Source organism: Eulemur rufifrons, chromosome 17, assembly GCF_041146395.1.
Source record: "Eulemur rufifrons isolate Redbay chromosome 17, OSU_ERuf_1, whole genome shotgun sequence".
NCBI lineage: Eukaryota > Metazoa > Chordata > Mammalia > Primates > Lemuridae > Eulemur > Eulemur rufifrons.
Window position 1 is genome coordinate 16,443,950 of NC_090999.1, and position 144,179 is coordinate 16,588,128.

General features: G+C 33.1%; 1 protein-coding gene across 2 annotated transcripts; it reads right to left on the reverse strand.

Annotated features, from left to right (window-relative positions):
* Nucleotides 1-11,095: 11,095 nt before the first annotated feature.
* Nucleotides 11,096-104,765, reverse strand: LOC138398222 (cadherin-10). Of its 2 annotated transcripts, none has more exons than XM_069492509.1 (11): nucleotides 104,535-104,765; nucleotides 54,412-54,706; nucleotides 52,707-52,826; nucleotides 52,103-52,270; nucleotides 32,804-32,991; nucleotides 31,055-31,308; nucleotides 27,554-27,690; nucleotides 21,922-22,043; nucleotides 16,095-16,203; nucleotides 14,912-15,163; nucleotides 11,096-11,580 (listed from the first exon to the last, which is right to left on the reverse strand). In XM_069492509.1, the coding sequence occupies exons 1-11, from the start codon at nucleotides 104,763-104,765 to the stop codon at nucleotides 11,096-11,098; spliced, it is 2,361 nt and encodes a 786-aa protein (XP_069348610.1). The 2 variants fall into 2 exon arrangements, with proteins under 2 accessions (XP_069348610.1, XP_069348609.1); XM_069492508.1 differs by having other exon boundaries at nucleotides 11,096-11,586.
* Between the last annotated feature and the right edge of the window lie 39,414 nt (nucleotides 104,766-144,179).

The window sequence follows — 144,179 nt, forward strand, 5'->3', positions numbered from 1 at the left end:
GAAGAATGTTGCTCTATAATTAAGAATACAGGGAATCACAAACTAAGTATTAGTATAGAAATAAATAATTTCAAATCCATAAAGCTGAGAAGTGTTTGAGTTATGGTAGAAATGAGGATAAGAAGAAACTATATCTGCATCTTTTTTCAGATATTTGATGCTGCCGCCTCAAATTTATACATATCTGCTGAAGAAATATTTGTTTTATTTCCTTATCCACTCTTCAATTTGATTTTCCCAAGTTCAGAGAGCTACCAAGCCACATTCTCCTCTTACAGAAGAAAGCTTCCTTGCCTCATGTTTTCTCTTTCCCATCTCTAATATTGTCAGTGTATAAAACCCAGATTAGAGGTAAGTATAAATGTGTGGTCAGCATTCTTGAATAAAATTATTCTATTCCCTGTCTGCAACTAAATTCTCAAACAGACAAGTAAAATTGAATTTTCAAAGTTTCATATTGGAGTAGTAAGTCTAAGTTAGAGGGAAAAATAAAGTCTAAATTTCTCCCAATCCATCCATAAATTCTGAGGAATTGAGCAATTCATAACAAGTAAAAGGAAAAACAGTACTATATATTGGTCCAATGGACACAAAGTATATTTTTAAAATGGCAAAAATTGACCATACTCCCTGCCCAGAATCCAAGCCGGGCTGCTCCCATGTTCCCTTTATTTTGCTTCTGCATTTATATGATTCTAACCATCCCTGAAAAACCATAATCTGACTACTAAATTACCCTCTAATTTTTTTTTTTATCTTAAATGGAATAAGGCTAAGATTGTGTCAGTTCCCATAGTGTCACTCTGAACAAAACAATAGTATCCCAAGTAGGTCTTGGCAGTTTTTAGTGACCTCTTTACCCTCCTTCCACCATTGCCATTTCAGCTAACTGCCATTGAAACAGGGTTTGCTCAACAATGACCATCTTTCTAAGCCTCTTACATTAGGTAAGGGATTTAATTTTCATGAACAATACAGTGTTGATTAAAAGCCCTACTCTAGAGACAGATGACTTGTGTTCAAATTGAGCTACAATTTTTATGAAGGTTGTAATCTTGGGAAAGTTACTTAAACTCTTTACATTTCAGCTTCTTCATATGTAAATTAAACGTTAATAGTATTGTCTTTTTTCTCTTGTTTCTCATATCTGGTGCTGGGAAGCTATTTTTATATATTTTCTACTGAAAATTAAATGTATACTTTTTTTTAAAACAAAAAGAACTTTGAAAATCTCACAAGACAGCAAAGAGAAGTATGTTTAGCAAGAAAAGCTGAGATCTTACTGCTACGGTTCAAGGATATTTGCAAATTTTAATGAAGTCAACTTTTATTTTGATGACCTCAGCTGGCAATAGAGACAGATCAAAATCTAGGACGTACATAATATTTGCAGACAAAACTGGAAAACCAAAGGATTTTACTACCAGGATAAAAGTCAACTTAAATTAAGCTTGCTCCTCTCTACCTACAAAAATGCTACAAGAAGGATTTCCTAGACCCGGCAAGGGGCAAACAACAGGGGAATAAACAACTGTGTTTGAGAAGCAATAGCATGAGCCCACACTCTCATGAATTTACACCTGAGTCACATCACCTGGGCAGTTCAAAGTCTTGAGTCCTGAATTAAGTTCAGAGGTCTTGGCTTTTGGGGTTTTGTTTTGTTTTGTTTTGTTTTACAAAGCTAAGCCATGGAAGAAATGAATTGAGAAAATGCATCTTTATTGTAAACCTCAAATTATTCATATAAATATTATTTTCAAAGAAAATAACGACTCTACCATCTAAGATAACCCTCAAAAAATGGTATTTTGACCAAGAACCGGTAGAAACTACAAAAATAGATTCTCAAAGGCTTTAGATATTGATATTATTTGTGGATGTCATGTGCATACTCCTGTCTGCCATGAGAAGAACATCCAATAGCTGGGGTGTTGGGTCGCTGTTGATATCAGAATGAGGAGAAGTAAAATCAAACTTCATTTGAAACAGACCTACAGATTCAAAAGAGAGAGTAACTATTGGATTTATTATAAGGCACTGAGATTTGGGGGCTGTTTATAGTGCAGTATTATAGGCAAAAGATGACTAGCAAGCAACACTAGTTAGGTATGGAGGTAAAATCCATTGCCATCTTGACAAAATATGATCCTGGAGCAGTTCAAATATTACTTAAATAAATAAAATAAATGAGAAGTTGCCTCACTGTATTGTCTGGCCTAAGAATCAAATTCACTACCTTGGCACTATTATGACTATTCAAGTTCTGAGGTGCATTCTGGTAAGTGGGTGCTTTATTTGGAAGGGAGGAGCAAACTGCTTAATTGAAATACAGGAAATAAAATCATTTTTTTATTGTCAGTATTTTTTTCTTACCAGTACATAATTATCTCTACTTCATCAATCAATAAAAAATTATAAATATATCTTCATTTATTATGTTTTTCACTTTCTCCAATGTAAGGCAATCTAAAAAATACTAGAAAATTCCCATTTATTTGAATTATATTTATTAATGTATGTTTATTGATATTCATTCTGAGTGAAAATATAATAGGTATCTGTTAGGATTCTTGGAAAGTCAGCTGCAATTTCCATATTATAAGAACATTGGATGTATGTGTGGTTCAAATGCCACTTTTTTTTTTTAATTAAAAAGCTCATTCTCCACAACAACACTTTTGACAGAAATCTTGTCACTATCATTACTATCCTGAAATATTAATTATTTTATTCCTACCAATAGCAGAGGTGATTCTAAGAGCGTTAGCCTTAGAACTGAGAGAGTTTTGTTGCCAACCTCCACTGCAAATAGGAGTAGAAATTTAGGAAACTGTATTTAACATCATTGTTCCTGGATTTTCCTCATATGTAAAATAGAGATACTAATAGTACTTACCTAAGAGAGTCATTGTGACAATGAAATGTATTAGTATATGTAAGACACTGAATCATTCATTAGTCAAATAAATTTTAGTTACTATCATCATCATCATCACCATCTCTATCTTCTTATTTACTGCTATTAATTGCTATTATCATAGATTAGACACAGCCTATGATTCTATGCAGAAGTTTTCCAAGTTCACAAATTAATGATATTTATTAACATTTTATGTACTTATGTGCACCGCTGAAAAGATGCATCATTATATTTTAAGTGATTTGGAGAAGAACCTTTGTGTTTGCCTTTATTTTTCTTGCTTTTACAACAAAATTAAAAAATGTATGCTAATGAATATATCAAGGTAAATAATTGTGTTTAATATTCTATATTAGTAGTAATAATTATTATTATTTATAATTATCATTCAGGGATTTGAATTTTATAGATATGAGAGTTAAGGCATAATAAGATTATCTTTATATAATTTAACTCATTCACATTGTCGATAAAAAAATTAGATTTCTCTTTTTTTATTCCTGTTTCAAAAATAAAGTTTATAAAAAAGTGCATCTAGTTTGTGATTTCCTCCATCCAGTCTTCTATAGGCTGTCTGCTAAGGCTATCACTTTTGGGAAGATGATGAAGGAAAGTTTTAATATATAGCTGGCATAATTGTGCATAGCTGCTGTCAAGAATTCCTAGGCAGAGACTGTCATCTTAAAAGGTTACTGTGACATTTCTAGAATATGTTTTTTCAAATATGAATGAAACATGTTGCCATTTTGGTTGAGGGTGGAAAAGGCATGGAATCTGACATTTTCCACACTACCAAAATTAGAAAACAAAGTATTGGAATGCCAAGATTAATCAATCACCCAACAAGTATTTATGTGATACCAACTGAGATGGCCAATGCACTGCTGAAACTAGCATTTTATCAGGCTTAAGTGTTTAACCACATGTAACCTAAAAATCAAGGAGTTGCTTTAATCTAAATTATATAGACCTGCCAAGAGAATGTAACATTCATACATTGAAACTACTAAAGTACCTATATCCTTGCGGATGAATATTTTCCATTTTCACAGTTATTATTATAAATGCATTCAAATTCTGATTGTAATGGAATTTAACTTTTTGAATAAACAGAAATATGAAAATTATGTAGTTAAGATGTTAAATAATAACTACAAGCAAGTAACTTTGCAAAGCTAAAATCCTACTCTTCTGAAAGAGGAATAAAAGAACATGCCAGGAGTACAATCAATGACTGGATTTGACTGTTTTATACAAAAATGCATTGATGTTAACAAAATCACTTAAGAAAGATTTATTTAATCTAGATTAGTAGTGAGAATAATGGAAATTAAGGTAAACTGCAACACAGTGGCATGAAGTTTACAAATTGGGATAAAACAAAATATAAAAATAATTTTGATTATAAAAGGAGAGAGGCAAAGATCATGGCAAGAGTCTTAGGCATGATTTAAAATATTTCACGTTGTGTAGGAGGTTCTTCAGATAAATTTGGGAATGAAGTTGCTGTGCTATCCTTCCTGTGGAGTTGTAAATGTCATGTTCCAAATTCAGGATAATTCCACAGCTGGAAAAAAAATTATAAACTGGTCTACCGGTTTTCTATTATATTATGCTCTTGTTAATCTTTAATCCTTTCCTAATATAAGTTCTTTAATTTAATAAAGAATATTCATTGTGATACTTTATGAATAAACTAAAATAGCCCATTTATAATAAGAATAGAAAATTCTAAGGTTGAGCAAATTATCTTTACTTTTTTTTGTTTGCTTGTTTGCTCTAATTAGATTTGTGAAAAGTGTCTTTTTTTCCTTCTTCTTTTGCTTAATTATTTGCCAAATCTGAAAATGAAGTACTGCAGGTAGTTTCACATAAAGGTAAATATTAATACTATATTTGTAGCCTTAAAGAATTAATGAGATTATTAAAAAAAAACAAATACAAATTGTAAAATGTATCATAAATGTTTGAATGGATTGAAATAATATACACATACAGTTTTGTTGGGGGTGTGTGTGTGTATGTGTGTGTATAGTTTATATATATATGTATATATAGTTTATATACAGTTTTGTTGATTTAAAAGGAGCTGATATTTAAAATATATTCTTTTAAATTCTTTTTTTAAAATCAACAAGGTACCTTTGTCTCCAATCATCTTTGCTCAAAAAGGTTGTCAATTCTCTAGGCTCATTTCCTAGTAATTATAGCCTGAAAAATAAGAAAAAAACCCAAAAATATAGAAAATAAATAAACTCAAAGATTGAACCTATTGGCCAGCCAACAGGAGTTCTTAGGACTCTGGTTGTCTGTTTCACTTCAACATTCCTTTTCATCATGATCTATCTCAAAAGTTTCCTGAGCTACAGTCCCTTTATTCAACTTTTTTTCAGTTTTGGACTATTAAGTTCCTAAAAATTGTGACCCAGACTACAATTACATCAGAACAGAACCTGAAAAGATCACCATTCTCTGTTGCTAGCATTTATTTTATGCTAATTCCCATTGTCAGAATCATTGGCACTTCACAAATGTCCCAAACACGTTTGCAATATAATTTCATTTAAAGCAATGTTTTGCCTTTCTCAGATTGGTGTGCTATTTATATTTATTTCTAATTTCCTAAAGCAATTAACCAAAATAATTATTGACTATCATTTATTCTTAAAATGATGGCCCAGCACTGTGACAGTTTCTGGAAGAAAAAGGGTTGTCAGAAAACAAACAAAGAAATCACTAAGGCACCTCTTATAACTTTGAGTAGTTCACTATCTAAAGGAGAAGGCAGAAATATTACATGATTATAATATGTATATGCACAAACTTAAAAATCGATATAATATGTTATAAATCTGATAGTAAAAGATTTGTTAATTCTTCCAATAAATGTTTATTGAGCACCTTGACAGATAGACATAATTCTAAGTTTGGGGTCATCATAATGAACAAAACTGACAAAATCTATACTCTCGTGAAATTTACATTTTGTTTGAGGGAGACAGAATATAATCAGAGTAAACAAGAGTTTATATAATATGTTCAAAAAGTGGTAGTGTTAGGGAGAAAACAAAGGCAGTATAAAAGAGAATCTGGGGAAATACTATAATTGTTAAGTAGAGTGGGCAGGGTAGACCTCACTTGAAAAATAGCTATTGATCAAGATCTTGAACAAGGTGAAGAGACAGCTGGAGGAAGAGGAAATGACTAATGTAAACACCTGAAGTCAAAAACACTAAAGGAGATGCTGGAGTAACATAAACAGACATGAGAAGAATAGAAAAAAATGTCAAACAGGTATGGAGAGGCTTTTCGGACATTATAAGGAGTTTGTCTTTTACTCTGAGTAACATGAGGAATGATTAAAGAGTCTGGAAGAAGAGAATGACCACATAGGAAATTCATTTTGAAAAGATTCTTCTGACCCTAATTATACACTGTCAATACTGACAGTGTATAATTAGGGCAAGATGGAAGTAGATGAATTAGGAAGTTAATCACTCCTAATAATTGAGGAAAGAGGTGTGTTGGTGGCTTGGGTCAGGGAATAGAAATGGTGAGAAGTAGGATTCTGTGTATTTTAAAAATGAAACAAATGGAACTGTCTCGAGGAGGGATTTGCAAGAAAAAGTAGTATGTAGGGTAAATTCAAGGTCATGGGGTTTGAGCATTTCATTAGGGAAAGCATTGCCAATCAGAGATGAAGCGGAAGCAAGTGAAGCTGGTTTGGCATGTGTTTGGTGGGAAAATCTGTGGCACTCTTCTGAATATGTCATGTATAAGATATTCCTATTAAGTAGTAACCTTTGGAATTTCAAGAGAAAGTAAGACTTAAATAATAAATTAGCTGGTCACAAGCTTTAAAAGCATTATTAAAACCCAAATAACAATGAGAAAAATAAAACAAGTAACCATGAGCTGAGGTTTAAGGTACTGGGATTGGGGGAAGCCATCATTCCTTAATTTAATAGGAATTTGGAAATGAACGTCTAGGAAAGTGGACTTCAGAGAACTCTTTGACAATTAGAGCAATATGACAATTGTTCTTTGCTTTGGAAAGGTTACTAATCTATTTTGTTTGTTTGTTTGTTTGTTTTTGAGACTAGATAGGTTGGTAGACAAATGTGTATTGAGGGAGGGAGAGAAGTTTGGAAACTGTTACATTTATATTGACAGTTGTCCAAGTGAAAAATATAAGGGGCTCAACTGCAATGACAGCATCTCCACATACTGCAGTACTTAGCAGCTTTATTAGTTTATTTATTAATCATGTATACAATGGAGATAGAAGTTATTATAATGATTAAAGATAATCTATTTAAAGTGCATGGCAAAAAAAACCAAACTAACAGAATGGTGCTTAATGATGGGAACTTGGAAAATTGAAAAAAAAAAGAATCTACAGTAAAATAAAATTTATATGATAGACACAGATACGGAGGATGACTAAGCTAAATAAGCAACGCCTCAATTCTAGCTTGAACAACTATAATTGATGATGAGGCAATTGGGGAATGACTAGAGGTAATAGTTGGGAATTATGTTGGAAAAATCTAATGAAATTATTTTTAGTACTATGATTAATTACCATATGTCAAGTATTGTGCATTGAGGGGAATACTGGGAGGAAAGAAAGACTCCATCCTTGAATTAAAGGAACGCACAAATCTTTATTAGTTTCATTTCTTGCCATCTTGTATGCCATTTTGTTATTTTTGAGCATATATGTAACATTTATTATACAATAATTGCCTAGGGACAGGGTCCATAATTCAGTTATCTCTTTGTACCCTTAGTTCTATCAAAGAGGCTTGCAAATTTATGAACTTGATCTCATTTTATCCTTCAAAAAAACCTCTGAGGTAAATATTGATCATGATTAATAAATAAGTTGTAAATGAACGTAGGGATCACTCTATCCTTTCATTCCTTTTTCCCTTCTATTTGAACACAAGCACCTGTAATGAGTAAGGGATTTTTGAAAACTGGCTCTGTTTTCTTGTTAAATAAGTGTGTTTGGATGAAATTATTTAATGAAGATATGTGAGTATAAGTGTGTTTATGTGTATTTGTAAATCAGAAAACACGTGAATGATTTCTTTGAATGTTTTATGGAATCAGTCTATTATAATCATAGCTTATATGTACATATATGTGTATATAATGTAGATATATATATAGGCATTTAGGTAGACATATTGATAAACTCAGATATGTAGTATTCTTAATCATGAATCTTAGGGTTTTTTTTTTCTATTTTAGAAGATCCTAGACATCTAACTATTCACAGCTTACATGTATAAGTCTACCAAAAAATGTCTGCAATTCTTGCAGTTGTGTAACAGTATCTACTTGATATATAAAGAGAAACCTCAGCCTAAGAGCATACATTTATCATTGCACACAATTTCTTTGATATTTTGTTGAAAGTAGAACTAGAATTGATCATCTTAATTATATTTCTAATGAGCAAAAAGACTTATAAATCATTTTATTACTTATCTGAATGTTTAAATCATGAAAACAGAGGACAGAATTTCTTTATTTTGTGTTTAGAAAAATTTATAAAGTAAAAGTTAGATATTTTGTTATAAATTCAAAGCTTTTTGATAACTGTTTTGTCTTTTTTATTTTCATTAATAGAAGACTTATACACTAATATAAAAGAAGTATGTATGATTTATTATATCTCTAGGGTTTAGAACATCCCTTGATCTTATAATAGATGCTCAATAAATATTTGATGAATGAAGGTATAAGTGGATGAATAAATGAAAGACCCACATTTGTTCAATAAAATTAATGATATGATACTGAGACAAGGTTGCCATACTCCCCGTGTAAAAGAAATTTTGGACATAGAATAATCTATGTATTAGGCATTTCTTTGGGAGAGCACAATACCAGGGAGATGACTGAGTGAGTCATTATAGGTATACATTTTAAGTTTCAAATTAATTTGAAAAAATTAATTCTTTAGCATGCCACCTTCATTATCAACAAATACGGTTTTTGTTATTTAATAATATCTGTAAAATATAGGCCTTATATTGACAAAGAAGCCTGCTAATCAATTTCCTTAAAGAGAATTTTTGGAGACCCGGTGGAGATAATGTTAGAGATCAATCCTTTAATTAAAAAAAAAAAATGGATGACAAAATAAAAGACAGAGAAAGTTAATGTCACTTTGAAATTATCTGAAGGAGGGAAATTTAAAAGTCTTCAAACAAGAATTTCAATTATTGACATTTAATGTTAATTAAAATAACTAATGCTGGAAATTTTAAAGCTAATTATAAACTAAATGTATATTTTGAATTATAACTAATGTGAAATGTTCAAAAGATATACCTTCTTTTATTTTTCTGTTGTATACTCATTTTATGTTGAATGAATAGCCCTTCTAGGATATTGTGGATTTTCCTTCCTTTCATTTCAACATATATGGTCAAATTTTTTGTTCCTTAAACTTTGTCCTTCTGACAGCTAGGTGGATGAGTTCTTAGAATAGAAGACGACTGCCAGATTAGGTCTTTACTATAATCCGATGTGTCACATAGCCTCGTAATGTGACTATATTTTTAAGTAGACCACACGAGTTGTTTTTCTTTTATAATTAGACTACTGTGCCAACTAAAATATCTGTTATCAGAGTGATGTGGGCCCTTTCAACCTCAAAGTTGGGGAAAAATTACCATTTAAGAAGATTGAAGTAATTAATTCTGCATTAAGGATATGTCAGTATTGCATGCTGGATCACTCCAAAAGCATAGCATTTTCACTAATTAGCACACAAATCTTTGGTATTATTTACAATATACTCAGCAGGGAATGTGACTTCTTAGTCTAGGCCCAACAAAGTGCTCCATTTATAAATAAAATATGTTGTAGAGCCTGAGAAATAAGGAATCAGTTAGTGCCAACTAACCTCCATGACTTTAGCAACTCTGGATAATTAACTGCCAGTATTTTATTTATTTATTTTTTGCTTTCTATGGAATCATTCATTGACAGAAAAGCAGACTTTGTTACAAATAAATGTATAGTGCATTTTCGAAAACTTGACATAATTGCAATGTTGTGTCTTAATGGAATATTCAGTGTTATTACTGTCATTATTAGGCATTTTCAGAGTCACGATGGGAGGTAAGGTATTTTTCATTAAAGGGTTATTTCAGTCTGAAATCTGTCTGCACTATTATTGCCTGTAATCCTCAATAGCATGGATGCCATACAAAAATGAGAAAATGTTTTATTCTTTCATACTCGCTATTATTTTAGCAAGAATGAACAAAAGGAAATTACTGCATTGCTAATGTCTTGAGATATTGAGCATAAGGATGGCCATGTTTTAAATGTGTTTAAATGACAAATTTTTATGTGTTCTATAAATGACTATCACTTTTAATATGAAAGGTTTGTTACATATCACAGCGTAAAAAGACTCACTGAAAAAAATAATTCTTACTTAAATCATATTAATTTGGCTAGAACTTTCAATACTAATTATAATGGCACTGTATGTTCTTACCTCCATGTAATATAATTCTGTATCAAGATATTTAGTTCATGGAGAAAGCTGTTCATCCTAAGGAAAAAACAAACTGGAGACAAGGTAGTTGTAAAAACTGGTTTATTTTTTTAAAAATAAATACAAAAATATAAATATAAAACATTAGCAGATAGAATTTGATGAAATGAAATTGCACAAACGTTTGTATACCAGGTTGCATATCACACCTACTAACACCACATGTATATTTTCTTTTTTAATTTAATGTACAGAACAGGATATACCTTAAAATTTTTCTTCACCTTTTTAAAAGCTTCATTTGCAAGGGCAGGACATGTACCTAAGAGAAGCGGTTTGTTGGTGAGGTTGCTTAAGGGAGAACTATCCTGTTCAGGTTTCTGAAATTATCTTTTTTATTTACTAAGATGGACAACACTGAATTTCCATAGCTTTGGCTCTTGGAAGTGATTAAATAAAATGTCATATATATTCCATGAGACATCCTACAGGAAAGAATTAATGTAATTAATGAACAAATTAAGAAGTAAATGGGAAAAAATTGTGCTGAGTGGCAGGAAAATTCTCCTGAATATCAAATATTGTGAAGTGGAGACAGCGTCGATAAAGTTACTTTCCTCTTGTTTGAACAGAACATATAGCCTAGGTTAAGAGTCTTTGTCACTTTCCCCGCCACCATACATTTCTGCTAGCTTATTAAACCGAGGGCCCCACTCTCGGAGGTAATCATAGTTTTGGTCTCCTTCGGTAGTACCTGATTCCAGGGAACTCAGGGATTCAGCGATGGAATCGTTCCCCTCGTAGGCATAGGTTGCCAGTGAGTCGTATGGAGGCGCGGTGGGGTCCAGGTCGTGCTCCTTAAGCCTTTCGTTAATGAAATCCCGGACGTCCGTGTTGTCCGGCGCTGTGGGAGTCCTTCGCGGGATAAATAGCGTTTCTGGAATAATATCTCGCCGGAGCTTTTTTTCCTCGATAGCTGCAGGATTCCTCAGGGTGCCGATATCAAAGGCCTGTGTGTCCTCCTCGCCACCACCTTCGTCGTTGTAGCTCACAATGTTGTCTCTGATATCTTCTTTAGACAAGATCAGAGGCTCTTTTTTCCGCTGTCTTTTCAGAGCAGCAAACAGTACTACTATCACTTGAAAAAAGATAAGAAGACACATTAGAGATTCATTCAAAACACTCTTAAGTAATGAGTGGAAGTACATAAAGGAGTTTAAGTGACTCAGGCTTTTTATAATCGGTGAGAATTTAAGATTAATTTTGGACTTCCGACAATTTTTTGTAGGGGGTTAGAGGAATAGATGTTGAAGGGTTTAGCCCCGGTACTTGGTGCTTAAGATCAGTGTTTCTAATTTATTTTTAAAGCAATATGGAATAATCCTCAAACGCAGTGACTTATACTTTATTTATCGAAGAACTGTTTAAAGGTGATTCCCGATTATACAGACAAAATTTATCTTTTGCATTAAATAGGACCATAAGATGTGATATAAAAAATACACAAATTGAATTTGAAAGCAAATAAGACAATTAAAAAGAACAAAAATATGCTTTTTTTCACATCCTGTACCATATTAAAAAGCAATGTCCTTCAGAAGATATTGACTATTACTTATGTTAAATAGCTTCGGTGATGGTTTTGCATAGATTTTTTTTTCTTGCTTTATTAAAAGAAGGCTTTAATTACTGGAAAAAAGACCAGTTATCTAGACCTTAGATGGGTTTAGAAATTTATGAGATTTTCCATGGAAATATCTATCTTGCACGAACCCTTCTCACCCCAAAATTGTCAGAGCAGGTGATGGCTAAGAGTAAATTCAAATTACTACATTGAATTAACTCCAAAAAATATGTATGAATCTTGGCTAGATGCACCTTAAACAAGTAGAGACCCACAAATAGAAATGTGTGTTGCTCAGAAAGTACATTTCCCCATTTCCATGAAAAAATAACAACAGTAATAATATAATTATAATAATGATGTTAATAATCATAATAATGATAGAATAAATGATAGGAAAAAGTTAATATCAAATTCTTCTAATTGCATTAGAGTTTCTCACCTTTATTCATTATCCCCAAATATTTTTTCCTCATCCTTTAAAATGATTTTTAAGAAACAGATGTGAATTCAATTAGATGGGAAAAAGAAGGGAAAAATCTTATGTGATATATACACATCAAAAGCTTAGACTAGTTTGGCTTCAACTTTATGTGAAAGAGAAAACAAAGAACTATTTTAATGCTACAAAAAAGAAAGGTCTAATCCATTGATAAAGTGTTCTTGGTCTTAAAGTGATTAAAAACTAAATAGGCAGAGTTTAAAAAAAATGTTTATACTTCAGTTTTTTAAGAAAATATGATATTTTATTTTGCATAAATTCATGTATTTATGCACACACAAAAATTTATGATGTAAAGATTTTAAACTTCAGATTGTTTATTATCAACCACAAAATCTTACCTAGTACAAATCTTCTAATAGTGAGGATTATGAAAATTTACTAAGACTGGCTCCAAGCCCAAGTTCATTTCCCTGCTTCTTCAAAAGTCAGATAAAATATTTTTTGATTAGGGTCACAGGAGTACTCACAAAAATGATTTTAAACTAATGCAACTACAGAGTAAATTTAATCTGATTTTTTAATGCAAAGGCAGTTAAAAGCAATTTGTTCTAGGTTATAAAATCAAGTATCATCATTCAGGGAAAACATAAACCAAGTAAAAGGCTTTTTAAATATTATTTCAGTGAAGATGTAAGATAGTGAGCCCTTCATCCAGCCGTAATAAGAAAAAAAAAGTGGAAATAAGCTTTAGAATCCACTGGAAATCTGTATGTACGGTGACTAACAGCAAGATAACTTGGCTCAGCCATTCAGAAATTGTGTGACCTTGGATAATGTTTTGAATAGTTTTAACTTTCAGTTTCATTATGTGTAAAATGAAGATAATAACCTTAAATATTCTATATTTTTTGTAAAATTAAAAAATGTTTTTGTAGTAACCTGCCAGTTAGAGTCTGACACACAGTGAACACAATAAAAGCTTGCTACTACTAATATTATTCTTACCGGAGACTTCCATTTCTAATAAGTATTGTAACAGAATGAATTTGCCTACATAATTTAAGACATTAACCCCCAAAATAAATATTTATATTGTTCACATTTGCAATTATGGATTCAATTGCTAGAATGCATATTTATTAGCTTTCCTTAATATGTTTACTGTATTAATGGCAAATCAAATTATAAAAATAAAATTTTACCAATTCTTACATATTCTAGTAAATAAAATCAAGTTTATTTCTCTTTGTGGTACTTGGAAAAGTCTTGTTCTGTTTCACATTCCATAGTAACAGGTGATATAACATATATTTTTAATGTGCATGTTCTTATTTCCTGTACTACATAAATATCTAATCTAGAATTGTTCATGTCATCCATTTAATGATTTATCTGTTATGACTAATTTACCTTTCATTTATTTAAACACAGGCTAAAGTGTTTATATGCTGTGACAAAAGTAGGAAAATGGAATCTTCTATAGAATGAAGTAGAAATAACTAAATTATATATAGAATGATTAAGTATTTCACTACATTTAGTTGCATGTCCTAACATCATATAAAAACTTGCTTATTGTCAGCATTATTTAAAAATTTGAAGTGAAGGCCAAACGATTTTATTTAACTTCGTAAGTATGAAACATTAGCAATAATTGAGTACAGGTATGCTTGTAGGAAGTGATTCTCTACAAATCAAGTCTTTAATTTCCATTTTGACAAAAGTTATCAACTTGTCTTTGTTTGTTTAGTCTTATTGAGATTTGCTAATTTCCAACTTCCAGAGTTGAGATTTGAGACCCCACTACTCTCCTCCAACTCCTCCAGCTCCTGCTCTACTCCCATATAGGAGTTTGGCAGATGATCCAGAAAGAAACAATGCCACGAAATCTGTTACTGCAGCACCCAGGAGAGCAATAATGGGCAGCAATAAAATAATTGGGGTATTGGAATTGATGACTCTTCCTTCATTTGTTCACTGGATTTAAGCTTCTGAGAACACATAAGTCCAGTAGAACATTCAGCCCGTCTAGCAAGAATTGCTACTGCCCATCTCAACTTTCCAAGTTCCTACAGAATCCATTCTACTTTCATTTTTCTTGCCTTTCCCTTTGTTTAATATATTACAGTGAAAGATAGATAGTTGTTTTTGTATATTTGAATTCACATCTGAATGACTTCTAGGCCCCACATGATAAAGTCCCATTACTATAAAAAATTCTTCATATATTCTTCCATTTTCTGGAGCAAATAAAATATTCCATAATTTATGTCTATCTTCAAACTTGGGGTTAGTTTGGAGGAAGTATTTTAATAGCAACCTTTCTTATTTAAAAACATAATATAGCAGGAAATCTAGACAATGCTCCCATTTTCTTTCAAGTTTCTTTCTTACCCAGCAGAATGATGATGCAGAGAAGGATGGCGATCAAGGCCCCGGTGCTGAGGCCAGCAGGGAGGAGCAGGGCTTCGGCGCTGCAGGACTGCATGTTGCCTTGGCTGTCGCAAGCGCACACCCGGATGGTCAGCGTGCCGGTGCTGCTCTGAATCGGGTAATCGTTGTCTGATATCACCACAGGCAGGAGATAAGTACTGATTTCATGTCTATTGAATCCATTTTTTCTGGTTAAAATTCTGGCAGTATTATCTGAAATAAATTTTAAAATATTAAAAATGGTTTGGGATAGTAAATTTGTCTCAACCTGATAGCCACAGTTGACATATAAATAAAAATGTTTTTGTGAAATATAAAATTGAGCATTTTTAATAAAATACGTACAATGCAATTACTATGTAGATAAGATAAATTAATTTGAGAAATCTAATACTATGGATTGTTTATTTATTAAGTTTTCACATAATTCTTCAATAACGTTTTGAAAATAGTGAATTTTTATAGTGAATCATTTACTAAGACTCCATGGATGATAACGTGCTGTTTTTCAGTTTTCAGAAAACCTATTTTCATACCAAAAAAAATCATAAATGATTTTCCATTTACACATGTCTATGTGTGCACTCACACACCCACAGAACATTAATCCAATATTCATGAAGAAAAATAAATTTTAAGGGTTGTTGTATTTGTTTAAATCAATAATGAAGTAAAAACCTTCAAGAGTCATAAATCTTGCCATTGCAACAATGTCTTTGTATTGATTCCTCTAAAAGGTTACTTCTCATTCTTTTTAGGCTCTATGCCTATGTGGCTTTGGTGAATCTACTGCTGCTAAATCTCATCAAAGTTTACATGAGAGTCTCACTGAGTCCTTCATTCTAATGCCATAGGGCCTATCCTTTTTGTTGTAGGAACTATTTCCAGCCTTTTTAATCTTTTCAAGACTCAATCTTTTTGTAGCATCCATAAAGAGATTTCTTTTACATGTTCATTTTAAAATAGAAGAGAGTAAACATTATCAAAGAAGACCTTACTGTAATATCATTATATATCTGATTAACATAAAATTTTATAACTCTGCTCAATAAATTGATACAGAATGTATATTGTAATAGTTATTTTAGAGGGCATTTCCTGTTAATGTCATCTTAAATCATAATGAACAAGTTTTAAAATTTACCTTCATTATCTTGCACTGTGAAGTTTGGATTAACAGCAGCTAAACTGAAGAAAAATTTTTGCCCACCTAAAGGGTCATCTTTGTCAACTGCACTTATAGTCTGTATTAGCTGTAGAAAAGAGAAAAAGTATGTATCATCAAACATCCATCTGTATAATCTGCATTATAGTATGTAATTTTTTAACATCCTAATTTTGTCTAAGTTTTTTTTTAGATAATTGATTTTGTTCCTTGTGCGCGTATCTTTGAGTTAATTCATTTTTTATTATTACTTTGATTTTAATGATCTCTCTCTCTTTCTAACTCTCTAATCTCTATTTCTGTTGAATATTACCCGTTCCTTAAAAATGGTAATGACAATATTATATTATTTGAGATTTTCATTGATTTAGATGTAGCATTTGAAATGAGTGGGTTATTTCATATGCATTTTAACAGTGATCTGGTAGAGTTTGTCTAATGTCAGAAAACTTTAGGACATTATTGTGACTAGGGCTTTGCTCTTCCCCAGAATTAAAGTGAAAAATATTCAAGGAATGTAGAGATTTTATAGGTTATATTATGTTACTATTTAAAAGAAAGTCTTACATTATTATCTGCTTTAGCAGTAACCATTCAATTCATTTGAACTTTGATCACAATTATATTTTTAGAATTTAATGTCTGCAAACTATGTTGAAGTGGTTATTTTATAAGGGTCAACTCTGATTGATTTTAAGATAAGAGGTAATATAAGATGCTATCTGGTAACAAAGTAGACACTTTAACAGCTTATATATACTCAGGTCATATACTATGCTTTGGGCATATTATATGATTAATTAATATTAAATTAATATTAAAATATATTATAAAAATATATATATAATGCTATATATATAACAAATATATACCTTTTGCATATATATTTCTTTTATTCTTTAATGCATATGTATAATAAATTTTTTATGTTTTTTAATATTTTAACTTTTAAGAGAGCTTCAGTAGTTGTTAAATATGTATATTGATACCTATTATGCTTAACTAAAAGGAATATATTTTTGACTGCATTAACTCACTTTAATATTTTGTGGATATTGGTTGAGAATATTTGTTGATGCTGTTTTATTGGTTTAACAAGAGATTTCAAGTTCAAAGCATTATGCAAAATAATTAGAAAAAGTGAAGAAATTATTGTAACTAATCTATATTAGATTTCTTTTAAAGCAATGCTTCCCCAAACTTTTTGGCACCAGGGACCAGTTTGATGGAAGACAATTTTTCCACAGATGGGGGGTGGGGAGAGGCAGAGCTCAGGCAGTGATGTGAGCGACTGGGTATGGCTGTGCATACAGGTGAAGCCTCTCTCACTCACCTGCTGCTCACCTCCTGCTGTGCGGCCTGGATCCTAACAGGCCACAGACCAGTACTGGTACCAGCCCATGGCCCAGGGTTGCGGACTATAGTTTTTTTAAATATCTCATAGCAATAAAAATGTGATAAATTTGAGGCACTAGCCTATTTAATTACAAAGCTAACCATTTATTTCAAAATGATACAAGAATATAATTGAACCAGACAAAGATGGATATTTATTGTCTAGAAACAAGCAGCAAAAACAAATGATTTAAAACTATGAATCATTTTAAAGTATTTGTTTAAAATATAGCCACATAACTACTTGAATTTTAACTGTAATTTAAGATTAGATACAAGCAAGAATTATAAATATCCATAAGAGAATATAAATATATGAATGAATTAAACAAAAAAAAAGTCAATGTTAGCTAATACCATTTAAGAGGTTTCACTTCAGTGATAAAAACATTTCTTGGCTGATTTCTTTTCTGTCAAGTACACTCTAAAGGATTTCATTTTTAAATAATGATTTATTAAAAATATATTGAAGGGGTTAAATGGCATGAATGGGATAACATATCAAAAAAGATAGTATACTAATGGAAAGTCTTAGTCATTAAGATAAATATGTTAATATTCACACATAGACACAAAAAGGGAATGAAATGTAGAAATAGAGCTAAGAGTCTTTTAAATTAAAAAACTACAATATCGTAAAATATACATTTGCACCTGTATATTTTGTCTCAAAATTAATTCACAAACTATAATTTCGATTCATTTTTATGAACTCAAATTATACATTTCTGAAAACAAATGACCACATCTTTACATGTGTCTATAAGAAATTACAAAGATTTACATAAATATCAACAATCAAAATGTATTATTTTAATCAAAGATTGTAGCACTGTTCATTTAAAGATCAGTGATCAATTAATGTACTTTCATTAAATGTTGTAAAAGGAGTAAGTCAAACTCATATTGATGATACAAACAAAGAGGAATCACATGTTGCAGAATCTAGATCATATTATGTTTTTATCACCTAAGACTTCTCTATTGCAGATAGAGGCACTTACTCCCTTTACAAAATAGTTTTTTTTTTTCCTCTAAGACATAACTTGACTTCAAGTGGTCCAACTTCTTCATATCAGAACTTATCTATCAATTTAATCTTCCCTACCATTTTCAACCATGCATTCAAAAATCACAGTGCTCTTATTCTGGTAAATGTATCATAAAGAGTTATAATAGAAATCAGAAGTTGGCAAAAAGAAGATAAAACTATTTTTTCCTGGCCCTCTGTAAGCATTCACTATTTTGTTTCTTTTAGAGACAAACTAATTTTGATCCAATTCCAAAAAAAGGTTTGCCACAATTAGGAAAACAAACAAACAAACAAACAAAAACTAGTGATACCCAGTATTCATTTTGAACGTATGAAGACGAGACACAGATAAATCATTTATATTTTACCTCCTAAGCAATAATTTAATTGATTTTTATTTCCACTTAGATATTCTAAAATCTTAAATGAACTTGAAGGATGTTTCAGTAATTGTACTATAATAGAGTGTAGAATAATCAATAAATTTTAAGATATTTAAAGTTAGAATATCTTTAGTAGACGTTAGATATAATATAGAATATCTGGTTATTAAGTTTTATTTTTTTATTTTTATTTATTTATTTATTTATTTATTTTTTTGAGACAGAGTCTCACTCTGTTGCCCAGGCTAGAGTGCCATGGCATCAGCCTAGCTCACAGCAACCTCAAACTCCTGGGCTCAAGCGATCCTGCTGCCTCAGCCTCCCGAGTAGCTGGGACTACAGGCATGCGCCACCATGCCCGGCTAATTTTTTTTTTCTATATATATATTTTAGTTGGCCAGATAATTTCTTTCTATTTTTAGTAGAGATGGGGTCTCGCTCATTGCTCAGGCTGGTCTCGAACTCCTGACCTTGAGCAATCCACCCGCCTCGGCCTCCCAGAGTGCTAGGATTACAGGCATGAGCGACCGCGCCCGGCCCTGGTTATTAAGTTTTAATATGTTTTAGTTTTTGCTGTAGGAAGCCTAGGAGTTTTCTTGATGAAAATATTGCCTTTGTCCTAATAAAATGCACCCTTTTCCATTAGGGAACTAATAAACATTGTTCTATGGAAAATATGTAACAGGATATTTTTGATTTGATAAAGGCCTAGTTATTTGGTTTGATGTTGCTATTAGTCGATATTTGGTTTGACAAGTTGCTTAGATAGATACTGTTGATGAGTAAATACAAACAGCATCCTTCCTTGGGGAGTCTTCTTGGGAAATCTTTGAAATGAAAATGTTACCTTCCTCCCATAGATATTAAAAACTATTAAAATATGTTTTATTGACTGACGGAGTAGGCATGAATGAGGGAAAGTGGAAGAAAAAAAAACTAAATGTGAGGAGTCAAGTAGCCTAGTTTAGGCACAAGAAAGGACTATTAATGTTTCATCAGCTGCAGTTACATTCTTTCCAACAAGGCAAATCTTCTACCTTGGATCAGGGAATAGGCAAGAGCAGGGAACAGAAAGGAGAAGAGATAGCAATTAGTTTTATTTCTCTCTTCTCATTTTGTCCACACACCAAATGAATGGAATCATCTCCCATGTCGTTCTAAGTGCGACTCTTAAAGAGCACTTAGTTCTGAAGAGTATTGGGTGGATTAAAATACTCTATAAATAACTAAAGCACACCCAGGCATCCGAACATGCTCCTACCTTCCTAGAAGGAAAGACCAAGCTAACAAATGAATTTCAAGACAGGCTTATCGAAGAACAACTTTATCAAATAACCACTTTGAGTTTGACTGCTAGGATGTCATAACCTAGAATTCCATCAGTTAATTTATAACAGTTTCATTTCAACAAGGCATTTTTTTCAGCCTCTGTGACCAAAGTGAGATCTAACAGACTGGTCTCATTAAAAATAACTAGTATGAGAGGCTACTGCACATGCAGCCAATTCAACAAAAAATTGTTTATCATATTCTTCCTATCAAATTGATCAAGAAAGGCTAACCCATTTTTTATTAAAATCATCTTTTATTTGATTATTTTTCTTCAGTGTGCCAAGTATTTTTTAAATGTCTAAAAAGTGTGGAGAAGTTACTGAGCAGCTACAGTTAAAAAGAAAATAAGCAAAAGGAAAATAAACAAGCACAATCCCTTATTTTGTATATTTTGAATACATTTGTAAATCAGTATTTATAATGACTCAAATGCTCTGAAAAGATATCTTTTGAAAATCAAATAGAATAACCACCATAGAGGAAGCAGTGTATGCAGCAGTAGCAAAGTGGGTAATTTATCTCTTAGAGAAAGACTTCAGCTTATATCATGCTGAGCCTGCCAAGCAGAGGACTATTTGGAATGGTATTTTTTGGATATGCACTGTTTCATTAAGAAGTAAACGGGAAGAAGCTAAGTCATTTAAATATTCCAAAGTAAACATTTCCATAACATTTTTAAGTAAAAAAAAAAAAAAATGAATCCAATTGCAACAATTTTACCATTTTCAAACAATAGAGAGGCTATTGAATTCCTGTTAGAATCTTCAAAAGGACAAATTTGAGTTATTCCACAATATAATTTGCATAAAAATATAACAATGACATTGATGTCTATAAAGAGCATCAAAGTATGTCAAAACACAATACAACTTTCTGATGGCTCCTCTTTCTTTAATAAAACACATTTGATTCCCAATTATTATTTATAACATGCAGCTTCTTTCTGTGAAGATAGCACTCAAACCAATTATGAGCATTTCTTTCAGCCATATACACTGGAGCTTTTCAATCAACAAAATGAGTCCACTGAGGAAAAGACTTAAAGAATTAGAAACAAAGCTGATGAAGGAAAAATGTTTTAAAGGACTAAAACCAAGTCATTAAGCACTTTATGTATTGCTGTAATGATGAAATGCAATGTGTAAGGCTAAGAAGCGAATTCTGCTGCCTTACTTCAAAATCGTATTTGTATACATCAGAATATTGATTAAATGTTCTGCTGCTTCTGTATATTTGTCTCTGAGTTTTCTCCAAATTTCATTTCCCATCTCTCTAGCAGTTATCAATCTTTATTTAATGGCACAGTAGTGGTTTTAGGAGTTTGTTTATATTTTTGAAAGTTTTAAAATTTATTTCTTATTGTACCTCAATTTTGTGGCAATGATAAAATCTCTTCACATTAGAACCTTACAAAGGAGATATGAAACCTGGCATACTGCCATTTAAAATATTTTCACCTTTAAAAACATCAGTTACAGGTTCTTATTTATTTTATTTTTTAACTCCTCTGGCTATAATTCCCATTATAGGTTTTTAAAATTACATTAGTGAGACAATATATGAGTGATTCTATCTGTTTAGTCATTCCTCTCAAGATTACAAAAAGAAAATACTTAACGTGCAGTTAAAATCTTTCCATAGTTTCAATTCTATAGGTGCTCACCTGTCCTGGTCTGGCATTTTCACAAACAAAAGTGTCATAGAACACGGCAAATTGTGGGGCATTGTCATTAACATCCAAAATTCTCACAAAAACAGCCACTCGGGTAGTCTCTTTGGGATTATCTAGAAAAGGGGAAGGAAAATTTTGTTTAGGAAGACACATTTGTGCATCAGATTTAATTTATATAGGCATCTTGTGAATATTAAGTGCTCACATACAAATAAACATTGCAGTCATTCTACTAACATAATGAGCAAATGCAATAAAGAAAATTACTGCAGAGCCTAATTAAGTAGTCATGAATTCAGTTATTACTGGACGCAAGGGTATTATTATTATTTTGGAGAATCATGTTAAAAGCACAAGCCAATATAATTGAGTTCATATTATATTTGTGTCCTTACCGTTCGTATATATAAGAACAAATATTTATTAAATTCTTATTATGCTTCATTATAGCACTTAATCTTTACCTACTTTTTACATGAAGAAGTACTTTTAAATAAATTAGTAACTTTCCCAACGTCACTAGGTCCTAAGTGGTAATTGTTATAATAAAAACTACTCCCCAAGTACTTTTATCACTAAAATATTCCAATAGCTACTTTCAAGTCTCCTTTTAAAAATTTAAAAATATGGCTACTTATTTTGTAATTGGGTGGAAAATTTACAATAAAATGTAAAATTGTTTATTTCATATATTGTTTATTTCATATATTCATTACTGGTACCATTTCAATAATCCAGCCTGATTTTGCATAACAATTTATTGTTCCCAAATTAGCTCAATAATAACAAAGAACACATTAATCATATTTTTGGCTACAAATGCTAAAATTAGAGCATCAAAATTTTCACATAAAAAGATGCCTTTTCGAATTGTTTTGATTTGTAAATAGCATTTAAAAACATAAATGTCTCTTTATTTAGCTTAGCTTTGAGTAACAACCTTGTATTAGTTATAATTCCACTATCTCCATTACAGATTTTTCTAGGCACTTCTACTGATATCTGACAGTATGTTTACATCTTAAATTCAGGTTATATTCATCACCCTTTGTGACATCAATATCTTAGTCTTTGGACAAAGCTAAAGCTGCATGAACTTTGACAAAGTGTAGCTGAAGAGCAATAGAAAAAGAACAGGAGATAATTAGCTGAAAACAAAACAATAGCAGAAGAGCTGAGGGACAGTAACAAGTTTATTAAATAGTCTCTATGAATATGAGTTATGGGTAATATCATTTAACCTTGTAAACTTTATCTGGGCTTTTAAATTTTACCTAAATAATTTTCAGACACAAAGATAAAATACATTATCACATACAAATAAGGAGTATATCACTGCGCAAAAGAATTAATCCCCCTCTAGTTCTCTCTACCTAATTGCACTGTTACTAAATTAATGAAATCAGTATTTTTAAAGATAATATGTAAGAACTGATTACTCAGCAGGGATATATTTACAAGGCTGAAGTAGATTAAAGGAAGGGAGAATTCTAAAACGATCTGAAGTGTTTACCTTTCCTTCCTTTTTCTAAGAGGAAATTTAAAATGCCTCCCCTTCTTTAACACTCCCTTTAAATCTTACTGCAGTCTTCTTAACCCACATATATTTTTTCAGTTGTCAGGTTCTAATGTCACATTGGCTCATATATTGTTGCACAATGTTCACATGGTTAAGAGTTCAGCCCCTGGAGTCAAACTGAACAGCCTCCGTTCCCAAGTTCACCACTCTCTCATTGTGTTACTTTAGCCAATTCACTCCACCTCTCCAATGCCTTAGTTTACTCAATATAAATAAAAGTAGGTCCTCCAATGTCACAGAGTTATTTGGAAAATTAGGAGTTAATGCATGAAAGTTCTTATCAGAATTTCAGTTTGGTGATCAGCAGAAATTGTGAACTACTATCATTACAATCATCTTTCTTATCACTAGCGTATCTTCTTCACTTCCTTATGTTACTCAAGAGCTTATGCTATCTTTCTCCACACAAAGCATCCACAAAATAAAAATGTGTTAACTAGCTTTCTTATAGTTCATATGAGTCTGAAGAGGGGTGAAGTGAATAGAGCAGAAAAAAAGGAGAAAAATGCTATCCCATTATTTTTCTACCTGCTTTATTCATGGACCATTTGCTAATACCTAGAGGCATGATGCTCACCTACAAATGGACCCTCTAGTCCCTAGTTACTTGTTGCTATGGAGAAGAAAGGGAAGCTATGCTTCCTCCATATATTTTGGAATGTGCTCTTTAACCTACTTATATAGTATGTGGACATTAACAAAATATTTTCTTTCAATGTAAAGTCTTGACATAAAAATAACTCTTTTTGGTAGCAATTCACTTTCTAACTATGCCACAGAAGCCAAGAGAGAGAAGTTTCATATGTGAAAATTGCATTGTCAGCCCCTTTCATAACACAGCATGGAGATTCTCCAGCCCCTTTACAAATAACTCAAGGCTCTTCAAATCAAAAGTTAAATCCACAGGGATGAATGTGCTTTGTAAAGCATCTGGCCTGGAGTCACCTATTCAAAAAAAAAAAAAAAGTGGTGCTTACACTAATCTTTTTGCTGGCAGATGCTGCAGCTTATGTATGTATAAATAAAAGTATTAATATAAAGCATCCCAAGGAAGAATCATACTGAATAGCAGCTAGCATATATTTACCACCTGAGTCTCCATCAAAGTCCTTCAGGGAAACTACTGTAGCAAGAATGTATCAGTAATAAAGGATCTTAAAATGTATGTCCTAAGGTGAAGCCATGTATTTGCATCCACAGGCTTTTTCATATCACCAAGTAGAGATAATTTAAATCATTATCTAGAAAAACTAGGCTCTAGAAGGATGTGACTTTTTTATCTGCTTAGGGCAAGAATTTCCACTAATAAGGGATAAGGTATAGATAATGGAGTCCTTTAGTTATAACTTTGCTCTATGGTCCTCAGAATGTATTGCAATGGTTACAGTTAAACTTTCAGATGCGGTTAGAGGAACTCTTTGGTTCCTATTACAAATGTGTTCTAAAATCCCAAGTTTGTTATTAAGTCATTGATTGTGACCTTAATTTTAGGTGTTTCTATTCATCACATAGTACTGGAAAATATTTTTTAAAGAAGAAAAAGAGAAGTTATTCTATAGTATAATGCACTAAATAATTCCCTGCAGTAGTACTTGCTATATGGTATGATATATGCCTGTGGAATGTATAATTAAATGGTCAGAGGCAGGGCCTGGACACATATTGGTAAGAACTACATTTATACATGATTTTGCTGCGCTCAGGGCTTGGTGCATGATACACCATAAGGCCAGTGTTTCAAGTCTAGTAGAAACAGTTTCCTCTATGCTGCTTCCCTCTCATCTTCATTGCATTTAATACCCAGAACAGCATAATGAGACCCTGACGGCTTGTAGTTTGGCAGGTAGGCATTTTCAGTAGTTGCTCCATGGACTGATTTCATTTACGGGCCAAAAATAGGTTTAGTTCTTAAAAAGAAGTAATTGGCTTAGCTTTTTACAGAATCATAATTACTTCAACTAGCTTTAGAAGTTAAATTTCTCAAAGCATTTGAAATGGAAAATGCAATTCCTAGCTCACTGGGCTTGAATAAGGATCTTGAATCAAGCAGAGAGCACAAACAATCATGATTCTGAAATGACCAGATTGGATCCTGTTGGGTGCATCTAACTATGGGGATATGGATACAGATATAGATATAAAAGCTTTCCTTAAAAGAAAAACTCAAAAATCTTTAGTTAGCCTTAAAAGGCATAGCCATTTATATCTCCTTATGGATAAAAATGGATTATTTGGGGTTAATCTGTATTTCAGAGGCAGATTTCAGGAAAAAAACCAAATCTATTATTTGATCTCGAGGCTTTTAATTTATTGTTGATGATCTACCTAGCTTAGTTCCATCATTCTGAGACAACTTGGTGATTCAGCCTCAATGTTTTGCCTTCCAAAACTTGTAATGATTACTTCAAATAACTTGACCTTGGTAAGTGTGGATTCAGCTTAGTATTTCAGATATGGAATTTATGGGCTTAATCTTTCACCATGATTCAGTCCCACATTAATGCCACTTTTTAAAACAGTTCAAGAATTGCTCTATTCCATATACATCACAATATGGAAATCAAAACGTGAACAGGTTTGCAGGTGCATGTGCGCGCCTGGCTGATGCCATGGGCATGTGAACTGCGCAGTCGCACAGAGCGTCGCTCTTAGCAGGGCCCCACACTTGTTTTAGTGCTCTGCTATTGCCATCTTAAATTTCTTCTTCTTTTTCTTCTTTTTTTTTTTTTAACAAGCAGCCTGATATTTTCATTTTACAATGAGTTCCATAACTTATGCAGCTAGTCCTATGTATGGGCAAGAACTTTCACAATTAGAGACAGATATCATTTGGAATCCTGGTTCTGCCAATTTCTAGTTGGATGACATTTTATAAATTTAGTATGGAATCAAGTATTGGATCTGGAACTGGAATGGTTTCAAATCTCAGATTTGGGAGAATTATAATATCCTCAGACCCTTAGTACCTTCTCTGTTAAAGGAGATTAATAATAATATTAGAAAGAGAAAAATAAATTTAATATTTTAAAAATGATACTTGGCACATATGATCAATGTTAACTATGATTACTAATATATACTTTGGCTTCCACATAAAGAGAAGTAATAATATCTACCTATATGTTTGTTGTTAAGATGAAATGATATAATATATACCCAGCATTTAGCATAGACCCTAATTCATAGTGTCCATGCAACAAATTTAATACTTTTCATTTTCCCCAAATGATAATACATTTAGTTCATAATTCTAGCTCATTTTTATTAGTTAATATTAAATGTAGATTTATAGATACTGAAAGGTAGCAAAATATGTCACCTCAAAATATGTCACATTGGCATAAGGATTATTTTGAGCAAATGGTAATTTTTTTTAAAAAAAGCAACAGGTGCATGAAGGGTGCTCTGATTCTTTTTTTTACTGAAAGCAAGAGATAAAATCTTCTTATGGAAGATGTCCTTCCTATACCAAGGAAAAATAACAGAGAGGAGGAAATATTTTTATCAAGGATGGGAAGTTGAAGCCAAGAAAATTCTATACAAACAGATCTTGTTAAAAAAATTCTTCATTTAACCTCCCCATATACATTGAATTACTTGTCTACAATTGCTTCTCTTTATTCATCCAGTATAAAAACATTTCAGTTTTGCCATTTATTTGGGGTCTTCATTTCCTCATTTGGGCTCCTGTGTCATGTAAAATTTATATTAAATAAATAGGTATGTTTTTCTCCTTTTAATCTGTTTTCTGCCAATTTAATTATTAGGCAAAGCCAAAAACTTTAAGAAAAAACAGGTCAAACTTTGCTTCTTCTACAATACCTGTAGACATCCCTCTGTGTATAAACACAGGAAATATTGAAAAAAATTATAGGTGTTGAGAAGTCTTTTAAAAACTTAGATTAAAAGTAACATTTGTGGGTGCAATGAGAATAAATTATTTTAACATAAATTAAGGCCTATAAATATATGCTGAAATGCATAAAATATATAATATAAATATATATACATAAATATACGCTATATACATAAAATTCATCTTACTGATTTCAGCAGCTATAACAGTAAGATTGTGCCATTGAGATAGTTCACGGTCAAGAGGTTTTGATGTATAAAGGGATCCATTTCCAGAATGTATGTTAAAGATCCTATCAAGGTCAGTATGGCGATCCAAGGAAAATCTGAATGTAGAAGGCAGAGAAAAATAATGGAAGCATTATTAATGGTTTGCAGGAGAAAATGGCGAAATGCACAAACACACATATCACTGAAAGAACACAGTAGTGATCTAGCATGTAGACTATTTCATTGATTTATCAGCATCACACATATTCTCTCCCCAAGGCATACATTGGCACTTTGTTGCACATTCAAATGCTAGTCTTCAGAATGTTTTGTGTTATTGAAATAATTATCTAATGGCATATACATTCAACTCATTTTAATGCATTTGGCAACAATAGTTGGGATTACATGTGTTTACATTACCAACTGACTTTATTTGGTTATTAAGGAGTCTATTGAAAAATAACTACAAGGATCTATTGTAAAAGATCATTCCCAGAAGCTGAGCTTTTTTTGTTAGTGAGAAAATTGGAGATAACGTTAGTTTCATCAAAGTCATATGTCATCAAATTATTATGGTGTTTAGTGGCTTCATGGTATGATGTCCATGTAGCATTGGTTTCTTAATCACATGTATCATTATAAAATGTATGACTTTTAATTCATGATCTTTAAAAAATAAAAAAGCTTGGGATATGAGGTTCATCTATCTATGTCAAATAAAGTCTAAATGTATTTTTTCAAAACAACTATTATGCTGCAAACTGATTACATGAATGGTGTTGGATGTCATCTAAAGTTAGCACTAGGTTTATCAGTCTTGTTGATGTAGTTAGAATAAATTCCATTATCTTTATCAAACTACATGTTTTACCATTCACAATAAAGCAAATAATTGTACCCTTACATGTAGAATGATTTTCAAATTTCATCCGAAGTTGACAAAATTATTTTACTATTGAAAAATCCAACATAAATTTCACCTCCTCCTTGCACTCCTTCATGATTATCTAAAGTAGAAGCTATTTGTTCCCTTCCATCATAAAGCATGTTGTACCACTCATCTTCTACATTTACCACATTGTATTAGGAATTTATTTTATCTAACATTTCAAACAGAGAATAAAACATGAAAATACCAAGCATTATACTATCAGGCACTCAATGAATATTATTTGATTCTCATACTGAATCTTCTTCCCTAATACACTGAGAACTCCTTGAGAAGCAAGTTAATAATCGATATGGTGATCCACAAATATTTGTTAAATGAAAGAAAGAATGACTGAATTCTTTGGCATTTAGCAAATAGTAAGGTTCCTTATTTCTCTGGAACTATGACATAAAGTTACAAAATACAAATCAATCATGCATCACTGACATTGCCAAATTCATTTCATGTGTGTTCTTTCCTAATTCTTTCTTGTAGTTCAAAGAAATAATGACAGAATTTAAAATATTATGTGACATTACCTTGAAGATACAGAGAGATCACAGCTCTTCTTTTTCAAATACAATTGAAAGTATAATTATATTTTGCAATTCTCTATTGTCAAATTATGTGTGTTAACTCATTTTCCCTTTTAAAATAATTTCCAGAACACACATTTTAAGTAAATCCCTTTGATTATTGCATTAATATTCTTCACAACATATGACATAATTTATAACATGTCCAGTATGATCCATCCCATAAATACATTGCACTAGGAAAGCCATTTTATTTCTTTGAATATATATATGTGCATATATACGTATATGTATACACATGTACTAACAAAAGAATAACATCCAAGAATATTCATTTGCATTTTCTACAAGTTAATATAAAGTTAGCGTATATAACAAGCTTCATGGTGTATGTTCTGCCCTTGATAAGCAATGCAGTCATTAATTCTGTTGCATATCATATATATAAATTCATTCTTTCTTCCTGGTCCTTAGGCCTGAATCCTCATTAAACATTTTATTTTATTCTATTTTAGATATTCACAGATACATTTTGACATATAATAACCATCAGTCTATAGGCAGAAGCAAAATATAAATCATTGTATGGAGAAATATCTTGATACTTCAATTTAATAATGCCAGTTGACATTAATTTAACTCATTAAAAATATCCTATTTTATTTTTTAAAAAGTTCATTTTAAAATCAAGAACACAGATCATAGCCTGCTAAAGTCAGTTAGGATCTCTTCCAAGGAAAAGCTTGATGATTATTTAATGGGGAAAATTGATTGCATATATTGGTTCTATGAAAGCATCTAAGGGAAAAAATCCAAGGAATGCAGCAATTTAGATAAAGATAAATGAATTAAGGAAGAGGCATTTATGGGAAAGTCATTCTGGCAGATGGAAACTCTACATGATTACCATGTTCAGGTTTCTTCTGCCAGTATGTAGCCTGTAATGCTGGGTGTGAATATAAGAAAACATATTATTGTAAAATTACATAAGTAAAAGAGCAACATATATACATATATATAATATATGACTTCACTGAAGAAACGGCAAACTCTGTAGAATTTTTAACTTAAGTCTAGAGGGAGTCCCATAGCACATGAAATTAGAGGTTCCCTACTTTATGTAGCCACATAAGTAAGAGTCAGAGGAGAGTGTGCTCAGAGATTGCACAATAATCATCAGAACTCATACTTGACTGGCTCATGTGGAACAATGGGCAAATAAAATCAAGGAAACAGAAGAAATCTGAAACACATGATGCACTAACAGATTAAAGCAAGCATTCATTTTGATGTTGAAGATTGTATGTAGATAACTGCATTTCTTTAAAGTGATAGAACAAATGCAATGAAAACTTTGAGTCTTTCACGTTTTTATGGGTTTATCACATCTCATATGTTTTTAGGCTGCTGTAAAAAAGAAAAGCAAAAAAATATTGAAATGACTCCAATATTTCTGGGATATTATAATATTTTTGAAATAGGCAAAAAAATATGAAAATAAAAACAAAACAAAACAGAAAAACTTCCCACTTTGATGGCTAGAGTATAAGGGCAGTGTCTAAAATAATAATATAACCACAGTGCGGCATTGTAATTACCATCTTTTTAACTGTTAAAATTTCTCTCAATCAACCTCACATGTTATTTAATAACTTGGAAGTACAAATTTAGTAATTTGGCTGCACTGTGAACATACAGCTGACATAGTGCCCTCGATCTTTACCAGGGGTCAGAACAACAAACAGCTTAAGAAGACAATCAGATGATGATACCAGCCAGGTTTCAACCTAATGGGCATGATAAGAATAACCAAACTATGAGGCTTATGCAAGCCATCCCCAAAAACATTTAGAAATAATTCACTTGAAGCACTGTGCTCACCAAATGTATGTGCAACTTATGGAGAGACTCTGGTATCTTTAATTGCATTAAATGCTTTAAATATAATTTCATGATCTCTATATGTATTTTAATTCCTTTCCTTTTCATTTTCAACTCAGGCATAATTACCTAATGGGGCTGGAAATAGAATCTGGATCCCTTGCCATTACAGTACCAATAATTGTGCCCACTTCAATATCTTCATGAACCTCAAACAGATAGGAGGATCTGCTAAAAACAGGAGGTTCATCCACATCTTCTATAGAGATTTTCACTATTGTAGTATCTTTAAATGGTCCCAAGTAATAAAAACGTGGATCCACATGGGTATTTTCTGCTTCAACCTTCAGAGTGTAAAGTCTTCGGCTCTCATAGTCAAGTGGCTGCAGAAAGAGATGATAAGTCATCAAGTTAGAGTGAAGGAAGTTAGGGGATATGCTTCCCCAAAGTTACAGTATGATTTTTAAGTCCTAGTTGAGTTCTGGCAAGTTGTTTATTAGTTATAAATAAAAAAGAGTAATGCAAATAATAGTATAATCTTTACGTATCATTTTGGATTCAACTTTTACTTTTTATGTATTCAATAGTGAATACCCTGGAACACAGGAAAATGATATTTTAAACCTTGGAAAAATTAGGATGGATATTCATAGGTTAGTGACTCCTTATAAAAAATAGGCTGGTGGTTTGTGTGTGTTTGTGAATGTGCATGTACTGAAGTGTTGGCTACTGCTAAATTTGTCTATGCAAAAAAATTCAGTTATCTTCTTAAATTTATGTTGTGATATTTCCAATATAATGGAATTGTAGTATTATATAAACTATGAAATTTTGAAGACTAATATAAAACTTTCAACAGTTATATAAAACATTCAAAATAAGGAAAATCTTCTGTAATTACAAAAGAGAAAATTTTGATAGTAGTGTGGTAATTAGGTTACATTATGAAACAAAAACAGGACCTTAAATATTGATATAATTTAACTTTCACAAGTATAAAATCAAGTACCTCACTTCTCAGCCACTTTAAAAACTATGTTTTGTTAACAGTTAAAAGACATTGTTGGCTCAAATTCCCTCAATCTTCTTTTTTATTCTGAGAAGCACCAGATTCTATTTGCATTACTGCTGCTACCTGGTCATGAAAAACAAGACAGCTGTTTGCCATTTGCTGGTCACTGTCCATTTAATAGCCGTTGGTTGTGTCCCTATGCCTTGCACGAGAATCTCAGGATAATTTTATTATTGACCAGTGGCTCAGTGATTACTTTGTGTGTGACATTTCACTGGAACCTAAATTTTACTGTGCCTTATTTTTATCTCATAATGATGCTACTGAACTGACTCTACAGTAAAAAATAGTTACCTTTAAATTGTATCACTGAGCATATGCTAGCAGAAAATTTTAATTTATATAGCAGAAGGGAAAATGTGAACAGTTAAATTATGTTCCAATCTGTGCCATCTCTTTAATTAGTAACTCTAATTATTGATTCACACATCTGGATAGATGGTTTGGTATTTTCTATGTACTGTGATGATATATCGCCATTATTAGCTATTAAGTATAATTTTTAACTAAACAATGTTATTATGGTCACCTTTTATTATCATAACTCTGCAATATAATCATACATATATTAACTTGCCGTTTAAATTTTGTGAAATCTCAGATTTCATGTTTCAACCAACAAAAACAGTGGTCAAAATGTTTAAGGAGCTTTTTGGCTTTTTTTCCCTCATATTTATACACAATACAAATTATATTTTTGAACATAACAGTGAAATTTCTTAATGGATAATGCATGAGTGAATAGTACATAATGCCATCTCTACTCTTAAAACACACAGATGCTAATCTGTACTGACGCTGTGCACCTTTTTCACAGTTATGATGCCTTCCTGTGTGTCCGTCTCAGTTACGATGTCAAACATATCAGTTCCATCACCGTCAATAATTCGGTATTCTACTTCAGCATTTTTCCCAGTGTCAGCATCAGTTGCTTTTACACTGCCAATGGCTGTGCCAACTGGGGAAGATTCGAGAACCCGAAGATGGATAGTATCTGTAAAGTATAAAGAAAAGAATAGAGACAGAGATATGTATAGACAGATTTCTCAATAGAAATTCAGAAGTAAAAATGTATATGAGAGAATATTAAAAATCTTAAACTCTACATTAAATGTTGACTAGTTCAAGTGTTGAATACACATAATATGATAACATTAAAGTAAGGTCTAGGAACAGGAAAACTGTAACTTTGGGAGCTTTCGTTCATTATTATGCATAATGAGACCCAACCCCTAATAGTATCATGTGACCTATGAGTGCTTACACGATCACAACAAACCACAGTATATATGGTGAATGTTTGTATTTAATTGTTTTTACTATGCTACATTTAGTTATTTATTTCAGCTGTAGAGCAGAACATTACAAAATCCCACGAAATCAGCCATAATGGGTAGGAATCCCATTTCTATTTGTGACAGCAGGAACAAAGGATAGTCTGTGGGAGAAATATAAAGATGCCCTTCACAGTGTCAGAGCAAAAACACTAAATTCTGACAAATCCCCCTTCATTACAGAACAAAACAAGAATTTATCTAAGCCCTTGGTGTACCTAGAAGTGCTAATGAGATTTATGTTTTAGCACCTGATCATAAACTACATATTTCTGATGGATTAATCGACCTGAAGCACACTTCTGATTATAGCACCTTCTTGCTCATAAACCTTAAGTAATTCTCCTTAGTATACACAATAAAGTCTAAACCTCTCAGCTAGTCATGATCTTGCCTGAGTATATTTTCCTACTGTATTTTGCTTTTGGTCACTTCCATGAAAGATTTGCACCAAACTGGACCTTTCAGAGTTTTCTGGTCAAAACTTAATTTCTTATATCACTTTACATATTTTCTCATGTCATTTCTCTCCCATAAAATTCCTTCCTCATTACCCTCATATAATTATAATTCAGTTTACCAAATCTGAGAAAATGGCATTGTTTTCTAAAGGGCTGAGTGTTTTAGGGGCCAAGGAGAGAGGCTTCAGAAGAAATAAGCCTCTTGATACCTTGTTCTCAGAAGTTTAGGCCCTAGACCTGTGAGAAAATAAATTTCTGTTGTTTAAGCCACCAGGTCTGTGGGACTCTGTTGTGGCAGCCCTAACAAACAAATGCAGGTAGGCATGTGCATCCACTCTGTTTTGGAAGTCATTTCCTAAGAAACATCATTGGAACTCAATTTCCATCATACTATATTTGGTCTCTTAGCCTATATTTGTCTACGTCTTTTGCTCCGTCTGTCTCCAGTAATACACTATGAAAGCAACTTTCAACTCATTCCTTTGCTACTAATTGGCTCTCTTTGCCTTTGCTGATTTTTCTTGGAGCACCTGTGACCTGGATATTCCGATGGTTCCCTTTCTTGCTACCTGCAAGTGTCTGCTCAACTGGAACCTCCTCAGAAGCTTTCACTAATAACCTAACTGAAAATGGCATTAATGAGAAAAGTGCTCCCAGTCATTCTTCCTGTCACTTGCTATTGCTAGGCATTATATTACCTATTTATTTATTTGTATGTACCATAAGAGTGTAATAGAAGATAGGCAATAGAAAAAAAAAAATGTGCTTTTTTACCACTATGTTCTCATCGGCTTCCTTTGAGTGTGGTACCCACTATGTAAGTATTTGTATATTGGATGAATTGTTTGTATATTGGATAGAAGCTTCCTAAGTCATGTACTGGCTCCTATGCTTGGCCAAATCCAATCAATTCTTAGATACTCTAAGTCCACATTGTAAGTATATTACCCTGTTGAAAGCATTAATTTTATCAATCATTACTCAGTGCTTCAAAAGTCTTTGATTGGTTCCATTGCACACGAGATAAAATAAAACATTCATAGGCTGGTCCTTCATAATTTAGCCCCTCCATCCTGTCAGACTTTCTGCTAGCGTTGGTCTCTTTTGGATTTTTCCAACATGCTTTTCTTACCTCAGATACATTTTCTCTCCTTATGAAAGAATTTTCACACAAGTCTGCCTGGCAACCGCATACTCTTCTTTTTGATATAGTCTTGTTTCCCTTTGATTCTACCACAGAACAGCATAAACTCTAGCCTGCTTACCGCAAGAACTTTCTTCAAAAAATTAAATTTTAGGTCAGGCGCAGTGGCTCATGCCTGCAATGCCAGCACTTTGGTAGGCCAAAGTGAGAGGATGCCTTGAGCCCAAGGGTTCAAAACCAGCCTGAACAACATAGTGAGGCCCTACTTTTCCAAAAAAAACCCAAACAGGAAAAAAAAAAAAAAAAGAAAAAAAAAAAAAACAAACAAAAACAAAAAGAAAAAACAAGCAACAAAAAAAACGGGCAGAGTGGCAAGCTCCCGTAGTCTCAGCTACTCAGCAGGCTGAGGCAGGAGGATCGCTTGAGCCCAGGAGTATTGAGGCTGCTGTGAGCTATGATTATGCCACTGCACTCCAGCCCGGGCAATAGAGCAAGACCCTGTCTCTAAAAGACAAGTTAAATTTTATATAAACAGCACCTCAATAAGTTGATTTCTTACTCCTTAATGAAAAATGATATCATTGCTGCATTGAAAGCGCTTTTAGTTAATGTGCTTAATTTCATTTTGTTTATAAAGTCATATAAAATCTGGTTTCTGATAAAATCTTCAGTACCATTAATATCTATTCTCAAATCTAGAGCATATATGAAAAGCAGCCATACTGATGCTTTTTCAATTAATGATCAGTTAACCAGACAAAAAATTATAAATGTATAGAATATGTAACAAAACAAAGAATGTGAATGACTTGATTAATATGTATATGATATACATATATGGATATATCTAATATGATAATATGTATATAAAACTTGAATGAACCATCTAGAGAATATAAATTCTCTTAAAGCACACGTAAAGCATTTAACTCAACTTGATCAAGTACTGAGTTGTTAGGCAAGATTGAATTAATTTTAATAAAACACTATCTACTAAATCTTCTGACCATGCTAAAATTAAGTTAGAGTTTAATACACAAAAGAAAGACTCAATCCTTATAGTTTTGGAAATTTAAAAAGAAGAAAATTAAAAATAACTCTACATGGTTATTAAAAGGTAACAAACTTGACAATAAAAGCCACAAAACAACTACAACTGAAAAAGTAATGAAAAGAAATTAAAACATGGTGCAGAGAAAATGATACAAGTCAAGAAGATAGTTTATAATCTGATGTGCTTATATATAAAGAAAGAGATGCTAAAATCAATGAGCTAAGCATTAAACATAGGAAACTAGAAAAGAAAGACATTATAATGCCACAGCCAAAGAATAAAAGCAGACAATAAAAATGACAGAAATTAATGAAGTTGAAAACAAATACACCAAAAAGACAATAAAAATGCCAAAAGGTTTTCTTTTTTTTTCTAAGAGCTCACAATAGGAGCATATATCTGGCAAGATTGTTTATGGAAAGTAGTTTTAACAAAAAAAGACTGTAACTGCAGAAAATATCAAGATTGCGAAGGTTAGAGAATATTATGAACACATATACCAATAAAAGCGAATATTTAGATGTAGTGACAAATTCTTAAAAATATACCAAAACCTACTAAAGAGGAAATAAAGCATGATTTAAAATGTTCTACCCTCCCCTCCCAAATACAAACAGTTTGCTGGAATAGTTTTCAGGGAACAGTCATGGAGGAGAAAATTCTAATTTTCTGCAAAGTCTTCTTGAAAAAACAAAAGGTGGGACTCTCTCCTAACTCATTATATGAGATCAGTATGACCCAGATACAAAAAGCAGACAAGAGTCCAGTGATCATGTAGTGTTGGTCAAAATTCAGGATCCACCAGATGTAAACGTGTCACATTCCGTAAATTCGTGTTGTATTTTTAATTCACAATCACATTTATAAAGTTGAGTGCATGACAAACACCATTATAATCACTTTACTATTAACTAAATTCTTGATGTTCACATTTCACCAGTTTTTCCATTAAAGTCATTCTTTTCCAGAGATGTCACTTTGCATTTGATCGTCATGTCTCTTTACTCTCCAATCTGTGAGAGCTCTTCATCTTTTTCTTTTTTTTTTTCTAACTAAAGTCCATAATTTATTTTATTTCTTTAATTTTTTTTTTATTTCATCTTATTGTTATGGGGGATACAGAATTGCAGGTTACATACGTTGCCCATGTACCGCCTTTCCCCCCAAGTCAGAGCTCCAGGCGTGTCTGATACCCAGATAGTGCGTGTTGCACCATCATGTAGGTATATATCCCTCCCTTCCCCACCCCCCCTTCCCAAGTCAGCACCTTCAAGCGTTGTCCATGACCTTGACCCTTTTGAAGAATTCTGGTCAAGTTATTTTGTAGAATGCCTTTCAACTGGAGTCTGTCTGATGCTTTCTCATGATTACTTAAGGTTACACATTTTTGTCAAGGATATCCCAGAAGTGGTCTCTTCTCTGTGTATCATATCATATCAGGGAGTATGTGATACTGATATGTCTTGTGACTAATGATATTAACCTTGCTCACATGGTTAAAGTGTTTCTGCCAGTTTTCTCCATTGTTGTTACTAATTTTTTCTTCACAATTAATACATATCTTGAGGGAAATACTTGGAGTTTATGCAAATATCCTACCTCTGTTCAAAAATTTGCCCACTAGGCTGGGTGCGGTGGCTCACTTTGGGTGGCTGAGGCAAGAGGATCGCTTGAGCCCAGGAGCTCCACACCAGCCTGAGCAACATAGCAAGACCCCGTCTTTACAAAAAAATTAAAAATTAGATGGGTATTGTGGTGCACATCTTTAGTCCCAGCTACTTGTGAGGCTGAGGCAGAAGGATCACATGAGCACAGGAGTTTGAGGCTGCAATGACCTATGATCTCACCACTGCACCCCAGCCCGAGGGACAGAGTAAAAATCTGCCCCCCCAAAAGAAAAAAATCTGCCCACTAATTTTAGCATCAATTGGTGATCTTACCTATAATAATTAATACTGTGGTTTACTAATTGTGATTTTCAATTTTCTTCATTCCGTTCCACATTTATTATTTGGAATTCTTCTGTAAGAAAAAACTGCCCCTTATCTCTCATTTATTTTTATTTATTATTTATTTAGTATAGACTCAAGGACATTTATTTTATTCTATGTATTAGAATTCATTACTATGGTTATTTATCGTTTTCTATAACTTCTTCCAGATTCAGTCATGGGATGATTTTTTCAGGGTGGCTTTGGTGCCTTTTCAACATACTTCCATCATTTTTTTAAGCTTACTTCCTTAATTTCTCACATCACAAAATGTTTCACCTTCATCTTCTATTTTTCTTCTCAAGCCCTAAAATCAACTATGTTCCCAAGCAGTCCTAGTTTCTTTTACTGGAGAAAGAACCATAATTTTTTAATATAGTACAATATACAAAAATCAAAGAAAATATAACTCTTGCTTTACAATGTATAAGTATGTCAAAAATCCAAAAGGACGATAACTATTTGTATTTTTTTAAATCTAATTATGTCTTTAGCATAAAAATTTAAATAACAGTAAGTTATTGTCTTTTAACATGTTAATTGATCTTTGTTTAGAAATCAAATATCTGTATCCTGCAAAAGGAATTTTGAGTTGTATGATTTATAATATTAGCATTTAGGACTTTTCAGCATAAGAGAAAATTCTCTACAGGAATAGAATAAAAGTATTTAAATAGGAACATTATACTATTAGAACTGATTACACATATCTTGATTTATAAATTCATATTTGTAAAGTAGTTGTACATTTTTATTTTTATCATTGTTGCTGAAAAAGGCCTAGAGTTCCATTACGTTGGCAGGAAAGAAAACCCTAGTACCCAAACACTGGTCACCAGCACCGGTGTTTTTACTCTGATATAAACTATATTGTCTTGGAGATGTGCTGTTTCTAAGTCTGAGAAATTGAAGGAAATGTGAGATTAGGATTTCTTTTTGAGACAAAAATTAAGTGAGATATCATAGATTAATGGGATCATAGAAAAGTACAAAGAAACCAATCAACTTGCTTCCACTGGCCAACATTTAGAAAATTTGTTCATCAATAAGAGAATAATAATTTAGTTAATTAAAAAACATAAAAATAGGTTTGGTTTCTGGAAATGCAAGCCAGATAATTTAGTTCAACATTTTATCTGGAAAACGATTAATATTTATGGATCATAGGTCGAGACAGACATAGACCTATGAAGGTAGAAACACAAACCCCAAATTGAAGGGAAGGAAATAAGACCCTAAAGAAGTAAATGGAAAACTGAAGTCCCCTTTGGCCTGATATTTGCCATTTTTACAAAAGTGATCTTTATTTTCACGGTCTCTTGAGGCAAAGAGGACAGAGACCAAAGTTCAGGTTATCCACAAAGTGGGTACTCAAGCAGCAAATAGACTCCACAGTTAACTGAAACTAAAGAGCTTTGCTCTAGGTGTAAGGGGGATCTGGATGAAAGCCACCCCAGACAGTATTTTAGATTCACAGACTGGGCTCAGATCATCTATATTTTTGCAGACATAGGCAACTTTCACTGCTAGGAGAGAGGGACGACACTGTAGCATCCACAACAGGTGGAGTGATGGATCAAAATGACTTGAGGGAGAATCTACATACCAACAAGAAAATCACTGAGTTCATCCTACCTGGGAGGGTTCTTGGCTGCCTCTCCTCATTCCTTTCTCCCTCGCTTGTGCCTTTTACAAAAGTGAGGAATATTAAAAGCTCTGGAAAAGTATATCATAGTCCAATGAAAATATATTTGTAAATACTTAGCTCCTAAAGCTACAGAATAAGGGAAATGATGGAGCCAGCTACCTTAGGATATAGAACAATATTCCAAATGCTTGTTGGAAAGAGAGACATATACATACACACACATACACACACATATATACATATGTATATCTATTACATATATACATATCATATATACATATTTACATATGCATATATAAATATATATGTGGATATGTACATATGTGGATAGATGATAGTTTTAGAAAACCAATAGATCTGTAATATTTTAATGCAATATTTTATCCATGCTCTTTATAAATAAGCTTTTGAAATTTCCCAAGGATGACAAATTCAGCTCTGCCAGAGTGTTGCAGTTTTCTCTGCCTCGAAGATCACAAGTTCTTCCCTTCCAATGAATATTATAAGTTTTTTCCCTTTTCTTGGCATGTCTTAAAATAATACATTAACTACAAAATACTGAGTCATATAATAAAATTATTTTACTGCCAATGGCAGCTTTAACCTACATGAGAGAAGATTACACTGAGATGTGGAAATTTCCAGCTTTATCCTACAAGGGACTCCTTTTATTTTTTCTCACACATACAAAATTTTAGCTAAAAATTCTCAGTATCTTACTGATTTTGTATCTTACTGATTTCCCACAGCAATCCTGAACTCAAAAAGAATTGTTTCCAAACGTTTAAATTGATTTATAAGAAAATTTAAGTCAATATTTTACTTATCTTTACTTAGAAAAGGATTTCTTAAACAAGATAATGAACAAAAAAAAAGTTTGATAAATCAATCTATACTCACAACCTTCTATAAATAAAAGACAATGTAGAAAAAGTGAAATGATACAGATAGAGAGAAGGTACTTTCAGGACACATATTAACAAATGTAGAAGTCTCAAGATCCACATGAAAAGACAGATAACCTAGTAGAAAAATTAGTCAAGGATGTGAGTAGGAAAGAAGGAAAGAATTTACAGTGGAGGAAACGAGGAAGATAAATAAACAGAAACAAACTTACTGGATCTTAACCAGACAAATGAAAATTAATGCCATTGTGTGATAACACTTTATGCCTACTACATTAACAAAAATTAAGTCTGACAAAACCGAGTGGTAAAAGTAAGTGGTATAAGAGAAACTACTATGCAGAGCTGACAGCTGTTGAATTTGGCCCAATGACTGTTAGAAATGTATTAGTTTTCTAGGGCTGCTGTAACTAAGTACTAAAAACAACGTGGCCTATAACAACAGAAACGTATTGTCTTACAGTTTTACACGTTAGAAGTCTGAAGAGGCAATGCTCTCCTTGATTAGCCTAGGAAACCTTCCTTCCTTGCCTCTTCCAGCTTCTGGAGTTTGCTGGCACTCCTTGGCGTTCCTTGGGTTATAGATTCAACACTTCAGTTAATAGCCATCTTCTCCCTGTGTGTTCACATCACCTTCCCTCTCAGCATGTCGGTCTCTGTGTCTTAATTGATCCTTTTTATAAGGACATCATTCATATTGTATTAAGACTTTGACTCTAATACACTCCTTTTAACTTGATTTTCTCTGTAAAGACCCTATTTCCAAATAAGGTCACATTCTGAGGTACTGGGCATTATTGAGCAATGTCATCAAACTTTGATGACAAAATTATTTTCAATTTTGACTGCTCACTCCAGCCACCATAATAATCAAGTATGATAACTCAATGAACATAGTTTTAGATTCAGCAAAGTGCCTTTGGACCTTTTTAAGGAGGCTAGTGAATAATATATGCCAGGAAAATAAAAGGCTAAATTAAGATGTAGGGATACATGAGATCCAGAAAGCAAGGTATCCAAAATGTGGGAAAAAAAGAAAAGAAAAGTCTGGGATGGCAGGTTTTCTCGACACTAGACATTAGCAAGCCCATGTTGGAACAAGGATACTCAGGGCTCTAGGATTGCAACTTTGGGTCTGTCAAGTTGAAGCTGAAAGCGACAAAACTGCCTAGTAATAAATTTTGAGCAGCTGTACATACAGCACAGGAAAAGCACAAGCCTATAATACTGTGAAAATGTAATTACTAAAGAAGATCTATAATATTCAACAGTTTAAAATAATTACATGGGAAATAAAACGTCTGCCTTTTTCTCTTTGAGCTTTGCAAGCTGGGGTAGGTAAGCTTTATTATAAATTTTGGTACATAGGACCTAATTTTTACACAATTAAGGGCTAAGCATTTTGAAAATCATACTTTAAAAAATCAGTTTATGTTTTAGACAATAAAAATATCTTAGACACATTTGGTGCTGCAGTGAGAGCGCTCTTGAGGCAGAAAGCCAGAGGGGGACACTGACAATGTTGAATATTTAAAAAAAACACACAAAACAAAACAAAACAAAACCTTTCATAGCATAGTATTTAAATTTGCAAGGATAACCAATAGAGAAAACTAGAAAAAGATAACATAATTATATTTGGGGAGAATAGAATGAGGTGTAACTGAGCTCCATTTTCATTGATCATGAAAGGAAGTCAGTAGGCAATGCATAAAATATCTCAATAAAGAACAAGGAGGTATTACTGAGAGTTGTAGCGTAACCCTAGATGAATTAAAAAGAGTAACTGTTTAAAGTTATTTTCTGTGATCATTAGAATGAGAAGGGTAGCTTATTTTTACAACACACACACATTTAATACTTTAGTAAAAATTATTTCTAAAAATATTAAATTATTAATAATTTTCCTGATGATATTAGAAATGATCAGGTTTTAATAAAAAGTTTCCATGATCTTCTCTTAACAGAGAGAGGTAAAGAGAGAGACAGAAAGAAAAAGAGATAGAGAGAGAGGAGTGAGAGAAAGAAAGAGAACAAAAAAAAAATGTTTCTTTGTTCCATTAATTTTACTGTCACAGGGATTTCACTGTGAGTATTCTCGTATTGTCTCTGGGAATTTTTTCTCCCTATTTTTATTTTTAGCTTGGACTTTGAGATAGCTTGATTTGTATTCTTAGGCACATACTTAGATTCTGAAAATCTGTCTGCTTTGAACTTGCCATTGTAGTTCTGGTAAAGTATTCCAAGTTATTCATGATTTCATTTCATTTTATGGTTGGTACAGAGACAATGTTCATTACAAGGTATACTTCATTTTGATTAGGATTATTGTTATTCATGTTAATTTTTAATACCTTCAAAGCTTAAACAGGAAAGCAATCATGCTCCATTGGTTGACAATATAATGAGACTAAATTTTGTAATTTTATTGATGATACAATATAATCATATTGATTATCTATCAGTTCTCTTCCACAGTAATTGTCAGAAAGAATATAGGTGAGTGGTGTGTGTTTGTGCATGCATATATTTCTTTTTCCTAAAGCATACATGCACATGCATATGTTTATTTTCCCTAAAACAAAAATTGATTACATGGCAACTTAAGTAATTAATTTATTCAACAAATTTCTTTTTTTCCCAACAAATTTCTATTCAGTACCCTACCTACATAATTTGATAATGCTTTCTCCAGAATTATGTTTGTGGTCAGAAATCATTTCAGGACAAGATCTATTGGGTCTATTTCAAAATTGAAAAGTACAGTTCTATATTTTAAATGTATGAAAGAGTGATTCATTCACACTTTTTAATTTATTTCCAAGACTACTCTGTTGAATACAAGTATCCTAGTTTGTTAAGCAAACTGAAATTACTTTAGTTGAGAGCCAGCAAGTTTTCCTTCCAAGGGTGTTTGCCATGGGGACTCCAAAGAGCCATAGATTGCTATGCATACAGTGACAAAAGCAAAGGAGTGCCTGTCACTCAGCTTAAGTTTCATTTGTCCTTAAAGGCACTTATTTGCATGCTCCTTATTTTTTATCTTACAGTTGATGGAGCTTTAATTATGCGACATGCTTTCCTATCAATTCCAATTTATAGTTGCTTTAAATTAATTCCCAGGTGTCAGATTGAATCATCTGCTTCTCCTTCAATGTTTAGGGCAGATAAATATTTCTTCCTGTTGAGTATGTACTTAGATTGGTTATCCACTTAAACAGAAAGGGGTAAATGTGAGGAGGAGAGAGGTAACTACCATTTCTTATCACTTACAGAAAGTTATATTGAGCAGGTACAAATCTAGAAGGTAATATTGCAAAGACTTCCTAAGGACTGAGCAAAATACATATGGCTACTGAAATAAGTGCACGTTCAAACTGCTATTAACAACCTCACACGATACCTGTGTTGTCATTATTAAAGATTTCAATCCATTTTTTGATGTATTTCCGGTTTTTCAGTATTCAAGACTGATATTCCTGGTCACATATTCTATCAAAAATTTGATCAATAGGACCATGCACTTAAATATTAAGAACACTGCCGATTTATGTACTAGAATTAGGAATAATTGATGGCTCAGTGTGAGGAATAGACTTTGGAAGAAAGATTTAAGATAGATAACATAACATGTGACAAAGTGACTTTCTTAATTAGAACAAAAGAGATCCCAAAAATCAACTGGGAGGGTGACAAAGGCAAACTACTTACTTCCAGGTTTTAAGCTTAGCAAGGAATAGCTGCTGTTTTGTTTTGTTGGGAAAAGACAATAAGGTTCAAAGAGATATAATTTGTTTTTATCCTTTGTTCTCTGCCCTTGTTGCCATTCACATTTACATAAGAACTCTCCACTTTTTCAGAGTTGAGATAAAAAAGGCACCCACATATATGAATCAATGAAATAATTTAACATTAGCTTAATTTTTTGTTTGCTTTGTATATAATCATATTGTAACATCTCTATGCTGCATAATAATCTTGAACAATACTTGCTTTAAGAAAAAAACGACACAATTATGCACGTTTATAAACCATTCCATTGTATAATGTTTAAAAGATGTTTTTTAATGAGCTTAACAGGAAGAAATTAAAAACAAGATAAAGCTCCTTGGAGGGAATGGCAGAGTAGTTAAGGAAATTATGCAATGCTAAATGGGCATTTAGGAGAAAGCAGAGGAGAGTTGAAAGTCACACCAGAGACTGAACAACTACTGAGGCTTTGGAATTGAAGACTCTTACCAGAGGAAAGACAGCAACCCAAATTTGTGAGCACTGGAGACATGATCACCAACTTAGCTTTGGGCATTTAAGTTAAATTAGAGCAAAACGAGATGCTGTGTGCTATCTTGGTTTCCTGTTCGTGCTACTGAAGAAAGCAACATGACAGAGCTGTAAGGGAAGCTGCCATTGATCCCCAGAGTCCAGGGAATCCATCTTGATACATTTCTTTGAAACTGTCTCCACGTTAATTGGCACCACTAGATACACACGATTGCAATGTGTATAAACATAAAAAAAAGCATATAGGATTGAGGGGGTTTAAAATAAATCTTCAATTAGTCACTTAAAAATGCATTACTTTGTACCAAGTACTCAATTTCTTTACAATGTGTCTAGCCTGAAACTGTAGATGCACTAAAATTCTATAACAACAGCCTAATTTGTTAGCATAGGTAGTTTTAAATCTGTATTTCTATCTCTATATCTACTCAGGAGTATTGTCCAAGTTGTTCTAGAGAAGTGGTCCCCAATCTTTTAGGCACCAGGGACCCGTTTCACGGAAGACAATTTTTCCACGGATTGGGGGGGCAGGAGGGGATGGTTTTGGGATGAGTCAAGCTCATTGCATTTATTGTGCATTCAAACATCTCTGCTAATGATAATTTGTATTTGCAGCCTCTTCCCATCACCGCCTCAGCTCCACCTCTGATCATCAGGCATTAGATTCTCATAGCAGCACCCAACCTAGATCCCTCACATGCACAGTTTGTAGTAGGGTTCGCACTCCTAAGAGAATCTAATGCTGCCCCTGATTTGACAGGAGGTAGAGCTTATGCCCTGGTGCAAGAGATGGGGAGCAGCTACAGATGAAGCTTCACTTGCTCACCCATCACTTACCTGCTTCCTAACAGGCCACAGACAGGTACTGGTCCACGGCCCAGGGGTTGGGAACCACAGTTCTAGAGGATACTATAATACAGAGGGACTTTATGCAAAATGCCTAACAGTTTAGTCCAAGGCAACTTTCCACTGGAACACCTGGAACATTTCAAGTGGGTTTTTGTATAATTTCCATGTACACGATTTCTCTTAGAGAATTATATATTTCATCACACATGGAAATTACTTATTTTCTCAGGTTTTTTCACTAAACATTCAGTCTCACTGACATCTTACATGTCTATTTTCACTAATATGTCATGTATGCACCTCAGATTGACACAGTGCATTTCACCAGCTGCTGGATAGTTACACCATTTTTCTGCAGGCATCTCAACTCAAGATGTTCAATTCGAATTGAAATACCTGTCTCTCTCTTCAAACAAATGCTTCTGGTAGAAAGCTGGAAGTATCTTTTTATTGATACTCTTACCATTTATCCCTCAAACCTTTTATCGACCTAGTTACTCAGTCCTGTCTGAAATATATTTCAAATCCCTCCTTTACTCAACACTAGTTCAGACTCTTATCAACACTTGGTCTTCCTGTACAAGTGGTATGCTTGGTATTGCTACCAAAATAATTAGTCAAAATGAGGAACTGTGCCTGATGCTCTACAAAACAATGATTTCTTAGATAATATATGTAGCATTTTATCTTTGTAGACAACCCTCTTCATGATGCTAACAATGCCTTATCTCTCAAGATCTTATCTCTCATAATCCCTGCTTTGAAACAAATTACACACATTCCACTGTAGGCCGCCTTTATTCATTCTGTTCTCCCTAAAAAAAATCACTCTTCCTCTCAATTCCTCCTTGTTTTTTTCTACCTGGAAAACTCTATTTATTTAAGAAATAGTTTTAAATAATTTTATGTTTCTTGATCCCCTTATACCTAAGAGTTTATTGTTTTATGATTTAGATAATTGTAGCACTAATAGTATTGCATTATTCTCCAATTATATGTGTGCACATGTTTATGTATATATATGTACATATGTGTTTATGTTTATATTTAGACACATATTTATATGAAACCTATATATGTACTGTTATGTGTCACTTAATAACAGGGATATGTTCTGAAAAAATGTATCCTTTGGTGATTTCATTGTTATGCAAACATCACAGGGTGTACTTACCCAAAACCAGATGATATAGCCTACTACATACCTAGGCTATATTGTATAGCCTATTGCTCCGAGACTACAAACCTACATAGCATGTTACTGTACTGAATATTGTAGGCAACTGTAACACAATGGTAAGTATTTTTGTATCAAAACAGAAAAGCTACAGTAAAAGTATGGTATTTTAACCCACAGGACCACTGTCATATATGTGATCTGTCATTGACTGAAACATTGTTATGGGGTACGTGACTGTCTCTATACAAAAGCCAGCAAGAAAAGGAATGAGACAACGAGTATAATGAAAACTACATTGTATGAAAGTGTGTGTGTGTGTGTGTGTGTGTGTGTGAGACAGACACAGAGAGAGATTGTGTTTATATACCCTATCAAAATTCAAATTATTTGTGGATGTATCCTGTATCTTATTTTTTACTTTAACAATATTACAGTTTATTACAATTTATGATTATTTCCTAGCATAGTTCTTAGCATATAGAAGGATTTCAGTCAATGGTTAATAAATCAATGAATGCTTTAATAACATCGTTTCTTTGTAATTCTTTCAAACTATAGGCATTGAGACCATGAAAAAAAAATCCTACAAGTATTTGAGGGTATTTTGGTGGTCACAGTAGAAATCACTATGTCTAGCCAATATAAATATTAGAATAGACCTTTTGAATGTAAGTACGTTCATTTTTTCCAGATAATAAAAAAGGCAAAAAGAGACATTTTTAATTTTATTCCCTTCTTTCTTCACGCTGAGGCATCTTCCTTGGGGGTATACCTGGCAGTTGCTCTAGTTGAAAAGTGCTTGATAATTTTAAAATATGCAAATCAGCCTGGGGCCTACATTACCTTGGGATCCTCAGTAGAGGAGAGGTTGACTCTATTTACAAAGCGAAAATCAGCACTTATTAAATCAAATCTCTCTTGTACCAGGCAGGGATTACGGTAGTCTCACAGCTCACTGAGCGTACGTGTCTTAAATCCCTATGTATATCATATTGACATTTCCTTGAAAGACCTTGTCTCATGCAAGCTTGTTTATCTGCCCAAGCAGTATAAGGATCCCAGAAAAGGGGTCAGTGGTGTTTGGTCCACAGGCATCACAAAAGCAAAATGTAATTTCCTTATCTTTATATCAAAAGGCACACACAAGAATTCATCCTGAATTTGGTCCTGTAATCTATATACAAGTAGTGAATCACAGAATTAACTAAAAGAGGGATACACCAAGTAAGATAAAGAGAATTTTTGATGTACTAATTTCTTTTTTGATGTAGTTCTTAGAAGCACAGATTCTTTAGTGCCAAAACCCTGGATCCCCAACCTCCCTCTTATTTATTTCCTAGCTATAGAATCATGAACAAGTGACTTAAGTTTATATGATTCAGTTTTTTTTAACTAATAAAAAGGGCTAGATAATTATATTATCTACCGCATGCAGATACTGTGAAGATTAAATGAGTTAATATTTGTGTTATATTTTATAGTATTTAGTACTTGCTATTCCAATGCCTAATAGTATTATTTTTATATTGCTGCTCTGGTTTATTTATTTTGGACAAACCAGATAATCCATATTTAAGTAATATAATGGGCTAAAGTCAGTAGTCAAACAAGCATGCATAGACATGAAATCTATTTCAGGCTCCAAGTGATTCTGGAATTGTCTACTATTGCTTCTGAATTGCCTTAGCTATAGTTATGTATGATTTTTAGAGATAATTTGGTGGGAAATATAAAGAGTTGATATTCAAACACTAAAGAAATAAAAACCCCCGTAAGTTTGTTTGTATACTAAAAGGTCGTCTATCACCTATAATTTATCATAATAAATACTTTCCTGTAAATGAGGAATTTTATATTAATTTTCAGAGCTAACATTAACCAAATGGTAAAGGACAACTGATTTTTGTTATTATTCTCAATAATCCATGGGGAAAATACAGCAGACAGCAATAAATTCACTCTTTTGAGTGCACTTACGATAGATCTGGATGCTTATATAATAAATACCATATCAAATTCTCATTAATTTGATATTGATTATCTATATACATAATATCCTGCATACAAATAAGAGAGTTGCTCAATCACAGAATGACCTTTTGCTTGCAGTTTATGAGATTTTTTTCCCCTCATAAAGGTTCAGCTAAACTGACATTATACAATTTATATGTTATTCATTTCTGACTTCCGCTTGTCACCCTAAGCTGTGTGCAAAAATGTCTGTGAGTCAATGAGTGTACAGAAGCACGGTTCTATAAGACATGGGTTTCTTGGGAGCCCATTTCCATTGTTATGCAGAATGTAAAAACAATCTACTCTCTCTACCCTTTGTCTCTGTAATAGGATGTATGGGAAAGCACCTCCATGTGAATAAAGAGCTGTTGTCTTTTTGAACTATGTTGCTAGGGTTTTGCAGCTCATTTGTGGGTTGGACTTTTGGGCTGAGACTCATTTGATTAGCTCCCTGCCTTCTTGAGTCCTACTTCTATATTGCCCCTCTATTTCCTTCAAGAACTTGAGCCAAGTCCTAGGCACCAGCCAATTGGTTGGGAACCTGACTGACTGCCTGCTAATTGCTTTTGCAAATTCTTTTTCTGTAGGCCTGAATCTTCCTTTCTGGTGCCTGAACAGATTTGAGAGTCTTATCATACAGACATTCTCTGTAGCATTAAGGCAAAGATGCTTGACTAGACTGGTCTCAGTAGATTAAATATCCCTTAATCATTGACTCTGGACTGAATAAAAACCAATATTATAACATTTCCCCACGGATGTTTTTCAAAGGCTATTTTGAAACAAATCTCGTTGTCCCAGTTGGTTTTGCCGAGCCCAGCAATGATCATATTCCAGTAATTTAGGCTTTTCAGACCTTTTTCATGTTCTATATTTTTATGATTTCACATGATTTCATAATTTTCCATGTTTGGTGATTTTAGGGAAAGAAGGGAAGAAATGGGGTAAATAGGGCTAAAATATTCAAGTGGGAATACCAGGCCAATAGGTTTAAGGTGAGGAAATGTGTTTTCTCAACATTAGCTCAATGAAACATAGCAAAATTTAAGGTTTATTGAATCTTTGGCTGGAGAGCAGGGAAATTTGCTCTGGAGTCCTTATGAATAGAAGTGTTAATTGGTACATAGGCGGTAAATGCATTCATTTTGTTGTGGCCCTCATGGTCAGAGCTCTCCAGGTTTAATGTGCTTTCATTTCATCTTTGGTTGGCCATAAAAAAATGGTAACATGGCATCAGAGTAAGGAAAACACTAAGATTAGAAACATGAGACACAACCTTTGAGAAGGAGGGGAAGAAATCTGTCTATTGAGAACCTATTTTATGTGCAGTTACTACTCAAGACATTTTATTTATGTGACCTATTTCTTAATTGTAACACAATGAGAGATAAGTATTATACATGCAGGAACCAAGGTTCAGAGAAGCTAAATTGCCTGATTGTATGCATTTTCAGTTTCTTAAATTGTTAATGTCTCCTCAGAAAAGCCTTCCCTATTCATGCTTCTTAAAATAGCATTCCTGTCCCCCTCCAGCCCCTTACCCTCCTTTATGTTTCTTCACAGCATGTACCACACATGCATTCATTTCTTTATCACATTATTGTCCACATCTTCAAACAGAGGCTCAGATCCCTTGGTGGTCACCGAGCCCTAAATCCTGGTTAAAGCCTGGCAGATAGTAAGATCTCAAAACTTATCCACTGACCCATCCTTAAACCAGGACTTTTCTTTAACTGCTATAAAAGATTTCTTTTCTACTTTATGTTCTTGTTCATCCCAGATTTTTAAAATGCAGGCATTACTTCTTGGATGTGCTTCCTGTTTTGAATTCTTTAATGTATTACTCGCCAGTTTCTCTTGTAGTTTCTACTAAAACCAACTGGGAAAGAGGATCCACAATAATCCTCATTATGCAAATTCCAATAACTGCTGTCCAGGGTTCATCTTATTAGGCTTTTTAGAAACTATTGTCACTTTTCATCCTTTTCATCCCTTGTTACTCTGTTTTCCTTAGTACTTTCAAATTGCAAAAATATATAAAAAATACCAATATAAACAAATATTAAAAGCAACTAGTATTTCAATCAACATTTAGAATAATCCTCACCATCACTTTGAAATATGTCCTTTTCCATTTTTCCTGCACAGAGTGTGCTCTTTCATAAATTGGTAACGCTGCTAATGTCCAACTTCATGAATTGTCCTTCTGATTCTGTGCTTACGGCTTACAGTTGTTTTGAAAAAGGAATTAGTTACAGAGATGAATTCTCTAAAAAAGCTTCCACTGTAAGGACTACATTCATTTTGCCAATTACCCTATATATAGATGAGTGCTGTTCCTCTGTACGCCCATTGCAATGTGTGCGTAGTTCCTTCCTGGCACTTATTATTTTATACTGAAATATTCTTTCTCCTGACAGATGATAAGCCACTTGTAGTAAGTAATCAAGGCATATTAATTTTCATGCTCTTAATTGCAAACACAGTGCCTGTCACTAGAAGGTAAACTATAGATTTTTTCTTCAATTATTGTTTTAAAAATTAAATTAAATCACTTAAGATAACACAGATTTAGACATGTAGTCTACTGAATTGGTACTAAGGAGAGTAAATGCATGCATTGTATGGTTAGAAGCTAATGGTTCTTAACCTACTCATAACCTATTTTAAGAATTTGACAGGTAAATTCAAAATAGGCCTATACATAGATTAGGAATACAAAGTGTTCCGAGTATGGTTGCCATTCCTCATACGGTGAAATTAAATGCAAGTCTGATTAGTTTCTAAGGTTCTTCACATACTTCCCTCTCTAGAAGATTCCTTGTAGTGTGTCAAATTAGGTTTTTATTGAAAAATTTTATCCTCAAGTTAGGGTTATCTTTATTAAATTCTAAGTAGAAACAAACATATTTATTGTAAAACTATGACTTAGTTTGTTTTCCCATAAAACACTATTTCTTTTTGTTAACTGAGAAATAGGTCTTAAATTACAGATAGAGATGCAAAATTCTCATCTGGAGAGGTTTTGGGATCATAGGTCTTCATGTCTCTGAATGAAATATGCCTGAAATATTTAATTTTATCTTTTAATAACAGTGATTCCGTCAGCAAATACACCCTTTGTTCATTTTGTGGCACATTTTCAATGTGTTTTAAATCAAATGCTTGACAACTACTTTTTTCCCCCTTTTCTATTTTTTCTCTAAATTTTTTGCCCGGCAGAATGACAATTAAAGGGCACTTACTTTGGGGGAAGCGAGGTGGATTGTCATTGACATCTGTCAGCGTGATGTTCACTGTGGTGGTCCCCGATAGGCCTCCCATCTGGCCACCCATGTCTTTCGCTTGGATGACCACTTGATACTGTTCTCTGTTTTCTCTGTTCATGTTTGGTAAAGCGGTTCTGATGATACCTTGAGAAAAGACAAAAGCTTTTATTATCTTCATTGAGTTTTCAATTATTATTTGATTAAGCCCACCAATGGTATTCATAAACTAAGTGACTTTTTGAAAGACAAAATATGTTTTTGTTAATTTTTATTGTCTAGAAATTGTAAAAATAATTATGTGTAAATCTTTTATAATCTGTGTTGTTTTTCTAATTCCTAGCAATACCTACCACATGTGCTGTAGAGTGATGTAAACCCATCTGTAAAAATACCAAAACAGTTATGTTTCCATTAGCTCACTCAATCATTTAACTTTGAGTTTTTAAATCTTTAAGTGTTGCATTATCACTCATCTGTGAGTATTCATGTTAAGGTTTTGTTCTTGTTCTCCCATCCTCTTTCTACTGATAAAGGTCATAGAGATGATTAAATTAACAAACACCAATTCATTATTCCTGACCTGTTTCAGGCTCCACAGAGAAATAGGGTTGCCCTTGAAGTATGCTGTAAATGACTCTGGCGCTGTTCCCATATGAAGGGTCATCGGCATCTGTAGCTGTGACTTGCACCACAGAAGTACCTGAAGTATCCAAATTCAGCTTAGTTCTGCACAGTACCAGAAGGAGGAGCAAAAGCACTGGTTTTCATTGAAGACTTAAATGATTTTTGGCTGTAATAATGACCTCTTAAAGAAACTTTGATATATAATTTGGATGAAAATAAACACATACACACACACACACATATAGTGTCAATACAGGTAAAATCCGAGTTCAACCACCTGATATGTATTTAGTTAACTGGTGTAATTTATATATGCAATAAATAATGTTACATTCTATCAGCATATAATAAATGCAGTCACGTTGCAAATTCTCAGGTTTGATATTTAAACTCATTTTCACATGATAGATTTGTTTCGTGTAAAGGACGTATCTAATCACAAAGGAGTAAGTATATTCTTCTTTCCCCCTCTCCACTAATTAACTCTAAAAATAATTAACATCTGCTCTAGAATACAATTTTATGAATAGATTAAATTTTAATTTTAGAAACAATCCAAGATGTTCCCAAGTTCCATGAACTACTAAAATCTATTTAATAAAGTTCAAGATGTTTAAAAGGGTTTTATATTATAGTAAGATGACTGCCAAAAGTCCTTGGGATTTAGCAATGTAAATATTAAATAACAATCCCAGAACAATGCATTTGAGAAATGGAGAGTTTAAAAATTTGTTATTATAACTGTTACATGTTTAAAAAGTTTCCAAATTATTTAATCAGTTTAAACAACTTCACACACATTTGAGAAGTGTCCATTATTCTACTAAATTCAAAAATATGTCTCTACAAATGCTGTCAGTGTTTCCTGATGCTTTTTATTGCCTGTCGTTCTATATTTGACAAAAAAAAAAATTAAAGCAGCCTTAACTTTCTTTGTCTACGAATACATCTTCCATTTATTTACACTGAAAATGGGAGTTATATTTTCTTGAATGTTATAGTTCTACTTTTTTCATGTCTTCTGTCTTATAGGTTCCACAATTTAACTTTGTAATTCTGTATCAGTATGTTATTGAATGTGGGTATTCAACTGGTTTTTCTGAATATGAGATTTCTGTCAGCTGAGTTTTATATACAATATTTATAATAAAAGGATGTCTATTGATCATTAATAAGAAAGAATTATATAATCTATTCAATTCCATAATTTGAAATATGTAGATAATCCAGATAAAGACCTTAGGTAAGTTATGATTAGAGTATGGATATAAAGACTATATTAGACTATATTATATCTATGGCATTCTAAACCTACTTACAATATGTTTGTGGTAAAGATTTTACACAATGTTTATCCTGATATATGCAACAAAAAATTACATTTTTATAGTTTTCTACTGAAGTTCAATGATATTTTCTTGATTTTTGAGGAAAGTATCTACCTATGTGTATTGTAAAGATGTGTAAATCCATAGAGTAAAATGCATTAATCTTTTTTTTCCCTGACTCATTGTGTCCTAAAAGAAAACATTAACTATGTACTTTTGGTAAGGAGTCAAAGAGGATTTCAATTAATTGATCATATTATTATAAGGATTTCTTGATTTTTTAAAAAGACTTTTTTAGTAGACTACCATCATAAATGTTATAAATGAACTTACCTACAACGGACATTTCAGGAACACTAGCTGTATAAATTTCTTCTGGGAACGTTGGCTCATTGTCATTGATATCATGGATTTTGATCACAAACTCAGACTCTGGTTCCACTGGCCTCAGAGTTCTTCTGTTAATAGCTTGTGCACGTAGAGTATAAAAGGCCTTTTCTTCTCTATCAATTCTTCTTGTGGCATGAATATCACCTGTTTTTTCATCAATAATAAAAAGAGTACCAGCTCCATCTCCAGATAAAATATATTTGAGTGATCCATCTCCTTTATCTTGGTCTGAATGAAGCTAAGGGAAATAAAAGAGAGTATATTCACGATAACGTCTAAAGGTACATACTGCTGAAACAATCCAAACGACGTCCTTCAAATCCCATCACTGAACAATTGGGTCAGTTATCTTAGTTCTTGAAATGAGAGTTGAATAAGTTTGATCACACTCATTTATATACTTTAAACAATAGGAATAGCCTTTTATATGTCAGTATGATTTTATTCTAAATGGAAAAAAGTCACAAAAATAAACCAAGCTCTTCTCTTTGCTTTGCTTGGTAAATAACCATTTTTTATGGGTAAGTAAATCCTGATGAAGATATAAGACATCAGTCTTGATAGATTGGTGTAAACACTGCTCTTTCATATCTTTTTGTGAATAAAAAATTATTTTACTCTCATTCTGTACAGGAAATTCATCTCCTATAAACTTATTAGTTATTGTATTTCTGTTGAAGAATTAGTGATATCTTGAGAACTGTAGGACAGGCAAAGCTGTATGAGACATAGCTCCTACTTTAGGAACCATACCTCATTTTTTGGTTCATACAATAGACAGTAACTATCCCACAAATACTTGTGAGACTCAGAACAAGGGTACAGATAGATGTCCACGCAATACATGTCTATATATTTTAAAGTTATAAATCAAATTAATAAGCTCTAAAATAAAATACGTTCCAGCCTCCTACCTTGTCAAATCTATCTTCTTAAAAACCTCAGAGGACAAGTTCTGTACAGGAACAAGGCAATGCGATGCCTGTTTCTTGCCCTCTTGCCCTCTTGCCCTCTTACCTGTGCCTATGACACAACCACACTGAATCTTTTAGAATCAATTCATGACATCAAAGAGCTTTGCATGCTGTCGTGTGGACATCTCAGTCCAATACACATACTTTTCCAGTGCAAATGTTAGCCCAAGAGCCCATGTGTCATGGGCAAATTTCATATATATTGTTCTTCAACATATGTCTATAAAGCTAGCCCTCAGGCTTACGGGTGCATGTACCACTGAGTTTGTCCTCCCTTTGGGTGAATAACCTGGGAAGAGACTCTCCTAGGATCTACAAGCAAGCTCAGGGATGTTTGGGAAGGGAATAACTGGTCTCGAGTACCCTGAGGATGTTCTGGAATGGACATGGAGATTCCAGATGAATATTTCCCATGGCCTGTATGAAATTCTTACTCTGAAGGAAAAACCTTGGCCACAGGAAGAACAAAGTGTGCCTTTGAAAAACACAAGAATTATAAGTTGTACCACCAACCACTAACATATTTTTATATGTTAGGAACACGGTTTTAACATTTGCAGTAAGAGATTATACTTCTAAATTTTTAAATTTTGTTATTTATAAGCAATATAAAAAACTGTAGATTTTCTTAATCTTTAAAAGCATTTGTTATAATAGACATCATAATTGACATGTTTTATCTTTTACTATTCACATAAAATGTAGAAATTTTATGTTAGACATTAATCTAAATAGATATGATTCTTGGTCTTTAGACTACTTACATCAACATACACTTTCATGTAATTAAGTGTAGGAATATTAACTGATTACTTTCTATTTTAAAGTAAAATTTGGATTATTTTTCTTTGTGAGAACTTAAGTCAATGAAATTCACTGTGAACATATTTTCATATGAACATCTAAAATATTTAAAATAAATACATACTTTGCATATATATCTAATATTTTGTATTACTAGTTATTGTTGGGTCTACAAAAGCAGTCTATTTTTTGATTAATGTTTTGTAGTAATTAGTATTTAGCCATCAACTCTGGATGAAACTCCATTTTTCTGATTTCTGGATAAACCACTCATTTTTATAGATATAATGGATAAAGAAAACTCCAACTAGATATGTACTTTGGTGAAAAAGATAAAGAAGTCATGAAACAAATACTTTTTACTACATTTTTAGCTATGCATAAACAATAAAGTTGAGAAACTTAGGAAATATCTCCTTTTAACTAAAAAAGTTCTAAGAAGTAACGTGACTGTGTTGTATAGGGAACTACTCTCAAAAAGCCATAAGATGTATGCTTTTTAGTGACTGAAAAATGCATATATTTGCTGGGAAACTTTTCAATTATATACATGTGCAACACAGTGGCAATTTTCCAAATGACAGATCTGAGCAGTGCCTATTTCTTGTTCTGTCTGAGAATCAAAATAATGGAAGAAAAATTTACTGATATTATCAATCATTTGATCAGATAATGTTGAGGTTTGTAGTACATAGTTATGATGTTTATTGTCTATGCATTCAATAATTTTAATTGAGAAATATTTGTTTATTCTTATAAGAGCCAGGTACACATCTAAAAGCAAATCAACAACTCCATTCTAATTTTATGGAAGAGTCAAATATTGTGTGTAATGAAAATTCACAGGACAGCCCATACACTAGCCATCAGGAATGAGTGAGGATTTCTTAAGCAAATGACACTTAAACTACCAAAGAATGAGTAGGGATTTGAACCTAGGAAATTTTTACATTTTATAAATTTTACATCTTAGAAAGAACACTGGATGAATATATTAATAGAACACAGATTTGGGGTTAGGAAGGATATAAGTCAAGATGGAGATCATTAAAATCCATTCTCCTATTCTAATCAGTTAGACACGCAAAAAGATTCTGCTCAGATGGTGAGATTTTAATTTTTATAAAGCTCAGTTTTAGAATATAAATCACAGCAGGAATTTTACATTCACTTATACTACAGAGAGTGAAAATTAAATCTTATAATTGGACCACATACTGTGGGAGTTGCTGTTGGATTAGAAAATTGTGAACATGGTAGTGGGGAATCAAAGAAATGAGGATTGCAAGTAGACTGTGGTTTTGAGAATCAGAAAATGAAAGGATTTCTACCTTTCCAATGGGAATATAATTAAGAGAAGCAAATTACACCTACGAATTTATAGGATTTGATCCTAAGAAGCCAGACTTATAATAAATTTTTCTTGAACCACTAGAGCTTGTGTTAACGATAATTTACATTTTAAAAAGTCCTTTCTTTTCTTACAGAGGAAAATAACTGAACAGGAACACTAGAATAAAGGACTAAAAGGACCATATTTGGGCATAGGACATTAGCCTAAATCTAATGAAAGATTTTCTTTAAAAACATATTTGATTAATGGACAATTAGAGTCACTGCAGCAGCTATTTACTATAACAAGAGGGGTAGAGAGATGACTTTCCAGAGCTCCTGAGACTCGGGGAATTGCTGCCTCCTGTAGATTATACTGATGGATTACATAAGAGCTAAGTATCAACAGGTGTGTTGATGCTAATGCTTTCCTAACAGTTACAGAAACAGACCAAAGGACAAAGTTCTTAAATTTTACCCTCCTGCCTAGGCTTCCTGTCTTCTTTTTTAGTGTCTCCTTAATATTTTAATTATCTCTTACTTTGTATACTTTTCCACAGTTGCCTTGGTGTTATCTCCTTCCCCCATTGCTCGTGTGTGTGAGATACAATTTAATTTCGCTTTTCCACTCATTTACTAAGTAATAACCAGACAAGGGTTAAGTCTTATAACTGTAGCTTTCTCATTACTCTTCCCTTTTTTATTTGGATATTAGGTATCAATACGTAAATTTCATAAACATTTAATTGAACAAAATCATTGTTTCTGTCATGGAGAAGTTAGCATAAACGGGTCATGTGCCAAAAAACTTACAGCAACTACTTTGAAAGAAATAACTTTTATATTGATTTGTCTTGTGTTATTTTGTGAGACGTTAAGTTTTCTTTAAACATAGACAAAAATATTAGATTATTGTGGCTTTAGTTTCCTCAGTAACACCTGTTCTCCGGTGTGAAACATTTGTGTCACAAATTTTTAAGAAGAATTTTATGTTAATACTGACCTTTTCTTTCCTTGAGAAAAGCCTATTAAAAATTCACAGCCTGCTGTGTTCCTTGTAAATTCACAAGCAGATAAAGGACATGGCAAGATACATGACAACTAATGAAAATAGAACAACTGGTACTGCACTGCACATTTAAAAGTCATTTTCCTATTATTTATCTTTTTTCTGCAGATATGCTTACTTATAATTCATCATTGTATTTGCTTATATTGAGTAATTTTAATATCTTAAACTAAACAATCCATCGAATTTAAAGAAATATTTTAAACACAAACTAAGTAATGCTTTGTAATTTGAAATGTAGTAGGTTTCTGATAATTTTATAACATTTCTTGTAAAAACACTCATCTTATGATATTTATATAAAATGAAGTTTATAAGTTAAAAGGGGTCTTGTGGCCTGTCTAGTTTAAGAAATTTTTTAAGAGGAGGAAAAGGAGATACAACCAATGGTTTATCACTGAGAAATTAAATAAAGATTATACTTCAGGAAAGGGACTATGTTTGTAGAACCTTGTTGTAGTCTGCTCAGGCTGCAATAACAAACTTCAGGCACACACTGCATAACGACGTTGCACTCAATGACAGACCACATATACCAACAAGGGTCCCATAAAGATTATAATACTATATTTTTGCTGTACCTTTTCTATATTTAGATATGTTTAGATATATAGATACTTACCATTGTGTTACAGTTACCTACAGTATTAAGCGCGGTAGCATGCAGTACAGGTTTATAACCCAGGAGCATTATAGTTACACACATAGAGCCTGTGTGTGTAATAGGCTATACTATCTAGGATTGTGTGAGTATCCTCTGTGATGTTTGCACAATTGCAAAATTGCCTACAACACATTTCTCATGATGTATCCCTGTTGTTAAGTGATACATGACTGTACCATAGACCAAGTGGCTTATAAACAGCAGAAATATTTTTCTGGGGCTGGGAAATATTAATACAAGATCAAGGTGCCAGCAGATTCAGTGTCTAGTGAGGGCTCCTTTCTGGTTCATAGATGGAACCTTCTAGCTGTGTCTTCACATGGAGAAAGGGACAAGGGGTCTTTCAGACATCTTTTGTAAAATCACTAATCCCATTCATGGGGGCTGCACCCTCATACCTAAGCACCTTTTAAAGGCCCCCCCCCCTTCCAACACATTGAGTGTTAAGATTTCAACATTTGACTTTGGAGAGGGAGGCACAAACATTCAGACCACAGCAATATTAATTCATGTTGGAGTAAATATTATAAAAGACAATCAAATTACCTATTTACAAAGTACAGGGAGTTTAAGTAATTTATTACCAAAAGGATAGCAGATGAAAGGTTTTACCTTATATTTTCACCCTTGGCTAGAAAAAAAATTAAAAACCGATTTTAAAAAGTGAAAAACCATATCTATCAATAGGAACTTATATTGCTTATATTGGCAGATTATTTCTCTTTCAGAATATTGATAACCATTTTAGACACTGACAATTGGTATTTAGTTCCCTTCCAAAAACTAGGAAAAGCAGAGAAAATCAGAATTATATTTGTAGAATTATATTAGAATTACATTTGCAATGGTTAGACTAGTTTCTTGAAAAATAAATTTTGATGAATAAATCACAAGGACTATAACATTCACCACCTGGGTTTAACAATTTCTACTATTTAATACATTAACCTAAATTGTCAAAAAATGTTGAATCAATTTTTCCAATGTACATTGATAATTTTATGTCTAATTTTCTTTCAAATGGAGAAAATATTTTTTTTATTTGTTGATAAAAAATCCAGAATATGGCAAATACACTATGCTATTCTGGTGGCATCAACATTAGCATTCTGCTCTATTTGCTCCCGTGAGAAACATAATATCAAACGGAAACTAAAGCATTGAATCAAATAACTTTAAATTTGCATTCAATAAAAAATACCAGATAAGATGGCCCAGCATCAAAAAGCAGCTGAAAATATGTTGAATCCAGCAAACACCATCTGGTCAGAAATAAATAAGTAGTTACTCATTTTGTTGGGTATGGGGAAAAAAGGGAGAAAGATGGTAAACCTTGACTTGGAGCATGGGAGGTTTACAGAGTAAGATTAGCAAAATATTCCTCCAAGTGTAGTTTGAGTATAGTTTGCTCCCTGCAGCGCACTGTTTTAATATTAATGATATAAAAATATACACAATTTTATGAATCCCAAATAATTCTTTCTTCAATAAAAGAAATGGGGAGGAAAAATAAAGCTTATTAATGGAATGGATTGTAAAAACAACTACAATAATTTAAAAATACCCCATATATATGATTTAGATTCATAAGTACTTTTCTTAACAATTTATTTCTGGGACCAGAGGCAAGTATAAAGGATTTAAATGATGGATGGACACTCATGTCTGCATAGGTTAGTGCCTGGCAAAAAATTAAGTGGCTAAGTGGTTTGTTTTTCACATTTGACGGAATTCTTCAGCGATCTCCTCCCACAGGAAAAACTCCAGTGGGGTCTGTATTAAATATAATAGCTAAGAATTCCTCTTCCCATTTGGTCTTCCAAGAGTGCATCCTATTCAAAGTTGGCCTTGTGCTCAGGGCCACCCTCACTGGAGAGTTCAATCTTGGATGATCCTAGAACTGTAGGGTCTTTTTGTGAAGTTATTATAAATTACTTGAAATAATACTACTAGTTAGAACTCTTAGCAGAGAGTGTCATAAAATTCTATTAATAGAAGACATACTCTGTTAGAAATGCTGCTGATTCAAATCCTGAAATTTCTCAACTAGGGTATAATTATTTGCCAGTACTAGAAAACTACCAAAAGTACATTGAAGGCATTGACTTAATTTTTTTTTGTAGACATACTTTCACAGGCATTATGTGCTTCCAAAGCCAGCAATTTAAAAATATATATATATATATATTTTATCAGCATTTACTGCTTCAAAGTCCAACGATTTAAGTACATGACTTAAGGAACCTTACAAAACCTTGAATGTTTTGTAAAACATACAAAAAACATATTTTCTCTAATGTACCTTATCCTTTGTAAAGACAGTTATTGGAAAAAATGTTTCAAAATATTCTTTTAAAAGCCTGGCATCTTATATTTTTGAAAATCACTGAATTATGAAAAACATCATCTTGTTGCCTGAAAATGACATTTTATATTTTTATAGCCTTACTCTTCCCCACCTACTTGAAGAAGTCTTCTTAAGCATCTTGGATTTACAATACAGGGACATATGTATATAGATGTCTAAAAAGTTTTTACATGAAAAATATTTAAAACGAAGAGATTCATTTTTATTAATAAGGTGAAAAGAGGTCACAGAAGAATTAGTGAAGAAAGATCACTTCTTTTCTATGGGGTACACAAACAGCTGAGAATCTTTCTTTCTTCCTTTTCACCAAGAAAGTCATCGTGACAGGAGGTTTTAAAAGAAGGTGAAGGCTAGGGATAAGTATTCACTAACAGAGTTTATTTAAGTAAATATTTCTTGAATTGGATTTAGCAAAACTAAATCCTCCTGATTTATGTCTTTCTACCTCCCAATCTGACCCCACCACCTTCATCCACCATCAACTCCAGGCTTGTAAGTCTAGCTATAATCCTTCAAGAAAATTGATGCCAGCATAATGGAATATGAAGAAAACACATAGAGTAATAAAATAGAGAACAAGTGCCAGGATTCCATAAGTGTCAATACTTTGCCAAATTTCTATCAGATCTTTTTACTTTAAGAAATAAAATTAAAATGAACTCTAATTCATATGGTTAAAGCCTTCTCTGTCCTTTCATTCCTTTCCTTACATCCTTACACATACCACCATCCTGAAGTCAATGTGCATCTTTTTCTTTCATATATCATATTTTTACAATTTGAGTAATAGTATTTATCCTAAACAGAATTTATCACTTCTACCCTTCCCACAAATCAGCTCTTCCCATTTTATTAAACGGCACGATTATCAAACCAATTGCTCAAAATAAAAAACCTAGGAGTCATTGATTTTCCCTCCAACTCTACACATTTAGTCAGTAAGCAAATCTTTTCTGACTTCGAGATATACCTCCAATTGCTTCTCACAGCCTTGTCTATTGTCATTCCAACACGGATCTCACAAATCTTCCTAGTCCATTACCTCCACTCCCATCTAGTCACTCTGCTTCTATTTCCATCCTTCTATGGCACTTTCTACCCATCAGCCAGAGGAATCATGTTGAAATATTTAATACAAAACGCTGCATGTCACTACTCTGCTCAAAACCCCCCTTGGCTCCTATCACATTTAGAACAAAATTCTAAACCCCTTAGGCTAATTTACTACTCCTGTCATGATGTAGCCCCTGCCTGTCACTTCGACCTCATCTCTTCCCACTCTCCTTTAACCATTTCCCACACTGACATAACGCTAAGTTTATTTCTACTTTTGCATTTGCTATTCCTTCAAGTGAGACTTCCTCCTTCACTTAATTTGTATAGGCTATTCAGTATTCTTCTTTATATCTTATTTTTCCCTCTGTTCCTCTTGCTCTGTCATAGTCTTCTTAATTTGTAAGAAATTCTTATATATTCGGATTTAACATTTGGTGATTATATTTTTACAAATGTCTTATTCAAGTCTTGGATTTAAAAATAATTATAGTTAACGTTTGTAAAAGAGAAATGTTTAATTTTAATATGGTCAGATTTATCAATCATTGCTTTTATTGTTACCCTTCTTTGTATCTTATTCAAGAAATATTTTCCTAAGCCAATGTGACATATGTGGTCTCATATAGTGTCTTCACTTTTAATATTTTTAAGGCTTTCCTTTTGACATTTAGCTCACTTTCACCATCTGAATGTGTGGCTGCATGTGCACATGTGTGGTGTGAGCAACAATCTATTTTTTTCTAATGAGATTTTATAACATATTAGGTCATTGATTTTTAATTCCAATTCTGCCATTGGAAACAGGTCTGTTTTAGAGACTTCTATCTTGTTCCATTTGTCCACACATCATTGAGCTAATAACACTATTACTTTCTGAAGCTTTACAACAATTATTATCTGTTCAAATAAACACCATTTCTTTTCCAACTTTTAGAAAAATTGTCTTGGGGTTCCCAGTATTTACTACCTGGATTTTTAGATCAGTGTGTTATCTTCTATTAAAAAAACAAAACAAGACAATAAACAAAAACGAAATTCTTGCAAAAATTTGATCGGATTACAATGAATTTACAGATTCAGTTGAGGAGAATATCATCTTAAACATAGGAGCACTTTCTATTCTCAAATACTATATATTTCTCCATTTATTCAGGACATCCAAATGCCCTTCACTATAATTTAACTTTTTTGTATATGTAACTGACTTTTATCATATGAATTTGTAAGACTCTTTGTTAACTCTCTAGAGACTTTATGCTATTGTGAGTGGAATCTTTTATGTACTTTTTATTAGCATAGTCACTTCTTGTATACAAAACATGAATTCTAATAATTGGAAGAAAATTCATTACTTATGCTTATCAACATCAATAGAATTAATTATAATCAATATAACGTTTTTCATTAAACATTTTTTGCAATTTTCTTGTTTATACAACAATCTGATAGAAATACCTCACTACAATGTATCTAGTTTTTTTGTCTGTTATCATATGATATTGTCAAATCATTCTTTTTTTGTTAGTGTTTGATTGATATATTATTTTCCATTCATTGATTTCAAACTTTATTTGTGTATACAGATTTCTTTGCAAATATAAATAATAATACAGCGACTCTTACATGCAGAGTTGATTTTAGTTTTATTGCTCCATCCCCACAATGGTTAATTTTCAATTTCAACTCAATATCTTTGTTACTGCTATATTTCCTTCTATCCTTACAGCTACTAATTGTCTAAATTCTTATTTTTCTCTACTCCTTTTTATTTATTTTTTTAAAAATTCAGTCATAAATTCTTCCATGACTGCCTAAATTTCCTCTCAAGCTGCTGATGATAAATGGGTTTCATCTTTCTGAAGACAAATCTCCCAGAGCCTTCTGACATGTTCAAAAAAAGACAATTTATGATTCAAATTTTGTTTACAGTTGTCATCCTGTAATAGTTCTTCACCAGCATTACCTTTCCAATTTCCATATGTTTTTCTTTTTTTTTAATTTTTTATTTTTAATCTTTGATTTTTATGTGACATCAAAATACTGGATGTACATGTACTATCTTGTTGGGCAAAGGAGTCAAAGTTGGATAGTACTTGTCTTGAGAATATGGAACCCACTACTTAATTAACTTCATTTTAGTATTGTTAAGAAATATGTAGGCATTCTGATCTCTGATCTTTGGATAAGATCCATGAATTCCTTTCTTTCTGGAAGCTTGTAGAATTTTTTGTTTGTTCAGATTTCTGAAAATGGATGGCATTGTTACTTGGTGTGTGTACATTTCTATCAAAATTACAGGATGCTGTCCAGGCCCTTTCACTCTGAAATTCATACCATTCTGTTCTGTGACATTCTATAAATTTTTCATTGATGCCCTCTCTCCTTCATTTTTCTTGTTCAGTCTTTTTAGAACTACTATTTATTCAAATATTGGTCCTCATGGCTTTTCCCTTTAAGTTCATTGTCCCTTAGCTCTAATTTTGCCATCTCTCTGTCTTCTTGCTTCACTTCCTAGGTCATGTGTTCCTAATGTTACCAAGCCATCTATTGAGATTTTTATTGTTGATATCATATCATTAATTTCCAAAGACTTTTTTTCTTTTATGTGAATACATTTTTTATTATATATGTAGTAGATAATATTTTCCACAGGTGGCCACAACAACGTCTCCTACTCCATATCCTTTCAATAACTTGCCATTCCCTAATCAAGATGAATAATCCAATATATCTGCCATTGATTCCCCATCAGGAGATGGAATCTGATTCCTCTCCCCTTAAATCTCTTGTAATAGACAGATTGTAGGTAACTAAGGTGATGCTACATTATTTGGGGGGCTGGGTGAGACACTTGCACTTGCACTACTGCCCTGAGTTGCCATGTAAGCAATGCAATTGTTCTGCTGCTCCCAAGGCTCTGACAAACACCCAGGAGGCCACACAAAGACCACATGGTAAAACCAAGGTACCACATAAAGACAGAGAGAGTGAAAATAAAAGCAAGAGGCAGAGAACAAGAGAGATGGTGATCCAGCCACTCCTCAGGTACTCCAGTTCCTCATGCACCATTTGACTGCAACTTCATGAGTAACTCTAAGCAAGAAACACCCAGTCAAGTCCTTTCCACTATCCTGAACCACAAGAATTATGACAGGTAAAATTATCGTTGTGCTAAATCATTAAATTTTCTGATGTTAAGAAGCAAGAGCTAAACAGAGGTGTCATTTATTCTTACTTTATGACTATAATATATATTAACTAATATTGTAAGATATCTTACATACTTGGGAAAATTGGTGCTTTCTTTGACTTTATCTTTTCTCTGCATATTCTCCCACTCCTTCAAATTGCTTTTCTTCCCTTTTGTTTTGTTTTCTGTGCTTTTCAGTAATGGCTTTCCTCAAATGTCTTGGCTGATAATTTAACTAGATACATAACATTATTTTCTAATTTTTTTCAGAAGATTTTAGAAATTGTATCATTTTCATCTAGTGCCCAATATTGCTGTTGAGCAGTCTAGTCAAAATTTGATTTCCATTTAATTATGGTAAAAAAAAGAGATTATTTTGACAATGCTTAAGAGTGAAGATCTTATCCTTGTGGTTTTAAAATCTCATGATAATAATTCTAGAAATTAAGCTCTTTCTTTTATATGGTAATGTATCATCAAGTGCTTTAAGTCTGACCATTACTCTTTTTCCTCAGCCCTGAAAAAAATAATATGTAAATTAATATTTGATTATCTCTGTATTTTCTGATCTTTAAGCTCTTCTCTTTCTCTTTCTCTCTCTTTAAATTTTCTGTTAAAGATTTACTAGACCTCAATTTATCCCTGTTGGTTCCAGAACTCCCTTTAAATTTTTCTTTAATTATTTATTATTTGAAATAGATTTTTTCTGTGCTTCAAATGATTCTTTTTATAAGAATGTCTTACACTTTTTCAACTCTCTTGGAAGATATGATTTTTTTTTTTTTTTTTTTTGAATTGTTTTTTTTTTTTTTTTTTTTGAGACAGAGTCTCACTCTGTTGCCCAGGCTAGAGTGAGTGCCGTGGCGTCAGCCTAGCTCACAGCAACCTCAAACTCCTGAGCTCAAGTGATTCTCCTGTCTCAGCCTCCCGAGTAGCTGGGACTACAGGCATGCGCCACCATGCCCGGCTAATTTTTTCTATATATATTTTTAGCTGTCCATATAATTTCTTTCTATTTTTAGTAGAGATGGGGTCTCGCTCTTGCTCAGGCTGGTCTCGAACTCCTGAGCTCAAACGATCCGCCCACCTCGGCCTCCCAGAGTGCTAGGATTACAGGCGTGAGCCACCACGCCCGGCCAAGATATGATTTAATTATTCGGAAGTTCTTTACTCTTTTCTGACTTATTTCTTGGTCCTCTAGAGAGCAAGATTCTTAAATGAGGTTCTTTTGTGTGTGTGCGCTGCTGGATTTCCTAAAGTATAAGTGACATTATATTATTCTTTTGCAATTTTATAAAAGGTTCATTAGAAGCTTATATGACTTTTCCCTTTCATTACAAGCCTGACCACTAAAGGAACACAAGGACTACAAGCTATCCAAATTATCAAGAAGTCAAGCAGTCAAGCAGTTCCCAAGCAGTAGCATGGTAGCAGCTGTTAGATTGGTTTGCCACACTTCCATTAGGTTGGTTTGTCACATTCCTTAGATTTGGCCACTAAAGACACAATGAGCCCAAATAGTTTTAGATAGTCAATTACTCTGTCAGTAGAGTAGGCAGCGTAAGTTTTATATTTGCATCATTTCCTATTTCCCGCAAGTCCCATTGGGATGATGCAGCATCACAGACCCACATATCATATAGTGGTTCTCTGTCACAGCTGGGAGACTCTGAGCCTGGGAAACCTCCAAGGGAGCTTGTAGCAATAGCATTACCTATATTTATTTGGAATGTGAGCCAATCTTCATGGGGAATGGGAAGGAGAAGTTTATCTTCTATACTCAAATATCACTTGGGAGTGAGCTATTTTATATTTGTATTATTGTGGAATGTGAATTAACCTAAGTGAATTGGTTGTCAGTACCTAGAAATGAAGAAATATGAGAAATTTATAAAAAAATTGTCTTCCAGCAAGCTTAGCATATGTCTGTTGGTTTTTGAAGAACTGAAACATGAGGACGACGAGCTGCCACTCCGCTATCCTACACAGATATTATGCTTGAAACTAGGTAGTGACACCCAAATTGGGAGTCATAATTACCTCTGGGGAGATATCTTATTGGATGTTTCACTTATACAATTAGCAGAGGTGGGAGTTCGGGAGATAGGAATGGGAAGCCAATCAATACAACAGATTGTTGAACAGGAAGGAAACAATAAATAAAAAATGAGTTCAAATTAAAGGTGAAAATAATACCCACTTCCATCTCAGCTTTCTTCTACACTACACTCATCAGTGTATACTTCTGCTCTGGTAATTGGTGTAGCTATCATGGAGATCTAATTCGCTTTTAGTTTCCAATAAATTCTTCATAATATTTGTTCATTTGATGTATCATCAGATTGTTTCTTGTGCATCTAATCTACACTTATCATTTCATTTTTTTTCATTAGGTGAGAAAGGATATAATTAAGAGTGAATAGTTTATACCATGTAGAAGGAAACCGGCATGTTAAAAATGTAGTGCAATTGTGCTGAGTCAGATTGAATTATAGCCTCTAATTGCTTTAAGAATAATTATGGTTTGATTTATATTATTAAATGAAATGTAACTGTGAAAGTTGTGTCAATTTTTATATTTTGCTGAAGAACCTCCAAATTTTGAGGATATTTAAAATTTATAAAATGCAATTATTTTATATAATTAGCTCACCATGCCTTCTTTGTAACATTTAATTAAAATCAAAGTTATAGTCTAAGCTCCATCTTTACTAAAAAAAATCTTAAAGTTCTGTCCACTACTGATAAATTATAAATATTTTTATTAAATTAACCATTAAATGCTAATTGAATAATTTTTAAAAATTTAACTACAAAATTTTAAGTAATAAAGTTAAAATATTAATTCAATAAAATACTTAATGTAACTTTATTAAAATTCAGCCCATCTGTTTCTTATGCCTGTCATTTGGTAATAGAGGAAATTAATTGAATATAATTTATTCTTTGTATTGCTGTGATAATTATTACATATAATTTAAATTTATTTTAATTAATCTTAAAATTAATTTTAACCTTCAGATTAAAATTTATCCATTTAGCTTAAAATCATTTCAAATAAGTGGGAGTGTATATAAAAATACATTTTTGTGAACAACTCTAGAAAACAAGGGCAGTGGGGGATGGCTTTTGTTATTAGTATTATATTCTGCAAATGTAAACAAAGATAAATGTAGGATTATTAAAATCCATTCCTTTTTAATTTGCATTTGCTTACTATGCATTAGATGATTTCTATCTAGCATTGATACCTTCTAGACAATTTTTAAGCTGAAATTATCTGGTTTGTTTGCATTAGTTATAATTGACTTATTGCCAATTAAGAAAGGTGTGATTTTTTCCCCCCATTTTAATACCCTTAATTTAAAGAATCATTGTTATTTCCCATTATGTCATTTTCAATTTATAACCATTTTGTTTTTAGTAAAACAGAACCAATTGCGGGCTAAAAAAAGGACTCAATATATTTCCATATAATTTCATGCTTAATTTCATTTGTGATTCCCAGCCCCCTTCATTTAAAAATAAAGATAACACCATTAAAATTCTATAGCTTACTTTCATTTTTCAGCTAAGTTGTTTGCTTGCATCCTTTAGTCATTAGTCAAGGGGAAAGAAAATGAGATGAATTCACAGCACTTATTTCCAGTTAGTTAAAAAAAAAGCCTGAGGTTACCAATAAGTATCTCTGTCTCATATGAGAACAAATAACTACTTCAGCTTCTGCAGCAACTAATGATGTTCCAATACCCGCCACCACCCCTCCCCCGCTGAATCTAACAATTACTTAAAAATTAGTATAGTCACTAAACAAAATAACATGAATGGAATGGATTGAAGATGCAACTAATGATGCATACCAGTTTTCTCAAGCAGGAACTAAATTTAATTGTTTTTAAACCCTTTGAGAAATCATGATAATAATTTTATATTTTGCCTAAAACTTTTAACCACCTCCAGAATTCAATTTTTTGAAACAAGAGGCAAAATATAAAAATAAAATGCTTTGTGTCTATTATAATTTTATGTGATATTAAGCAAAATAATCATAGGAAAAATAAAAACAAGACCAATTACATTTTTTAAAACTTAGAATAATAAGTACAATGTAAACCAAAGATCATTTAAGTGTTGAAAACCTGTAGGATCTTCATCTTATTCCTTAAAAGCAAACATTTTGCTTGGGGTGATGTAATAGAGAAACCTGCCTAGTTTGAATTATTTGTTTTAACTAGTCTCTTTAGTAGTATAATTCTTCCCATAAAAACACAGATTTGATCCTGTATTTTGTTTTATTAATGTACACAAATAAATATGCTATTGGAAAGAGGTATTAGAGGAATTTTGTTATTGTTTTTTTAGTAGAAATAAACAGGTAAAGAAAGTAGGCTGTTAACATTTTACTCTTTGGACAAATCATTCCATTACCTGTTTTAGCCAACTTGTATCACACAATTTTAGCAATGAATAGGCATCAGTTGAAATTTATTACTTGGTTCTAATATGACTCAGCTATAAATCTGTGTAAACAAATGTATGTCTGGGCATATAAGAGGAACATTCCCAATAAATTATTTTTTTTTACCAGGTGAATGCATACCTGCAATATGCATACATTGACCTTAGATCAATACCCAATCAACAACACTTCCTTTAGACATTTTACTATTGGACTGATTCATACTGCAGTACTTTCTTTATCTTGGGAAATGTATTTATTGGAAGAGAAAATTCAAAAGGTTTCTGGTCAGCTGAAAACATATCATGGGTAAAAAAAAAACAAAAACAGTCTCTTCTGATATAGTAATATTGTGTTAAATATTACCAATAATGGATGCATCTTTGCATGACAATAAAACAGGTGACAACAATAATTCATGGGTTTTAAAGAAAAAGACTGGTTGCAAAATGATGCTTTGAAAGCAAAGTACAAATTTCATAAGAAACAAATGTTACAGTCTAGTTTAAAATTACTGTCCCCAAAATGAGAAATAAACATTTTCATTTGGAATCATTGAGCTGATAAAAATGGAAAAAAATCAGTTTCTTTATTTGATAGGCCAGATTTCAGTCATTATATGGCTTTTGTCCAGAGAACAAAGTAAATACGTGGTCATACTTTCTGTGTTTAAAGTGTGACTTTATATTATTTTGCCACTTTCGTATCACATCTCTTAAATGACTTACCAGTTTTCATTATTTTATCTCCAAATTTGTGAACATATGACTATTTGCAACTTCTCTTTAACTTTTTAATTTAACATTTTGGATGATTTTACTTTATTAATCCATGATCCCAGCTGCTCAACTCAAAGCAAGATTATTATTATTATTATTATTTGTTTTTTACTTTCTGGATCAAATTAAAAATAAGATAATGATGTTTCTTTTGGAAATATTTCCAACCCTGTGCATGTGTGTGTATGTTTCAATATTTTACACGTTTTCTTTGGCTTTCACATTTCCTGCATATTAAATAGACTGGTAGGAAAGTATCTTGGGAAAGAAGCCCAATCATTAAGATAGCACACTGCCAAAATATAATTATTACTTATGCTGCTACTTCCACTTCTATTTATTTTAGATTCCTCTTTTCATTTAAATAATTAAAATGCATTTACTTAAATATGCTTTTTTTCATTGACGTGTGCCCTAAGTTTTAATAATGATAGGCATTTGGATGGGGCTTGATAGATTTTAAAGAGTTTGCATATTTATCACCTAATTTTGATTTCTAAAATTACAACTTGCATGAATAGATACTGTTATTTCTTTTAAATATATGGAAACTGAGACTGGAAGATTAGGTCATGTTTTCAAGGAATCTTGGCTGCTAATTGATGCTGGAATGGAAATTGCAGGGTTCTTTTCTCTATAAATGTTTGCCTGTATAAATGTTTTTAGGGTAAAGCAATTTCAGTCTTAAAATGTATTGCTGATAGATTGATGTATTTAATCAGAACCCTGTCCACAAAAATAAAATAAAGTTGTAGTGACTCCTGATGTTTTACATAAATTTATTTAAATGCTACTACACTATAGTGAAATTCAGTTTCTTGGCTATATAGCACTAGATTTGAAGCCTAGCTGTGTAATTTATTAGCTAAATAGCTAGATATTATAGCCAACCTCTCTAAGCTTCAGTTTCCTCTTTGTTAACTAGGAACGACAATTCTTGCCTTGCATTTGTGCTGAGTAGATTAGAAATACAGCACATAAAGTGCCCAGCAATACTGGCACACACTTGCCCTCAAGAGAGGTAACTAGTATTCTTTTAATAATTTTGTATTCAAAAGTATCACATATATTTCATTTTTTAAAACATAATGCTAATATTATGTCAATAATATTTTTATGGATATTAAAAATGAATAGAACAAAATATACATGTTTTTTAAAAGCAGAAATCTCTGAAGGATTAACATAAATTTCATATTCTATATTAGCCACTTCATAAATAGGTATTTAGTATAAATTTGAATTTATTTCATAATCAAGAAAAATGGAATTTTAAAAACAATTTATGAGAGAATTGTGCGGATAACCTTCAGTGGGAAGAAGCAAAAGACAATGCTATACACATTTTTAGCAGAGTCACAGTTAATTTACTCTGAACCTAATTTAAGGGTAATTTGCTGGTGATTAGCTCGAAATGACCCATCATTCGTGACCCTATTGCATTCTCCTGTTCTCTTATACCTCCCTGTAGTAATTCTAGGAGACATATTCTAATTTGTAGTCATCCCCTCTCTCCCACAATTAGATGAAAATGAAAGAATGTACCTCTGTTTTTGAAGAACAAAGCCACTCAGTGTATTAGAACAGAAGCTATAAAGTGTCTGAAAAGTATTCACATATTAAAATTAAATGCAGATTGTTTGAAATGATGGGAAATTAAAGCAAAGTAAAACCACAGCATAAAACAGTCAACAATAAGATCAGTTCTTCCCTGGGACATCCTAAAGAAGCTCAAGCTTGGAGTAACACATCATAATTTTATAAAGAAGTCACAGGACACTATTATAGTAATTAATTAAAGACAAAGATTCAGACCATTAGGGGAGGTCAGTCTCATGTTTCTCTTCCCAAGAGACTTGCACAAGAAACTTAAAAAACAAAAACAAAAGCAAAAAAAAAAAAAGTATATACATATATATATATCTCTGAGCATGACTCTGGTCCAATTCAATCAGAAATTTTCTAGGTAGGGCTGATAAATGGTTTATTATTATTTTTTTTAATTTGGTAGGTGTATATAATGAAATGGTGTGTCATAGTTAGATCAACAATAAAGATGTCAGAATTATAGAGCTTTAAAATATATATACTTTCAAAAATGAGAAAAATGAGAAAAATGAGGAAAAAATAGAATAAGAAAGAGAAAACAAAGTCTCATTCATGTAAATTTACAAATTATACTTATAAAAATATATTCACAATATTTATGTGGCCATGCTAATATGTAAATTATATTCCAAAAATTTAAAAAGACTTCTTTTAAAGAGATTTATACAGAAAATTTAAGTTAAGAAATGTTATCTCTTCTTTATATACTTATGAGATTATTTTTCCTTCTTTTATTTTTATTTTATGAGAAGTGCTGATATAGAATTAAAGAATGTAATGGTTTCTTAGATTTAATCTCTTTTAAGTACTCCATTTTTAGTCATGATCAAACCAGAAATACAAAGAATTAAATTATTTGCTCTAATCATACTGACAATTAGTGGGAGAATATGGAATTCAACATGTTCCATGATATACCTACAGAAAAAAATAATCTACAAGATTATCTGCCTTGGGAGGCCGAGACAGGAGGATTGGTTGAGGTCAGGAGTTTGAAACCAGCTCTGAGCAAAAGCGAGACCCCGTCTCTACTAAAAATAGAAAGAAATTAGCCAGACAACTAAAAATATATAGAAAAAATTAGCTGAGCATGATGGCACATGCCTGTGGTCCCAGCTACTCGGGAGGCTGAGGCAGAAACATTTATTGAGCCCAGGAGTCTGAGGTTGCTGTGAGCTAGGCTGATATCATGGCACTCTAGCCTAAGCAACAGAGTGAGATTCTGTCTCAAAAAAAAAAAAAAAAAAGATTATCTGCCTTAACTATGTATTTTTATTTATTGTTTCACTATAAGCCAATTGAAAACTTGATTTTCTCTTTATTCTACAAAAATTCCTGTAGTTAACATATTGATGATGTAGAAAGACAAAATGATTTTCCTTTAAGGTCAAATGGCAAGATTGTCCATTCTCCTTATTCCCATTTAACATAATAATGAAAATCCTAACCATTGCAATTAGTAGACAGAAATATAATCCTAGGTGTACTAATTGGAAAGGGAAAAAGAAAAGACTTTAAAAAAATGTTTGCATCACTTACAAACTTATAAAAATGTGGGACCAACTATAAATAACTTCCTTTTTTCCCCTTTATCATTTGACAGCAAGTTATCAACTTGATCCATCATCATTCCTGAGTTCTTTAGTTGGCATTTCCTACAAACAAATGGATTCTATTTTACACAATCTCAAATCCTCTTATCAAAATTACTAATGTGACTTGATATATTATTGTAATCTAGTTATTAGACTCTACTTAAATTTCACCAGCTTTTCAAATAATATCCTCTGTAGTAAAAGTGACTACCCCAAATTATGTGCTGCATTTCGTTGTTTTGTCTTTTGACATCTTTGAGGCTGGGATAGTTTTTCCTCAACTTGAAGATTTAGTCAACTGCAATAATCACAGATGAGTTGTATTGTAATTATGTACCTCAATTTAGGTCTGAGGTTTCATGTTCAGACTTATGTTATGTTAGGCATTTGGGGTGGGATTATCATAAAAGTGGTACTATATTCTTTTTGCATCCTGTCAAAAAGTGCAAAGTTTCAATTTATCCCTTTACTGATGATATTAATTTTGATCAACTGATTAAGTCTTCTCCACTTGAAAGTTTTATATTTTCTCTTTGTAATTAATACATGCTTTATGGGAAGCTTTAAAAAAAATTATGTAGGCCAGGCACAATGGCTCATGCCTGTAATCCCAGCAGTTCAGGAGTCTGAGGCAGGATTACCACTTGAGGCCAGGAGTTCAAGACCAGACCCCAATCTCTACAAAAAATAGAAAAATTAGCCAGGTGTGGTGGTGCACACCTATAGTCTCAGCTACTTCAGAGGCTGAGGGAGGAAGATCACTTGAGCCTGGGAGTTTGAGGTTGCAGTGAGCTATGACAATGCTACTGCATTATAGCCCAAGAAATAGAGTGAGACCTTGTCTAAAACAAAACAAAACAAAACTATGTAAATATCCCATTCCTCATAAAATTTTATAATCAACCAATAAATTATATCTTTGTGGACAAATGGTTTTCCATCTTCTTCAATGGCTTATGATCCATCTCTGGTATTATTTATTTTGATGTTCAAATACTATCAAGGTGCTTCTCAGTATTTTACACAAGTTCCTTTTATTCTTGTAGCCCTACTTATTTTCTGGCACAAGACAGGTCAGATTTGTCTTGTGCACACCCTCATCCAGCTGTGGAATCATCCATCTTTCAAAGTCTCTCAGTCAAAATGGTTCCTCTTAGTCAAAAATGATATTGAGAAGCAAGTACTGGGTACTAAGTATCCTAACTGCTACCTGGATATTGCTTTCCCCATACATCTCATTTGACACAAGTAAGGAATAGTAGTATACACACATTCTATACATACACATAGATATATTTCTATTTCAACCTGTATAAATGTATTAAACACATGAGTTCAACCCAATATCCCTAATTGCCATTCAATAGCATGGAAGTGATTCCAGTTTTTTTTTTTTTTTTCCCTTTCCTTATTTGTAACTTCCTTCTATGAGAGAAAGAATATTTGCTACAGTGATCCTAAAAAATTTTTATTTGATCAGTCCTCTGTCCTCCTGTATGTAACAAATCTCTCATATCCACCACCTCTCTCTCAGGAGACTTCATCTACCTGCCCAGGATCTGATAGCTCATACTAGATTACCTTTACATAGAAACCCTCTCATTCTGCTCTCATCTGACCCTCACACTGGGCCACTCCATTACAGCTACGCCCACTGTATGCTTTTCTGACTGACTTCCCATGCAAGTCCAAATCCCTGTACATTAACTCTCCTTATCTCAATCAGTTTCTGACAGTGTACATCAGGCTGCCATCTCTAAGGATGCCTACTTATTCTGGTTTAGTTCTGCAACCTCGTTCTGTGCAACGGAGACTCTTTCAACCCTGAAAGTGGATGTATGGCTTAATCTCCCCCAATAGGTTTAAAACTGAATTGTTCAGTAAAGAAGGAAGAGAAAAGACAAGAGGAATGAAAGGGGTGTGAAATTATATTTATTTGGACAACATGATTATGTATATAGAAAATCCTAAGCAATCTATTAAAAAAAAAAAAAAACTTCTGGAGATGCTAATTAATCAAGGTCACAGTACGCAGCGTCAGAATACAAAATAATTTGTATTTTTATATACCAGCAGCACATACTTGGAAAATGGACTCTAAAATGCCATGCCTTTTACAATAGCATTAAAACATAAAACATTTAGGAAAACTGCTATATGATATATGTAAAATCTCTATACTAAACTGTAAAAAAAATGAGAGAAATTAAAGAAGTTCTAAATAGATGTAAAAATATAACATGTTCATTAGATTAGAAGACTCGATGCTAAGCTGTGTTATGGACTGGATGTTTGTGTCTCCTGCCAAATGCATATGTTGAATCCCCAACTCCCAACATGACTATATTTGTAGATGGGGCCTCTAAGGAAGTACTTAAGGTTAAATGAGGTCATAAGAGTGAAGCCCTGATGCTACAGAATTAGTATCCTTACAAGAAGAAACCTAATCTCTCTCTCTCTCTGTCTCTCTGTCTCTTTCTCTATCTCTCCCACACACACAGGGAGGAAAGGACATGTGAGGACATAGCAAGATGGCTGCCATTTGGAAGTCGGGAAGAAAGTACTCACCAGAAACAACCCTGGTGCATCTTGACTGGAACTACTGGTCAGTCTCCAAAACAATGAGAAAATAAATTTCTATTGTTTAAGTGACCCAGTCTATGGTATTTTCTTATGGCAGCCCGAGTAGTCTAATATAAGATGTTAGTTTTCTCCAGCTTGATTTATAGATCCAATAAAATTCAAATAATATGCCATTATGTTTTAAATATATTTTTGGTAAAGGTAAATTTATATGGAAATTAAAAGGACAAAGAATTATTAAAAGATATTTGGAAAAAAACACAATTTGTATAATGACTTGGTTTTAAAACTTACTTTGAAGCTACAGTAATCAATATAATGTGATATTGCATAACAATATGTAAATAGATCAAAGGAATAGAATAGATCATTAATAGATCATCAATAATAATAGACTCCACTATATATGATTAATCAACATTTGATCAAGGAATGACAGCATTTCAGTGAAGACAGGTAAAGGTTTTTTTCAAAAATTTTACTAGAACAACTGTTTCCCTATACGGAAAAAAACAAGCAAAAAAAAACCACAACACATTTATATTCATACATCATTACACTATATACAAGAATGTATCCAAAGTCTAGATGAAAAATCTAAAACTATATATTTTCTAGACATAAATACATAAGAAGAATAACTTCATGATCTTAAGGTAATCAAAGATTTGTTGTACAGGACCCAAAAAGCACTAACCATAAAAGAAAAAATTATAAAATAGGCCTCATCAAAATTAAAACATTCTCCTCAACATAAGGAAAATGTATGGGCCAGCCAGAGAGTAGGGGTAAAATCATTTATAAGAACAATATCTTATGTCCAGAATATATAAAGTTCTATCACTCAATTATAAAAACCTAACAACCCAGCAAAATATTTGGGCAAACCTCAAAAACACAATGCATAAAGGAATATATACAAATATCCATTAAGCCATTTTATTAAGCCATATTAAGGATGCTCAAAATCCTTAGTCATTAGGGAAATGCAAAAAAAATGTACATTACAATACCATTATGTGCCTTTTTTAATTACTCAATTTAAAGACACTAACAGCACTAATGTTATCCAGGACATTGAGCAATAGGAACTCTCCTACATTAACAATGATAGTGTGAAATTTTACATACATCCACTTCAGAAAATTACAATTTTCTCATTGAGTTAACCGTATACTTAGCTCATGACCCAGACACATTTGGGGGGAAAAGTAAAAATACAGCTACACAAAAGGACTCAAAATGTCCACCAACAGGAAATGGGATAAATAAATTGTGGTATACTCATATTGTGGAACAGCACTCAAGAATGAACCACTGATTAATGCAACAGTGTACAAAGTCCTCGAAAAATGTACTGAGAACAAGAAGCCACATACAAAAGAGAACATGCTCTCTAAGCCCATTTATATAAAATCCTGAATAAAAGAATGCTAATTTCATTTGAAAGAAATTAGAAAATTGGTGGCCTGTTGGATTAGGGGATCAACTGGGAAGAGGCACAGAGAAATTTCAGGGTAATGGAAATTATAACTTTATGTGATTGCAAAGGTATATGCATTTGTCAAAACTCATCAAACTATATTTAAAAACAATGTATTTTGCTCTATGTAAATTATGATTCAAAAATTTGAAGTACTTTTCATAGGGAGACTTATAGAAAAAATTTAAATAAGCCAACAAGTCACCTTTCTATAACTATATATTTTTTTCTTTTGTTTTCATTTTCATTAACAGCAGTGTTAATATAGAATTATAGACTGTAAAGACGTCTCAAATTCAACCTCACCCAGACATTCCATTTTTAATCCTGATCAAATCAGGAATTCAGGAAATCAAATGATTTCCCTAAAACTGCATACATAGTTAGTAGCAGAACATGGAATTCAACAGAATTCTCGTGATCTACTCTCCAGAAAAATATCTACAAGATTTTGCTTTGTTTATTTTTAAGTTTTTAGTATAAGCAACTTTAAAACTTTTTTAAGGTCTGTGATAAAATAAGCCAAGAAATATAGAATAGAAACCAAATAGGAAATATTAATATACTGAATATACTACCTCCATAAAGAAATATTGGCCTTGAAGAATGTATTCTTAATTCACATAAAAAAATAATATCATTCAAAATAACAGAATTTTAAACAAGCAGCCCACTTGAAAATAAGCAAAAGACTTGAATACATAGTTGTCCAAAGAAGATATACAAATGGCCAGTGAGCACATGAAATGATACTCAGCATTACTAGTCATTAGGGAAATGCAAATCAAACCGCAATGAGGCATCACTTCATAGCCACTAGGGTGGTTATTACCAGCCACAACACAATCAAAAAACAAATATTGGCAACGATGTGAAGAAAGTGGAATACTTGTGAATGCACATGTAGCAATGTAGAATATAGAATGGTGCAACCACTGTGGAAACTAATATGATGCTTCCACAAAAATGAAATATAGAATTATCATATGATCCAGCAATTCCACTTCTGGGTATATACAGAAGATAAATGAAAGCAGGAACATGAACAGCTTTTTGTATACCAATATTTTTGTAGCATTATTCACAATAGCTTAAATGTGGAAATATTGTGGACAGATGAATAAACAAAATATGTATATACATATAATGGAATATTATTTAGTCTTAAAAAGGAATAAACTATCGATACATATTACAACATGGATGAACCTTGCAAATATTGTCCTAAGTGAAATAAGCTAGACACAAAAGGGCAAAAATATTGTATATTCCACTTATGTGAGGTACCTAGAATAAACGAATTTATAGAGAGAGAAAATGGAACAGAGGGTACTAGGGGTGATGGGGGGGAAATGAAGGGGAGTTGTTGTTTAATGGATACAGAGTTTCCATTTGAGATGATGAAAATGCCCCAGAGATGGATAGTGGTGATGTTTGTATGGTGCTGCAAATTTAATTAATACCATTGAATTGTACATTTAAAAATGGTTAAAATAGTAAATGTTAAGTTATATATATTTAAGACAATGCTAAAAGAAAGAATTTAAGGAATTTTATTAGCACACTAAACTTGATGGATAATGTACTTTATATATATGCTAAAAGAAATGCTATATGTACATACCTGTAAAGATTCATTTAGATATTTTCAAAATAATTTTTGTCAAAAATAATGGGTTTTCCCCAGAACCATTAATGCAATTACTAACACAATCTGTGCAAATGTATATTGTTTAAAACTATTTTCTTTATTCAAATAATTTACATTTTAAATAAAATTTTAGTAAACATTCCAAATATATGTATTTTTTTCAAATCTTTATCCTTTATTGGAGAGATTCACTGCCATTGGTGTGATGTTTGTGAGCAAGTGTGTGTTTTCTGTGAGATTTTTGTTTGAAATTGTCCTAATTTTTTGTTGCATTGGGAATTTATTATCCTCTTAGAGATATTAATGTGTAGAAACTTTTGCATATGATTTTAATACCGATAAAGTATATTCATTCAACTTTGTTTTAACTGAAACAAAAAATAAATTTAAGATAATAATAAGTTAAGAAGTAATAAGTCAAAACACTAAGACTAAGGTATTCATCTGTGGTTTGTGCATAGAATTACCAGCCCCAGTTCCACCTTCAAGGACAGAATGTTACTCCAGTTGTATGAAGTCTCTTTCAGGGATTGCCTCAGCTTCAGAGAGCTGCCTACCGCCAGGTCTTCTAAAAGGCTGCATTGTGCAACAACCAAAATATACGCTATTAATATTTGCTTGTTACCTGACTACTGTAAAGAATTTATATTAGTAAAGTAGTCTCTGCATTAAAAACTGTCTCTATAGAATATATAGAAAAGGTCAGCTTTTCATAGTTTTGTGCTTTACATTTTTCATCTAATTTCCTTTGGCACTATTAACATTTTACCACTTAGAAATAAGTATTTTTGTGAATGATTTGAAATCGTTTTTGTTTTTTCCAAAGGAATTTATGACTGGGCTAGAATCACTGTAGTGTGTAGTGTGAATGTGTTATAGCCTTTGGTTTTGAAGTTCTGCTGGCTTATTACCTGTTTTAATAAAGATTTGTTCCTGATGGACTGTTTTAAAATTTGATATGGATAAAGAAGAGGAACAGTGTCCATTAACTCATTCCTTCATTTAGAGGTTTCATATTATTCAAAATGGAATTTTGTACCAGTGAAAACCCAATTTAAGTGTTTTAGGGAGAACCAATCCTCTCTCACTTTATTACGGAATCCATCACAATCACCTCTCAGCTGTCAGTTGCAGACTGTAAATATATTAATAGGGTAAATATATTAATAATTGATATGCTTCAGTGCATTTTAATAGTTAGATTCATGACGAGTTCTGAAGATTGTAGAGATAAAGGGAAAGATTTTTTGAGAAGTTAGAAAAAAAATTTTTAAAAACCCAGGATGTTAGAAATAATAGGAACAACTTCAATTAAGCTAAGGAGGGATTGATTAATGCTAAAAACCACAGGGGTCAGCAACAAGAAAATGCCTCAGAGAAAGAAATAACTGAGGAGTTATGTGACAGGAAAATAAATTAATTTAAGTCAGAAGCCAAGAAAGCATTATTATCCAGTTTTGAGTCAAGGTCAGTATAAGAATAATGAAACAATTCAGAAGAAATTTTATATTGGCTGTGAGAGCTGAAGTTAAGACACTGACTAGAACAGAACAGCAGGAAAGCAAGAAGGGAAGGAGATTTATTGAGCATTTATAGTATGCCAGAAATATACTTAAAATAGTCCATAAATGATTACATCCAATTCTAGCAATAGTTCTATGAAAAAAAAAATGATGTTATACAGAGGTAAGATGTCAAATCTTTTAACACTTGACTCTCTGGGGTAGGAGGCTTGATCTGTAGTTTTTGCCAATTTTTGTGGTATTAATACTGCACCGTACCCAATTTAAAACTATCCTCATGGCTTTAACTAGCATGTGAAAATTCTGAAAAATTAACATTGTGCTTTTGCAAGTAGGCTTCAGCACACCACACCATTGCTATGTATATTTTTCAAAGAAAGACACTATCACAAGTCAGAAATTCACAGAAGGGTAGACTCCAGTTTATGTAAAATTTTTCTCATTCAAACATCTTCAAGAAACAAACAAATAACAACAGCAACAAGAAAATGGTTGTCTGAATGTCTTTGGTGAAGTCAATATTGTCCTGGAGCCCTAGCTGGAAAAGATATCAAAATTAACTTGGAGCTTACAAGGACCATGGAAATCCAAAGAGTAGAGTTAGAGGAATGAAGTCAACCATTTTCTGGGCATCCAGAATGGCATCTTTGAACATGCCTTACAACTTCTGGTTTCAAAATAATAATCTACAGAGAGAGTTTCCCATTTTCTCCTCTTTAAAACACCTAAAGGAATTTGGGAGATTGGGAAGGAAAAATACCAGCCCCTGCTTTGAAGAAACCAAGTGATACACTTGGTAAGACCATATGTGTCAACGGATAAAAAGCCAAACTCTGTAAAATAATTTTAAAGAGATTTATTCTGAGCCAAATTTGAGGATCATGACCTGGAGCTACGCCCAAAAGGCCTTGAGCAAGTGGACTCGCTGTGACTGGGTTACAGTTTGGTTTTATACATTTCAGGGAGACAGGGGTTACAGGTAGTCATAAATCAGTATGTGGGACTCATACATTGATTTGGCCTGAAAAGGTGGGCCATCTCCAAGCTGGGGGGCTTGCAGGTTATAGGTGGGTTTAAAGATTCTTTGGCTTGTAATTGGTTAAAGACATGAAGGTTTGTCTAAGGGCTTGGAATGTTTTAACATAGTTACTGTTTATCAGAGATAAGCCACCAGACATAGATTTGTTGTGTAAAATGAGGGCCTGTAGGTTTGTCTTGCATATCCTTAGGCTTGTTAATGGGTTATAAAGAATGTACCCAACAAGAGAGGGGGGCATGATGAGGCATGTCTGACCTCCCTCCTCCTGGCAGGCAATTTAGTTTTAGGATATTCCTTTGGCCACGAGGGGGTCCATTTAGTCAGCCGGTGGGGGGGGGAGTGAGCCTTAAAATTTTATTTTAGTTCACGTATGCACACTATGAATTTCAAACTATCAAGAGGAAAAGACAACAGGAGAGGGCATTTGGAGCTGAGGATCTAAGAAACAGCTGGCAGGGTTCAATTTGACAGAATAATTGATATTATATGACCAAAAAGAGTTAACACCAGCTTGTTCAGAATAAAGGGAATGGTTATACAGGCTGATGGTAGCAGCATAATGGATCAGTTTGGGCACAAAAGTAGCAAGGTAGAGAGATGAGATGGCTGACCAAAGACAACAGCTGCCAGATCATTTTATAAAGAAGGAAAAGTTTTAGATGAAAAAGGAAAAAAAACAATCAATCATAGATCAAGTATAATTCTGAGGGAAAAATGCCAGAACCTACAAGAGATTCCGTGGGAAGAAGTTGCAGAGCAAAAAAAGAGGAGCAAGGTATTGGCAGAGATCAACTCCTGAGAGGTTTGGAGTCCAGTGAAAAGGGTGGGAGAAGCAGTTTTATTCTCCCTCCCTCACATCTCTGGCAGTCAGCAGGCTCCAGAGCTGCGGGAGAACCTTCCCATGCTCACAAGCTCTGAAAGCTGCTGCTGCCAGTGAACTGGAAGCTTCTTAAGGACAAAGCTCCAGCCTGCCAGCCCCCCTGGGGTGCTCCCTGTGACCACAGACCCTAGCTGAGATCGCAGGCACCATATTGCTTATCCACCCACGGTGCACCTTTGTCCTCCCCAGGGACCTTTAGCCCCTCAGTTTTCATCTTGCTTATTCCCACACAAACATTTCCCAACTCTGGCTCAGACTGTCCGTGGGAGCCACAGGGGACCAGTGGGTCCCGAGATCTGTTTGACTTCAGAGCCTGGACATTCTGGGTGGGCTGCCTTCTGGAGAGAGCGACAGAGATGACCAGAATGCTAGCTTTCCTACATCCAGACTCTTTTCCTCCCTTTCGCCTGCCCCACCCGGGGCTGCCGAGAGAGAAGATTGAGCTGGGGCTCCTCAGGAGCTGCTAATTCCCCGCTGTTGGTGCACACACCACACCAGGGCTTCCATAGACACCCTACTGTTTTATCAAATGTTAGAACTTATTTCTTCTATCTATCTGTATTTTTTAATTTACATTTTGATAGATTTAAATGTGCAAGTGGTTTTTGGTTATATGGCTAAATTGTAGAGTGACAGGTACAATCATCCACAAATCTCGAGATTTTCCTGTCTGGCTGAAGAGAATGAGCACTATTCCCAGTACTTTATGAGCATGAGGCACTGTTCCCTCTAATCCCTTTAGGTAGTTCTTTCTCCGCCTCAGGTAATTTTCATACATGCTGACTAATTGAGGTGAACACTGTAAAAATCTGTGGAGTTCTCTCTTGTGTAGCGTTCCTCATGTCTGATATCCTGTCCTGTGGACACCAGCCACCTGAGTCTTCCACACTCTCAACAAGCTTGCCATCAGCATCCGCCCCACCTGGGTTCTTCCATGCACTTGTGTCTCAAAGGAGTATGCTGAGGAAAACATTGTTTTTAATCTCCTTTAGTTTCCTGTGTCTTAGAGACCACTACCTATATTGCCCAAAAGGGAGAAATGGAAATATTTTCAGATTTTGACATGATGCATGAAGTGATAAAATATAACAAAAATTGTGATAAGTTAAAGGTGTGTATATGGAGCCCAGTTCTTTTATGAATGGATTTGTTATCATAGTTTAGTTCAATAACACCATTCACTCAACAATGCAGTTCAATTTTCAATTGCCATAGTATATTAATTTCATGCTAGCTCTGCAGTTCGCAAACCACTACATAAATGACAGTGATTATGATTAGTGACCAATTATGTCAAGTTTTTCAAACTCCATTGGTGATTAATCCCCATGTATCTGTTATTCAGTTTACGCACAGTCACCCAAATGCAAGGTTGTGCTGCCTTGTTGGCTCTCATGACATTTTACAAAAATGGATAATTGAAAGAGGATATTGGTCAACAAAAATGAAAGTGTAGCAAACAAATAAAACATGACATTGTTGAAAGTGAAATTTACATGAAACAAAAGTACAGCTGTAGAAGAAGTCATGACCATAGGAATATTGACACTTACTGCACCATTTGAGAGGCTCCAGATATGGAGCCAATGGAGCGGTGAACAGAATATTGATATATTGGGGAAAGTGGATGTGAAGAAAAGGATAAAATGTCACAGAGGAAGTGACACTAGTACAAAATATCCTATTGAAGGAATACTCACAGATATTTTACAACAAACTTAGTAAGGAGCATGACAATTTGCCAAGGCATAAAATAGATGCTCACTCTGTATCATGTTCTATGATGAGAAGAAAGCAAGTGATATTTAAACTATGCTTACGTTTTTATTATAAATAAATGAAAAACTTTAATTCTCAATGCTTCTCATGTTTTAAATTGTGGCATACACAATAATATTGGTTTCCTTTTTTTTTACTTGTAATGGGGCAGATAGGATAGTAAATAGTTTAGATTCTGAGGGGCACATAAATCACAACATCATGTTCTTTTTTTTTTTTTACATGGCCTTACAAAATGCAACAATGATTCTTTTTTTTTTTTTTTTTTTTGAGACAGAGTCTCGCTTTGTTGCCCAGGCTAGAGTGAGTGCCGTGGCGTCAGCCTACCTCACAGCAACCTCAAACTCCCGGGCTTAAACGATCCTACTGCCTCAGCCTCCCGAGTAGCTGGGACTACAGGCATGCACCATCATGCCCGGCTAATTTTTTCTATATATATTTTTAGCTGTCCATATAATTCTTTCTATCTTTAGTAGAGATGGGGTCTCGCTCTTGCTCAGGCTGGTCTCGAACTCCTGAGCTCAAACGATCCGCCCACCTCGGCCTCCCAGAGAGCTAGGATTACAGGCGTGAGCCACCGCGCGGGGCCGAACAATGATTCTTAGATCAAAGGCATAGACACTGCATTCCAGACTTAGCACATTAGCCGTAGTTTACTAATTCCTGCACTAAGATAATAAAATGAAGAGTTAGAAATAAGCAGAAACTAAAAGTAATAATATAGGATTATTTTTAAAAATTCAATTAGTTCAAAAGATTGTTAAAAAGAAAAAAACAAAAGCACATGTTACAAATATAAAACAAATAGTATGATAGATTAAAACTAAATATATTAAAGATATATTAAATGTAAATAGTCCAAATAACTATACCTCAATATATTATTTAGAAATTAAGTTAACCATTACTATAAAAAAGAGATTCAGGTAGACTTTTCATCATCACTTGAACTGATCTAAAACAAAGAGGTTAACTTCATCTTCAAAATGTCTTCTACATCCTCAGTCTGAAATTTTATAGAAGTCAATTGCTTCTATCCTTTCATGAATTAAGGTATTTTTACCTAAAAATGAGCTTCATGACCATTTTTCTCTATTTATATTGCTTTAAAATGTTTTGGAATTTTGTCAAAGTATAAGTTTTTTGAAGGAAACAGCTACATATGAGTGATCATACTATTTTCACAGTGTCTAGCATATTGTAGGTGTTCAAACAAACAAATATTTATTGGATGACTGAATAAATGAATGTGAATGAGCAAACACATATGTTCACTTAAATGTAAAGAGTGCATGCTTTCTATTTTATAACATTCTTTCCAGTAATAAAACTATTCCTTTCCAATAATATTTCCTTGTGGTCTTGTAATCTGTATATTTATTTTTAAGACCTGGGCAAATTTCATATTGTGTTTAGGTGTCTTAATTGTTTAGCATTTTCCTGTTGGGAGTTTGGATAGATTTCCACTTTGTTATTTTATAAATAATATTTCTATAAACATTATTTTTATTCTCTTTGGGGTTAACAACTTCTAAATTGTTCAAAATGTAATTATTGGATCAAAGATATAAAAATTTACTGTTCTTCACCTATTGTTTGAACTATTGACTTCTGATAATTTGAATCCAATCACAGAGCTATCATTCATGAGTATGTTTCTTGCAGACCTGCCAACACCATTTTTATTTATTTTTGCAACTTTAATTATTTTAGGATATTTATTTTTCTTATGTTGAGAGACAATTTGATTTTCTTATGTGATGATCTATCCCCTGCATCTCCTCAATTATATCAGCTATAAACTGAAATAAAATTTTCTAGATTGCTAACTAGCAGTTACACTAGTAATTAAAGTTAGGATAATTTTTCCATCACTGAGTTGTTCCTGATGCCTATTGAATTGAACTACCCAACATTTTACATACTCTTTTAGAATTTCTTTTGTTATATTGGATTTTTTTCTTTTTGTTTCAACTCAGAGCCATGTGCTTTTCAGGATTATGACATAATTTAACTTAAATTCTGGAAAGTTTTTCCATACCACATGAACTCACCATTAAATTGGCACTAACTGATCAACACTTATGTGCACGTATGGAAGTAACATTCATCAGGTATCCGGCAGGTGGGAGGGAGGAGGGGATAAGTAAATTCACACCTGACTGATGCATTGCACACTTTCAGGGGGATGGGCACACTTGCAGCTCTGACTCTGGTGGTGCAAAGGCAATATGCAACAAGAGTGTTTGTACCCCCGTAATATTCTAAAATGAAATTAAAAAAATTCTGGAAGGTTAAGCCTCCTCACTATCCCTTCTCTTTGAAAAATGTATTATTTGTGAAATATCTGCTTCCAGCTGGGCCAGGAAATATACAAGACGAGACTGGAACATCTTGTTGTGTAAGAAGGTAAAGGAGTGCTCAAAAATAAATAAATAAATAACTAAAAGGATGAGCACAGCTCCTAATGGCCAAAGCTGTATCAATTTGAGCAAGAAAGTCAGTCAAGTATTATTAGATTATAGCCCAAAGTAAAAAATAAATATCCATGTGTCCATATGAATTATAAATAAAATGACTAAATCAATGAATATGGGAGAAGAGACAAATCTCCCATACAAAAGAATTTTAAATAATTTTTTAGATGTTATCTCTCCAGGAGTTAGAGAATAACTATTAGTTTCTTAAATGTGGGGTATGTTTAGTGACTGGTTGCCAAAGAGTACAGTACAGAAAGTAGCATTACAGTGAAGACTTAGCCAATGTTTCAAGGTTAACACGATCAGTAATAAAGAATGCTGAAAACACGTGGGCATACACTTCACCTCTGTGTTTTTCCTACCCGAAGCCCATAACCACTGTCTACCCATAAGAACAAAATAGAAAATTCCAAATTAAGAGATATTCTACAAAATACTTGATAAGTGCACTTCAACAAGGTCAAAGTCATGAAAACAAACAAACAAATTTATGAAACTTCCATAGCCCAAAGAAGCCTAAGGACACATGACAGGTAAACACAATGTGGTTTCCCAGTGGGATTCTAGAAGAGAAAATAGGCCATTAGTGAAGATATAATGAAATCCGAATAAAGCACGGAGGTTAGGTAATAGTAATGTATACATATTGGTTCACTACTCATGACAAATGTACTAAAGTAACCGAAAATATTAACAATAGGGGAAACTGAGTGTTGGATACACAGGACCTCTTCCTACTCCCTTGCAACTTTTCTACACAACTAAAACTATTCTAAAATAAAATAGTTCATTTAAAAAAGGTTTTAGATTTTATTTTATTTTTCCCTTTTATTGTTAGTTGACACATAACAATTGTACATATTTATGGGATACAGAGTGTTATTTTGATACTTGTATACAATGTATAATGATCAAATCAGGGTAATTAGCATATCTATCACATCAAACATTTACCATTTCTTTGTACAGTTTATAATCTCTTTGGGATTTTTTTTCTGCGTTAATGTTTTATTTGTTACAACTAATATCTAATGAATGTCAAAAATGAAGTTTACTGAAACTAAGGCAAGAAAGAAAGAGAAAGTAAGTATCCTTATAATCATTAAAGAAAACAAGTCAATGGCTCCAATTTCCCTACTATAAAACTGTGGTACCATGGGGTATCTTTAGTAAATTCTATCCAACATTCATGAAACAATAAATCCATCTCACACAAATTATTTAAGAAAATAGAAAACATGGTGATACTACTTATTTCATTTTGTATCGATAGTATAAGTTCTATACCTAAATCCAATAAAAACAGTGAAATAAAAGTCTTTAACAGGGTAATATTTTGTATAAAAATAAGCGATTTTTTAAGATCAAGAATTTTAAACAAAACATTGGGAAACACAAGATAGAATTATAAAGAAGAATATATCATTACCAATGTCGACTTTCGCGGACCTTCAAGTTTAGTTAAAATAAAAGTTATTTAAGTTAATCATTCAGATTAATTTATTAAAGCAGAAATAAACAGCTCAATAGAGGCATAAATAAATTTTAAAATATTTCATATTCATTTATAAATAAAAAACATAAAACACTAGTATAAAAAGGTAATTCCTTATTCTGATAAAAGCATCTTTAAAAATAACCTTAAGATACTTCATAGTTAATAGTAATGTTAAACATTTTCTTTGAAATCAAGAACAAAATAAGAATTCTATCATGTCTTCTATTCAATATTATATTGGGGTCTTTAACAATGCAGGAAGACAACTTAAAAAAATATTTTTTCTCTAGAACGCTAACATTGTATACCCTGCCAGATACTGCTGCATATAGTTGCTCCTTTCTAGCAAGATTCCTTAACTTTTGCCTGCATGTACTTTCTGCAATTTTTCTCTCTGTATTCTCCTTTAAATCCACTGCAATATGAATTCTAGACACATCATATCACTGAAATTATAAACATCAAGTATACCTATTATCTCCGTGAAACAAAAGTCGACAGTCAATTAAAAACTCTCATTATAGTTGACTTAGTAGCATCTTTTGACAAAGCTGACATATTCTCTTCTCCATGCATGTTCTTCATCTCTCTTCTAAGACACCTCAAGTTTTTAGTTTTCCCTGCAGCTCAAGGGATATGTATTCTGTTTCATCTGTTGTTTTTTCTTCTTTCTCCCCACACCCTTCTTAACTGTACATAGGTCTTAATGTGGGTTTGCCCCTGAAAACAGACCTAGTCTCTCCTCTCTCACTATGCTCACTTTTTTGATACCATCTGGTTCCATTACATTAAATACATTAAATACCATCTATATGCTGATAACTCCTAAGAGGTCCTCGTTTAGAACTCAAAACTCCATTTATCTTACTACACCCAAAGTTGAAATCTGGTTATTTCTCCTAATGCAAATCTATTTTTTTTTTCTAGTTGCTGAGGTAAAAACCTTCAGAGTTATCCACAACGACACTCTTAACATTCCTTGTGTAATCTCCAAAAATTTCTATTGTATCAATTTTAAACCAGAAGCCAGAGTGAAAATTTTAAAACATAATTAGTATAATGTCAGTCTTCTGCTAAAAATTCTATAATATCTTCCTATTTGTCTTAGAGTCAAAGTCAAAATTCATGCAAGACCCTATATATTAGTTTCTTATGACTAGTGTAACAAATTACCATACACTTAGTGAGTTAAAACAACACAAATTTATTTTATTATAGTTCTAAAGGTCAGAAGTCTAAAATGTAGGAGCTGGTAGGGTTCCATTCCTCCTGGGAGCTTCCTGGGAGACTCTGTTTCCTTGCCTTTTCCAGCTATCTTCATTCCTTGGGTTGTGTCCCCTTTCTCCATCTACAAAGTAACATCATTCCAACCCTGGTTCCATTGTCACATCTTTTTTTGACATTGACATTCTTGTTTCACTCTTGTAGAGACCCATGTGATTACACTGCGATTATCTGTGTAATCCACAATAATATCCCCACATGAAGATCCTTAGTTTAATCATATCTGCATATTCTGTTTTACCATTTAAAGTGACATGCTCACAATCCTGGGGATTAGGACATGGTCATCTTTGGGAGCCATTATTCTATCTACCACACCCTACAGTTTCTGGGTCCCCATTACCCCCCTTTTTTTCTTCCTGTCCCACCTGCCCCTTGCTCCATTTGCTCCAGCCACACTCATCTCCTTGCTTTCCTCAAATATTCGCTAGAATCTCCCAATTTAGAGCATTTGAAGTAGCTATTTTTTTCTTCATAAAAATAGTATCCCATTGATAATTGGTTACCTTTTTCACTTCCTTCAAATCCTTTGCTCAAATATGACCTTCTCAGTGAGGAAGAATTCACCATTATCCTGTGCTCTGCCCCACCCTCCACTATGTCTTATCTTGCTTTATCTCTTGTTTTATGATAGTACTCATCATCTTCTAGAACATCATTATGAGTAATATATTTCTTACTTGGATTTTTAATTTTCTGCATTTCCCACTAAATGTGTGAGCTTCCTGAGGACAGGATGGTTACCCTCTCTTCAGTGATGTGACCTAGTGAGACCTAGAGAGTGCCTAGAAAGTAATTGGTGCTCCACGCCTGTTAGGGATTTTGGAATGAAGCAATCTATAAGAAAGGAACAGATGACCTGAAGAAACAATTTGTGAAACACTGGAAAAACATCTTCGCTAAGATGAAAGTTTATTGTTATTTAAGAAAATGAAAATTAATAACAGAATTTTAAAAAATTCTAAAAATAAGAAGTTTGGTTGTTAACATTGAATAACAGGAAGTCATATATTGCCGGTGGGAGCATATATTGGTTAAAATTCTGGAAATTAATATGGCAATTTGTGGAAAAATTAAAGCTAGGTACACACTATCTATTTTACCCCAATTTTATGTACTTTAAAGTTATTATATGTAAGTATCAGGATGTAAGTACAGAAATTTTAATAGAAGCATTATCAGTAATGGCCAAAGCTAAGGGAAGGAGCAATGTCATATATCTACTTTTGATAGGATGTATAACTAAATTCAAACATATCCATATAAAAAGAAACTACACATTTGTCAAAAGAATATCTGAACTATGGTTATATTCATAAATTTCAGAAATAGGCAAAATTCTAGTATTTTATTTAGGAATGGCTACATATAAGTATAAAATAAAAGAATTACAGACATTATTATCACAAAATGAAGCTTATTGTCCCCTCTAGGAAGGAAATTAGTGTTGCTATTAATACACTGCAGAGAGGGATTCTTAAGGGCTAGAAATTTTCCATTTATTGGACTGAGTAGTGGTCATTTCACTTGATTTATATTTATTTATTAAAGTGTATATATGCGTTTTTTTGCAAATTTCAGTATGAATTACCTTTAAGAATTTAAAAAATAATTAAAGGTCAATTAATAAGGAGAATTTGTGGATCAAAAGGAAAAAAGACTACCTTGTTAATAGGAGAAGTAGCAAAGAAAATAAATACACTTAAAAATGGCAAAATGATTTAAACATATAAAGAGATGCTTATGCACACTTATAAGGGAAATAAAATATCACTCATAAATGTTTTCATATATAAGATTAAAAAATAAAAGATTACAATAATACAAAGATCTTATATAGTTATAGAGAAATTGTTGCTTTCATAGATTGTTGGTATAAGCTGAAACAACCTCATTGGAGACCAATTTAGCAATCCCTATCAAAGCTTAAAATTTCTCAAGACACCGCTTCAGCATTTCCACTTGCAGTCATATGTCCTAAACATTTACCAACACTGTGTGAAACAGCACCTGTCATACTGCTATAGTAGCAAATTTTTTTTTTAAAGAACTAAATTTCCTTCAGAAGTAAAAACAGTACAATAAATTATGGTAAAGCAATTAGAATTCTATTCAGTTACTAAAAAAAGGGGGGGAAATATCTTTATGTACTGAAAAGAGATGAGTCCCCAGGTTATATTTTTAAGTAAAAAATGCAAGTTAGGCTGAGCACCGTGGCTCATGCCTGTAATCCTAGCACTTTGGGAGGCAGAGGCAGGAGAATCATTGAAGCCAGGTTTTCGAGACAGCCTGAGCAAGAGGGAGGCTCCACACAAAATAGCCTGGTGTGTGCCTATAGTACCAGCTACTTTAGAGGTTGAGGTAGGTAGACCGGTCAAGCCCAAGAGTTTGAGGTTGCAGTGAGCTATGATGTTGCTGCTGCACTCTAACTACATAAACTACACCGCCATGTTTTTAAAAACGATATCACACACATGTATTTACACAGCTCTAGAATTTCTCTTGGAGTATAAACAAAAACACTAGAAAATGTGGGGAAATGTTTTAGGTAGAGAATTATGGCTGCCCAAGGCTTATGATGGGAATCTTAATTTTATCTACGTACAACGTTTTCCCTTTAAATTCAATACCAAGTGCATGAATTATCAATTCTAAATATAAATTAATTAATAAACACATGATGGCTCCAAAATTAATTGGATTTTTCTGTAAAATAGTAACAATATCCCTGTTACCTTTGCAATGTTAGTTTTGTACTCAATCAGAAAAGAAAATCAGCTAATTTATTTATCATTGCACTACTTAATTTATTGATTTGGTGTGGTAATCCTGAGATAATGTTAATAAGAATGAGAATATTATTATTAATGATGCAATAAAATATAATGTTGACTTAGTATACACTCTGTAGTTATACATTCAGGATTAGAATCCCATCCCTTAAACTTTCTAGATTTGTACCACTAGAAAACTTATTTAGACAAGAACATACTTTTTTTCTTACTAGTAAATGAAAGATAACTGAAACTACCTAATGAGGTTGTTGGGATATTAAGTAAAATAATAATATAAATTTTAGAGGTATCATTATCAGGATGTGTCAGGAGATTTCAGAATGTTATATATCTCATTTAATTCTCACAAAAAAAGTCTTTATGATAGCATTTACACTACTGTTTTGCTTCCAGAAGAATGTCAAATATCAATAGTGAGAAAAGCATTTTTAGAAATTGTTTATTCTTGTTGGTGATTTAAATGAGCATGCTTTTTTGTTTAGTGGTTATGAATGATGCTGGCTATCAGCTTGATGTTGATTTTTTAATTCTAATTTTTTAACAAAAAGGTGATCTCATTTGATGTTCACATTCTCATCCTCTCTTTTTGTCCATATTACAATGTCATATCTATAGTTCTTCATCATTTCAAATACATCTTTATCTTCACTTATTTTATCTTAATAACATGCCTCTGAGAAACGGGTATTATGACCTCCTTCCAGGAGAAACCAAAGCCATCTGACTCCCATTTGCCCCATATTATTAGAATGACTGACTCCCTTTTGGGCCTGCACTTATCTCTAAATTGCTAAACCTGTCTCCTTAATACCTTGGCATCACTCAACATGATTAGTAGTCAATTCTTTGGAGTTTTGTTCTCCTTTGGTGTCTAAAAGAGGCCTAGTCGCCTATACCACACACACACACACACACACACACACACACACTCCTGCCCCAAAACACACACATTTCTTCTTGGATATTCCCTCCCTCTAGGAGTAAACATAATCAAAGGTCTTGTCCTTGATCTTTGCTGTTTCTCTTTATTATATTCTTTCAGAAGCTCAACTATCATGGATGCAGAAGCTTAGTCCACTCATAATTCACAATTCCAACTCTCTGCATTCATTAACCTGCTGGACTCAGGTTAATCAAACACATACAAACTAGATTTGGTGCAAAACCTACGATGCTGGTTTGTAAATAGCAACAAAGGAGTGTTAAGGAAAATTTAAAAAAAAAAAAAAAACTCGGTGGTCTTGGAATTTTTTAAAATATATTTGGAAGTGATATTACTGATTTCTGAGAAATATGGTGCTATAAGTAAGCTAACCAGCAGCCAAATATGAAATAGTCCTTTAGAATAATTGATATAATAGTACATACTCATATAGTTCGATTTCCTACTTGATAATATAATTTTAATCCTGGGCTAGGTTTTAAAATTTTAATTTAAAGTTCTAAATCTAATAGCTTTATGTAATCTATAAATGCATAAAGTACAGTTTGAAACATGAAATTAGTGAAAAAAGTTTGCTAAAAGGGGAATCTGAAATTTATATAAAATACCCTTTGCTTATTGTGGATTAGGGTTCTAAGGAGAGAACCAAAGATTTGTATGTTATATTACAACAAAATTACTGCTCCCTCTTCTCAATTTTAGTCTATCCACCTGAAAACTTACATGCTTTTAACTCTTAGTTAAAATTACCAAGAGTCATGAGTCATGATTATAAGATTAGCAACATCATAATGATGATGATAATAAGAAAACAATAAAATAAAAAATATTCTTTAAGAAAATGGATGTAGAAATTTAAATATTTTAAATGAATATGTAAGAATTCATTTTAGGAAATGTATTAAACTGCTCTCTCCTATTTATGCTTTCATATGAAACAACTGACAATTCGTATACGTGAACATGTATCAAGTATGAGACATTGATGAACAAATACAATAACAAACCTCCCTCTTTTTTATTTTCTTTATTTAGAAGAACATTGTTCTCTAGCACAATGGGTACAAAATTTAACTGAACATATAATTATATATTGTATCCAAGAAAGACAATGAGAGGACTCCGGTAGAGATTCGTAACACCATAATAATAGTTACTCATACTTCACTGCAATTATATTATACATGTACCTGTTATTGATAAATTCTATTGAGATACTTTTTGCAGAGAAAATTTATATGAGATTTAATACATTTTCATTTAGAGAGATTTCTCTTGAGCTTTTGCTAAAAGTCATTGACTCAATTTTCATGTAATCTTAATTCTTAAATGACTTTATATTTTTAAAGTTCAGTATTTTAAAAGTGATTGGTTATATTATAGATTTAAATCTTTTATTTGAATTTGAATATTTTTAAATAATAGATAAAGTTTTTCAAAATGTATGATGGAAAATTTTGAGTGCAAAATTTAGGCAGTCACGATCTTCCTGAACACTACTTTGTTAAAATGTTATAGTGAGATTTGAAGATGTAAGCTCATCTTCTCTCTGTAACTACTAGCTGAAGTATTACTGCATTGAGAGACACATACATGGTACAGATTTTGAGAATTAAAAATAAACATGTGGTCTGCCTGGAAAACATTATCAGGGTTCTGCAGGGCATGCCTCTATTTAAAAATGCTTTTATTTACCTCTTACATGATGAAGGCCCTGCAGACTCTAATGCAGGTTTATTTTTTTTGTGTGGTATTTACATATCAGGAAAATAATGTAAATTTTGGAAATTTCCAAATGCTAACTCATCAGAAAGATATTTATAAATTAATCCAAACAAAGTCTCTACCAATGTCTATCACACCACCCTGATTTATTTTCCTCCAGGACTTTTTCTAACTGTAATTACCTAATGCATTTGTCTTATTCATGCTCCATCCATTTTACGCCTACAATTGACAGGGTTTAAATAGAAAATAACTGTGTCTTGACAGCCCCATCTCAATCCCATCACTAAAAACAGGTCACTAAAATACAGCTAGATGTATTTTACGTCAGTCCTTTTGTTTATGTTTGGATAAAAAAAAATGTTAACTGAGAATATTTAGCCTCAAGAACAGTCTCATATCTGTTACCAAAATGTCCAAGAGAATGTGTGCTATGATTGAACTCTCTTATAATATAAAGCACTGTGCACTTGAAATCTATTCACCCTAGGAAGCTAGAAGTAGTGGGAGTCAGTTTCTTCTCTCTTATTTCCAACTACCCCTTCTCCAGCTGTGACCAGGTTTGACTTGATTGTGCCCCTATTAGTAAGGAGAAAAGAGACACTATCCAATCTAGTGGTCACAGTTGCTATTTCCAGGCATTATTGATGTTTAAATTTGAGTTAGTCTTTCATGGATCAGTCTTTTACAGTTTCTGGGAGATCCTTCCTCTAGAAATTATTAATTATCACTTCTTCATGAGGTATTGAGTGTCAAAAAAACCTTCCAAAGAAATAAACAGACTAATAAAAAATAAAAGCATGCTTTTAATCTTCAATTTTAACATGCAATAATATTGTTTCGTATAACACAAATCCCCAAACTGTCTTATATCTATGTTATTTACAAGTACTGCAGAAATGGCACGTGGGGCTATTTGGCACCTATTGTTTTGTTCTTAGGTTTGGGGACTGTGTTGTTTCTAAGGCAAAAAGAGCCTGATGACTTCCAGTTATCCTTATTTACTATTTATCCTCGCTCCTTAAGGCAGGCATTTTGTGAGTAGAGAAATTATATTTTCACCTCTGCATGCTTAATCCCAGAGTAGTACCTGGAAAGTCCTCTAGATATTTATTGTAATAATGAATAAATACTTTATTCATAGTGGATGTTCAGAGAGGCCAAAAATCTACAAAAAAGGGTAGCCTAGAGGCTGGAGCCAAACATATATATCTTAAGTAAGACAAGACAGAAACCGAAGGGCAGGTCTTGATAGAAGTCCAAGACCTGAGAACAAAACACTAATGGTAACCCTGAAGGGAAGAAACATGATCATACTTGAGAGCAGATTCAGAAATAAGAACACATGAAGGAATCAAAAGTAAGACTGAGCTGTTTAGGAAAAGGCAAGACCCTCTAAAAAACTAAGAGGGTCTAAGACAGGGTTTCTCAATCTCAACCTTATTGATAATTGACAACTAAAAAATTCTATGGGAGTCTGTCCGGTGCATTATAGGATGTTTAGCAGCATTTCTGGCCAGTACCAACTAGATGTCAGTAGCAACCGCCCTCACACACACACCAAGTTGCAAAATCCAAAAATTCCTCCAGACACAAGATGATTGTCCCCTAAGTGACAAAAATTACTCTCATTTAGAACCACTAATCTAGGCTACTCTAAGCTCATCATACTCATTCAGGAGATGTAAGCCAATAAGAAACTACTGAAGGTAGAGAGTTGAGATAGACTGGCAAAATATATGACTCATTCCATGATTTTCAATTATGGGAGAGTTTAGAGTCAGAAAGTGTGAATTAAAATATTTAAAAGCCAAGTGACTTTGTGTAAACAAAAACAGCTGTTTCCAAATTGAAGAAGCTTGTTAGGAGTAGGGAGAATGTTTCTAATTGGCTACTTGACATGAAAGATGAGTGTTCATCCTGGGTTATATATTATGGAAGGACAAAATCATAGTAGACTATGGGAAATGATGTGGCTTATTGTGGCTTGCGGATAGAAAGAAATCTCAAAGAATTTTCAGAAGAAAAAATTATAAATACCAAAAGGACTCTTAATCTGCTAAAATGGAAAACAATCATTATTGTTCTAGCACTCTGAAGGCATCAATTCTTCAGGAAGAAGGGATACAAAGTTAAGAAATAATTGAACATGGTTCCTGTTTCTAAGAAATGCTACACAATTGAGAACTTGACAAGATTTACCAACAACAATTTAAGAATTTATATGCCAAATAGATTCTGTTTTTAGAGAAGTATATCAAGGAGGTATTATTAGTTTGGAATGGCCTAGAGGGCCCCAAATCTCTTATAATGTCCCTGGTGTTTGTTTTCACTATATAAAAGAGATATAGACAGGTATCCTGATTATTGTAAATATATACACATTATTATGTTTTTACTTCCTGGAGTGAATTGTTTTACTATACTGACTCAGAATTAGATTTATGGTTTCCCTTTTATGTTATTCATTTTCTTGGTGTTTTGGGATTTTTCTCAATTTCTGATTTTGATTAAAATTTATATTTAATATGCTTTTAACCATGTGAGACCAATTATTACATAAAATACAAACTTTGTGCAGTAAACAAAATAGTAATTGGCTTAGAACTGTGTATTTGTTACAATTAAAAGTAAATTTATGAGGAAGACTCCAAAGGCAATCCCAGCAGCAACAAAAATAAATAAATGGGACCTGATCAAATTAAAAAGCTTCTGCACAGCCAAGGAAACTGTCATGAGATCAAACAGACAATCTACAGAATGGGAGAAAATATTTGCATGCTACATATCTGGTAAAGGGCTGATAACTAGAATCTATATACAATTCAGGAAAATCAGCAAGAAAAAAATCAAACAACCCTATCAAAAAGTGGCCAAAGGGCATTGAACAGAAACTTTTCAAAAGAAGATAGACTAATGGCCAACAAACATACGAAAAAAATGTGCAACATCTCTAATTATCAGGGAAATGCAAATCAAAACCACAATGTGGCATGACTTAACTCCAGTGAGAATGGCCTTTATCAAAAAGTCCCAAAACAATAAATGTTAGCATGAATGCGGAGAGATAGGAACACTCATACACTGCAAACTAGTACAGCCTCTATGGAAAGCAATATGGAGATATCTCAAAGAGCTACAAGTAGAACTACCATTTGATCCAGCAATCCTATTACTGGGCATCTACCCAAAGGAAAAAAAAAAAGACATTGTCTAAAAAAGACATCTGCACTCAAATGTTTATAGCAGCACAATTCACAATTGCAAAGATGTGGAAACAACCCAAGTGCCCATCAATACAGGAGTGGATTAATAAAATGTGGTATATGCACACCATGGAGTTCTACTCAGTCACAAAAAAACAATGGTGATCCAGCACCTCTTGTATTATCCTGGATAGAGCTGGAGCCCATTCTACTAAGTAAAGTATCACAAGAATGGAAAAACAAGCACCACATGTAGTCCCCATCAAATTGGTATTAACTGATTAACATTTATGTGCACATATGGTAGTAAGATTTATTGGGTGTCTGGCAGATGGGAAGCGGGAGGAGGGGATGGGTATATTCACACCTAATGTGTGCAGTGCCCTTGAAGGGGATGGGGAATGGACATGCTTGAAGCTCTGACACTGCTGGGGCAAAAGCAATATACGTAACCTAAGCATTTGTACCCACGTAATATGCTCAAATAAAAAAAAAGAAAAAAGGAAAAAATAAATTGAAGAGTATATACAGGGTGTCCCAAAAGTCACAGATAAGGAAGATGGGAAATTGTAGCTAAATGTACCTTTTTACAAAATATTCATTACAAAATTTTACAAAATTTCTCCTTTATATGGAGACTTCGGGACATCCTATAGTTTGATGTCATTATTTTTCTTAGATTTGAAATATGAAAGATGAGAAATTTGAAATTATCTGTTCTGGGCAACTGGATCAAGCAATAGGAAACTATGATCAGAAGTTGCATGTAAAAATATATTGAACCATTAATAACAATAAAAAATAGAAGTTTATAACCATAGTATTTCTCTAATCTTAAATCTGGAAATTTTTGTATATTTGTAGAAGGTTACAATGTGAAGGCAACATAATTCAAAAGCAGATTTCTTGAATTTCAACATTAGAAACCCATGCTTTGGAAGATGAAAGATGGGAGCAAATATATAAGACATTTCTATAATTCCTATAAATTCCTGTATACAGAAATTTCTTAAATGTCAGAGTTATCATTAGCTCATGGAAAAGAAAACAAGATCTCATGAAGGATATATTTTTGTTTAGAATGTATTTGACTTAATGATTTAGAAGAAAAGGAAAATGCTTCTTGATGTTGAGAGTTGAACAAAGAAATGCTTTAAGTTCATTATGATTTACTTTGTATCATAATAAAATAAAAGAGTCTTAGCAGTGATAATTTAGCCACTGGGTTTTGTTTCTCTCTTTCTCTCTGTCTCTCCCCTTCTCTTTATTTCTTCTTTCTTTTTTCTAAATGGGCTTCAACATACACATGCATGTCACATTTATAATGTAATAACATTAAAAATGATTATATATATATATATTCTCTGACATAATCATGCTCTTTAATTTCTTAAATGAGAAAATGAAGTTGGTTAACCATGGGGAGAGAAATAGTGGCAGGAACAATATCACATCCTAGGTCTTCTGAAGGCCAGTTGCTTGTTTTCCTAAGCTTCCCTCTGCTTTAACCCTATGAGCAGTAATGGTTTTTATTTGAGAAATTATATTCATCCATTCTTTCTAGGATCTGGTTGACTAATTGTTTTGGAGTATTCTTTTATTTTTCTCCCTCTGCACACGTGGTTTCTAGTCTTATCCTCATCCCACCAGTGTAATTCTCTCCACCGCTCCCTATTCTGAGCTCCCAAAATGTTCCCCACTACAGTGGCATGTCTGTCACTTTCTCCCCCTATGTCTAGTAATAGTAACACACATCACTCCCACGGCTAAACCAGCCTACAGGCACTGCAACACTTAGCATTAACATCACATGCCTACTGTAAAGGAAGAGCTGGAAGAGACATTTCTGAAGGAAAAGATGACCATGTAATAAATTAATTATACATAATGTTGGAGAGAGTATGCAGGAGATTTTAAGTTTTTTATGCTTCATGAAGAAAATATTCTTGGCCTTAACTTATATTCACTGTAATATATGTTTATTCAAATATCGTATTTGAGCATTGCCTTTTTGGCATATAAAAATCTGTATGTTTATAGTAAAGTAAGATTTTTAATTGTATGAGTAATTAATGCAACACTAATAAGTAATTAACACAATACAATGTTATACACAAAAAAATCTTAAACCATGTATTTCACAGGTCATAACATGAATAAACCACAGAAACTACAAAAGGGACTTGAAATATAAGCTAAAAAATAGACACTGGCTAATAACAGCAGACTCAAAGTAGTGTGAGAGCTACAGCACATAATAAATTTTTGTTGATTTAGGAGTTCAACACAGTTTATATAGAAAGAAACTGATAAACACATTTTATAAATTCCTTATGTCCATTCTGGTTAAAAAGTTTTCTAATTTGCTTTTATAAAGCAGAGTAGGAAGAAGAAAATTTGAGTTGTGTATCCAGATACATATATCTTAAGTTTACCAACTTTAATTATCCACAATGATTAAAATTCTGGACTAGTTTTCTCTGCCAGAGAGCCAAGTGGCACCAGATGGTTGAGGGAATTCAATTCAATATGACTGAGATTAATTCAATCAGCTAAATATATATTAAGCTCTTGTCTAAGAGACATAGACAAAGAGAGATATGAAGTACAGTTCTTGAGTTCGAGGTGTTGATATTTTATAGAAGAGGGAAAAACAAAAAGTAAATAAGAAGTAGCTTGACTATCATTAAAGTACATAATATAATGATAACTAAATTTGCCAACATTTATTAAATCCTCATTAAGGACTAGATGAAGGGAAATAGCTGCAAATAACCCAATTAACTACTATGTCCAGGAAGAACCAAAGAAAACTATCTATAGTTTCTATAGCCCAAATTTGTGTTATCCTGTTTTATGTGGTTAGTTTCATAAAGTAAAAGTCACCTATTGGAACAACCATAAAATATACCTTCACCTTGTGTTCCCAGGCATTCAATCAATGAGACCAATGATAAGTCTGCTATTTTGTGTTTTCTAGTAAGATTGCTTAGGTTGCTGTTTCTTTTCCTTCTTCTTCTGGTCAATATTATATTTAACCTTTAATGTCAACTTTCTCATCTTAGCAGATGTTTAAAAAGGACTAAAATGATTTAAATATGACAAAACAAATCAAAATGTTTTAATATCAATGAAAATGTATTCTCTCAAAAATAGTTTTTCTTAGAAGACAAAAACTCTTAGCACAATTTAAATTATTTGAATGAAACCATCACAGTTTAAGTTAATGCAAAAGTCTTCGACACAGTAATGTATCCATCTTAATTTTACAGTGTTAACGTGATGAATTCACATGGGGCTATATCTGTTTTCTTTTTGTTAGTGTGCTTGATTTCCCTTTTTTTGACATAGTCTCACAACCTGTCCATAAAAATAACACTATTAAAATGAATTTCTTCTTAAGTTCTCAAGTTAACTAAGGCATTAGCCAACTTCAGTTAGATTCAAATAGTATCAAGAAAGAAACTTTGAATTTAATGTAATCTAGTGTAGCTGGTGGGACTGCAAACTAGTGCAACCCCTGTGGAAAGCATTATGGAGGTATCTTAAACAGATTCAAGTAGACCTGCCATTCGATCCAGCAATCCCATTATTAGGCATATACCCAAAGGAAAAAAGGTCATTCTGGAACAAAGACACATGTACCCGAATGTTTATAGCAGCACAATTCACAATAGCAAAGATGTGGAAACAACCCAAATGCCCATCAATACATGAGTGGATTAGTAAGCTGTGGTATATGTATACCATGGAATATTACTCAGCTATAAGAAATAATGAAGATATGACATCTCTATGGTTGTCCTGGAGAGAGTTGGAACCCATTATATTAAGTGAAGTATCCCAAGAATGGAAAAACAAGCATCACATGTACTCACCAGAAAATTGGTTTCCCTGATCATCACCTAAATACACATCTGGGAACGACACCAATCGGATATCAGACTGAGGTGGGGGGTGGGGGAGGGGATGGGGGTATGCCTACACAATGAGTGCATTGCGCACCGTTTGGGGAATGGTAACGCTTGAAGGTGCTGACTCGGGAAGGGGGGTGGGGAAGGGAGGGATATATACCTACATGATGGGTGCAACGCGCACTATCTGGGGAACAGACACGCCTCGAGCTCTGACTTGGGGGGAAAGGCGGTACATGGGCAACGTATGTAACCTGCAATTCTGTATCCCCCATAACAATAAGATGAAATAAAAATATATATATATATAAGCTAGTGTATCAAAGCATTCATTATTACTTGTATGATTCACATCTTATTTCATTCCCAACAACAATTAATTTTCACTAACTTTATAATTGAATAGAATGAAAACTCTTCTCTGTCCATCTTGTACTGCACTTAAATAAAATATTTTTTACCTGCTAATCTTCCTATTTGCTTTCTGTTTATACAAATGCACCCATAGTGTGACTTAAGAAAAATAAATAACACTCATATCTGGAATAAGTTATCTTATAATTAAGCAACTTTTTGCCCTTTGGTCATGTTTTTGATGACACTTGCTTTCTCATTCTATAAAAGATTAAACTATTTACTTATGTATGTATGTATGTATGTATGTATGTATTGAGACAGGGTCTCACTCTGTTGCCCGAGCTACAGTGCAGTGGCATCATAATAGCTCACTGTAACCTCAAACTCTTGGGCTCAAGCGATCTTCCTGCCTCACCCTCCCAAGTAGATGGGACTACAAACACGTGCCACCACATCCAGTTAATTTTTTAAAAAAAAACTTTTATAGAGATGGAGTCTCTCTCTGTTGTCCAGACTGGTCTGGAACTCCTGGCCTCAAGTGATCCTCCCACCTCAGCCTCCTAAAGTGCTGGGATTACAGGTGTGAGCGACCGTGTCCAGTAGCAACTTTTAAATATGTCTTTTCTTCCTCACTGAAGTCAACAGTAATGTTAAATACACACACACACGCACACACACACGTAAAAATATATATACACATTGCCATTTAAATGACCATATTGACATACATTTTTTTCTTACAATCATTGCTTTCTAACTAAAAATTCCTAAATTACAGCTTTTAGTACCTCTTTACTCCATGAGTTATTGGGCAAAATTAATTGTAGTAAATGAATTCCTATTTTTACCATGTTACATTCATCCCATAGATTTTTCAAGTTAGAGTTAGTATTTCCTAAACAATAATGCATTAGGGAGTTTTAGAGAATCAAATTTATAAGAATGATGACATTGATAACCTTTCAATTGTCCTCAATAAGACATATAGAAAAAGAATATAAATATTTGCCATTTCAATATAGACTTACCTTGCCCACATACTGATAATCAGATCCTGTATATTCCTCCAGTAAGAAGAATTGATTCCACATCCAACCTCGTTTTTGACGATGCAGAATTTTGCCATCACTCCTTGATACGCGTGCACTTAAAATTCTTTGCTGTGGCACAGGAGTCCTTCTAAACGTTATCTCTGGAGAGCAGAAATGTGGCAGGCATACCCAGAGTAGAAACAGTAGCAAAAATTGATATATTGTCATAGTTCCCTTCTTGACAAATCTTAATGTGGATGAAGAGAAAGCAGTCCTATTTTGCCGGGTTGGATTTTACTGTGTTTCAACTGGTTTCCAACATTTCATCAATGTTTTGTACATGTTTCCAAAAGCTTCAAACAAACAAACAAATAAAAAATGTCAGTTGATAACATTATGAATATCACTTGTCACTTTAAATTTACAGTGGCAATAATATATTAATAACAGCAAACAAAATGTTTATTTTTTCTATTAGTCATGAAATTATGATTCGTTTTAAGAAACAGTACTTGTCTAGCAACATGTCTACAATTTATGAAAAGATAATTGTAGATAATTTCTTTCAGACAAATTTTAAAGAAGGGACATTATTACACTTCTTTCTTTTTGTTTTGGCACTTTAACAGTTTTTAGGAATTATAATTCCTATATAGAGTGGAGATACAGTTCATTCTGCAAGTCAATTTCTTTAGAGTAATTTAGCATAAATTAAAACTTTGAAAACAAAATAGGTATTTAAATAAACTACAGGAATCATGCATTCTGTTGTGCAATGAAATGATATTTAAATGTTTTTTAAACAGTGTCATGGTTTCTTCAAATTTAATCCTACTCAGTTAAAAGTAAAGGCAAAAACAAAACATAACAAACAAATAAAAACCAGGAGTGCCTTGTATTGAAGGCCTCTCCTCTCTTCCCCTTTAGGTTGGACTGTGGAACCCATAGGATTTCCTAAAGTAGAAAAAATTACTACTGTAGTGAAATAATTTGTAATATAATAAACAGTAGTGAGTAGGAGGATGTAATATGTTGTCAGTTCTTCCTCTGACACACTTGCACAATCTGTCCACCTCTAACTACCTCTACTGCCATGACCCTGGTCTAGAACTCCATGACATCCCAGTCTGACTAAAGCAATAGCCTTTGGACTGTTCTCTACCCACTTCTGTCACTATTTTCTCAACAGAATTCCCAAAGGAATCCTATTAAAATATAAGTCAGATCACGTCACTTCCCTGCACAAAACATGCCAATGGCTTCTCATTCCATTTTAAGTAAAAATCAAAGACTGTCAAAAAATACTGCAACATTCAATATCATGCCTACCAGCTACCTCTCTGACCTTTTTTCACTTCAACCTCCCCCAATAGCCCCCCTCCCCACCCCCCCGAAACTGACTCCTCTCCAGCCACAGGGTTCTTCTTGCTTCACCCTGCACCACATGTCACATGCTCCTTTCCTCAACCAGGACCTTGCTACTTGTTCCTTCTGCCTAGAATGTTTTTCCTGTAGATAGTCACCCAGCTAGATCCCCTGCTTCCTTGAAGCCTTTCTTTGAAACATTCCTTGGCATTTCATATATCTCAATATACTCTACATATATTATTTTATTTATTTATCATGTATATATTCTGTCTTTCTGCTATAATCCCATGTACAAAGGAAAGGTTTCCTTTTTTAGCACTGTATTCACAGTGCCCGAAACAAAATCTTTCACATAATAGATGCTCATCAGTTTGGATAAATGAATAAACAAAATATACGTTGATAAAAAATATTTGACCACCATTATCTCCTATACATTGTTAAATCCAAGCATTTATGTATGAAAATACATATTTTTAAATCATAGGTACTTTTATTTTATTCTTTGCTTATATCACTGTTAGTACATTATTTTTATTGAAATTTTTTTTGTGTAGATTGTCCTTTGTTTTCTAATAGGTATGGATTTTATTTCAGGACATGATAAAACATGTGTTATACAAAGTGGTTTGAGGACCCAAAGGACTGAGTTTCACTTCTCTAATATGGCAATGCATTTTAAGTACCCTGGCGTTTACATCCACAATTATTTGTTAGCCACCTGTTCACATTTTTTGCTTTGCTATTAAGAAGATTTAAAGGTTAATATAAATATGCCACAGAAATAAGATTAATGGTGAAGCAATTTATCCGTTGAGTGTATCAAATGAGAGTAGAGCCCTCCACAGCACATGAAGACATACACCATGACAGATATAAATTATTTTAAAATATGCAATGTAATATTCGGAGTTTAGAAATTATCTGATAAATAAAATGGTCTTATATCACAAAGGACTGAACTTACAGAAACTCAAACTCATTGTATTCTAATAGGAATATTTACTAAAACGGTGTTTTTGGTTTTGTTCTTTAATGTATTAGGATGTGCTAGATCGTATTTTCCAAATACTTCTACTCTTCCTAAGGGGCAAGGGAGAAGTTGTGTAACTGAGAATTTCTGCTCTGTTCTACAAAAGCAACTTATTAAAGCAACAATTTTTCTCATTCCATTTCTTTTTTTTTCACTAAAAAAATTGCCAGCAAGTCTAGGCTGTATCAGTGATCATCTTGAACAAACTATAACCTTACCTACAACATTAAGAGCCTAAACACCAATGTTTTGGGAAGGAGTAGGTGGGGAATGTGTCTATAAATGTTGCCAGTAAATAATTGGAGCTCCACATAATGCGTCAGATCATTTTCTTTGTTTTTATTCTAGTTTCAATTATTTAATGATAAATCTCCCAAAGAATTCACAGTAAAATGCACTAATATTGATATAAGATAATTAAAATATACTATACATAAAAAACTACATTATTTGACAAAAAACATTTCAAAGAATGACACGATTAAATAAAAACAGCAAATTATATGAAACTAACCCAACATTTAATTTGCCCACAGTTAATTCTTCCTAGGTATATTCTATGTAGCTAGGAGCCTATATATTAGATATTTAAAACATTTCAATATTTTACTATAAATACCACAAATAATCACCCTTTCTGTAACCTGACTCAAATATCTTTGACATTTCTATTTAACCAAGTATACCTCTTACATGGTCAGTCAATGTATCCCATTGCTTTTATTTCTTTCTTCATGGCTCTCAGCTCTCTTTTTTGTTCTGCCATTGAGTGTGCCACCACACTGTTTTAAATGATCATCATTTCATGCAAACCTCACACATTATCTCCTAACAGGTTTTCTTAACCTCAATCTTTCTTATTTAAGATATCTCCTGCAGGGTGTTAGCTAAATTAATTTTCCAAAACCCACTTCTCCAAGGCTCAAATCAATTAAAATTTTTGAAAATATCTAGTATGGGAAAATAACACCTAAACTTTAGATTTTATTTCAATATCTGGAACCAGATAATTTTTAAACATTTATTTCACATTTCCAATTATTCTTTATTTCAACTCTGATACATAACTTCTAATGCTTTTAAACTACTTCCCCATTCATATATAATACTGAATAATTTCCAAATGATTACACCTTATTGAATTTCCCTCACTAGTGAGTAGCACATTGCTATGTATATATAGGTGTATCAGTAAATATTTCTTTAATTAAGTACTTGATATGTTTATGAAAGAGTGCTTTTAAATGTTAGACTATTTATGATGAAAAATAATATCTAAGTTTTGGAGTATGAAAATTTTATATAAGGGAGCTGTTGCACTTATTAACAGAACTATAATTAAAAGAAATCAAGTGGGTTGAGACCACAATTAAACTATCTCCCTGAATGAAAATGCTAAAAATTAATGAAATTCTATAATATTATTTCCAGTTAATTTCATTTTCAAGAAATGCTTTCAAAACCCCATTTCCTTATTTTAATCCCAAAAATAATTTAATATGAATATCACATAAAGTTTAAGAATTATTAAACCACCCTTTAGCATTCGACATTCTCATATTTCCTTTAGACCAGCGCTTCTTAAATTTTAATGCACATTCAAAACTCCTGATCACTTCTTAAATATCTGTGTTCTCATTCAGCAGGTTTGAGGTGGGGCACAAGGTTCTGCATTTCTAACAAGCTTTCCTGTCATGCCAGTGAAGCTAGACCATGTGCTTTGAATAGCAAAGCTGTAGACCTGCCTCAAACCTAAAATCATCTTCAGAACTTGTTTATGACCTTTTCTTGTTTTGTGCTTCAGAGTTCAGACATGTACCCTACCACAGTGGTGGGAAGATAAAATATAAGGTGACTGCAGTGAGAAGATCAGAACATTATTTCTAAATATTCTAAGTCTTTTTCCACAATTTTTTAACCAGAAGAATATGTTTGATTCAAGTCAGCACAGGCTATGATAATTTTTCTCCTGATCATGCTGTAAAGTATGTGTTTGTTTGTGTCTTTGTCTCATTGGGCCTTATTTTACTTTTGCAGTGATAGGATTTTCATTATTCTTCTGAAATACTCATCACAAATATTATTTCCTCTATAACCTGTTAATTTGATTATATAGGCAGCCAAGAACAAAAGACCACAGAATATAATATAATAAGTCTTTTGGCACATCTCAATTACTAATTAAGTCTCAACATATCACAGTTGATCAGTTAAGCTACAATCCATCCTTGGCTAATCAAAGGAATTAGTCATTCTTCAGTCAATTGATTATGTTGATTAGGATCTTAATGTACTAGCTTTTTAAAAACATTTTACCATTTATTACAGTAATAGAAAATACTAAAGATTACTGAAACCAAACCAAAGCCTCTATGGGTAGAAATGTTAATCCTTTTAGAGTTTTATAAAACAAATACATTCTAATGAAATTTCAACATTGAGAAATAAAGGAACATTTTTCTGGTGTGTTTATACAATTAAAATGAGTCAGTGCATACTAAATACTTCCTTTTTATTCAGCTGATACCATTTTATGCATCTAGCACGAAGCACTATGTGAGATAATTGAATCAAAGCATTACACTAAGGACTAAAATAATATGAGTCCATATGTTTGATCATATTTTCCAAGAGTTCATTACACATTACCTACTGTGCTCTAATGTCATAGAGAATATATAATACTGCATTGAATATTTATCACTCTATTTTAAGTATTCTGCATATGTATTTCTGTTTAGGCAGTAAGTTTAAAGCAAGGTCTTCTGTCTTGCATGCAAAGTTACTAACATAGGCAATCATACAAAATGTTCAATACATATTTTTCAACTGGATTGACCATTATAATTCTTTCTAAAATATTTCAATGAAAAGGAAACTTGGTCCCTCTCCTTAAAAATATGTCAAGGACCATTTTATGCTCATATCCTATTTGTATTTAACATGACAGAACTCACATAAGACATTAATCAAATAGGCAATCAATATATCACTGTTGAATGAAATATGCAACACAAAGGTTTGGTAGTCTCAGATAAGTTATCAGACATTGCTAGGATTGTTACCAATGCAGAAAGAATTCCAAGAAGCTCTGGTCCTTGCTATTCTTCTCAGATTAAAATTCCCCTTCAAGCAAAACCGTTTGAAATTAGTTTTATTCTTCAGGAATGTGACCTGCACACTAACTGGTAAAACACTTCTCCTGCTATACTATGCGCTAACATCTGCACATGATAATTTGCAAAAACCAGATGTAACCTATGTAAATTAACGGCAGTGCGTACAGCTTATGGCAGGGGTAAAGAGCACTGGTGAGTGAGGCACAAGACGTGGCTGTTATCTCGAAGATTCCTGCTAATAGGCTACAGAACAGCATCCAAGAGTTCTTGCTACTCTCTTAGCAACCTTTTTAACTCAGCAGCAAATGTGACAGTCCCAGATGTAACCTGATCCATGACCAAGTTAGCAGTGCTAATACAGCTGTGGCCTCACACCTGCTGCTTGCTGGAAGTCTCATTTTACTGTAGCTAGGATTGATTTCATTATGTGGAGGCTGGTAGCAAGAATGCTCTCAGGGTAACTTAAAGATGTATGGATAAAAGCCACCTGGTCTCCAATTTCTTTGACCCAGGACTTGAGCTGTTTCTGTAAAACAATGAGTGAAGAGATTGGGAGAGAGTGTTTGGGAGGTTTATTAGGAATTCCTATGCTAGATGTGTTGTCTTTCTTCACTTAATGCCTTATTATTAGAATTTCAAGAAAGAAACAGCCATAGCTGGAAGAAAGAATCCATTGAAGATCATTCTTCTTCTAAGTTACTTCTGTGAATACCTTCTGTGCACGTACAAATGACTAGTGTGTAAACTAAACCACTACACATTTTAATGTGTTCTATTATGTAAATGTGTAGAATATGCATTAAACTGGGATTAAACTGTACTATAAAATGCGTTTTTGCCATTATACATAAAGTGCAAAAACTTATGTGGCATTCATTTGTGAAAATCAGTCAAAGGTACAAATATAAGGAGATATACAATTGGCCATTAAAAATCTACTTAAGATAAAAGCATAAATAGTGTCATTTACATGGTGATAAGTACAGTAATCGTAAGAGAGATCTTTGTGGCATGTCATTGTGAGATGGTCAGACATAAGTAAAAGAAGCAGAAAAAAATTATCAGAACTAATTTTTAACTCTAATTATGTTTCAATATTTGCACAATACTAAAAAGCCCACCTATAGATAGCCTGTCTTATGTTTTATGTGGAGGCCCTTTCCATAAAAAGGGATTATCTCCTGGATTATATATATATATATATATATATATATATAAAAATCATACTTTCATCAGTTTTCAATTGAACAAAAAAGACAAAGCAAGGTTTATTATTTGTTAACTTTTTTTAATTCTTAAAGTTATCAATGCCTCTCTGAAACATGTTATTAGCTATGCAAATACTTAGCTATACAATACTGAGCACCTCAATGAACCAGTTATTGAACAAATCATTGTATTTGGTTTTATTTTTGTATCTCAATGGAGTATGTTTAGCATTTTCTTACTATAAATGGTGTAATTGAGGCTTAGTATTATTCTTTCAGCAATGTCCATGGAGGCACAAATTCTGCTAGATGGAAGCTGTCAAATGTAAACGAAACTGAAATATAAGAATTAACAATGGGAATACCTGAAAAGAGCACCTAATCCAAACATGGGTATTCTGTGAAATCTTTCTTTGAGGAAATCTTGTCCTAACTGACACAAAGTAAAGAGTGTCAGTGTGTGTGTACATGTGTGTGCTGTAAATGCATGCATGTGCACATGTTTGCAAACAAGTGCAGGAGTTAAATTGAGTTGTGGCAACACAATGGAGAAGAAATGTGTTCCATGAATTGGGAAAAGGGGTCATGAGTATGCAACAGGTCATGAATAGGGAAAAGAATGTGCAAAGCTCAGGGCAAAAAAAGGAACATATGTATTAAAGAAATAAAATAATTTCACTTTGCATGGCAATTTTAAGATGACTAAGTTGAAACCCAAATTTAGATTCAGGCCTGATACAATGTGGAGTCCAAAACAGCTAAGACTTCAGCCACAAGTTTATCTTAGCCACTGCTGAGATATGACTTCCATGAGCCTTCGGCAGTTTGCCTGCATGAACTTTTTTTTTCATTAAAAATTAATTAGAAAATATATTTTACAACTTCATTTAGATAAAGTCACATATATTAATATTATGTATTAAACTATTTTGTTTAGCCTAAAATTTAATATTTTTCTTTAATTTTAAAAGAAATTAAAACATTTTCATGGGCCCCTAAAAGTGTCGTAGGCTCTCAGCTCTGGGCCTACTGTGCTTAATGGGGAAGTCAACTCCGAACTTAGCAGCAAACGTGTGATCCTGAACTTTCGAAACTCAGTTTCAGAAATCAATTTTTTTCTCCTGTAGGTTAATCTGACAGATATGGAAACAGTTTCAAGAGTCATGTTATGTGATTTGTTCAGTCTCAAAGTGTTAGTGTCACAACCAGAAATGTAACTTGGGTCACCAGATTCCTCTTGCACTGTCCTGAAATCTCTTGTGCAATTTAGTAATGAATTGATGTTATCATGATTAAAGCTTACACTTTAATGCTCTTATCTTGGAGACATCCCAGCTAGCTTCTAGTTTGCTGAGGACAATTAAGACAGACCCGTTGGGAGTGGGAAGAGTACAAATTAAAGACCTCATGGAAGTATTTGGACATGCATAGTTAGGTTCTGGGCAAAGAATATTTACTCAAAACATTTTAAAAAACTTGTGGGACATCTAAATTCCACAGACTCCTTTTTATTTGAAACTTCTTGACACGTTGATTTTAAGTACACATTTGCTGTTCATGTCTCCTTGAGAACAAAGATTCAATAGTTAAGTTTGCTTTTTGAAGAGTTGTGCCAGTGGAAGGAATGTTTGAATGGGTTAAGGTTGTAAATTAGTTAATGAAAAAGGATTTTTAAAATTTCCCTTAACAGTATGGATACATTAAGTGACGTCTCCCCCATAACATCACACCCCAATCCTGAACTTACCATTATCAATCCTCTACTCCCACTCTTGCAATTCCAACTAAAATAAAACTTGCAGTTTTTCATGTGATAAATTTTGTAACTTCCCATTTTAACGAATTTTGGTTCTTGTGTGTCTATGTCTGAATATTTTTTGCAGTGTAAACACCAATGGAGAAATCATTACTTTTCATTGTTTCTAAACATTAGAAGTATTAGAATTCATAGGTCTGCATCAGTGAATCATTTGGTGCCTGAATCCAGTGTAGCACTAAACTAATCACTACAACAAAATCCACACTTATTGAAGGGAGTGAAATTTGTAAGCTTTCAGACATTAAAAAAGATGATGCACTGGTCCTTACAACAGCTATATACTTGGTCTATATTCAGTCCCAGTTACTGTGGGAACCAGAGAGATTCATCACTGCAGTAAGAATTTGGTAGGCGATCAGTGCCAGAAACAAAGCAATACATCTAAATTCTGGACCATTAAACCACAATCTATAAAGTGCCATCATTCAGTTAATTGCAAAATAACTATTTCCAGCAGAATGGTACTCAGCATTTCCTATCTCCCTTGCACAGGCAGTAGACCTTTTCTGTATTCCCTGCCCCATGCTTAAGTGATATGTCCTGAATTTCTGCACAGCAATACTTACTACACCATGTTATACCCTCACTTTTTACCTATGTCCTTAAATAGATATTTTGCAGCTTGGGAAAGGTATAATTTTATTGCTTTGCATGTTTATATGTGTGTGTGTCCCTTTAACGACCTTTAATGGACTGAATTAATCAAGGGAAGAATTTCCTTTTGAGGCCATTTTCATTTATTCTCCTGCCTGCTCCCAAAATCTAGGAATACGTGTAGTAGATACCTTGAGGTAGGGAGGTGGGAAGGAGATATCTAAAAAAAAAAAAAAAATGTTAAGAGTTTATTTAGACTGAGTTTTTTTCACTCCTGCTCCCATAAATCATCTATGGAATATGAATAAGGAGTCACAGGGAAGAATATGTTTCAAGCCCTAATTTTCTAGAATAGGAACTTTCTGAATTCATTCACTGTGTCTCAAGATTTCTTTTGTAAACATGTATATTCATTCACCTTTTTCAGTATAACCCATTGATCATTCTCATAACATATCTTAGATTACAGTACTTTTATCTGATAATGAATCTCTAAAACTTAGATTTTAAATTTTCAAATAAGAGATGGATAGGACAATCACGAGGGAAGAAATAAAACATCTGTGCTCTATCAAGAGGAAAAGAGAATCAAATGCAATAAGAAAGTGCAAAGCTTTGTACAGCTAGAAGTGTCAATTTCTGCCTTCCTTAGCTTTAGTTGTGAAGATCATTCAATTCAACCTCCACATTTTTTCTTTGGATTCTAATACAAAACAAACAGGTACTATATATAAAGAAAAATAGGGAAGAAAACACTTCCCAATATGTTTTAGGAAGGTATAATATCATTACTCTGATACCAAAACAATACAGAATAAGAGGAGAAAAACGAAACAAAACAAAATTGTAGAAAATAACCTTTGTGAAGATATACAAATTCTCAGCAAAATATTGGTAAGTGGAACACAGCACTATGTAAAACATACAAGACATCATACTTTCTTTTAGTATAAAGTTGGTTCTACATTCAAAAATCAATCATTGTAACTGTGATATCAACATATTAAAAAAACTGATCATTTTAGTAGAAGAACAAATATCTTTATCATGACAAATCTGACATTTGTCATGATAAAAATTCTCAATAAACTATAATCAAAATGTAACTTAATCTCATACAGAGCACCTACAAAATTCTATAGCTAACATACTTAATGGTGAGAAAACAACATGTTTCCCCCTTTATAATCAAGAACAAGGTACAGATATCTGCTCTCACCATTTACATTCAACTTTAAACTAGTGGTCCGATCCAAAGTAGTAAAACAAGAAAAAAGTGAAAATCATGCATGTTGAAAATAAATAAAACTACCTCCTTTTGCCAATGGCATTATCTTAAACATAGAAAATCCCAGAGAATTTACTTTAAAAGCTACTAATCTAATAAAAAAGTTTAGCAAATTGACAAGAATACAAGGTCAAACAAAACTGAATTTTTACACAGTAAAACTTAAGAATTGTAATTGAAATAAAAATAAAAATATTACCATTTACCAAAGTACAAAAAAATGCAATATTTAGATAGAAATAAAAAATATATGCAAGATCTATATGCCAAAACTTTTGTGTTTTTAATTGGTAAAGATTTCTTGGAAATGATACCTAAATCATAATCCATAAAAGAAAAAATTGAAAAATTTGACTATAAAAATTAAAAACAAAATCCCTTCAAAAGGCACCATTAATAAAATGAAAAAACAGTTATAAACTTGGAGAAAATAATGATAAAACATATATCTTATAAAGATTAATTCACACTGCATAAAGAATTGTCAAAACTCAATCATTAAAAACAAATAATGCAAATGAAATGGGCAAAAGACTTGAACAGACATTTCAACAAAGAATATATTCAGATGGCAAATAAGCAAATAAAATGATGCTCAACACCATTCATCATTATGGAATGAAAATTTGAAAATTAAAACCACTACACTGAATTAAAATTGGTAAAATAAAATTTTAACAAGACTTTACCAAGTGTTGGAAAGGATGTGGAACAATTAGAACTTTATATCTTTCTGGTGGGAACACAAAACATCATAGCCACTTTAGAAAATAAATTTGCAGTTTCTTAAAATGTTTCACATGTACTAATCATTTGGTACAACATTCCCATGCTAGGTAGTTGTACAAAAGAAATAAGAACATTTGTGCCCATAAAACTTTACGCAAATGTTTGTACTTGTTTTGTTTATATCATCGAAAACTGGAAAAAACCCAGATGACAAATGGATAAATAACCTAGGGTGCATCCATAAAATGGTATACTACTTATCAATAAAATAGAATGAACTATTGATACATGCAACAACATGGATGAACCTGACATACATTATGCTAAAATGAAGAAATTAGACTCAAAAGCATATATAGTGTATGATTTCATTCATATGACATTCTTGAAAAAGCATAAGTATAGGGATATGAGATAGATTGGTAATTATCAATGTCTAGCCACCACAAGGTGACATAAGGGAATTTGGGAGGATATAGAAATGTTCTCTATTTTGACTAAACTGGTGGTTATAAGACTGTAAGCATTTGTCAAAATTCATAGAGGTTCATCCTAGAGAGTATGTATTTTACTGTATATAAATATAATTTCCATACAAATGGCCAAAAGGTATATGAAAGATGCTCAACATCATTAACCATCAGAGAAATGCAAATCAAAACCATAATGAGATACCATCTCACATCTGTTAGGATAGCTACTATATAAATGAATAAATGCAATTTCTTTTTTAAAAAAGGATATTTACATTTATTGCATTTTTTGCTCATCAAATACTAAATGTTAATATTTTAATAATCAAAAACTTTTAAGAGTATTTAATTTTATAAATTATACAGGAAAAAAACCTATACATACTAATTATATATCTAAATATGCAGCATCCAGAAAAGGCTTATCATTTAAAACTTTTACTTAGGTGAATGGATTCTTTTTTCTACCCTGAGACATTGGTGTTTCAAAGAAAAAGACGCCCTAAATTACATGCCTTGTTTTGTTTCCTGTTGTTCTTTGATGCTAGCTATTAAATAGTTATCAGTTGTCAAAACAACAGAGTAAACCTAACACCTAACAGCATGCCAAATATCTTTAGAAAAAAAAATCTCCATAACCCCATCAGGACTTTTTTTCCTCAGCTTGGCCTGGACACACTCAGCTTCAGCAAACAGAAAGTCAGTGCAATAGTGCATAAAATATTAAGGCTCTGAAAATCCATGCTGCTTAGGGGAGTGTGTAATTTAATAAAGTGTTCATTGATGTCAGCACACTGGCTCATCAGACTTGTGTTGATGTGGATGCCTCCAGCACGGAGACCAGAGACTCCTACTCCTAATTAGATGACTGAAGTAAGATTATATTTTTCCTTGGAGACAGACACAAGGGTGGGAGAGCTATTTTCAAAGGGATTTAGATTTACAACTATCTGATGGAACAGAACAAAAACAGGGAAAGGCATACTTTAGGGGAAGCCAACGAGGGAAATGAACTTGACAGGGTTGCATTATTTATAAGAAAGAAAGTTACAAAAGACATCATCAGGCTTCTATTGTTCCTACTTTATTCATTCAAATTTCCAACATAAATTATAAATAAGGAACAATATTTTTATGACATATGCTTAACTTTCTAACAATCCCTTGTAAATCCCATAGAAATTTAAGTGATATGACTTAGAATTCCACACATTGCATTTTATACTTTATTTTCTAAGGATGTCTATTAATTTTTTATATCTTTTAAAATTATACAAGAAAAGGTCAAATTAATGATTGCTCAAAAAATGTTGAATTATGTATCATTTACAGAGCTAGGAAGAACTTTTCATTTGAGATGGTACAAATGAAAGTTTTGGTCATACTGAAGAAAAAGCAAATATTTACAATTTTTGTGTTTTATTAATACTTTAAGTATTTTATTTCCTAGCCTGATATAAATATGAAAGATTATCTGGCTGTAAAAATTATTAACTCAATATTGTTATATGAATAATTTTATACTTTAAAGTAGGTCCTCTACTTTTTTTATTTGATAGCATCAACCTGGATATTTTGAGGTGTCTGACAATGTTAGAATCCTCACTGTTTACTAGTGAAATATCCTTGACTAGAAATGCTAGTATTAGGAGAAAGGATGCTAAACAGTCCATGTGAGACAGTATTTTGTATTTTTAATAGCAGTATAGCCATATTATGAAATGCAATAGACAGCTAATAGAATTATCCCATCTTAAACCAGTGGCAATAAGAAAAAATATGGAACAGTAATGAGTTTTATTGGCAAACTGAGCAAACTTCTAAGACTTTTCCTATTCTGTCAACACAGTATGTGCTGCTCCTCAGTGCCTTGATTTACTCATTCTCAATTTTTTAACAAAAGATTTCAAACTATAACATTGTAATGAAAATTACATTGTCACAATGTTTCAGTGAAAAGAAACTTGAGAAAATTTTATTATCCCATCACTGAATTCGTTCAATCATTTAATAATTCATACAAACCAGATACTGAGATCCATAATGAAGATATAAAGACACAACAGTACTGTTTTAAATAATCTTAAAATTCAACATGAAGAAATAGACATATTAGCAATGTAAAACAAATAAGCAACATTTTTATTAAAATTTGTGCATTTAAAAATGTCCTGTAACACACTTTATATGTGTCTACACCCCAATTGGCTTGACATTACTCTTTGAGCAGGAGGCTTTGGAGATGAGGTTCCAAAGGTATGAACAGAATAAATGTGTGATTATATAGCCCTGAGTTTCAAATTATATTTTCCTCAGTGTATTTGTAGAATCAATATCTTGAAAGTCAGTCATTGCTGTATTTGTAAAGCTTTACTAAAACTCTCAGTATGGAGAAAATTAAAGAGAAAATGTAGGAGAATTCCACCCTCACTGGGAATTAGAAAATCATTATGGATTCTGAAGAATGGTTCTCAGAGAAAGAAATAGAATGCGGATGATCAAAGAGGGTCAGGCTCTTTCCTCCTCTCTGTGCCTCCAGTCATCGTCCCTAAGGCTTGTTTGAGGGGTGGGGAGGAAAAGTTAGAAGCACAGACTGTGTGGTGGATAAGAAATGGTTGATGGGCCGGCGCGGTGGTTCACGCCTGTAATCCTAGCACTCTGGGAGGCCCAGGCGGGTGGATTGCTCAAGGTCAGGAGTTCAAGACCAGCCTGAGCAAGAGCGAGACCCCGTCTCTACTAAAAATAGAAAGAAATTATATGGCCAACTAAAATATATATAGAAAAAATTAGCCGGGCATGGTGGCGCATGCCTGTAGTCCCAGCTACTCGGGAGGCTGAGGCAGTAGGATCGCTTAAGCCCAGGAGTTTGAGGTTGCTGTGAGCTAGGCTGATGCCACGGCACTCACTCTAGCCCGGGCAACAAAGCGAGACTCTGTCTCAAAAAAAAAAAGAAATGGTTGATGAAAGTGTGTGGGTGGATGAGTTGGAGGACATCCTCACAGAGCCCCATACAGCCCAGTACATGCTTAAGGTGTAACTCATGGAACAGAACAAAAATTCTAAGGGAAAAAGGAAAAGATAAAGTGGGGACCACAGATTTCAGCCACAGATTATGACAGGACACTGCTAGAAAACATTAAGCAACCACACTACATCAGAGGCCAGCACAGCCCCAAGGGTATCTACCAAAATGATCACCTGTCAAATGATTACAGTGTATGTATATTAAGGGACTACTAGCTCCTCTGCTGCAGAGACCAACAGGAATCCGAGAGACCACGTGTCACCACTGCAAGGCTATGTAAGTTTCCCCCCAATGTTTTGATTTCTGCTCTTCCTCATTAGATCTCTCCTTCATACACATTTCCCAGCCTGGCTTGAGTCATGTGCACAACTGCTGACAATCTCCTAATTCCCCAGCCAGCTGGCTTTGCCTCCATAGTCAGGAGCTCCCACCAGAATTACTGATCATGCTGTTCACTGCCTGTTGTGATGTCCATCCAACCCCTACCCCTACCATTCACAGAATTCAGACTATGACATCCAGTCACCATTATAACACAAAGCAGGATACAGAAAAGGAAAACCCAGTAAAAGTCACTTTCCAACATGTTGTAAGGAGACCCTGGACCTAGAATGTTCCATATTTTTACACATACACTGGAGATTTTAGCTAGTTGATCTTTATTTGGAGGGTCTAATTTTATCCTAAGACAGTTCTGGAAAATAAACTTTCACATATGACCAATTACTACATGCCAACCACTGAACAGTGTACTTTCATGAATGCTAAATTAATTCTTGAAATGGTATGAAGCAGATTCTTAATTATATGAATGAGGAAAGTAAGGCAAAGAATCCTAAAGATCCATGTGTTGGAATACAGAAGAGAGTATCATATTAAATAGCTTCTTAAATATAATTTTTTATCTTAATTCCACTAAATAGTACTTTTAGAGGACAGTTAAAAATTGTATTGACTAGGATCATCAGTATTTTTGCTTCCATTATACTAATTGTATTTGATTAAATTTAGAGATAGATACTTAAATATTAATGTGGATTTTTTCATATTACAAATATGAATGTTTGGCCTCTATTTCAAAAAACACATGAATAAAACATTAGGTTGCCTCTGAATGGCATGTTAAACAGCTCTACCAAATGGAATTATGATCCTTGAATACAGAGATTATATATTGATTTAATTTATTTCGGGAGAAATCTTCATACTAACATCAATAAATATTTCCTGGCATTGTTCTCATCCTCAGTATTTTATTTCCCTCAGTCCAAACACTCAAGAAGATTTTAAGTGCCTTGTACTTATGTGCATTTGGGGGATAGGGAAGACAATTTGGAGACGTGAAGGAGGTAGAAAAAAGTAAACTAACAGGTTAGAGTGCTAGAAAAAGAGGGAAGCTGTACCTTTAACTGATGTCCTCCTAAGACTATAACAATGTTCCTTTGTGGTCACTGAAAGATAGAAAGTATGACACATAGTGAGGCTCAACAATCAATATTTAGTAAAAGACAATAGAAAAAGAACAAAAGCCCTTTTCAGGGCTGCCATTTGCTGAGTGGCTGTTACCACCCAGGCATATTTCTATATAGTTTAAATATTGTTTCTTATTTTAGACTTCTTACTGCTCTAAGAAAGGACTACTTATTTCTTAGCTTTGATCCCTAGGTCTAGCATGGATCTCTGTATAGACAGTTGCTCAATAAACTCCTGGAAAGTAATATATTATTATTTTTCCTTCACAGGATGCCCATGAAAAGTTATATCCAGTATTAATTCTATATAATTGATAAATCAAACAAGGCTTAGGAAATAAGTAATGTAGTTAATACAATATGGTTAGTAAATGGCTAAACTGGGGTTTTAAAAGTCTTTCTCTTTTTTTTATTATATTGTGTTCAAACGACAGACTGTCCACTTGCAAACCAGCAAAAAAAAAACACCATAGTTATAGGAAGAGACTAAAACAGGATCACTAGAAAAGCTGTTACAGAATTTCATCTTCTATTTTTCAGAGATTTTTATTAATAACAGACTTCTAAGAGGGTCCCCTGTGATCCCTTTCTCTTGGTATGCACAACCTTGTGTAATCCCATCCTTCTGAATGTGGGCTGACCTAGTGACTTGCTTCTAACAAACAGAATACAGCAAAGGTGAAGGGATATTATTCCCACAAAGGACCACAGCTTCCATCTTGCTAGCAGACTCTCTGTTGCCTTCTCAGCTTGCATGCTCGGATGAACAAGCTGCCATGTGGCAAAGTACTAACTGTAGCCAAAGGCCAACAGCCATCAAGGATCTGAGGACCTCAATTCAACAACCTGAAAGAAATAGAATCCTGCCAACAACCATCTGTTCAGCTCCCCTTCGGATAACACCTTGATTGCAACCTGTACAAAACCCTAAAGCAGTGGGTCCAGCTAAGCCATGCCTGCATCCCTGGCCCACAGAAACTGTGAGATAATAATTGTATGCTGTTGTTAAGCAGCTTAATTTTGTGTTAATATATTACATATCAATGCATACTTAATCAATAATCAAATTAATTTTTAATAAGAATTATTTATTATACTTTTTGTAACAAGTATCAGTTGCTTATGATCATACAAATACATGTAGGAAAGGGACAAAGTGTTGTAGTGACCAGTAGGAAGTAAGAACAATTCCTTAAACTACAATAAATGTTGTCACTAATGTGGCCCCAAATGCAGTAAAATATCCCAAGAAGGAAATTTTAAAAAGCTTTAAAATATTTTTGGCCCAAACTCCATTACTTATGACTTTTTCTCATCAATTCCTAAATGTAGTTCTTTTTTGCATATATTACCATTTGAGAATGTAGAAAACATATTTCCAATTAATGGCATAGTTGAATTAAGAACAGTTTACTTGTTGTCACAAAATAATGGTTTTTATACAACTGAGGAACTACAATAATTAATAAATATGTTAATGCTATAAATTATTTATTGCTTTTTTACTTCTTTATTATTAGGCAAAAAAGCTCCATGAACACACTGGCCCTTAGAATAATGAGAACTGAGAAAATATACAGCTCCCAGTTTTATACACATATTTCTTATAGCAGCCAAAAAGTTTGTTTTCATTTGTTCAAATTTACTGGTGTGCTCTTATTTAATCAATAAAGTGAAATTAATGTGACATAAATTGAACTTTAGAAATGTAACGTAGTTTTTAAATTCATCATAAAATGTATGTGGTAATCAGAGCCACTGATGGAATATTACTATTGTATTTTCAATATCTTTAAGGATGATTGGACTTATCAAGATTGTGCAGTATTCTATTTGCAAAGCCTGAGGAAGCCCTCTGCGAGATGTAACCCATATCTACTGCTTCTGAGACAAATTATTAGTAACTGATTTACGGTGTCATTGTTATTATCTAGGATAATTCTAGACTACTTTCATGTAGAAAAAATGTTGAAGAATGCAATGTAATGGCTTTCATTTCATCCTTACTGGAGGTATCTGTTTCTTCAAACTCAAAATGGATAATTGAACTGCAAATCAGCAGTAGGGAACGCATGGAGAGTGGTTTAGTTATCAGCATTGACCCATTACTATTTCACGCTTTGACCATAGCTGTGGTGAGTAAAAGTACCATTTAAAAAATTCAGGAAAAACAATGCATGCATACTCTTTGCTGTTAATATATCTATGAGCAAGTATAAATAACGGGTGGTTAGGAAAGACTCATTTTCACAGCAGTGTGATTCAGTTTTACAACCTTCCTAACAAAAAGGGATATGAAATCATCTTTATTTTCTGCCTAGTCTTTTTTTACTATATAGTAGTTTTCAAAATTTTGTTCATTGTTTTCATTGTATTTTTCACTTTACTGTTTGGCTTGCAAACGTCCTCTTAGCTGGGGGAAAAAAAAAAGAAGGAAATGACAGCTTTCATTTACCATAAAAGTGAAAGAATGTCCTTGGAAGTATTGGGGCAGCTGGTGAAGACATTCTCAGTAAGTACACATGGGGACAATCTTGCTACAAAGGACATTGTGGCAACTGTCTCAAAATTTAAATAAATGAATTTGGGGGGAACATGATTTATTGGTCATTTAAGAGTCAGTCTCTCACGAATATACATTTGTAATACAGATGAAATACATTCACTAATTTTTGGGCAGAAAGACTTTTAGCAGAAAGGCCTTTTTGAATAGGGAGGTCTATTGCTTTTTCACCCCACTAAAAACACCTTGTATGCTAGTCAATAAATAAATGTTGAATAAAGCATTTAAGAATGGAAAAATGACAAATTCAACACTGAATCTAAAGAATTACCTATTTGGAGAGATATTGAAACGCCAAAACTAATAGTTTGTTTTATGGGTAAAAATATGCATTCCAGAAGAGTATGACTAAAGTTAGAGCAGACAGATAAAGAACATAATGTGATAATAATTTTGATAGGGGTGCTTTCTGTTTCTATTGTGTGGTCAGTGTTGTTATAGATCTCTAATACAAACAGGGTGGATCCAAAAGTGTTAAAATTACTCTCCATTCATAAGAAAAACTCTGTGAGTTCTAGGAATAGGCTATATCTTTGCAATGTACATTTATGAAGTAGGAAAATGCAAACATATATGGATAAAAGTGATGTTTGAATAATGGAATCTGGCAATACACAGAATGCAATATATTCCTTAATTTCTCTTACAACCATAAATAAATAGAAACAGATCTGTTATTGTCATGAAATTAATTCCAGAAGTTATACCCTCCCAATGTTAGCCATACTTCCTCCTGATCCTATGGTACAGAATTTGAACAATATTAACTGGAAATGGAAAAAATATGAATCGTAAAACTATCTGTGTGTCTCAATATAATTGAGGATGTGCATATCAAATAACAGCAGCCTGATAAATTAAGTGTTTGGGAAAATGAGAAATGTTGCAGAGGCCAATGAAATGGGTTAGGGGTAAATCTCATCATTTTTTTCTCTGCCTCTGCCTTTCATAACCTTCTCATTGTTGGGGCCACCATCTGACAAAGCTAGAATTTGGTTTTGGTTTCCATATCAAGTAAACAGAGAATCAGTCACAATTATTAGGTTACTCCTACCTACGATAACTCCTTCTCCCAGCTAGATTAAGATTTGATATTTGGGTGTGAATCCTAGGTACCTGTGTAAACTGGAGCATAATACAATACCCATGTCTACCATGGTTTTCATTCTTCATTTTGCCATCTGATTGTTCTGTGAAAACCTGAGAGGATAGGGCTAATTTTTTGTGTGGTCTCCCCATGCAGTCCTGCTACCTAAAGCAGTAGCCAATGATGATCTGCAGGCTCTGGCTTTACCCATCAGGCCATCTTCAACGGCAGAAATCAAACACCTGGGGCATCCTCAGGTTCTAGTGTCACTAGTAGATATGGCCATCTCCCCTACACATTAACATACACTGTTAACTATGCTTTCTTCTTAGCTTGCCTAAGTTACCCAACATGCATGCTAATCCTGTCCCTGACTGTTTCTCTCTATCAATTCTCTTCTGGCACAATAGCCTCCATTCATTTCCACAAATACACTAAGGCCATTGCTGCATCAGAATCTTTGCACTTGCTGTTCCTCCTACATGGAAAGTTCTTTTACTTATATTTCACATTTTTCAAATATTTTCTATTCTGAAATTATGCTTTGAAGCATGAGATAGTCCTTAATGTGTTCATCTTTAGTAGATATTCATTACCCAAATCTTGTAATAATTAGAGGCCATGAGCTTACTCATAATGTTTTTCATTTACCCTTTCATAATGCCAAGGTATTAACATGCCTTGTTTTAATTACCTCAAATTATACCAACAAGAGGCATACTATTTTATGAAATGTTAATTGTAATTATTTTATTTGTTTGTATGCTTTCAAAAAGTATATATTCCGAGGCCGGACGTGGTGGCTCACGTCTGTAATCCTAGCACTCTGGGAGGCCGAGGCGGGTGGATTGCTCAAGGTCAGGAGTTTGAGACCAGCTTGAGCAAGAGCGAGACCCCGTCTCTACTAAAAATAGAAAGAAATTATCTGGCCAACTAAAATCTATATAGAAAAAATTAGCTGGGCATGGTGGCACATGCTTGTAGTCCCAGCTACTCGGGAGGCTGAGGCAGTAGGATCGCTTAAGCCCAGGAGTTGGAGGTTGCTGTGAGCTAGGCTGATGCCATGGCACTCACTCTAGCCAGGGCCACAAAGCGACACTCTGTCTCAAAAAAAAAAAAAAAAAGAAAAAGAAAAAGAAAAAAAAAAAGGATATATTCCATTAAATTGCATAGATTTAGTTCTCTCAACAAGTCTTAAAAAAAGAGGAAGATCTATGTGTATTCAGTTTTAAGAGAAGATATTTCAGTTTCTTAAACAAAGTAGACTTCAGTTTTCTCATTTTTCTCTTGCAAAGACCAATTAATATTTAAATGTTTACTCCTTAAGTCACTAAATAATTTTTGTGTTTCCCAAAGCTAACCAGAATCAGGGATTTTGTCATTCAACCAATAAATATGGATTATCCTTATCATGATTTTCAAGACTTTTTACATTTTAGGGAAAAATAGTCAAGGTGGGTTTTATACTCGAGATTTTTTTAAGGCTGAAAGGCAAAAAGTAAGGCGAAGTGTAAGATACGTACAAAGACAAATGGTAGCATTGATAAATATGAATGAAGTTCATACGAAGTAGAGACTATTACTAGATTGCAATTATCTTTGGAAAATGTGGGTATAACTAATACTTTCCATATTTTAAAAAGTTATTCTTTAATCAATTTTTCTTGTTCTGAGGGCTTTGATATGGAACAAAATAAAACTTATTCTCCTGAATGTTTTGGTAGGCACTCAGATACTTTCATTGATTCCAGATAAACAGGAGTATCAAATTCATATTTCTATTAGACCACTGGACTAAAGCCAAAGTCTTGTGTTTATCAATTTGTATATCAGCTAAGTTTACTCTGTGGTATGGCCATAAATTATACTGGTTCTCAGAGTACATACACTATTTCTCCTCTAACAGCTATCTTAAAAACGTATCTTTTTTTTATTTTTTATTTAAGAGCATCTAGGCAAGATAGCAATTTTAGAAAAACACAAATCTCTCATTATTATAACTCTATTGAATTTAACACCTCATTCTTTCAAAACATATATCCTTTCACTCAAAAATCTTTGTATCACTTATTAAGAAAAGGAATGGTAAATTCAGCCCCTTGCAAGTTTATCAAGTTGTATTAAAAATGGGTTTATTTCCGAGTTTCTCAACAGTACCACTCTTGATACACTCTTGATAATTTGGACTTGATGATTCTCTGTTTTTGTTTATTGTAAAACGTTTAGCAGCATCCCTGTCCTCTATCTAACAAATACCAGTAGCAATGCACTGTCTTCTCCCCCTACCTAGGTCATGGAAAACAAAAATGTTTCCAGATATTGCCAAATGTATCCTGGAAGAAAAGGAGAAAAATTGCCTGCCCAAACTGAGAACCACAAAATTGTAACATTGCCTAGAATATTTATGTACAGATGAATAACTTAAGCACCGAAAGCAAATTTTAAACACAATGTGCAAGTTTAAAGAAAAAAATAAGACTGAAATTAGGACCTGGCTAAAGTCTTGAATAGAAGTAGGTATTACGCGTATATTTGCTAACTAATTTGTAAGCAAATTTACAATGCAAGCCAAGTTTTTATAGGATATTGTTGCGTTTTCCCACTTCTAATCTATTTTTATAGGAGCTTAAAGTTCAAAATGACCTCAGAGTTAGTCTAATCCAAATCACTAATTGTGTAAATTCAAAAAATGAGTCTTCATAAAGGTAAATCATTTCCCCAAGAGATGTTACTAGCATAGCTGATCCAAAAACCCAAAATATTGTATGCCAGTCTCACATCAAATTCCCTAAAACATTCTGTATACTCTCAGTCATACAAATAGGCTCTCTCCCACATTGCACTGAACTAAAACTTAAGAAAGTATCTAAAAGATCACTTACATTAAAGTTTATACTTGATTGATAAGGCTTAATAAGATCTACTCTGCAATAATTGACAAAGCAATTAGCTGGAAAAACCCGCACTTGAAGCATGTGGGAATAGGTAGAGGGAAGAATGCTTAGGTTCAGAGAAGCTCAAAAAGTCATTATCCATAAGCAATGGATAAGATAGATTCTTATTTGTAAGAATATATCTCAATTTTCAACTTGATTTTCAGTGGAATGAGTTAGTCCAACATTGTTTTTGAAAGAATGTCTCCATTTTTGTGTTTGGGGCAACTAATGACAATAAAATGTCATTTGTGGTAGTTTTGACAACTTAGCAATCTTTGGTTGCATCATATTATTCAATTTTGCAATACTTTCCCAAATTAAAAAAAAACAAACAAACTGTTTCTACTTATTTACAACATGGAAATTATAATTTCTGCATTATAATTTGCTGATAAAATTTGCTGATACAGTTAGTGAAATTTGCTGATAAAATTAGTTGACTTGTTTGAAATAGAATTGGGTTCCTCATTGCTTATGCATGCCGGTATAAATTCCAAATGACTTTAACAGTAAATGTAAAAGTGAAAATATTTTTAAAAGCTCTAAGAACATGTTGTTTAATATTTTTCAGATCTTAGAATAAAAATAGAACAAAAGAATAGAGAGATGTCTAACCATCAATTAATGGAAGATATAATATGGAAATAATTAAACAGTTCTTAATGCTTCATCTGCTCCTTTTGGTAGGAGTACATATCTATACTCTTTGTCCTGTTTTGTTTTGTTTATTCCACAACATTAAGGAAATAGCTGACAAATATAAGCATCAATGACTATATTTCCAAACATACATTAATTTCATATCAGTGGGAAAAAGTAACTTCACAACTCTTGGTGAGATATTTGGAAAAACACAACAAAACAAGATAAAATAAAACTAAATTAAACTTCGGATCCTAATAGAATCTAAATTAAAATGAGCCAAAAAGTAATTACAAAAATATATACTACAATTATAGGTATGACAATTTCAAAAGTCTTTAGAACATCTAATATATTTAAATAATAAAGTAGTACATGTGAAAGCTGCAATAATAACAAACCTACATATTTTGGGGAGAATATGCATATGTTGCAAAATACATGCAACATATTTGATAAAGTATTTAATATCCCTAAGAAAAAGAGTATTTAGACAATTTAACAAGAAAAAAGCAATGAGGACCACAATTTAAAAAATGAGTAATGAATAGATAATACCCAAAGGAATATTAAGAATTGCTGTAAAATATACTTATCATTATTTTGCTGTCAAGTCTATTCCAAATATCTTTCCTATGTTGAGTGATACCATAGGAAATGCCTTATAATTCCCTACTCATAAATAAGAATTCCAAAGAATAGCTTTTTTAGTCTCCTTTGCAGTTAGGAAACCCACATGTGAATTTGGCTTCACAAATTTAATGCATTGAAATGGTAAGTGATATATAAATTGGTAGAAGAAGTGGTTGCAGGCAACAGGACCTCAGGACGATAGAAAAAATGTTGGCTTTATTATTAAGCCTGGTATAGCTGGCTTGATAAAAAAAAAAAAAAAACGCAGCTGAAATGAAAAATGAGATGTCATCCTTTGGTTCATAGTAGCAACATAGCTAATTAAATTATTTCCTATGGAAACCTAGAGTACAATGCCAACTGAGCACAAGGCTTTGAGGTGTCAGGTAGCTGTTTGGAGAGAATATACAATGAAGGTGAGTTGGTTGTTTCAGAGTGTATTGACATCCTGAAGGAAAAGAGTAACAAGCACAAAGAAAATCTTGGCTCCAGGCATGGAGCAAAACTATGAGAATTTTATAACTCTGATATTTCATCTTGTATCATTTGCAACTGTTGACCAAAGGCAGACCACTAAACTCAAAAGTTTGAACCTGCTGATTATAAATTTTAAAGTTGGTTGCATACAGTCTTATCATGACCCAGTGTGAAATCTAGTGATTTGACTTAGAAAATGTAATAATCTAGAAATTGGAGTAGAGAAACATGGTTGGATCCAGATATCTCAGTGTGCCCCAAGCTCCCAAATGTATGTCTCTAAGTCTGCATTGTTAACAAAAGCAGATCTTCCTTCATATCCCCTGAGGCCATTCTTTCCCTTGCTTAAAATCCAGTAACAGACATAAGAACAGCAACCAAAAAAAAAAAAATAATAATAATAATAAAATAAAATAAAAAGAAAAAGAAAGACAGAAAGAAAAGAAAACTACAGGCTAATATCCCCAATTAACATAGATCCAAAAGTCCTCATAAATGAACATAGCAAATCAAAGTCAACAGCACTTCAAAAAGATAATATATCATGATCAAGTGGGTTTTATTCCAGGGATGCAAAGATGGTTCAGCATAGGCTAATTAATAAATATGATTCACCATATAAACAGAATTAAAAACAAAAACCCTATGATCATTGCTATAGATTCAGAAAAAGCATTCAATAAAATTCAGCATCCTTTCATGATAAAAACCCTCATCAAACTACACATCGAAGGAACACACCCAAAAATGATAAAAGCCGTATGCAACAAACACCCAACCAACATAATGCTGAATGGGAGAAAGTTGAAAGTATTCTCCTAAGGCCTGGAGCAAGACAAAGATGCCCACTTTTACCACTCCTATTTAACATAGTACTGGAAGTCCTAGCCAGAGCCATCAGGCAAGAGAAAGAAAGAAAAGGAATCCAAACTGGAAAAGAAGAAGTCAAATTATGTCTGTTCTCTGATGATATGATCTTACACCTAGAAAACCCTAAAGACTCCTCCAAAAGAATCTTAGATTTGATAAAGGATTTTAGTAAAGTTTCAGGGATACACAATCAATGTACAAAGTCAGCAGCATTTCTATAAATCAATAATAATCAAGCTGAGAATCAAAGCAAGAACTCAATATAATTTAAAATAGCTACAAAAAATAAAATACTCAGGAATACATGCAACCAAGGAGATGAAAAATCTCTGGAAGGAGAACTACAAAATACTGATGTAGTGGTTGTTGGTTTCAAAGTCATGTAGTTTTAGAATTATTAGGAATCTTAGCAATCAGTATATTCTCCACCCTCTATTTTATATAACAGTGTCTAAAATGTTTTATGATTTTACCTGTGTCATGTGTAGTTGCTATTATAAAAGGGTACATTATACTCACCAGAGTCTAATCTGAATGTTCATTTGGTTAGGGGTTCTTTTTTGGTTTTTAGGTTTTTCCCCTATTATATGTAAAACATGACATGGTTCATCATCTGTCTGTTCGGAAACCCAACTCAGAGAAACAGACCATTATTGTCCATAATTATGGATAAAATTGATTTAAAATAATTTAACATGGATGTGATGGCAATAATTTATGAATCTTTGGAAACTGCACTCTCTTGAATGTGACAGAGGGCTGACTGGTTATTAAGCAAAACTTGAAACCAGTTTAGGAGAAAGGCTACTGAAGAGTACATTCTGTAAGGCAATTGCTGAGTGCTTGATTACCATTTTTTTTTAAAATCCTTTCAACGAACAGGATATTTACTTAATAACTTAAATACCACTATTAAAACTGACATAGTTATACTATATTTTTGCACAAATATTAAGTGGACAAGCATGAATCCTTTTTCTTTTCTGTACCTCATATTTTTGTTAAAGTCTAAATTTGTATTAAATATTTCTTTTAACCTCTCTCTCCTCAATTTTATTTGACATAGTGATTTCAAACAAGTACTGATTCCATCTAACTGATAAGCATCCAACTGATTAAATAAGTACCCCATTAGTGTTAGAATCATAGAAGAAAACAAGGTTGTATTGTTTAATTAGCTAAATCATGTTTTAACTGTCTATAATAGTTTAATCAAATGTTTATTCATGATTGTAAAACTCAATAGCTACAGAAACATTTCCTTTTCTTTAATTTGACTTCCTGTTCCTGGATAGATGTTATTTTACACTGAAATTAAATGACATATTAATTTTTGTGAGTGGTAAGAGGTACAGATCCTTTTCAGTCTTCTATATGTGGCTATCCAATTTTCCCAGCACCATTTATTGAATAGGGGTTCTTTTCCCCAGTGTATGTTTTTGTCTGCTTTATCAAAAATTACATGGCAATATGATTATTGTTTTATATCTGGGTTCTCTGCTCTGATCCATTGGTCTAGATCTCTGTTCTTGTGCCAGTACCATGCTGTTTTGGTTACTATAGCCTTGTAGTATACCTTAAAGTCTGGTAAAGTGATGCCTCATGATTTGTTCCTTGTGCTTTAGGTTGCTTTGGCTGTTTGGGGTCTTTTCTAGCTCCATACGAAGCATAGAATTATTTTTTTCTATATCTGCAAAAAATGACATGGGTACTTTAATGGGGATTGCATTGAATCTGTAAATCATTTTGGGCAGTACAGACATTTTAACAATGTTGATTCTGCCAATCCATGAGTGCGGTATGTGTTTCCATTTATTTACATACTCTTCAGTTTCCTTCCTCTGTGTGTCATAGTTCTCCCTGTAGAAGTTTTTCACTTCCTAGGTTAAATATTTTACTAGGTATTTTATTTCCTTTATTGCTGTTGTGAAAGGTATTGAGTCTTTGATTTGATTCTCAGCTTGAGTGTTGTTGGTTTATAGGAATGCTACTGATTTGTGAACATTGATTTTACAGCCTGAGACTTTGAATTTATTTATCAAGTCCAGGAGTCTCTTGGCAGAGTCTTTGGAGTTTTCTAGATATACGATCATATTGTCAGCAAAAAACCATAGTTTGACCTCTTCTTTCCCCATATGGATACGCTTGATTTCCATATGGTAGTAAATTCAATGGACTTCAAGCAGGTGGGAAGAGGGAAGTGGTGATGGGCAAATTCACACCTAACAGATATAATGCACACTATATAGGTGATGGACATACTTATAACTTCGACTAAAACTGTACAAAAGCAATTCATATGACCAAAATGTTTGTACCCCCATAATATTCTAAAATTTAAAAAGAGATTTCAGGCCGGGCGCGGTGGCTCACGCCTGTAATCCTAGCACTCTGGGAGGCCGAGGCGGGTGGATCGCTCAAGTCAGGAGTTTGAGACCAGCCTGAGCAAGAGCGAGACCCCGTCTCTACTAAAAATAGAAAGAAATTATCTGGCCAACTAAAATATATATAGAAAAAATTAGCCGGGCATGGTGGCGCATGCCTGTAGTCCCAGCTACTCGGGAGGCTGAGGCAGTAGGATCGCTTAAGCCCAGGAGTTTGAGGTTGCTGTGAGCTAGACTGACGCCACGGCACTCACTCTAGTCAGGGCAACAAAGTGACACTCTGTCTCTAAAAAAAAAAAAAAAAAAAAAAAAAAAAAAAAAAAAAGAGAGAGATTTCAAAATGACTTACTAAGAGGCATCTAGAGGCAATTTGTATTGTGAGTAATAAATTTTGTGTCTTTTTAAACATCCTCAATATACATTTGATAAAATACTGGATTATTTAAATTTTGAATTGTTTGCAAACTCCAAAAACCTCTGTGTTAAACATTTATTTAATTTTTATAATTGTTATTTTTATTGTTTTACTATATTCTATGGGATTGTTGAGTAATACACTAAAATAGTCGATTTTAAAATAGCTCCTAAAATTGAACTTATTTGTGATTTGGAAGATCAATTATACACAATAATGATGCAAATTTTCAAATTCTTAACTACTTATATGGTGGTTAATCATGACTCTAGACCAGTAAAGCCACCAGAGCCCAATTCCAGGCAGAGAAAGACAGAGGCACATGACTCAGGCACAAAGCCACCCCAGAAGTGAGGCTACTGTACCACCCTTCCCTTGGGTGGTGTCCCCAAAAGCTGTAGGGGCAGAGCCAACAACCAAGTGTCCTGAAGGCAGGATCTCCTTCCCAGGGGCTTGGAAGGCAAAGCATGAAGCTAAGACAATTATTCTTGAGGCTACACATTTTTGACCTGTTCAGGACCTGTCATTTCTTTCTTCTTTCCTGTGTCTCCTTTTGGAATGGAAGTGTCTATCCTATGCCTGCCCCACAATTGTATTTGGAAGCACATACCATGTTTGATTTCATAGATTCACATTTAGAGAGCAGTTCACTTCAGAATGAATACTTATTTGACTCTCACCTGTATCTTATTTAGAGGATATTTAGAAGAGACTTTAAACTTAGTTTTTAAAGTTGGTGCTTGAATGAGTTAAGATTTTTGAGGCTATTGGGATAAAACAAATATATATGGCGTGCACGAAAGTCATCACTTTGCAAAGCCAGGTGTAGAAAGCTATCATCTGAATATTTATTTCCCTACAAAATTTATTTGTTGGAATCTTAACCTCCCAAAATGATGGCATTACCAGTTGGAGCCACTGAGAGATGATGAGGTCATGTTTGAGATTAGTGCCCACCCTTGTGATTGGAGTTAGTATCCTTACAGAAGAGACCCCAGAGAGCTAGCTAGCCCCTTCCACCATGTGAGAACACAGAGACCAGGTGCCATGTCTGAACCAGAAAAAGGGTCCTCAGTAGACACTGAGTCAGCAGGTTGATCTTAAACTCCTTAGCCTCCAGAACTGTGAGAGGTAAATTTTTGATATTTATAAGCTACCCAGTTCATGTTATTTTGTTATAGCAGCCAGAACAGACTAAAATAGTCACCATTGAGTTTTGTTCCTAAACGAAATACTTTGTACCAGCAAAATTAATGATACATACTTACATGTATCAGCATAGATACTTCTCCAAAAATCTACCCTAAATTCTTTCCTTTTAAATTCTACTTTGTTAACTTCAGATAACAAAGCTCTTATCTTGTCACATGTTAATAGGCTTAATTTTTTTTATCATAGAAGATATAGCAACAGTTTTTCTAATGTAACTGAACTTAGACTATTCCCTGATATCCTTTTGTCTGACAGCTCAAAGTTCAGTACTTAATTATTTACATCTATTACATTTTGACAAAACCATATATATTAAAAGATGGTTCCGTTTCTTTTTAAGCGTACATAATCTGTCTGAAGAGAATCAGGTCTCCAAATGGCATGAGAAAGAATTTTACTAAAAAGCAAAGTTCTTCATTTTTGTCTAAAACAAATTGGCCTAAATTAGTAGCAATTTAAGATAAGACCTTACATAAGATATGGAAAATGTGACTGTACCTTTTTTTTCCTTCTCAAAATCTGGTTATTGAATAAAGAAAGATCTCTCAAAATGAAAATGTACATTAATACTGCATTTGATTTAAAAACATACAAGTTTATTTTTCCAGGCATGTAGTAAGGACAGGACATATACTTGTTGAAGTCATACTTTTATGACCTTTATATATTGTCTAGTATTGCTCTAGGCAATCAGCTCTGAATATGCCAGTTATATATTACCACAGTTACAGGGCAGAGTGGGTTTTTTTCCTCCTCTTCTCATTGCCACCGTTTTGTAATTGGTGCCCGTACCAGTCTGTATTCATATTAGACATAAAGAATGTTGACAGAAGGGACACAAACAAAATATACAAATCCCATAAAGCAGCAATCAATTTAGCTGACTGACTAACTCTGGACAGCTTGTTTCAACTTTTGAAGGTTTATGGAAAACTCTTTTTAGTTCCATCTTATCGTCAAGGTCTAACTGCCAGCATAATATACAAGACACTTGGACCTATCAGCATTTGACTTAATATTTTGAGATTGAAACTGGGATATATCTGCCAGCATGCAGCAAATATTGGTAGGCCTGATGCAGTTTAATTCAGAAGGCAGCCTCCATCAGCTGTCTCCTCAAGGACGGCAGAACTGCCAGGTCAGGAGAGCCCTTAGAGAGTGTCTCTTAGCACACTAGCTCTTGCCTCTCACCCACAATACTGATGACTGGGGAGAAGGAGAAGCACAGGAGGAATCTGGTCTCCCTGAAGTCTCTGGGATTGGGCACCATCTAGAAACCCCACAGAATCCCCATACCCATTCATGTATTCATCCATTTGACCAATGCATAGCTATTGAGATAACATTGACCTAAACAAATCAAATAGCCTTCTCAGCCAGAACCAAGCTTATACTTCAGGGGAAAGATTCCGACAATAAACACAATAAATAAGTAACACAGCAGAAACAAAACAAGTGAATTCACTGTCAGCAAGAAGCTGGATTTCACTGGGAGGGTGTCGACAATAAACAAATGGAAAAAGTAAAACACATAGTATGTTGCACATGGTAAGTGTTTAGAAAATCCCCAAACAGAAAAATGGCATAAGAAATGTTGAAAGATTTCTATTTTAAACAGGAAAGTCTAAGGAAGCCTTCCTGAAGAAGTCATTTTGACTAAAGAACTGAGGGAAAAGAGGGTAAGCCTAGTAGATAGCTATCTGTCTTAGAGAGAGAGAGAAATAGACCTATATACATATATGCATATAATGTATACATTTATATGCATTACATATATGATGTACATATGTGTATATACATTACACATATATGAAAATCTTCCCATGCATAAGGAGCAGCAAAATTTAAAGGACCTATCCAAGGCAGAGACATGACAGAATGTTACATGACCAGCTAAAAACCAGCATGGGTGGAGTGCTGGGAGCCCTGGGAGAGCAGAAAGAGACGAGGATAGAGAAGGAATGCAGACCCAACTGTGTAGGCATCTTGCCAGCTCTTGCTATGTCTTTGGCTTTTAGATCAAGTGAGACGTTTGCATAGAAGACTAACATAATCGCAATTACTTGGGTTGAGAGAGATTAAGGTGGGACAAGCACAGAAACAAAGAGACCCATTGGAAGGCTACTCAATTCAGTTAAGTTGAAGAGTCCAGAAAGTGTCAGCACAAACTCAAACTCACTAGTCATTGTCGACTTTAGACAAAAGATGTTAATTTGATGTGGTGAATGATTGTTGACAAAACTTTTCAGCTTCTGAATAGTATAGGCAAGAGTACACATGATGAATCAGGAATATATTGAATCACAACTGGGCTGTGAGAATTTGCAAGGAGGGAGAAGGGCGGGACTGAAAGAAGAAGGGAGATTCTCCTAGCTAGCTGTATCAAGCTCTGTTGGATCTGTTTTTGCGGGCTGCAGAATTTGGAATTTATGAGGATGGATGAGAATTTGCAGAATCAGATGTGTGCTTTAGCCAGATCATTCTAGTTTCTGATTACAGAATGAAGCCCCATCTAAAATCCTCCCAGTTTGACAGTGTTAATCACAATGCACTTTAAATCTGCTACCATAAACTTTTTTTTTTTTTTTTTTTTTTTTTTTGAGACAGAGTCTCACTCTGTTGCCCAGGCTAGAGTGAGTGCCGTGGCGTCAGCCTAGCTCACAGCAACCTCAAACTCCTGAGCTCAAGCGATCCTCCTGTCTCAGCCTCCCGAGTAGCTGGGACTACAGGCATGCGCCACCATGCCCGGCTAATTTTTTCAATATATATTTTTAGCTGTCCATATAATTTCTTTCTATTTTTAGTAGAGGTGGGGTCTCGCTCTTGCTCAGGCTGGTCTCGAACTCCTGAGCTCAAACGATCCGCCCACCTCGGCCTCCCAGAGTGCTAGGATTACAGGCGTGAGCCACCACGCCCGGCCGTGCTACCATAAACTTTTGAACACAAACTCTGTCTAACTCCTCTTTAGGTCCCCAGAATTTAATAAAATTATAGGACAGAGGCACTGGTAGTGAGGAGGCTCTCAATATGCACAAGACAACAAGCATTGTTTCATGTATTTTAATTACAAAGAAATAAAAATATAGACAGGAAGAAAAAACAACCCTGTAATATTTACATTCTACTCATATTTTTTTTAAAAATAAAATCTTTACTTAATATCATTTCATTTTGTAAAGCTCAGGGAAAATATGTTAGAAATTATCTAGTTTAATCCTTTCATTTCTAAAAGAGGATTCTGAGACCAAATAAGTTTACGTGGCTTGCATATTTGACCTTAGTTCTGGCACCTTCTAGGACATACAAAACTGTGATATAGCTTCAAAAGGTGCTGTGCTTAAAATGGCAAGTATGTGGAAATGAAAAAAAGAAAAATGGCATCGCCTATGCCAGAAATGAGTGTTATTTCACCTTTCCTTTGTATCACACAGGAAGAAGATACAGGACTTGGAAATACAGCTCCTGGATCAGAGCAGCCTCACAGTGTTCATTCTGCAGCCAATTCCAAGCCAGCAGTCCTGCAGATGCAGGGAAGCTAGTCAGACACACTCCTGGTGGGGGTACTAGTTTTATTTAACAGTCCTGAACAGCTGGAGAGCACACAGCTAACGACCACTTGAGCATGAAAGTGTCTGATGCTTGCATATAAAATATGACATGTGATGAGGAAAAATAGTAGTAACAATATGCAATAGAACAAATGCGCAATGCCAGGCCAAAAATGTAAATTGCATAACAAACTTTAAAAGAGAACTGTCATTATAATGTGATTCCTATAGGGGAGTATTTCTTTCAAATCATAAATAATTTAAACGATCAGAGAAATTCTCTATTTTCAATCACCTCAAACATAAGTGAATGGAAAATGATGCAAAGTTAGCAGTAGAGAAATAAGAAAACAACAGAGATATTCAGGTCTGTAAGGAATTTTTCAGTGGCATTTAAGCATCATGTGAACAAAAATATTTATGAACTGAAACAATCCTCAGGTCCAAGTATCTGTTACCTTGAAAAAAAGGAAAGCTATCAGAAACAAAGCAAGTAGAAGGTAACGCTGAATTCCAAAGGCAACTGCAGGGTGAGCTGTGCTTTTGAATAACAGCATATGTGTTTTTAGGGATTTGTCTCACAGCATGTGTCCTTTTTCTTCACATAACTGTCAACGATATCAGTGATGAAAATGAAAAATGTATCACTCAAAACTATTTTTTTTTTTGCTTTCTGAACTGTACCTTATCTAGTGAGAAATGAAAGTTCTTTCTTTTTTTCCTAAGAAATACATTTCTGTAACATTACTACACTATCAAAGTATAACAGCAGGTTGAAGGGAAAAACAGAACATAGCCAGATTCCCACACAGCAACTGTTTTGTTTTTATTTTATTTATTTATTTTTTTTTTTGTTATTTTGAGAGCTCACTAGGTGCTCTGAGATGTACTAGGATAAAAGATAGTGCCATCAAGGAGCAGTGTCATATTACCACGAAGGAACAATTTATAAAACCAATAATACCTCTCTTTTCTGCATTATTTACTACATAGAAACGTATTGTAATTAGCCATATGAAATATATTTGTTATTTAAATTTTTATTGTCTGATCTCCACTCTAGAATATAAAATCTATGAAGTCATTGATTTTAGCCTATTTATGGATTTTTCTCCACTGCCTCAATCAATATTTCAATAAATAAATAAAATAATTACCAAATTTTGCTGTAAATTTTACAAATTGTGGATAAATGACATACACAAAGAGAGAGGAAAACATAATTTTCTCTGAGACATTTAAAGAAAGGTATGATGAGGTGACAAGACTGGGTTTGGTGATCAGTGAGGTCTGAGAAGGTTTCTATGTTGGTATATGGAAATTGCATGGCTATTTCTATATTAATCACCACACAGAGGTGAAGTCTAAATCATTTCATTTTATTGCTTGCTTCATTAATCACCCCAAAATATTTTTTCTCTTTAAAAAATAATAAGCTTGTAATTTAATTTCTGAGATTCTAGATTTGGAATGGAACTTAGAAGCCAATTCTCCTAAATGATCTATTTTTTATGGAAGCAAATTAAAATCAAGAGATATTAAGGAACACGGTAAAGGTCCCTTGATTGATGAAAAAGAGAGGATTGGAACCCAGATGCTGAAATGCTCACCCTTTCTATGATTAACTTTCATGAACCACATGCCTGCATCTTCTCACACAAGCTGACTGCATTACCTCAAAGAAATATAATGGAGTTAGAAAATGTTCATAGGAAGACAACTAAACTATCATTAAAGAAAAGAAGTAGCTTTGTATAGGAAGGCTTTAAAGATTAGAATCTTCAATCTGGAAACTCTGACATCTATTAAATCATGAAGAAGGTGGATAGTGTGAAAGCTAAACTATCCACAAACTTCAATTATACAAGGTCTAAGGGCACCCTTTGAAGTTTAAAAGAGATAAATTTAGGACAAATAATGGGAAGTGCCACACTACTTTATTTATTAGGTAGAGTGCTATGGAAGTAACACAGGCTGAAAATATAATAGGTTCATAAAAGGTTTAGATAAAAAACATGCAATAAATCAATTCTAGACTATTAAAGGGAATTGGCCCAATATACCATTAATACCACTTTTATCTTTGTGAAGGTGCAGAGCTCTCCTTGCTCTTCAGTTATGTTTGAAGTGAACAAGCTTGAACCTTATCACGCTAATATTAAAAAACCGGGTGTCTTAGTAACATGGGCTAAACAGCAAGCATTGATGTGGTATATTACTCTACACATAAGTATCTAATACTTACTGTTTAATGAATTAATTCTCTATACCCAAGGTAAAATTTCCAAATGACCATTATGGAAATATGATTAGATATATCAAACTATTTCTGAAGGTGCATTTTCCTAAAGTGTGTAGATTAAATCTTTACATTTAGATGAAAGATCTGCCTGCCTGGGATAGGTCCACAAATATACGTATATTCATAAATTCACAAACATTAAAACGTACCAAAGGCTATTTCCCTACCAGAAATGCACTTTAGATTTTGGTACATGGAGAACATTATTTTGAACCATCTTAGGCTCTTGGTGTTAAGAATCTATGAAGTTCTCTTTTATCATGAAGCTCATCACATTTTAAAATGTTAATCTTTGCTGCAGAATAGAATACCTTCATTATATATTACTCTCACTAAGAAATTATGATTTGCAAAATTTTTACTAAACATAGAGAGAATTTCAGATTTATCTTGGGCTTTTATGTTGAGTTGTTTTTCTTATCATGATACTTGCTGTTACAATGATGTGAATTATTTGTAGAATAAATAATATTACTGGAACATGTACAAACTAACCATAAAAGCCTATACGCATTTTTAATGATAAATATTTGTGCTAATACTTGTAAAGTCAACACAAAAAGTAAAAATAACTGTAAACCAAAGTGACGAAACCAATAGCCATTCAAATTAATGTTAATATTACAAAGTAGATTCTTTTGGCTCACAAAAACAAAGTGGTTGATGACTCCGTGAATATGGCATGAAGAGCTAACGTAGATTGTTTAGAGATTGATAATTATGAAGGTAAACTATTAATCCACTTTTATATAATCTATAAAACTTTCATATAATTCTTAATTCACTTTTATATAACTTATAAAACTTTATTACAATTCTTATAATTAATCATTAAATCATTTGAAGCTCATTTGGCAAAAACCAATAAAGCATAGCAGATGTCCTCCTCTGTTCCTTTTTCAGAAACCTGAAGGAGGCATGAAAGTTCAGGGATCACAGTGAAAAAGTGGGTGCTGAAATAACAAGTGTAATTTGTTATGAGCGGATCATCCACCTAAACATGCAATTCTTTTAAATATATTCACATCCCATGAAAGTCCAGTTTTCAAAATTTCTACAACTTTAAGGTTTGAGAAACACTGGCTTATATCACAACTTCATTGTGGTTTTCTAATAATAAACTTTTATAAAAATATAAAATTCCTCTTATGGTTAAAAACCACACAAGGAAAAAATATTATTGAATGTTTTCCTGGTAATAGCTATTCAGTTTGCTGAGACTCAGTGAGGGTTGTGTGTGTGGTGTGTGGGTGTGTGTGTGTGTGTGTGTATTTGTACATGTGCTACACGGAAACAATGAGTGGGTCAGCTTATGTCATAAAGATGAATTTGAATTTAAAGTTTGGAATCTTTCATTTCTCTCCTACACAATAGGCTTCATGATGATTGATAAGCTTTTTAAAATAAACTAGTTTCACTGAAAAATTAATCTATATTCAAAACAATTTCTTAAAAATTAAGTATATGCAATGAAAAATAATCCTTTAACTGTAAACATATGAATCCTTTACTCTTCTACCCAGAGGTGACCATTATGACTATTTTCCTATGTATATTCAAAAATATTCTATGTATATTAAAAAATATCACTATATTGGGAATATTAAAAAAAAACTATATAATGCTAAGAGAACTGCATGAAGTTCAATGAGGAATTTATGGCTACTTTTTAAGTTATTTATTTTAGTGACATTACGTACAATGCAAGTCTTCTTGCTTTATTGTGAATACATTTTGACAACTCAATTTTACATATTAATAAAATAAAACAGTGTTTAAAGTATGATACATTTGGTGTACTTTTAAATGTTTAAATCTGCTTCATTTTAGGACAATTTCCTCTCATTTGTAAAATGGAGATGATAATATCACTTGCCTCCTTTAACATGATAACGGAAATGCTAGAGGCAAATCACTCTGTACAGTGTCTAGTATGCAGAAAGTACTCAATAAACGATAGCTATCATTATTATGGGTACTATCAGTATTTAATTATTTACTTTAAAACTGTGTAATAGAACTAAAATCTACATAAAATCAATATTAGTGAAAGTGCAATGATAGCTTTAATTATAGGAAGAGTATGTACTGCACACCACACACTAGTATATTTTATGTATTATCTCATTTAATCACAGAACAATAAACTCATGACATTGGTATTCTCCAAGTTTTTATTTTATAGTGAGGAAAACTTTGACTATTCTTATAGCATGGTGTCAATAACACAGAGATAGAAATTTAAGCATAAGTTCTACTTTGTCTTTTGCTAATGACCAGCTATGAGATTAAGAGAAAGATTTTTTCTCATTAAAAAAAAAAACAGAGTTTGAAATAAATAACCCTGCCTTGGTTACACAGATAACCCTATACTGAAGTAGGATTTAAGCAAAACTCTCTGGAACATCAAAGATACTAACTCATCCGTGTGACCATCAGTAATTTTAATGGATATGGTACACCAGGACACCATCAGCAAACATAGACTAGAGAAAATTATACTTCCGTCAGTTGGAGAAGATGTTACACAGCAGTCAAACCATGAGGCACTCAGTATGCAATGGAGGAAACTGCAAAAACCAAATGGTGACTCAGAACACATACGTATTTCGGAGCACACATATGAGAAAATTGCTCAGGGTGGAGAATGGGCAGACAGGCATCTGTTATTTATTAGTATAGTTTCATTGCCACCCCCATGTTGGATTACCTTGGAGAAATAATAGCTTCAGGTTGACTAGGAAAGCATTGGGTGTGTATTAACCACCACCAGTTCATGCATATAAAATGCTAGGAATAGTGCTATTTTTTTAAACTTATTTGTACCTTTGTGCTTTTTCAGATAAGCTGTTAAAATAATACCTTTTTACAAACTTTTTCATCATGTCTGAACACCTTAAGCTTATGTTTAAGTTTCTTCAAAAATAATTTTCTCAGCATAAACCCAGCTTGATTCCTCAGCAACCAACCAAACTTCCATGTTCATTCCTGCCTTTGCTCACAGTGATACAAATTCTGGAATATTTGTCCCTCACACACAGTCTGCACGTTCTCCAAGCCAAGGTCAAGTGAAAATTCCACCTTCCTCATTAATTTGGTTTTCTGACTTATACTGATGATTCCTAGTACTCACTGGTTTATTAGAGTCATTTTGGCACTAATTATAAGCCACCAAGTATTAATACTTCCATGCACTATTTTATTTTTCAAATATACATCTCTTACTTTTTCTATTATATTTATCTCAGTTTGTAACACCAGGCTCTATTCAGAATATGTGCTTAAAACAATAAATGACTATAAAGCAAGAGTCAATTTAACAAAAAAATAAATAATTTGTATATTTTAAAATGAGTAATGTCCCCTTCAATGAGCCTACTTTAAAGAATTAATACTTGTCATTTTCAATGTATTTGGGCAGTTTTGCTTTTAAAACTGATTTTAGAATCAGTTTATGGGCTCAAACATAAAAACAACTCAGTATTTTCTATTTACAATTACTCATCTGGTGTGTACAATCAAATCACTGCACAAGAATTTTAAGATATATGTGGCCATACCACAACTCCAAAAATTCGAATTCAGTAGGTCTAGGGTGAGGCCAGTTGTGTATATTACATTAATAAGATAACAAAGAAATAAATTAAAAACAAGGCCATAAGGTGAAAAAAAAACTGCCTTAGAGTTTCTTCGTCTCAAAAAGAAAATTGTTTTTCGTTAAAGAGATAGGGACTATTGTCCAGTGGAAAGAAAAATACATTTTGTGTTTTTCATGAGTCATTTAATCTTTCAATTACTCAATGAAGTATATTTATCTGTAAAATGCAAGCCATAATATATATTCTACTTATTTGCTACTATGTGCGAAATACTGAGCTAAGTGTTGGGGTTGTAGATAAAAATAAGAATAACCCTGGTTTTAAGAAAGTACAAATATACAAAAGGGATAAGGCATATAAAAAATGACTCAAGGCAGATGATGATCCACAGTAAAAGAGATGTATAAATAGTTATGAATTTTCCAAAGCTAGAGAGCCCTTTTGTTGGAAAACTCAAAGAATATCTTAACATTTGAAGCCTACTTGAATTGGATATGAGTTTTAGCATGCAGAGCCTGGGGGCAGAGTGACCAATATAAATAAAACTGGAGATTGAAATAATAATCATAATAAAATAATAAAGAGAATTCTCCTAAACCTGAAAACTGGTCTATTTGTCTGTATTCTGAGGCAAATTACAGGAGGGGCAGAGGGCCTACAATGATCTAAAGAAGGAAAAATTAGAACAGACTAGGTTAAGAAATTTGACCTTTACCTAGTAAGCAATAATAATGCTGATAATATTTATAAACATTGATAATTCAGAAAAAAAACTCTGCTAAGTGCTTTTCAAGTATAGCTTCATTCAATCCTTTCAACAGAGTTAGGAGGTAGCCACATTTTTAT

What these genes read in the sequence shown, in the direction of transcription:
- LOC138398222 (XM_069492508.1), bottom strand. Translation starts at nt 104,765, where the DNA reads ATGACAATATATCAATTTTTGCTACTGTTTCTACTCTGGGTATGCCTG. An exon ending in TCCTGAAATGTCCGTTGTAG is followed by an intron (nt 52,827 to 54,411) that starts GTAAGTTCATTT and finishes TGGATACTTCAG; the next exon opens with GTACTTCTGTGGTGCAAGTC. An exon ending in TCCACCTCGCTTCCCCCAAA is followed by an intron (nt 32,992 to 52,102) that starts GTAAGTGCCCTT and finishes TATACTTTACAG; the next exon opens with ATACTATCCATCTTCGGGTT.